The sequence below is a fragment of the Excalfactoria chinensis genome, chromosome 6 (assembly GCF_039878825.1).
Source record: "Excalfactoria chinensis isolate bCotChi1 chromosome 6, bCotChi1.hap2, whole genome shotgun sequence".
Taxonomy (NCBI): domain Eukaryota; kingdom Metazoa; phylum Chordata; class Aves; order Galliformes; family Phasianidae; genus Excalfactoria; species Excalfactoria chinensis.
This window is the reverse complement of record NC_092830.1, coordinates 28,639,028-28,741,135: the sequence shown is the minus strand read 5'-3', so window position 1 is coordinate 28,741,135 and position 102,108 is coordinate 28,639,028. Positions and strand designations below refer to the sequence as shown.

Genomic DNA, 102,108 nt, shown 5'->3' with positions numbered 1-102,108 from the left:
GGCTTTCTTGCAAGCAAACAAAAAGGCTGATTTGTGGACAGACAATGAAAACAAGAATTTGTTGAGGTCCTTGAAGATGTTTCACATAGTTCCTATAAATGTAAATACTTAACACTTCAAATTCTGCTGCCTTGGAGGTACACCATATGCTGGCAGGGCTCAACACAGATGCCTCTGAATTGCACTCTCAGAGAGTGGTCAGACACTGGAATTGCTGCCCAGGGAGGAAGCAGAGGTCACCATTCCTGGCAGTGTTCAAGAAGCATCTGGATAAAGAGCTATGAGATATGGTTTAGTGGCTTGTGGTAGCAATGGTAATGGGAGGACTGGATGATCTTGTAGGTCCTTTCCAACCCTGTGATTCTATAATGATTATATGATGATGATTCGCTGAAAGAAAAGATATCATACAAAACATTTAATTTCTCTTGCTAACATAAAGGAAGCAGTAATTTCCACAAGGTATTTCCCTGACACATCACTTAAACCACCTGAGCCCCACATATGAGGCTGTCAAGTTTAAGCCCACACTTAAGCAGCAGCCAGATGGATGAAGCATGAGGAGAAGTGTTGGCAGCATCATGCCTGGGGTTCAGTCCCTCACCTGACAGTGCCACACTGTTTACCACAAGCCCATTCTCCTTCATTTCCAGGACCTAAGACCGAAAACAACAGCTCTCCATTAAGACCAGACCACTCTCCTCCATAGCTTTCCAAATAAACCTAAGACAACTCATCTTCAGAATAAATTCTGTACAAGCAAGAGATGCAACAGCACTGTATAAACAAACAACTGCTTTACAAAACACATCTATTTAAAATACTGTTTATTTGTGATTTCACATTAATTAGCATTACATCTATGAGCAATTTCAGATAACGTTTATATATTTTCCACAGGACACAAGAGTTGGCTGGCTCATTCTTTATGCCAAAGCAAGTAAATAGAGGCATTAGCAAAAGGTGCAAATAGTTCACGGTTGCATTTTAAAAAATATTTATGCACATTGCATTCATTTAGATATACTTTTAAAAAAGTTATGAAAAGCGTAGTTCACAGGTTACTGTTTCTACATATGTTGTAACACAACACAAACGATGTAGAACATAAAAAACAAAGTAAGCGGCTGGAAGTTTCTACTATGATTAAAAACACTGATTCCAGTATTTAGTGATAAGCTAGAAAATTGTTTCCAGGATCCATTCCAACACTGCATTATCACACTTAACACAGTCAAAGCTAACCAGCCCCCAAACATGCTATATCAACATTTGTGCATGCCAAACCACTCTCCAGCCATATTTAACAATTATATATTGTATAATATTTCAACTGGTAATTTGGGAACCACACGGATCTTTAAAATGCACTTCCTATTGCGATGACTGATTTACAGACGATTTGAGACAGCGAAGGAAAACCTATGTTAATTTCTATGTTTAGTTTGTATTTACAATACAGTAAAAGTAAGAAAATGACGATACCAGTAAAAATGAGCAAGTGGCAGCGCCACCCAACCCACGGCACGAGGCTCTGCTTTGTTCTGGGTTCATCCAAAGGACAACACACATTCATGAGACCCTTTTACCATTCAAACAAAAGGGAGGGGAAAAAAAAAAAAGCAACAGCAAGTGTTGTGCTCCGCATGAATCCACACAAATTCTCCATTACGGCTAATATGGAAATGTCACTATGCTGATTTCATAAAAATATCCCACAATCCGTATCATATCGTTAAAAAAAATAATCACCAAACTTGTCCTTTCTTTGTCTCCTCCTGTTTTCTCACTGTTTCACTTCCCTTTTAAACAGCTTTGTTTCCTTCATTTGGTTACGTTAAGAGATTATTTTTCTTCATCCATTAGCAATACCATGAGGAAAAACAACCCGACACAGTAAGTTTTGAATCCAGTTCGATGTTAAATGCTTTTGTCTTCTGATTTCTAAGTCCCTGGATTCCTGAATTATATTTAAGTATACTCTAAACCAAGCGTTCTTAAATACACTCTACTATTTAATGCCTGGTTCACATGCCTATAATATTTTTTATACTGAATGGTATACAAACATTTGAACATATAAAATCTTCTTTTTGTTTTGCAGTTAAACTAAATTATCAATGTTACGTGTATAAAATCCCCCTTCTTGAAAAATAAGGGTCTCCCCCCTCCCCCCACCCGACAGACAGAATAAAAAAGAAGTCTTCAAAAATTATATTTCACTAAAATGAAATATTTGGCAAAGAAGTTGTCGACGAATGGAACTCTCTGACATTTTGTATAATTCCAGATAGACTTTCTCTTACGCAGCTTTCCCCCTAATATTATGTGCCAGTGTATAATATTTCTATGTGGTCTAATCTTAAAAAAGATTTAAAGGCGTGCTGTTAATACGCACCCACCCAAACCGGGGTACAGAAACACAAAATATATGGTGGAAAAATCACGATACAAAAAGGGATGATCCGGTTACCAATTCAGACAGCAGTTTTCTTTTCTATGAAGGAAGTTATGTGATCACCCAACAATAACTTTAATAAAGACTTTACCGTACTGAAAATGTCAAGGTCTGCAAAATACGCCGGGCAGAACTTGTTGCTGCACACTGTGATGGCGTTTCATCTCGCTATGACGGTATTTGAGCACCTGCCAGTGTAGTTCTACATTAAACTAATGAACGTTTCAAACCCTCATAGCAGTTTTGGACCCAGGTAAGTGAGAGATGAATTAATTTTCACTTAATAGGAAAGTCTTTATTTTTATTTTTTGTTTGTTTGTTTGTTTCTGTTTTGTTTAAAGCAAAACCTTTTCCAGTTCCTCTTTGTTTAGGTTAAATGTCCAGTTACTGCACACCCCTAAAACTACTCTGTTAATGGTCAACTGAAGCGTTTAAAATGTGCACCATTTCCTCCCAACAGAGCTGCACTTACACTTCCACTTTCTCTTTCTTTTTATTCTTCTTCAGGAAAGATGGGGTGCGGAATTTCTTTTTCTTCTTCGACGGGGATTTGGAAGGTGACCCTTCAGGGGACAGGGCCTCTTCTATCTTTTCAGAGCTTTTAATGGTAATCTCTACGCTCTCCACAGTACTAGTGGTTAACTGACTGACCCTCTTGGTGAGGTCTTCTTCCACATCGTGCCCATCTTCCTTGCCATTCACCACCACCACAGGTAGCTCTGCAGATATTAGGTTGGCATTCTGGGTATAGAGATCCTCGTGATTTTCTAGAGAACAGACAATTTTACTGTCATTTAGGTGCGATATCATGTCAAAAAAAAACCCCAAACAAAGAAACAACAAAAGCCAACCCCAAGCGTAAAACAAAGATGGGAGTCTGGATTGCAATCCAAAGAATGAAATCCAAAATGCTAAGACATTGGCTTTTCTCCTTTATCTACTTGTTGTAAACAGACCTGAAACGTTACTATAAGATAATGAATTTAGCTGAGGAAGCTAAACTCACCTCTACCAGGTGCATGTGCAGCTGAAGCTCTATCTAGTATGTTACATAAACAATAGATAGATATACATTTTCAAGCATACTTGGAATTACATTTTATTCCAGAGACAGGTTTACAAAAGTGCCACCATTCCATGTAGAAATCTTTGGAACACTGCCCTTCCCAAGTGCCTTCTTAGACCTTTCTGGAAAAGTCTTAGGCCCAACATCTGATCTTAATCATAGAATGGCTTGGGTTGGAAAGGACTCCATGGATCATCATGGTGCCAGCTGCTAGATCAGGTTCTAGATCAGATTGCCCAGGGCCCCCCCATCCATCCTGGCCTTAAACACCTTCACAGATGGGGCACCCACAACCTCTCTGGGCAGCCTGCCCCAGCTCCTCAAAAATTCCCCCTGAAATTTAATCTAAATCTCTCCTCCCTCAATTTAAAACCATTCCCCTTTGTCCTATCACTATCTACCTGTGTAAAAAGTTCATTTCCCTCACGTTTATAAACTCCCTCCAAATACTGGAAGACTGCAATGAGGTCTCCCCATAGCCTTCTCTTCTCCAGGCTGAACAAACCCAGTTCCTTCAGTCTGTCTTTGTAGGAGAGGTTCTCCAGCCCCTGGATCATCTTCATGGCCCTCCTCTGGACCCTCTCCAAAAGCTCCACATCTATCCTGTGTTAGAGGCTCACAACCAAAACCAAAACACATCTGTCTCCTCCTCCTCATTAGTAACTAAGGCTCAGAGCAGCCCGTGTTATTTTCCATTTGTGAGAATTATGTATTTGAAAAACTTTGGAAAGCCAAAAAAATAAAGAGTCCCTCCCCAGACTTTGGGAAAACAGGTCTCTTTTTTTACTCATCCAATGAGACAGAAGCATAAAGAACTCAGCAAAAAAGCAGACGACTCAGGTTAGGAGAGCCATCAGCATTTTACAGAAACTACACAGATACCTTCTAATTTTTCTGGGACATTTTGCGGGGACTGAGTTTGTGACTGAATTTGTGACACAGATGAACCGTCATCTGAGAATAATTCCTGTTCAGCATCTGTAGGACAAGAGTTTGATTAGTAGCCATGCAGAAGTAAAAACAAAGCAAGCATGTCAGTACTAGTGGTACAAGATTTACAGCTCTGCTAGCATTGTGCTCTTTTTGCTGACAAAACATTAAGAAGTGACAGTGCACAGTTTAAATTACATAGAATGATGGATTTACACGTTTCATCTGCTAACAATCTTTTCATATTAGTTCATTAGCAGAAAGCACAAAAAAGGGGGAAGGGTTGCATTCCATTGCATGCCCCATGGTTTTATCTAGCCTTAAGTCACACACGCAGCTGACAGAATCGGCTACCACACTGTACCCCAATGTGGTATATAGCAAAGCTGGTTTATTACACAGTGCTAATGAAGAAAAATGCATAGCAAGTGATACTGTCAAAAAAAACAACAACGAATTAGTAATTTCCTACACAATGGTAGTTCTGGATAAAAGATGCAAAAAGTGAAAGCAGATGAGTCTTGCGCATTGGGAGAATAAAGGAAAAATTAAAGAAGCAAAGATCAAACATCTCACAAAACTTCTGGAGGTAATAAATTACAAACGCGAGCTCAAAAAGCACTGGAATTTGAAGGTCAGAAAGCGGAGAATCTATTGACAGGGCTGCACCAAATGTGAAGCAGCACAGAATACTCATGCTCACAGGGAGAGCTCAGTGGGTTTTCCCTGTGAATTCTGACACTTGAACGGGCATAAAACAAACCTTGAAATAACAAAGATTTTCCTCTACCTTGTCACATTTTTCATAATTAAGTGGCAAAAATCATTTTTCAGAGAGTCGACTGTTTATCACGTATCATTTACATAACAGAACTTCCACAAGTGCAGAAGGCTATGGATTAGTTTGCAATTGTCATCGTCACACGCGGTCATAGCTCAGCTGGACAGGGTCCTCAGCACCACAACCCAACTTGGAAATTAACTTCAAGGAGAAGGGCAGACTAAAGGATGGGTTCTTCCACCCTAACTTACTGTACAGTTCTATGAAAAAGGTCATTACGTTACAGCACGGTTTTGCCTTTCACTGCTTTAATTTCAGCATGAACTAAATTAATTAAAGAATAATTCTACTTCCTCAAGGAATTATCGTTATGTTTTAACAGTAGATATGAAATATAAATGAACTGATGATAGAAAAGTAAACCTCAACCACTGACCTTCCAGCCCCAACTGCTTGCGCTCAATTGTTTTCTTGTACTCTTCCAGTTCCTTCTCTGTGAGATGGCTGAATGGGTTGGGTGGTGCTGGTGGTGCATGCTCATCATCTTCAAATTGCATTGGCTAGGAGAAAGAAAATTAAAAGATGAACAGTTAAAAAGGAAGCAAGCAGCATGCACATGGCAAATAGTATGATGACTCCAAACCCAAAGAGAGGGAATACAGAAGAAAAAACACCAAAAAACAGCTAAGCCAAAGTTACCCTGTTTAATGGACATTTATAGAGCAACAAATGTTAACCACCGTAACTATAACTCACAATTCATTTACATTCATTTACTCATATTGAAAGACAGCCAATTTGGAAAATATTCTTTTTGACCAAAATAAATAAGCAAGCTCTGTGTGTCACTGCAGAGGAACACTGGGAGCCAAAATGAGGAATCTATTTATATGGTTGCCTGGAGAGGTGGTGGACACACCATCCCTGGAGATGCCCAAGGTCAGAATGGAGGGGTTCTGAGCAGCTGATGGAGCTGTAGGTGTCCCTGTTCCCTGATGGGGAGTTGGACCACATGGCTTTTAAGGGTCATTTCCAATTCTGTCGATTCTATGCAGTAACTCATGGATGGTGAGAAACGTAAAATTGTTTAATGCCAACTTTAGTTCAACGTGGTTTGTTACATACCTTATCAGGGTTATCCATATTAACCAGAAGTAACTATATTCCATTCAAGACAAGACTGCTAAGAAACCAGAAACCCTCACTCACTCCAACTCCAATAGAAGTCTGTTTCCAATGACTGCTGCCTTCTGCATGGTCCCATCCCACCTTTTAATTTCATGCCATTTCTGGGCCTTAAATGATTTTCTTTAGCTCCACAGAACAATGAGAAGTTATTTTTGGCACTGTGTACTGCAAAGTCCATCATTTTTCAGCTAAAATGGTCTTAGAGAAGGCTCCTGCTACAATAATATTAAAGACAGGTATGCCTACCTGAAACTAACATTTTAAAGCTCTGAGATAAAAAAACATGCATCTACACGAATAAAACACATTACACATTCAAAACTTGGCATTAAAATTACCAGTTCTAACGAAGTATTTAGAAAGAAAATGGCCCAAAAGTGAAGCTTGAAAGAAAGCAAGGCAAAATAACCCACATGCACATAAATCAGTGAATTATGCCCTACTCACTGGACTTGGCTTTTTATCCACAACAATCCCAGCAAGCAGCTGAGACTGTGGTCCTGCTGTCTTCAGGTCATATCGATTTTGCTCCCGAATCTATTATAGAGAGACAGACAAATATAAATATAAACAGGAAAATAGATCAGATAAAAACATTATACAGCAGGAAAATGGGAGTCAACTAACTAATGAGACACTGAATTGAGAGAATCTTAAAGTCATTGTCTGGAACTTGTAGCATTAATCTCTGGATGACCAGAAGTGGCCTTGCCAGCCCTAAGGAAGGGAGTGGATCCTTCTGACTCCAGTTCAGTCCCCACAGATACTGATAGGGTCCTTTCCAAGAAATAAAAGATTCTGTAATCACACGGAAAGCGTCCCGAATATCTGCTAGAACAGTAAAGCCCAGGGTGGAGTATTTGGTCAGTCTAACAGTTAGAGCCTTATGTGCTGGAAGGGAAAAGCAGTGAGATATCTGTGATTACAGACAGGTCCAACAATCTTTCATTTTTTTTTTATTTTTATTTTTTTTATTTTTTATTTTTTCCTTTTCCTTTCTGTTGCCAAAAGAGTGAACTGGGCCAGAGACATTCCAGTTTAATACATGCTAGAAGAATTAGCACAGAGCAGAGCTCACATGAGACTGAATTATGCTGTACTCGATGTACAGAAATTGGGTTCATGCTGGCACCTAATTATCCACTAAATGTAATGTTAAATGATGGGGACTATCATTTCCAATCTATCATTTCCAGAGTTAATGGTCATCATTCACCAAAATGTTGCATTCGGAATTTATATGTACACAGCGCATACATACACAGAATTCATGTATATCACATATTTAAATACATGCTTTATAGTGCCAAAATCACATCAGAAACTTCCTACTAAAAACAGAACACCTGTTAAATAATGTGTAATAGTAACCCAAAATTTTCATGTAACTCTATCTAGAAATGTTACAGTTATACCCAATACGCATCTTTTACCTTATTTCTCTTTTCCAACACTTCACTGGGGTTTGTATTTAAAGGAACAAACTGGTTTGGATCTTCAATCTTGATTGGTGTTCCTCCACTAGTCTTGGAAGAGTCGTCAGCTTTCATCCACTTAAAGGAAAAAAAGAATTGCACATCATGATGGGGAGGACAATTCTCAGTGCTGTTTTATGGCTAAAGAGGAGAAGTAAAGAAGAGCCTTCCTGACTTTTCAGTTCCACATGACATCCATGGAATACCCCCAAATCCTCACAAGTTTGCATGCTTGCACAGGGGGATCTAAGTTGCCTTGAGCACATACCACATAGATTACTTTTAGTAAACACCAAAACACCTGTAAAATGCAGTGCTAACTGCCTACTAATGCAGCTGTGTTCAGGAGGCATCATGCTTCCTATCCACTAGCACAGTTGGTCTGTTGGTTCCAGAGCTCATCCACCCTCTCTCATTTCCTCATTCACCTTCCATCTCTGTTAATCACACATTTTGGAGCTTTATTCCTCTGAAGTGAGGTTTCACATCTTGTTGAGGATATTTCTCCCAAACACAAGTGCAGAAGCTTGCTAGCCCGCCAGCAGGAGGAGCTGATGCCTTTACGGTTGCACTGTGCAACTGGGAGCAGGACAGCAAATAATGCACTCCTCAGCCCTGCAAATAGGTACAGCTCTCAGGCTGGAGACAGTGGAAGCAGGAGGAAAAGGCTGAATCAACATGAGTAGTAACAAGAGCATAATCTTCAGAGCCTGTTTTTAGCAGGCTCACAAACAGGAAAAGGATAGTTAGTGGCAAATTGGACCTTGAAGAGATGACAGCAACCTACAGGTGATTTAAAACCTTCCTATATTTGGTGGGTAATTTAAAACATAAAAACATACAGTGTTATTATTTTCTGACTTAGGAATTGGAGGAGCTGGGTGAAAAGGGAAAATAACTGCTTTATTTTTAGCATAAACTGTTGCTCTTCCAAAGAATGGCAATGCCCAAATCACTGAGGGTCATCAGAACTAATGTCACTAAACCTCCCACAAACCTATTTCCTCCTGCTTCATTAACTGATTTCCTAATCCTGTTAAAGAGGTCTGTGTGCAGTCTGCTTTCTCCCAAGCAGTGTAAAACCAGAACAACTGCCCCAAAGTATTGGCCCACCGTGATCTTGGTCCTGGGACTCGCTTCTCCATTCCAGGACTCCTCAGGCACATTTACTTTCAAGTAGGTGTTTGGGGAGTTCAGCCATCTTGTCTTTTCCCTCTGTTGTCTCTGTGCCAGGAACTTCAGCGGGGAGAGCGGGACCGCATCGTCTTCAAAGGAAAAGGCAGTCACAGTGGCTGGGATCTCAACATCACTCTTATGTTTGGGCTTTTCCCTGACTAAGGGTTGCCTGTAGGCATAGCCAGTTCTGTATCCCTACGGAGAAGGAAAAAGAAAACAATAAGAATTTAAGAAATAAAATTTAAAAAATAAATAAATATTGAAAGAGTAACTGAAGAAGTAATCAGGTTTTTTTGTGCTGTCTTATATGCCTTGAATGGGACAAGAAGTCATTCTACCTTCATTTTCAAACTCACAAAGAAACCAGAAAGAATCATTTGCCGTACAGCAGCTGATCCTATGCTCAGAAGCTTGCAAAGGCTGCCTGGATGTTGCCACAAGTGTGTTCTCACCAGGTTGTCCAGCATCCGCATGAGTGCTTCAAACTCCTGCTCCCCTACTTTCCATTTCTGCTGTGAAGCCATATTAACTCCTCCTCCTCCACCTGCTGCCACACCATGCGTGAAAGGCTTGAACTTCTGCAGATCCAGTAGTAGGAGATTGTCTATCCCACCTGCTCCAGCTAATGCATGAACCTGAAGACATCAATGAGTGTTATTTCACTTGTAGAAATGCTTTTGGATTCTTTGCTTTTCTGAATGTACAAGGGAAACACAAATGCCTGCTGCAATATTTCTCAGGCTAACTTTCTTCTGTGTGAACATATATTACAATATACAGCAGGTGATTCCTACTGGAAGGATGATAACGTATGCTAGTCATCACACTCTAAAAGGAGCAGACACAAACACAGCCTCTCAGAGTACCCCAACAAAGTCTTTTTCCGTCACAGTATTAAACATCATTTCATTTCTATGCACATTTCAAAATGAATGAGCAATTGAACTCAAAATGAATGTCAGGGTGAGGGAGCAGAGTGCTATTCAGTCCTTCCCTCCAAACACATACTTGGGAATGTGACAGGAAACATGTAAGAGAAAAGCAATGAAGTTCTGGGGATGGGCTTAAGAGTTATGGAAGATGAGGACAGCTACGTATTCTTGCTCACCTGTGTTTCACAGGCCAGTTGCACGTTGAAAATATAGTGGAATGCTTCTTCCAGTGTCTCTCCTAGAGCTACCACACCATGGTTTCTCAAGACTAATACCTGGTAAATGAAGACACTAATGTTAAATGGTAGAAACTGTCACAGGACACGAACATTGCCTTTGGGAAGCTTGAATGAGGCTGAATACCTTGCAACTGGGTCCAAGAACTTTCTGAAGCTGAATTCTCTCTTCCTGATCATCAAGAGAACCCTGGTAGTTGTAATAAGCAACATCTCCCAGAATCAGAGCCTCCTGTGATATTGGAAGGATTCCACACTTCATAGAGGAAACCTATTTGAAGAAAATGATATATTGATAATTAGGGGAAAAAAATAAACTCTTAAAACCCACAACATAACATGGAACTCTCAGCAAACTGTAACTTTGCCAGAAAAAGGCACTGCATAGTGAGAGAGTTGAGAAATAATATCTTTAGGCTTTCACTACTCTAAGATACGAGTGACAGAACTGCTGCTACACAACCTTAGGACAGATTGATTATAGGAAAAGACAAACAATCCCAAATGAGCTTCTGCAAATTTTATCTGTGTTTAATTTTCAACACAAGTGCTAAGAGTTTTTTCCTTCTTTCCCATACTTGTAATTTCAAAGAACTTATGTGAAAGAAGTCAGCCATCCCCCTTCTTTTCTCTGTTGCCAAGCAATAATTACATAGGTATTTATCCATTTATCTCAAACCAATGGTTTTGAGTCTTCTTACATTTTTATAATTGTTGTATGAAACATTTTAACTCATATTTTTATATATTAACTTATGTTTTATCTATAATTATACTTTAACTATGATTTTTCAGTAGTGGAGTAAATCCAAACTGAGCACAATTACTAATTAAGCCAGTTAAAATGGAGTTGTGTAATGTAAGTGATGATGCATACAGCACATTATATGGTTAGAGATACTATAAATGAAGCCTGGGTAAACTATCTTCAGCCTCCTCAGCCTGAGCACAATCTTATCTAAGCATCAGTTTATTACCATTCATTTCATTGCAGTAGCCCTGCCCTCCTGCTTCCCTGATTTCACAGCAGAGTTTTATTTTAAAGAGAAAAACAACAGTGTGGAGCTATGTTACAAACAAAACTAAAACCACCATGAGCAACGATTCAGCTTCAGAAAGTTGATCTCAGTTCATAAGATTAACCTGTTTTATTTTTTTTTTACTCTTCAAGCAAGGAGGAAGATGACTTACAGCTGCTGTTGCAGGGGTATGTATGTGTATTATACATCTGACATCGGGGCGCGTGGAGTAGATGGCCACATGTGGACTGAATCCTGCATTGTCGATACTTAGAGTTGTACTGCCCTGGTCAACTACATCTCCCAGGATGTTTACCTTAATCTGGAAAAGTCAAACAAATGGACAACATTCAAGAAGTCTGCAATAACTGTAATTATTTGAGAACCTCTCTTCTTACTTAATAACAAGCTTTCTCCATGCTCTTCAGGCTTAGAGCATGAAAAAAGGAGAGCCACCTGTGTGTCATTAAGCCATCCTGCAGACATCGGTAGCACCTGGAAGCCCTACCTTGGAAGAAGTAAAGACAATACCCTGGTATAGCATATGCTATCAGCTATCTAGCTGACCTTTTGCTTAAAAGAAAGCCTCAGCAATTTGCAAACCAGAATCATAATTGGAAGGGGAACCAACTATGAGAAAAGGTCTGGGTCAACCTGTAAGCATATCGAGAATGTTTATGTGAGCCTCTTCCAACCATGCGAGAAAGAAAAAAAGAAACCTTTGGTATTTGCACATAAATTGCATACAACTACAGCCCACTGCCGATAGCCTTTTGTAAGGGAAGCTGTCTAATTCTTGGCATTTTAAAAACAACTTTATTAACACTGTCTACATTTTGAGTATGAAGAAAATTCAGGCAATAAATTTCCAGTAAGAAAATTATACATGCAGGGAACATAAAGATTTGTAGGAGAATTAAAATAATAATTCCAGGATCAACATAAAGCAACAGGAGCACATTAGGCAGAGTTCTCAAGTTTTTATTATGGTTTTCTATTTCCTGCAAGGCTATCGGCCTATCAGTCTTCCAACTAGTTCTCCTGTTGCCTCTTCCAACTGGAGATCGCTTCTTCACAGATATGAACTGACATGAAGAACATACAGCAGCTTCTGTATCAAAAGACCTGTGATTTTACAGCTACAGGATCCTAAATACCAACTTGTAATTTTTGGTTCCTTTGTAAGGACCAGGGAAGATTATTCAACTTTACTTCCCCATTTATAAAGATAAGAACTGATTCTGCTGATATTACTCCTACAGCGTGATTTCATAAGAATTACCAGATTGTCAGGTTCTAAAAGGTTGCTGCTATACTGAGGCTATTTAATGAGCTCTGGGAGACAGGAGAACAAAACTTTGCTACTGTGCACTGAGGTTGGAAACAGAGCAATAGAAAGCAAAGCTATATCCAAAAATAAATAATCAGAACAAAGGATGCTGCTATCTAAATAATTAATCAGCTTTGCATAGGGTGGGTAAACATTAAAAGCAACTACAATTGAGCAGTGTGATTACAGCTAAGTCCATTTTAGTAGCCACAGAAGTATTTTAGAAAACAGGTTGAGCCTTGGTGGTTACTATGCAGGTGAATTACATACCAAATTGGAAGCTGAAGCTTCAGAAAAGGACAGACCTCTTGGAATGATTAGAATATGATCATGTTCTTTGCTTACTCTGACCTGAAACAGAGGGAAAAAACAAATGGATTACTGACTTATTTCTGAATTTACATGATTTGGGGGAAATTAATTTGACTCAACAGGTAAGATCCCAACATTCTTATTCTCTGAAATACTTACGGTGATGTAGGCATTTGGCAGATGTGCCCACCCAAACAAGTCAGCCAATCTGTATAAACTGGCTAATTTGCAACGAGTAAGTTTTTCTCCCTTAACAAACGAGGAGGTATCTATCCCAGGTAGATCATTGATGGGGGTAATCATTCCATGGCCTAAAAAACAGAAAAAGATGGCAGCCAATCAATTAAATGTCTTCCAGTGACGTTGTGATCTTCCAGAAGCAATATATTTAAATTGTCAGCAGAGCAACACCAGCAATCATTAGACTGCATCTGCACTGCTGGGACTTCTAGGGTGTTTACTGAAACCTCTGCTAGTTTTGACTTTGACTGCATGAACATCTTGCAAAGGGGTATTTTTCCCTTTCATGAATACACAATACCCCTCTGAGAAACACTGCCTTTGCTTACAGGGAATGTTACTACCAGGAGAGAGAAAAGGTTTGGGTTTTCACCAGAAAGACAGCGCGTGCTTTGAGATTAATCACCCTGTCCAAATCCCCAGGGAAGTGTTGCAGGGAACAGCCGGACCTGCAGGACCAGCTTGAGACATGGGGATAAGGCACTCTGAGCTCTCTGTTGTTCTCTCCCACTTAGTCTGTTGTATGAACTCTAAGGAGCCATTCTGGGACCACTTCTCAAAAGATGCTGAATGCCAACAGCTGCCACTGGACCTCAGGCTTGTAAGTTCCTGTATCACGTCATCCACCCAGAGTGCTTAGGCCAAGCTCAGCACTTCAGTACTGGAAGACCCGGGAACATCCCAGCAATGCTTTTGGAACTATAGCACACTGTAAAAGTTATTTTCAACTCTGGGAGATATCTGGGTAATGATTCAATTTGGCAGGCTACTCCCCATGTTTACAACTTACATGCAAGAGTAGAAAAATAATGCCATATCTTAGTTTGTGCTCACATTAAATTATCAGTGGTAATAATAAAAACAAAGAGAAAAAAGGGGCAGTCAAAGGCACATTTCACTTACTGAGTGAAGATGAGGAAAAACCTGCAAAAGAGCTTGCAGTAATGTAATCAGCAATCTGCTGTAATGCAAGCAGCCCAGTTGGGTTATTGCCTTTCTTCATCTGTTCTTGAATAAGGCATTCCAGATCTTCTCTAAAAGCCTGTGGAAACATTTGAGAATCATCAAGGAAACCTGGATTTGATAGAAGTAAGATTGTTATAGGTGGGGCTGGTAGATTTGTCTGTTATTGATGTTACACGACACTTCCCCTCAGACCTTGTTTTTAGTGCCTATAACTTTGCCAAACTTTAATCATCTGATCTAAACTTTGTATGCTAACTATTGGCAATTTATGGGCTAGAGGGGAAAGAAGTTTGGTCACAGAGGGTTAACTATTGCCAAGAAGAAGACAAGGTAAAATACAATTAGAGAGTTCTCCATAGTTCCCAAGAAGTACTTCAAATCTGACCAGGATATGTTGCTTTTAGTGCTGGGTATTTTTTTTTCTTTTAAATTCAGTAATCCCTCTGAAAATCCGTCCAAATTTGATAAAGTTATAAACACATGGAAAACTGGAGTTCATCCACGCTCAAGTAGGATTGCAGACATGCAAAATCTAGAAGGAAAGTCAGGAGGTCACTTCTCTGCTTCTGTCTTTCTTCTCGAGGGAAAAGCCCTTCCCTCTTTCCCCAGTATAAAGTGTCCACAACCCCAACAAGATAAATTCATGCCAAATACATTATAAGAAGGGTTTTCACTGTATCAAATTTAATATACTTAGCACTGTGGACCAAGCCTGTTCCTTCCAGAAGGCAGATGAACCACTGTTCATAACAAACGCCAGTCTTAGGACTACTTCAGTCTTGATGCTTCTAGACTAAATAAATTCCCTTCTTTCAAACTTTTCTTAGTAGCATTGTTTCCTAACCCTCTCATTATTTTTTTGGCAGTATTCCTCTAGTTTTTGTCTGAACACGCAGGACACAGAGCTGCACATACCACCAGCTAAGGTGTATGGTGAATGCTCTTGCTGGTTCATTCCAGAAAAGCATTTTGTGTCTGTACAGTGCAACTGACTCCTACTATAGCTCCAGGCTACTCCCTTTATGTAATTGCTTCTTACAGTTTGCCTGCCTTAGTAATTATTTAGTCTCAATTAAAAAGGAAAAGAGTTCTGCAAGACCAGTGTAATTTCTTCACTGAATTTTAATTCAGTTCTCTTGGTTGGGTGAAACCCATCAGTTCCATGACATTCCCATATACTCATGACTGCTGATGAACCAAGCTTTGCTACCACACTCCCCAGAGTATCTGCAGGACTCTGCTTGACTTGGCCTCTCAGTTGGGCATCCACAGCTACATTTAATTTTCAAGCACAGGCACTGTACTGTTTTCTCAAAGCAATCTCACTGGGATCACATGCACCTGGGACTTGCCAGATCCTCACAGATAAAGCCACGTAGAGTGACTGTGCATTAAACTGCTGTATGGATTTCTTGGTGCACATCAGGTGCACACAGAACCTCCACCAAATAACTCACAGCACCTTGCTGGTCTGCAGACACATGGGCAAAATCAGTGTCTGCTGCAGGTAAGATCTATCCAGCAAGCATAGGGAAAGGTTGGAGAAAATGGAAAAGAAAAGAGAAATTGAGTGAGAAAAGAAACTTAATGGGGATTAGGAGGAAAGAGGTGGGTCAGCACTAGAAGCCCATAAGGGTAAATAATGGAGGTAATTATGCAGGGATAATTGCTAGCAAGGCAAACAAACATATGGGGAAAGCAGCAAATGGTTGGAGAAAATAACCAGCACTGGCAGATGTGGAGAAAGGAGAAAAGAATAGCAAGAGGTTTGGCGAAGAATAAACCAGCTCTGTAGGAGGAATAGCTAGACAGAAGGACTCCCTGTGGAAAGGGGTGTTATGCAGGGGGCTCAGTGAAGGACTGTACAGAGAAAGAAGTGAGAGGGCCTGGCATGAGGGTTAGAAACAGGTGAACAATGCAAATGGAGGGGACGGAATGCAAAGAAAAGACTGGAATACAGTGAAAACTTTAAAGAAAGGTTAATGGAACATGGTAAGTAAAATCTTCAGTATGGCACAGCCCAGCATCATTCCTTCAGCACTGTGAGCATCACTTGGTGTCTCTCACCCCTACCCCTCTGTCTATCTGCAGGTAACTGTGAAGGTCCCTCCCACCCACCCACCCAATTTGGCTCCAAGGATGGTCCTTGTTACTGGTGACCAGAGGTGTTCAAACAACAAAGCAGGAGCCATCCTTTTTCTCAGCACAGTGAGCACCTTCCTCAGCCTGGAGCCTGACCACAGCCACAAACCCTGTGGTGCTGGAGGCCAGATGTGCAGCCATGTTTCTTACTGCCCTGCACATAACTTTTAACTGCACCACACTTGTCTCGTCCCCATGCCTCATTTAACACACAGTGGTTGGTCCACAGTAGAAAATAAATTCAGTATTTTTCCTCTTCTCAGCACATAGCCCTGTGCTTTATCTGCATGCTGTTCATACCCAGTTGTGATGACAATTATTATTTATCTGACAAGATTTTCTCTGGGGCAGATAATTACTGTAAATCTAAATGCTTCACAAGCATTAACTTGCTAATCCCCAAAACATGTCTTTATGGTGAAGCAGGGCACTGTCGCTGCTTTCACAGAACAGCGAGGGTGCTGAGGTCTAACAGTCCCATTGATTTGGGATATTCATTGTGAGATGCCTAGAGCCTGATGTGCAGAGCACTCAGCAGCAACTAGCTATTCACATACTCAAAGCTCAATTCCTGTTGAAGACTGGACCACAGCTCTGAGTGTCTGACACCCAGGGCTCAGTCTCAGGGGAACAAGCTGGAAACACAAACTCCCAAAACCCAGGAGGCCATGGTGCACTGTTAGGGTTAGTTGGGATGAGGTGCTGCGGCCAGGAAGGAACCTGGGTACTTCCTGCACTGCATCCAAAGCAGCTTTCAGCATTGGATGGGGCTGAGGGTAACCTGATGTAGTGCCTGATTTAGTGGCTGGCAACCCTGCCCATGCAGCAGGGGATTGGAATTACATGATCGTTGGGGCCCCTTCCAACCCAAGCCATTCCATGATTCTCTGACATTCAGACACGTGTGATCTCTGTGTAAGATACAGAGATTACTCATGAAACCAGAAGAAAGGATTTTGGTGAGCTGCATACAGAAAGTCCAACCTGTATGTTTTACCAACCTGCTTGGAAGAGTACAGTAGCCAAAGGCACTTCCTTAGCCTTTGCACATCACATTTCTGACCATATAGAAAGCTTTAGAACAACAAAACAACCTCACAACAAGAGATTTTGTGGCAGCTTACTTCACATTGTTCCTAAGCTTCACAACACAACAAGTAATCTGCTCCCAGAGACCTGCCAGAACCAGCCATTCCAGCCCTAGTGCTCCTTTCTCCTAATGGTTTACCACGTGGCTGCAGTTCTATGGTACTTTCTCCTTCTATTACTGTGATCTATTAAGACAGCAGAGACAGTGACTGGACAATATATTTCATCCACAAGTAATCCTAGCCTTTATTTTCAGACTCTGCCATTCCAAGACATTCAATTACTCCTCAAATGTTCCTAAAAGAGGCCCCTGCACAAAAATTCTGCCATCTCACACTCGGGAAGACTGAAATACTCCTTTACTCTTGTTTATAATCTGTATATAAGGAAATTGCACATTCGTAGTCTCACAGGGGCCGTGTAGAAGACAGAATTCATGAAATTTATGTCAGTATTTGCTTGGGAGGAGATGGAGAAAAACAGTTATCTGTGTTACATTAAATCACTCTCAATTCAACAGGGACTATAGAAAGGATCTGCAAAAAACATTCACAGCAAATTCCTATTAGTTGTATCCAGACTTTCCTTTTTTTTTTTTCTTTTTAACTTGTCTGAGGAATGTCTATTGCAGGAAAAAAAGATAGTGGAATGGATTCCGGACAACTTGTGATGGAAAGGTTTATTTTACTTTTATAAAAAATACTCTGCTGCCTGCACTACTTTCATTCTTCTCATCTCAGTTTCGTTATTCAGTGTTAATGCAGTAGTGTCTCTTGTACACTAAGGATGCTACAAGTGAGGATTCGTGGTTTAACAAAGCTGTTGATAACAGAACAACAAGCTTTCCTCAAAAGTAATTTCAGGAACACCAGAAAATGGGTATAATCCAGTGCAAGTAGCAGATAGGCAGACTTGGGATGAATGGCAAAGCAGATGTTAATAAGTTGAAACATGGATAAGATACAATGAAATATGCTATTTATCTACGAGCCAGTGCACAACAATAATATGTGGCAGACAGCAGTCTTCAGTGTCACACATGACTCTATGTATTTTTCCATAGTTTCCAATAACTCTTTTTTGCTTCACTCTTTACTGCTAAGACTGCCCTTCAAGAACCCCAGGCCCTGGAGGTAAGAGGACTGGGGAGAGGAAGACTTCCCTGTGGTTAAAGAGGATCTGGTCAGAGACTGTCTAGGCAAACTTTACACACATAAATCCATGGGCCCTGATGTGGTGCAGCCACAAGTGCTAAGAAGTGACTGCTGAATTGCACTCTATCTTGTTGGAAAGCTCATGGATAGCCAGTGTCATCCTAGTCTTGAAAAAGGGCAAGGAGGAGGAGCTGGGAAACAACAGATCAGTCAGCCTCACCTCTGTCCCTGGAAAGGTGATGGCACAACTTGCTCTGGATGTCATTTCCAAGCAAGTGGAGAAGAAGAAGAGCAATCAACACAGGTTCACCAATAAGAAATCATGCATGACCAGGCTGGTAGCCTTCTATGTCATGACCGGCTGGGTAGATGTGGGGACAGCAGTGGATGTTGTGTACCTTGATTTCAGCATGGCTTTTCACACCGTCTCCCATAACATCCTCATAGGTAAGCCTAGGAACTGTGAGATAGATGGGCAGACAGTGGGGCAGACTGAGAACTGGCTGACTGGCAGAGCTTGGACGGTTGTCATCAACACTGCAAAATTTAGTTGGAAGCCTGTAGCCAGTGGTGATCACCAGGGATCATAACTGCCACTGCCCACCAGTGACCAAAAACCAAACAAACACTCTGCTCTAGCACAAAGCAGCGAGTTTTCAAGAGGAAAGGTCACTACCATTTCAGATGTAGTACTTGACAAGAAAACGCTGACAAAGGAAAAACCGTACTGTCAGATGAATGAAAAACTATGCTACTCAGCTGTGTATGCTCAGCATTGCTCAATAAAGAGCTTCAGCTCTGCGATTTGTCTCTCTGTGCTGGAACAGCACCCAGTTTGCACTATGGAAGCTGGATGGGGACAGCTGGGGGGAAGGAGCTGCCCATCTCCTCAGAGCCACTGCACACCACTGCACACCACAGCACGAACGTCCCCATGACTCATGAATGAAACACAAGGCAGCTCTGTCTCACTGCACGAGCTGTGAGACATGCAGACATGGCAGCTCAGCGTGCATTTTGTGGATTTGCAGGGGCCACGTGCTCAGCTGGATGCAGCACTGCAGGAATTTCACTGTTTCTAACACTCCAGCTGCTCCTCCAGGCCAGGTTAGGTAGGCACACAACCTGCAGCCCAGGCACAGCATTCTTTGACAAAGCCATTAATCACACAATTAGCTCAACCTAATTTCTAATACCATAAATTTAATTATCCAGAAATATATGCAGTTCTCTTCCAAACGCACATCACACAAACACAAGCAGCTTAGGTGCAAAAATCTCCTGTCTTACACATGCAAAGGCTCTCTGAAACTCAGTGGTGAGGTTGCAAACTTCAGTTCTGACTCATTTAATTCCATTTGGTATAAGTATAAACTGACAGTGTAAATGGGGGCTTCTAAGAATTGAAGCAACATTTGTATGTCCTGGTTAACTGTTTTTCTTCAGTCAACAGAAGCAGACAACTAGAATAACCCACAGCACTGCTATTTCTCTGTTATATGTATATTTTTACTACAAAAATGTATTAATTTCTACATTAGATAGGTAGGCTCCTAAGTATAGCACAAGTCCGTTAGTGTATTATCTTCCTTTTTGCTTACTATTTCCATAGGTACATGATGACACTTAATGACTCTAGAAGCAAAATGTTGAGAAAAAGAACTCCCCTGTAAGTAGAGAAGAGGATGGCTGCGGGTCACCTGCTAACAGCCCACTGTGAACTTGTAAGAGGAGAAAGCACATGTTCCTCTCAAGGATAGTAAGAGCCCAAACTGACACCTCAGCCTATAGAGCTTGATGAAATATGCGAGACCCCTACTCAATAACAGCACTGCTGCATGCCCAAAAGCAGCAGACTAATACAAGAAACCGTTTTAGCTTCTTTTGCCTGTTTTTGATCAAAGCACACACACACAAACTGTATTTTCTAAAAGACTATAATTCAGCTTCTCTACGTACAAGCACACCCACATGCACACAACCTCTGAGCCCAATCACTACCACAATAAAAAGCTTTAAAACTTAACTGATGTTTTGTTCCAGAGGGTGAGCGGACGAGAAGCAAAGCAAGCACTGTGCATGCGGCTGCCCTGGGAGGAAGAGCTGTACCTCCAGCAGCCTGCACAGCCCTGCAACAGCAGCAGGTGCCCCGATGGGAGAGGGTGGAGCTGCCCACAAAAAACCGCCAAAGAGCTGCGGCTGGCAAGGGGAAGATAAGGGCAACAGGAGTGTTTGTTAGCTCTATGAGGAGGAGGGGACAAGCAAAAAATGGCTTTGGCATTCTGTTAAGGGATGGGCTTATTAATAAGCGTGGGGAATTTGGTAGAGTTGCAATGATCTTTCACTTGCAGTGAAGTGAGTAAGTGGGCTAGATGGAGTGGCCCGAAGATGCTACAGGACTTAAAAAATGAATGTAGATACAGAGGTCCTTTCAACTGTTGCTCATTTTCTGCACTGCCATTTTGATGAGAGTAGGGCAGGGGACAATTGTGCAGTTCCCCAGCAGAAAGTTATACAGATATCAGGAGCTTGAAGCCACCTGAGGGAGCTGCAGAATGAGAGGGTGCAGGAAGCCCCATAGGATGGGACCAAAGAGATAGAGTGGGATGCTAGCAACAGGCAACGCTCCTAAATGATTAGAAAGGCTTTTAAAGGATGGGGAAAGAGCAGTACAAGGCAAAATAAGTGAGCAGCTGAAAAGACTTGGATATTTCATGAAAATGAACTGTCCCAGAAGGGAGTGGTGATGTGAAAATACCGAATATCCATCTGATACAAAACAGAGCAAGCCAGACAAATGTGAATCTCAGGATAAAAAAAAAAAAAGGTGAGTCAGATGGGGCAGGAGGCTGGGCACATGCACACATGTGAGCAGGAAGGACAGGAGGACATTTGGCCCAAGCATGAGAAAACCAATTCTGCAACACAGTTGGGTACAACTGAATTATTGCCATTATGTAACAGCAGTGTTGAAGCATCACTGTCCCAATCGCCCTCCAGTGCTGCACAGAACCAGTCAGCACTGTCACCAACACAGAGTTAAAGCAAAGCACTGGAAGATCCTACAGGCTAGCTTCCTTTTAGGCTAAAACCCAACAGGCTCCTAACACCTGCATGTATCATGGGCAAAGACACGGTGCACGTTCAGTGCAGCTTGACAAGCCCAAGAAACTTTCCTTTTCAAACTAATGGAGGAGAGATTTAGTTTGGATACAAGGAAGACATTTTTTGTAGTAAGGGTGGTGAGACACTGGAGCAAGTTGCCAATGCCCGGAGACACCCGAGGTCAGGCTGGACAGGACATCTGAGCACCTGACAGAGCTGTAGGAGTCCCTGCTTAATGCAGGGGGTTGGAACAGATGGTGTTTAAGGCCCCTTCCAATCCAAACAATTCTATGATCCTATGAAAATGTAAACGAGGTATGCCAATATTTTTGTATTTACGTACTCCAACCACTCAACTCATCACTTTGCACACGATTTGACTTCCTTTTCATACATCTGTAAAATAACAAAACATACATTTACACTCCTATATCTTACACACATGTTCGGTAAACGACTGCATCCTCCCCTACCTGCACTGCCCGCCAGCAGGGCACTGCTGACCCCCAACACACAACACCTTCCCTGCTGGGTATGCCATGCAGCTCCCAGATAATGAAGGAACCGCTCAGTTCCTCACATGGAATAACAGGGCAGCCATCACTTCTGAAGATTTCAGTCACCATGGTGAGCATACCAAGAAGTACCAGATGTAAAGGAAGGCCAGACTCACATACCAAAGCTTAAATTGGCATTTGGATAATACATCAAATAAGGATGTTTACTCATTAAGAAGTTAGTTACTCCATATAACAAGCAATATACAGCTGTTTAGCTTATAAAGACAAAGCTGTTTTTAATTATAGATGTGAGATAGAAAATTAAAAAGAAAAAAGAAAGCATTTTCTCTTTTGGTTCTATTACAGCTGAAGTGTATCAGAACCACACAAAGCAGAGAAATTCGTCTATTGCAAAGAAATATTTTTTCCTATGAAAAGAATGATGTAATACCCCAGTGCTCTGAACCTGCAGACGTTAATGAAATCAAAATCATGCAACTTTATGTCCAGTGGTACTTCTGAGCGTTACCAGGCTCCACAAACCTGTCTGATTGTCATTTCTTTTTACTTACTTAACACAGAGCAACAAACACGCAAGTCCTGTCAGATCGTCCAGGCTTTCAGATGTGCACAGGTTACAGGGAGCATCAAGTAAACATGTCTGAGAAACCACTGATAATGTCAGGAAATTCTTCATGGGCAGTGTTAACAGAACAAATCAGCGTTACTGATTTGTTTAAGGCTTATTACAAACATTAGAAAACATCAGAGGTAATGACTGTAGCTTTTAAATTATTTAATTTAGGAAAGGGAAATAGCACATCAGAGGGGAGTAGCCAGGATGCACATCAATGTGTGCATCAAATGGCACATCAGAGAGATGCAGCAGTTTGATGTCTGAGGGTGTCTGGTCATGGCTGTAGCCCTTGCAGTGACATGCACTGCACAGAGTACAGAGTGGTTCCTGAAATATATTCTCTAATATATTTTCTTGCTGAGGGATGTAGATTTTCCTACTTGAAAGAAAGGAAAAAAGCTTGTTAATAAAATATGAGTATCTGAGCTTCCTCATAGATGGTAGTGATTAACTCTTTAGCTTTATAGCATAATTCTTCGCTTGGAGAAAGTATGTGTTCACACAAATTCACCTTCAGCCCATACATGCTTGCATATTTTTAGGACATAAAGTTATTATCTTTGCTACATATACTACACAGTCTCTGATACATAATTATGATGAGCCAACAAACATCCCTCCAATCTGAATATACATATGCACATGTAAGACAAGATGAATATTCACCAGTAAGAAAGCTCTTCACAAAACTGTGTCTGATGACCTCCTCCCCCTCTTCCAAAACACCAAACTAGTTCCTACTAAAGCTTTATGCAAACTTATAATGCTATGCAATTCTGCAGCTATAGAACAGAGACACTGTGCACAATACAATCCTGGGCTTCTGCTACGCAGACCAGAAACAAAAGAAATGCTTTTTGATACTTTCACAATATATATATATATATATATGTATTCATAAGAGAGAAGATAATAAGTTTTCATCTGATAATCATTTTCAGTCCTGACTCAAGAACACTATGCCACATTGCAGCCAGCCGCTGGAAGAAGTAATGCAGTTTCTACCCCCGAATCAGTTATGAAATCTGCTTGATGGACATTCAGTCCCAGATGTTGTACTAAAAGTGCTTTTATTTCCTCACACGAGGAATCATAGCAAGGTTACTCCATGTCTTCTGTTTCAAGAAGAGCCAGCAAAAGGAGAAAGAAGCTGGTAGCTCAGCCTCCTTCTATCCATGCCTTCTCGCGCTCTGTGTTCCATGTTCTCGTCTTCTCCCACTCAGAAGAGAATGGCCATGCAGCCAGAAGGCCTCTGGCTTATTTGGACAACCAGTCCCTTGCACAACTTGCGACTTACTGGCATCTCCAAACAGTGCTGTGCTCGGCTTGTCCCACAGCAGCACACCCAGAACTGCCTGGCTGCATCCTCCTGCTGTCTGTTAAAGCACTTATCCAGGCTCAGAGGTAGCACCTCTTCATCCCTTCCTAAAACCTGCATACTGACATTGTGCCTCCAGAATACCAGAGACTGTGGCAAAGAGATATTTATTACATTTGACAGAGTTGGCAAAGGGTCCCCCAAAACACTGAGCAAATAGGTATGTTTTCATACTGTTTTCAGTGCTTCCATCAGGAGAACCAAAGAACACCACAGGCACAAACTTAAACACAACCCCTATAACTTATTTTTATCTTGCCCTATTTAAACAGGATAAATACCCAGTCTTTGCTGTGAGCCCTGGCTACTAATAATGTGAGTATTTTAACAGGAAGGAGCAGACTGATCACATTTTACAATCGAGTGTTTAACGTAATTTTATCATGATTAAAGCATTATGCAATACCTCCTCGGAGTATTTTCTTTATAGTATAGGGGTTGGCTGCAGAACTAAACTTGCACAAATCGACTTGAAAGTCATAAATTCCTTAGTCAACAGGTTCACATTATACCCAGAGTAACCCACAGATCCGAGAGGCACTCCACGACAACACTTTAGCAAACAATCCTGTTATTCATGGATGACTATAATAGGGTGATTACTAACAGCTGTTTGCAATCTCATTACATATGGAAAAGCTTCAGAAAAATGACAGGAGAAACACCCCAACTTACAGTAGAACTGAACAGAAAAGGATCTGCAAAGCTGCTTAACCCCTTCTAAGTCCTGTTGTCCTTGTTGCTCACCTTATAGTCCCCACCCCAAAGGCCCACCCTCGTACACTCTCTATAGCTTCAGACCACTCAGGCGCCAGTTTTGCTTTCCAAAGCATTCATCAGGTGAAATTCACACAATATATACATTAAAATATAAATTAAAACTATTGAACCACCCCTAGATTAAAGTATTACACGTAGCCTACACAAGCACTGAACTTATGCAACCAGTAGGTAAGTGCATACATAGAACCATTAAGGCCTTATATGGGTATGATTGCCCCCAAGAACAAGAGAACATATTCTAGCTTTTAAATGATCTCAGCCAACATTAAAAACTTAATTAAAGCATTCCTGATGCAAATGGTAAGTTCATATTCAAAACCAGAGTGCAGAACTCCATCTAACACCCTAATTTGTTCCTATTTGACCGATGACTCCTTTACTCTCTTCCTTGAGCCTAAGTTTTAATTAAGTACCCTTCAGCCAGTCAGAACTTTTTGTAATACTGTAATGAAGCGTAAGACCATAAAAGAACCAGGAGAAAAAAAACCAAAACTACACACCAACATTTGTTCACAGACAAGAAGCTAAGCAAACAAAATGTTGGATAATCTGCTCAGTGACTCTCCTTATAAGACAGTCCAGAATTATTCTAGCTAACAGTGATACAGCTTTCTTTTCTCAAGAACATAAAGAGGAGTCTCAAAGATAGCACTCTGTAGTTGCCATCCCCCCTTAATTGTACTCACAGGGCTCTGCAGTATCTGAGTGACCCTCTTCCTCTGCTCCATCATGTTGAAGTCCTGTCGCAGGTCCGGAGACATATTCCTCTCCCGGAGGTACTCGGGGTCATTCTCGTTGATGCGGTCGAAGTACCTCTCCTTGTGGGGCATTGTGGCTGCAGGGGGAGAAGTGATCACCACCTGACTGGCATCGGTACTCATGCTTCAGCTCTGCGGATGGGAGTCCTCACCTGCAAGATAAAAAGGGCAGAACATTTAGAACAACAGTGTCCAAAATGTGCATTAGGTATTTTGTGACAAAATCTCATTTTACACCACATTCACCATAGCCCCTGATTTTTTTTTTCTACCGCTCTCCTCCTTGACACATTTGGCTTTAACACAGCACATTCAGAAGGCAGGGCCTGTCCTCAACATCCGCTCAGAGCTCATCTTCCAACTCCAGCAAAGGCATTCCTCAATGACAGCATTTCCAAAGCATCCCATAGCTTCAGCTTAGAGAAATGTGTGCACTTGCAAGCAATGATTCTCACCAAAGCTCATTACATTAGTAACGAAAAACCCAAAGGTTTTCATATCTTAGTAGAAAGATACATATAAAATACCTTTAAAAATAAAACCAAAAACAACCACTGATAAGCAAACACAAACAGAAAGCGGATCAAAAGCAGAAAATCAGACACTCACATTTTCACACAAAGAATCAGGTTCAGAAACACCATTTCTCAAACAGGTACTGAGAGGAAGGTTTTCTCAGGTTTGAAGAACAAAGAGAAGCAAGATTTGTAGGAGGAGATAGCATACTATGAAAATACATTTTAACATGCAAATACCTACATTCAATAATGTATGTAATATAAGAATATTTGCATGCAAAAGTATTTAGTATATAAGCAATTTACAAAACATCCAAATGGGAAGGAACACTGCCTGTCGAGCAGCATTAAATGATGTGGTTCAACTGATACCTTCCTGTTAGTGGCTCAAAGCATCCTTCCTTCGGGTCACTGCAGCTGCTCTTTTGAGATACTGTGTGAGCAACAAACTGATGTGGGGCATCTGAAGTGGGTCAGCTAAAACCTCCTGCTTCTTCAAGATGAAAACATTTTGAGAGAATCCCATTAAAGCAGCTCCAGCAGCCCAAGCTTTCCCAACTGTGACGAGCCCTGGGAATAAACTGGGATGGCTTTGATATGGATACGTTTTTGGGTTTGCTGCTTCCCTGCAGCCTGAGCCCATTCACTTCCTGGCTAAACAACAGGGCCTGCCTGCAAGACTGATTTAGGGATGCTGGGGAGAAGGCAAGGCTGGGTTTGGGAAAAATAACCTCTTTCAGTGTATGATCTTTCCATATCACAGACTACTTCACGTCTTCTCATTTATTCTCTGCTTAGGGCAACGTGCTATAAGTGGAGGTACAAAATGAGCTAAGGTTTGCTAAAGAATGAACCGTTGTCTTTTGTAGCTAAGTGCACTGATGCGGAAGGAGGAAACTCTTGGGAGAGCATTCAGAGATGCCAACACAGCTCAACAACAATGAATTACGTTTTTTTCCCCAGAAAAATACTGGGGTTTAAGAGACAGGAAAAAGATCATCACGGGAAAATGTAGGTTCTCATGATGCCAGAAGGTACAAAGAGCTGAAGATCGGACCTGTTCTCCATCCTCATGGAAATAACTGTCTCACCGGGTTGGAACAGACCTTCCTGATAAACAAAATAACCAGAAATGCAGGAGTGAGCACCTCACTTGAATTGGCGACCATCTGCAACTCCTCCATAGATACCCTGCCCAGGAGTTGTGTTATCCAACTGCTTTTCCTATAACGCTCCTGACTCCTGTTAACTCTGAGTGGCAAAGTGCTGCCCAACTACCAACCCATTTAGTTGGCAGGAACAACTTACACGCATGTCTGAGCTTCAAAGAACTTTTATTATTATTATGATTATTCTAAATAGGTTTACAGGACACAATTAGTTCAAGTCCGTTACTTTACAATGCAGCCTTGCAGTGACAGAAAAGCCCATTCATCTGTGAAAAGACACAAATGTGGCTGGCAATACTTAAAATCCACAAAAGAGATTTTCTAATTGTGTTGGACTTCATTTTTTTCCCCTTTTCCCTCCAGACTGGATGTTAAGATTTCAACATTAAAGTCCTTGTACTACAAAAAAACTCCATTACTGAACATAATATGGGTACTGGGTCCAGTTGTTCCTATTAGACCTGGTTCAATGCCTTCTCTGTTGGGTCCAGGCTGACTCTTGCATAACCCCTACTGTTTGGCTGGAAAACTTTCAAACAAATCAGCCATTCTTTTATTACTTATTTGTATCTTGCTCTGATTTTTAATTTTTTATTTATTTTTTCCCAAAGAGGGTTGTTTGTTAAAACATGCTCTGCTTCTGGGGATCTGAGGAGCTGTACCTCCTTCTCAGCACAGGACTGACAAGGTATTCAAAGAAAAATGGTCGCATCCTTTGATACCCTCAGATAGCTCATACACACCTCATATACCTCATATAGCAGCTCCAGTTTCTGTATTTTCTACCTGCGACTGGGCTGCAGAAAGTAGAGCACTGCACCTTTGTCAGGAGGATACGCATCTCTCTACTTCGAAGCTTTATTTAACAAAAGCTGCCAATTAATTGAAATAACTTGGATCTGTGCCTTGTAGGCTGCAAGATTAAGTCCCGATCGTGCCCATCTGACACTTTGTAAAGTCTGAGTAACATGCTGTGCTGCTTTTGTTGGAATAACTTTTTTCAATGTCAAATCACAGAAGCAGCTCAAAAATAATAATGAGGTCAGAGAAACATGGAGCACTTAAGAAAAAAAAAAAAGGAGAGCAAGAGACCAAACGCAAGGAAAATTTCTTGCCAAAGAACACCCCAGAAAGCACTGACTTAATATATTCTTCATAACATACAGAACACATAAAAGAATAAATATTACCATAACAGAAAGACAGCAACAGAAAAGTGAGTAAATCATTAGACTGCCTAGCAACGAATCATTAACCTACCTTTTAGCTTGACTTTTTATGGCTGCATTCAGTCATCCCCATTTTCTCTATGCAGTGCAACCCATCTGGTAGAGTTTCCAGCACTGCAAACCAACAGCACGCGCACCCCATAACTAACTGCTAGGACTGATTTTGGGTCTGAGCACTCGGGTTAGATGAGACCACATCTGAGCACTTCTTCTAAGGAGCACATTGTGTTATTCTGTTCTCGCTATTTCTCGCCTGTTTGTTTTTAAGGAACAGTCTGCTCCTTCTCCCGCCCCCCCTGCCCCGGTATCTTGTCTGCCAGGAGACTTGTTGGAAGCGAGCTGGGTGTCTCTTGATCTCAGTTCCAGCCTCTTTGTGAATCAGGCAGGTTCCAGTCTGAATCAAAGACTTGGCTTGAACCAGCACAGTCAACTACGCAAGGGAGCTGGCAGAAGGAATACAAAAGAATGGTTAAGAGGTACAAAAAAATAGGTGAGGGAACGTGGGCTGAGATGAAGGCCACCATCATCACCACGTGACATTAGGAACTCAGTTTGCAATCCTCTCTCCTACAGATTTTAGCAACAATTGAGTAATCACATCTGTTCTAGGACAAGAACATACTTGGATAACACCTCAAAGCCCATTTATTTCCATATCCCCCCCCCTTTTTTTTTTTTTAAGGAAAAGCTTTTTTGATCAGAACATCTGACAGCGAGTTGGCAGATTGCATTGGCTCTTCTGTTGCATGAAGCTTAGATTTCATTTATCAGTCTCGCTTTATGCACTGGTAAGAAGAATAAGCTGTACATTCATACACGAGCATTCTCTAAAGATAATTGGTGGAACCAAAAATACTAAGTAATCATAGAATGGCTTGGGCTGGGAGGGATCTTAAGGATCGTCATGCTCCAACCCATGCCCTGGGCTGGGTGCCACCCATCAGAGCAGAGCCCAGGGCACCATCCAACCTGAGCACTTGCAGGGTTGGGGCACGCTGTGACATCTCAGGGCAGCCTGTGCCAGGTCCTCACCTCCCTCTGAGCAAAGAGTTTTTTCCTAACATCGAACCTGAATTTCCCCTCTTTTTGCTTGAAGCCATTCCCCTTAGGTAGTTAGCATTAGGTAGCAAGATTTCAGTAAGATATATTAATTCAGTACTTGAGGAAGTCAAACTGTCAGATTACACCCTTAAATTGACACAAGGCAGGATTTGCATTAAGAAAAAAAAAGAGCAGTCACACCTCCTGCCTTCCCAGCCATGCTGTCATCCCGGCCTTCTGCCTCTGCCACCTCCTCCCATTTGTGTCAGTCAATGTGTGTAAGGCTGCAGTGAGATGGGTAGGACACACTCCTCTTGCACACTTGCTGTCTTGGCCGCCTCTGCCAGCACAGTGCGGGCAGAGGTGATGGTCACACCACAGCCCACGCTGGCAGCAGATTGAATATTCGAACCCAGCACCACGTGTTTAGTTTAAGCCCTTTTGCTTTTAAACAGTGTAAGCTAATGAAATAGTCATTGTCTCCTCCCAGACACCACATTAAGGAGACTTGGTGGTGGCAAGTGTAAGCTTCCTCTAAATACAAACCTGGAGTGTATCTGAACCTGGGTTCTTGTATTTCTCCATTAAATCTAAAGCATGATTTTTGCACAACTATACCATACAGCATTAAAATCAGCACAAATTCAAACAGCTCAACTCACACTTCACCCAAAAAATATAGACTAGAAAAAGCATCCCTAAAAGCTCACTTAAAGAGAATGAGGTCAGTCATCCGCAGATATCACACTGGTTTGTTGTTCCCTTCTCCCTGTAATTGTTCCTCTGAAAGCAGATCTTCCTCTTGGTATTTGTATTTCCTCCTTTATTTATTTGCTTATTTTTAGTTGCAACCTATTATAAGGGTACCTGCCTTAGCAGATGGGTTGGACTTGATCTCTTGAGTTCCCTTCCAACCTGTGTGATTCTATGAATAAGTACCTGACACACTGCAATTTAACAGACGGTTCTAATTTAAAGGTGAGTTACATTTTGTTTGCATGCAAGGTTGACTTACATATATAAATGCATGCATATATTTTCAATTGACACTGAACTGCAGCTGGGGCTGCCACCTCAGCCTGAGCACACAGGGTGACTGCCCTGCCAAATGGTGTAGAGCCACTGCATGGCAACCTTTTCTGAGGCTATTTAGAAAATCATCTCCTTAAACTGAGTAAAAGCACCAGACCAGCTAATAAATTAAATCATTTGTAGAGCTGCAATTAGTTAGCTTCTGTACTTACTAGACTTGAAAAGCTTGTCAGTGCTACCTCACACCCACTCTTCCTCTGTTTTTCTTCCACCTTCAATACTACAAAGTTCAAGAACAAACATCATAAAGCTGGGCCTGAGCTTCTCTTGGTTTAAGCTGTTTTCCAGCAGCTGCATTAAATTAAACTTCTACACACAGGTAATGGATGTGCCCAAAGAACATGAACACCAAGCCTGAACCACCCCACTTGTTTCTGTGCCATAGCATGGGAGCAGCAGCCTCCTGCAGTTATGGGATGGAGCCCAGCAGAACTCCTAGGGAGAGCTGCTCCCACAGCATGTGTGAATAGCTGCTCTCACAGCCCCACTGAATGGCAGCGATGGATCTGACATTGATTTTTCATTTTTTTCTCACTTTTACATTTTTCTGCTCTTTGATAGAAGGTAAATTGAGCACCTGCAGGAAGCACCCTCCTATCCACCACCAGGGATGACCACAGCAGCAGAACTTCTGCAGAGCTTCAGCTCATTGAGCTGCACACTTTCTGAAGCTGCATTCATTCCCTTGCAGCAATGAGAGCTTCTGCAAAGAAGAAGGATCTGCATGCAGAGATCACCTCACAAAGCAGCAGCAGCAGCACAGGTTTCCAGATGGACAGAGAAGAAACAATCCTTTCCCAGTCTCACCTAGGAGCTCGTGCATTATGAAGAATGAACTGTTAATCCACATTTAACCACTTCTAAAAGTATATTAAGAACATACCTACTACCATCACCTCTAAAGCATAGTTCTGGTTGATGAAAGCACGCATGCACATACAACATCAGTGTGTGGGCAAGGTGGGCCCACACAGAGGTGTAGCCCCATCGGACCATGCAACACAGGGCTCCAGCCCTTTGTGCACTCCCAAGCATGGCCAAGGGCAAGGGCGAGCCCTGGCAGTCTTTCAGTTGTCACTGACCCTGTTTTTCTATGGGTGACAGCATTCACCCACCCACGTCAAACTCGTTTGGATACTTGGAACAAAAGTCATAAATATTATTAGCAAATATTTACATACTACAAAGAATCTGTTGGTGATCTCAGTACTTAGTAATTGGGTATTAAGGTCTTTATCCACTCCCATCACTGACAAGCACCTTAGAGTACTGGTATCAGCAAGGGATGCAAGTCAACTTACAGTGCAAAAGCCAGATTACCTGTGTTTGACCTTACTTAAGTCAGGGGACAGAAAGCACTCAGCATGATGACAAACCCCAAAGGAGTATTTCCATTTTATTCTGAAACCAGAAATGCAGATAAAACATCAGTATTTGCTTTCACTAAGAAAAATTATTTTCTTTTTTTTTTTAGTTTTAAGGATTCTGATGAAACCGTGGCAACACAAACACTGCAGAACCAAAGTAGTTTCAACTTTTGGTTCTTAGGAGCTGGCTCACGTTCATGCTGCAAACTGAAGGAGGTTTAGAAAACAACCATCAGCAAAGAACGCAGCATAACACAGGTGGAGAAGGAAAATACTGTACTTTAAAATTCATATTGTTTCGAAGATATGTGAGACTTTGCTAATGAAGAAACTAAGTAGTATTTTTCCAACACATTAAAACACAATGAGAAGCTATTTTTTTTTCCTAAAAGACTTATCTCTGCTTATCTACATAATCACTTGTGGCTAAGTTACCCAAAAATATTTCACGAGTCAGTAGACAACAGAGAGCTAAATTAAAAGATTATGTTCTGGTAGCACTTATCCGTACTAAGCTGTGAAAGTACACAAACACATAACCCACACACATACACAAGCAAAGGCTGAAAAAATCTCCTTAAATCCTTTGGAAAAGATGAAACCTAAGTTCCTCTGCAATATAAACTAGAAACTTATCTGTGAGAAAAAACACACACATTTAGTTGGGAAAGCTGATAGCAGTCAAAACCTTTCACATTTTGCAGCGCTCTTCTTCTCCCTTGCTTGGTAACTTTACTGCAGCTTTCCTCTGAATGGTACCAATGCAGGAATAAAACGGGATTCATAACTCTTTATGCAGACCGACATGGTGGCACAGACAGAAAAATGAAGTTAGTTACTGATTGACACCAGCCTGGAAAGCACCATTTGGAGCAATGAGGGCTGCTTGGCAATCTGTGCGAGCCCTCGTCATTCACTGGTACAACATGTGACATTAAATCGTAGAGAAAAATCTTACAGATCCCAGGGCACATCAAAAGTCTTCTTGATTTACGACAGTTTGATTATTCTGAGAAATGCCATGGCCAAAGCAGCTGCCTCCAGGGTTGGGATGTGGGGTCGGAGGCTGTGACGGTGGGCAACCCCAATGATCGACACGAGGCAACTGCTGGATTTCACACATGGTCTTGGGGATGGCAGCATGTAGCCAGACCTTTTTATAGCCCAAACCTCTGGAGTTCATCCTCTTCACACCAAGCCCTGACCTTTCCCATCAACGATGCACGAGCAGCAGCTCAGCAAGGACCTGATGACCATGCACTGACCCTGCAGTGAGGAAGGGGAAACGCGGCCAACAGCTGATCTCAGCAGGGACATTTGTAATTGGAGACACGATGAAACTGCCAGGCCTTCAATCTTAAAGTCTTCAAGACAAACTGTATCTTTATTTATGTTATGCACCACACCCTACATGATTCCTCCAGTTCATCTCAGGATCTCTGAATCACTCCACTATAAATTATGAACAGGGAGCAACAAGGGAAATAAGGAAGCCATATTAATAGACTGATCCCATCTCAATCATGTAAATTGGCTTACTTCTCAACATTAAAAAAAGAAAAGAAGTTGGACATTTTGCTGATCTGTACATATATTTCTACATAAAACAGAAAACAGCAGCACTTTAAAAAAGCAGACTTATGGTATAGTAAAAAATTAAGAATATTTTAGATAACACAACGGCATGTACTTATTTCACATATGAAGAACAGGCATAGAGAAGATGATCACATATGTATGTGCATGACTATGACTCTATATACATACATATATATATATATACATACATACATATATATATATACACACACACACACACACACACACATATATATATATATATATATATATATACATACATACACATAGTATTTAAAAATAGTAATTTCAGAGATCAGTGGAACAAGCGATGGCAGCCAGCCCCAGGCTGGACCATGCTGTCACCAAGCGTAGCGTGGAAAAGTACCCAAGCATCTCTCTAGAATAAAGGTAGAGATTTACCCTAGTAAATGCTCTAAAGAGGAGAGCTGCAGATTGAAGAGAGAAGGCTCAGTCAGTAGGAGATGAACAGCTTATATTATCCATTGGACAGCATGGGGGAAAAACAAAGAAATAAACAAAACCTGTAAGATGCTATTCTTAAATTACGCTGCCATTGTCTTTTCTCCCCCCATTCAGCCTCTGAAGGATCATGCTTTTCTCTATTACTGGAACAAGTTTTGCCTCAACTTATGGTACAAATTTTCCCCTTCTTGGTCCATTTGCAACCACAAATGAAATGTTAATCCGCGTTAAAATATAACCAGAAGAAAGTTAACAAACACTAAGCATTTAATTGAGGTAGTCAAATACATACAAAACTGTCATCTGTAGAAGATTTAATTTGATAAGCACACCTTATGATACAATTTTTCATGCTTTCTGATCAGGCTTGAAGTGATCTCACCCTTCTCAACTCCCATTTCAGCTCTCCAGCTCTCCAAATGCCATCCCCAGCTGTGCCAGCACATCTGTCCATGAACTGGGTACCAAAACAGATCAAGGTTAAAGATAATTTGGGAGAGGACAACAAGGGAAAGTATGGAGCAGAAGGAGGCCACATGGAGGTGGAGAGGGCAGCCAGGACCTCCTTTAGGAAAGTTCAAAACACAGCTATACTTAATTAGCTGATTCAAAGCACCTTGTTTTAATTACCCTTCTCTGGGAAATCCCTAGGATTTATGGTGGTGCAGGAACACTTCTTCTGCTTTTACTCACATTTCTAATACTGTCTTCAGCTGGCTTCAAAATAATTTAGAAATACTTGACTAGTAAATCCAACAAGTTTCCACTGCAGTCAAAGTTTTACCTACATAAATATGCACATTAATCTCATTTGACTCAGCCCACATTTGACCTGTTTCTCGTCTTTGGCACCTTCTGCTAACAGTGCTAGAAGAGCAAATTGAATTTAGAGAGTCAAAGGTCTTATATACCTTCAGGAATGGAAAATTACTCAGTTAAATTTCAAGGCAGCCAGTCTGAAGTCAAATGGTCATTTTGAACTTCACCACAGCACTGAACAGAGGAACAGATGTGCCCAGAGCAGCAGCCAGCACACCCCTAATGAGTGCTGAAGATTTATTACCAAAGCCTTTGGTAAGACAGTGAGGGGTGCGGTGAGTCCGCGTTCAGCACAGTATTCTTTAGGATGTCAAAAGCACAATGCATAAATACTTCATAATTAAGTTACTATTATTTTCCAGTTCAAGCAAGTGCTTCTCTACTTTAATTCAATAATTCTCCTTCTCCATCAGCACTTCTGAGCACTGAAAGCCTGGATAAAACAGGAGATGCTGCACAACGTACTCCAGTATTGCAGCACGGAGTTGCTCTGCATACCATACACAGTCCTGGAGACAGGCAAATATCTGCAGGAGTTGTTTCTAGAATGCAAAAGCAGCCTGAAAGCAAAATCTGGAAATTTGCACCATCTTCTCTTTCAACTAAATAGTTGCATGAACCTTGAATACAATTGGCAGATTTTCACGTCTAATGAGGAGCCAGGCCAATGTACCAGCGACAGAATTTCCTAACAGCCAAGGTGGCACCAGCAAACAGCTTCTCAAGATGCTTACTTTCTACTAAAACACCATCCATCATGCAAATGAAGAAAAGCTTCTTCTTAGTTTCTGTTAGAGAAGGAAGCCAGGCTCTTAGGACGAGCCACAGCACCCACAACTTGGACATGCACTGTCCAAGACCAGGTCAGGATCACACATGAGTCTTAGAGTAGTTACTGTAATGGGCAGTGGTTTCTGATACAGAATGAAGGGGTGAGATGTGCTGTGAGCTTGGAGAGCTGCTCCAGACTGTATTTAGACATTTTCTTTTTAATTAAGATGCATACATCTAGCTTGCTAAATTGTTTCATTATTTTGGGCAGCGAGACAACAGATTTTCTGTTTTTTATCATAATTACCAGGTGGCGTTTTCAGTGTGCACTGGAGTAAGTGTCTGCAGTGCCACTGCTGGATTGCTGTGGGTTCTTATTTTATTCCCTAGCACTTAGTTATGGGATTTTGGTTTCTGCCTGCCTCATCACTATAGTGTTCTGTCTCAGTGATAAATGACCTAAATGGCTCACTTAGAACTGCAAAGCAGTCAGAAAGAGGTGAAGGAAAGTATGCAAAGTGTTGTACTGAACGTACAGACTTTTTCCTGTGACTTCTGGCTTCAAGCTCAAAGATTTGTAATGAAAAACACTCCTACCTGGTGCACAGCCCTCCTTCAGAGCATTATACGACACTTCAAGATAGGCTTTCATTATGTGTATCCTATGTTCACTCTCATGTTACATTGAAAGTGCATTTTGTAATCGGGTGATTTGAACTACAAGGCCATTGGTTCCTCAAACTCTACAATGGGTGGCATTACTCCAACTGCTCTATTTATTTTTCTCTTTTTGAAGTTATCCTCAACTGTCACACCAATGAGACATCAGATAGTAAGCTTTGCTTTCAATAATTATATATATATGATACCTAAAATGACAGAACATGTGAGAGAGAATGATATCTAAGTAAACAAACCCACCCTTTCCTGGTCTCTCCTTCTGTAGAGCAACAAGTAATGCAGCATGCCCCACCACCCAAAGGTATGCAGCAGCTCTCCAAGCTCACAGCACATCTCACCCCTTCATTCTGTATCAGAAACCACTGCCCATTACAGTAACTACTCTAAGACAGCTAACACAGTATTATTTTCATCCACATATGGGACACACACAAGGAAAAGTAATTACCAAGTGCTGCCTCATTTATTATGACAGCACAAATGTGGTTTGTTTTGTTTTTTTTTTCCCCAAAACTATGTTGTTTATAATGCAATCAATGCCTTTAGGTTACTTGTTTGCGTTACATAATACTCCTAAGAGGTTTTGTACATTTTGCAGTAAAATATAAAACACTTTAAAAATGAGAAATTAAATTTTCTCTGTTAATTTTGAGTTTGATTATATCCACTTCAATTGACTGACATTTTCTCACTGCACTATGAACAGATGGAATGAATAACTTTACACCTCTCTGTAACCTCAGCAGAGAATCCTACATCTTTATCTTCTAACCAGACATCAGCTTATGTTATGTGTCAGAGAATCATTCTCTACATTTGTACCAAGCTTGGCTTAAAGCAGCCAGCAGGTTTAGAAGCTATGAGGTAGAAATGAGCATGTACACCAGACACTGTGATCACATTAGACCTTGTTTTCTTAGAGCACAAGATGAGAATCATGCAGCTACCTGGACTTCTTGCTGACACATGACATGAACCCAGACATCAGTGCAAAACTCAGTTCAGGCAAAAAACAACAACAAAAAATAATCAGCAACTCCCATTGTAATTAAGCTCAATATATGAATGAGGATATTGAATACAATTTTGCAAACAGGGACCATCCAGTGGGAACCTGCAAAACCACGTCAATGAGCCAGTATGAATATTTCCTTTAATACTTAATAACATTTGTGCTCATGATGGCAGCATTTCCTGAAACGTGAGCAAACACTGCAATAGATGTGTTTGGAAATTGACATCTGTAGTATAAAGACAGCATGAACCATCAAAGCATACTGAACAGCATTAAAACTGCTGTCTATAAATAACAGAGGTTCATACTTCAGAGAAGAGTCAAGCATTCAAAATCCTTCAACAAGCAGCAGTGAATGATGACCTCAGACAGTTGCTTCTACCTGAACAACTAAAGCACTGAACAGAATGGGGAAATGTAGAATAGCATGAAGGTGTTGTTCCATTTACAATTGCATCACCATCACTAACAAAAAGATAAATCAATTCAAATCATGATATTTGAGAGATTTCATGGTTAAGATAACAAATAATTCATTACTATTCTTGAAGCTCGTTTGACCTCAGTACAACCATGACAAACATTCAGAAAAAAATGCATGGTCGGGGTATCAGTTAAGAAATATAACTGCTGTGAAACATTAAAAGGAGAACACAAAAGGGCCTCTACAATAGTATAACCTTTGCCTCTGTGTGCTAGCATCACAGTTTACACAGTTTCCATGGAAACTCTCTGCAAACATATGAATGTTCTGGTTGCGTTAGATGCTGAACAGAAAATCCTTTGTGACCATTCTGGAGGGCCATGGCCAGTGCCAACCTCCCAGTGAAATAATGCCCCTCACTATGCCTTGCCCAGCAGGCTCATGACACACTCACTCACATGGTACAGCTGCTGCCACAGCATTTTTTTCCACATCTGAAAAAAAAAGAGATGTACCTCGTAACATTTAAATGTTTCTTCCCACATCGAGACTGTGCTTTGCCCCTGCCAAGTTGATGGCCAAGTCCTCAGGACTGGACCCTCGGATGCAACCCAAGAGCTGTAAAACCAGGGCACTGGCTGAGAGACTTGCAGCAGGCTCTGAGTCAGGGCACTGAGGAATATATTTACATAATGAGTAGGCAACTGCCCAAAGTGAACACCACAATTCTTCATCATTAAATATCTTGAAAAAAGCAAATTAAACAAACAAACAAACCAACGTGGAGACGAGACATTCTCAAGATGCAACAGGTGTAACAGTCCAGAAGAGAAAACTAGTTTCATCACATTATTCCTTGTAGTGGACAGATCAACTGATCTGAACATCGCTTGGGAGTCACAGAAGGGCTGAGGTCAGCAGGGACCCTGGCTTAAGCAGGGCCATTCAAACACATTGCCCAGGACAGTTCATGTACTGGATGGACTGCTCCTGCAACGGAGGCAGAAAAACTGCATCCAAGAAAGCAGAGAACAGGACAGGTCTCTGTTTTTGGTAGTTAAGGGTGTGTGCTTGAGAGAAAGCTGAGGGACCCACAGCACTTGTTTCCATTTCACACAGGAGGAGCTACAGTCCAGCATCTAAACATTGTGCCCCTCCTGCACATACTCAAAGCTCACACCTCCTCTGCCATTATAAATACTGCAACCAACACCAAGGTAAAAGTGCATCTACTGAAGTGAATTAAGAGTGCACCTTCAAGAGGTGCACCTGGCTGGACAGCACCTTGATTCTAGACTGAATTTCATATTCTTATTTCCCTGGAACTGAGCAAATGGACAGCAGAGCAAGTTTGGCTCTGATTTCTGAGCTATCAGTGGTGTCACTTGTCAGATTGCATACAGATGTGCCCATTCTGTGGCAGAATATCCAAGTCCCAGCGTCAGAAATCAGCAACAGTTTTGCAGTGAGTTCCACAGAACGAAGACAGATTTTGCACTGTGCAGAAAAACCACACTCTTGCTTCGCCTCCACCCTTGATTTGCACGTTTATTTTTGTCCCCTTACAACAGGAAGCTCTGGCAGGAAGCTCCCAAAGTTCAGACGGACGCCACCCACCCACCCCACGCCTGGGCCTACACGCACTGCTACCACCTTCCTCCCACCCAGCCCGCTCCTCCCTTCACCACCACCTGCAGAACAGAGTAAACACTGGGTCAGCCCTAGCTCTGGCCGTTCCCCTGCTTTAATAACCCATTGTTCGCCTGTGGTTGCCTCAGAGAGATAAATTGCCAACTGACAGCGTTCCCAGAGAGGAAGAGCCGTCCCACACATGTCATGGGGGTGCAAGCCCAGGGCTGGGCTTCATGGGGAGCAGCCCCATTGCACAAACATCTGCTTGGCCCAACAGTTCATTTCTAACATTTCTAATCATTTCTAACAAGTTTAAAGCTATAACTGCTCCATGTCTACTCCTCAGCGTGGGCTGGATACGGGCTGTTGAGGTGCATGCCGTCAGCCTGCCTTCTGCCATGACCTACGTTAGCACCAGGCTGTAATGGTGGCTGCAGGTAACGCTGAAGTACAGAAGGCAATCACAGAGAATATAACCATTTTCTCCAATTTAACCATAGGAGAAAAGAGACAATGGACTGAGAAATTAATCCAATCATACAGGAAATGATAAAAAATAAATAAAAATCAAAAAGTCACTCATTTAATATTTCCCTCATATCCTCGTGTCCAATAAAGAAGTGCACTGAACATAGTTAACATCCCACTAATGAGACATCCGATCTCCCAGAACAAAGCAATAATGAACATGAGCTCTGTTTCCACCAAATCTACCAGAAAGATTTTTAAAGGTCTGCTTTCCCACTGACACAAACACATGACTCCTATTAGCCTTAATAAAGGAAGGCTGCATTCAATGAGGGAGTAATTTCCCAGGACTGCACAACCATATTGTGGCAGGACTGAGACACAGGAGAGACTGCTAAGAGAAGCTGTCTGCCACAAAACCATACTGACAGACCAAATTCTTTCCTAATTTTCCCATGAATTTCTTCAGCTTTTGTTAAGTGTTTTTCACTTTAGGCCAGAGAAAATATTATGGACTTCTCTTATGCCAAAATTATGGAAAAGCAAATCAGATAGTGGAATACCTAGCTCATTTTTAGCCTGATCAGAATATAACTTAAAACATGCACTTTTTGTTTACTGTAATCTTAATACATTGTCCCGCATACTATTTTTGACTCTGTGATATGTTAAATCTTACTCCCTTAACAATGCAAATTTGTTGACAGGATGGTAGGTTAAAGTTTATCTTTCAGGCTGCTTCCCTTGCACCAGTCAGAGAAATCTAGTTATGTCAATTTATGTCCCTCTCAGTGCTCAGTGAGGCGAGGAAGCGGAGTGGAATGCCACAATGTGGAAACAATGCGAAAAACTAAAGCCAGCACTGAGCGCATGAAGCTTCGGCTATGCTCTGTGTGCCCTCATGAGACTCTGAGATTAGTACTTTGCATCTCAAAACTGCACTAAAAAGCCTTAATTTCAGATGTTGAAAATACATTTAACCTTCTAATAGCAGAAAGTTTGTTTTTGTGTCTTTTTCCTCCAGTTCAAATTCGGGAATTTAAAAAGCAGTGCTTTTCCTTTCCTCCCCCGACACCAGAAAATTCAATTTGACAAGCAACATAAAAAATATTTCAACACGTGTTTTCCATAAGAAACCTATCTGATGTACTCTAGGACATTCAATACAATTATAGTATAGTACACATCAGCGAAGGCTGCTTCATGCACTCTCCTATAGCTTTACATGAGAGCAGGCTCCTCTACTATCTCTTATTGCAGTGGCTAGTACAGGAGACTATATAGCTTGTTACTGCTTAAACACATGATAAAAGACTAATGGCAGATATACACACAGAATCCAAACTGCTTTGATATAATAAGCCAAGATAAGGAACTGCAGTGCAACAACTGCTATAGCAGAGTGACTGGCACAATGCTACATTTTAGAGCCACATATCAAAAACGCGTCTTGCAAACGAAATCAAAATTAGCTACCTATTTGTGCTCAGCTGTAAAGAAACTTATTTGTTAAAATTAAGATCTGCAAGGCCAGCACAGCAAACCACAGTACTGTGCCATAGTACAGCCAGCCCAGTGCAGCTCTGGCACATGCTTGAAATCCAGCACCCAGTTCTCCAGAGGCTGGTGCTCCAGTCTGCTTGAAAGGAAGCAAAATCAGATTGCATGCTCCTCAAAAAATGATAATAATAATAACATGCAGAATAACTGAGGCAAACAGAGAACAGCTGATTAAAGACAGATAACAGCTTCAGTGAAAAACCGTACTCAAAATGTAATCATAACTCACCAGCCATGTCGCTGCTCTAGAAATAAAGATCATGAAAATGTGAAATAGAAGACAATGAAAATACAAGACAACTTTCTGCAGCTTCCATCCCCAACTGTTCTGTCAAATACACAATAGCACAAAGCATCTTTATGACAGTAATAAAAGACTCTTTAAATGCTCCTTTTATTTTTTATTGAATGAACACACTCTTACACATAGCTCATGGAACGATGGCTCGAGCACTAGCACTGCCAAATCATGTATCTGATTAGTCAGCTACAGCGTGCAAGTTACACGCAAAACAATCTGAAACATGTATTTGCTGCATATAACGTGGCAAGTCAGGTGTTTGATCAGAAGACTGAAGTTGCAGCAATCTGGGACATACAGTCACTGTTAAGGTTAAAAAATGGTCAGTGAGTGTTTTACCACAACTTACAGAACGCTTCTCAGCTCACAATCACTGGCAAAGAAAACCTCAAGCCAAACCAGAAGGGTGTTCAGACCCAAACCCACAGACTGCATCCAACAAGTGCTGTGTTTGGTGTGGTTTGCTCTTGTTGTAGAGCCACAACTTGTTGCTGATGCTGCTTCTTCAGGAGGCACCGCACACCATGCCACACCACACCTCCCCATCATCTGAAAAGATACCATCAGATGAGGCACTTCCAGAGAAATCCTCTCCTACCGAGCACTTGAATTTACTCATAGGTGGAGAAAAAACCACTCAGTTGTAGTCACGAATATGAACTACTTCACAGTTTGCATCATGCCACCAACCTGTCACGCAACCCACAGGCAAGGGCAGCCACAGGCTCTCCAGATCAAGATGTTTTCTGTAAGGTGAAGTTATGTTGCTCATCTCCTCTATCTGTTGTTAAAACACTTTTTTTTTTTTTTTTTTTTTGACACTTGTGATCTCTCAGACAGAAAAAGCACAAGATTAAAGTGCATTAGGAAAGACAGGGCACGAAGCCAGAGAAGAAATCAACCAAAAGGGTCTCCAACCCTTGTTTCAGCAGCCCTTGCACTGGAAACTAAAAGTGCTGCTCTCATGTATTGCATGGTGCCTTGAAGTGGACACAGACATGTTATTGGCCATGAAAATAAGTGCAGCTCTTTAATTTCTTAAATATTTACCACTCAGATATAACAGTGTAAAACTCAAAGCTGTGTTCCTGATGCCTGGACCCTTCTGTCAAAACACATATAGACATAAGACCTCCTGGTAAAAACACTTCAAAATGCTTTCACACTTTTGTTTTGAAGTACAGATCCGTCTTCCCTTCCCCCTCCACCCACCCACTCTTCCAAACAAGCAAGTAATCCAACCTCGCACAGGAATTTTAATTGTTTCCATAACTTCTATCACCTGCCAAAAAAGTGCTTAGTATGACAGAGATTGGACAGGGTGCCTCTGCTGCATATATATATTTACAATACAAGCATGCATATATATACACAAACACACATATATGTATATGAGTATGACTTACACAGCAGTTAATTTTGCATAGTTTTGAACACCAGAAGACTTTATAAGACCCAACCTTACTCTCAAAAGTGGCAGCCATGGCTTGAGCACACTTGACAGGTGGGCTCAGATTTACAGCCAAGTTACTGCAGGCCTGCATGAGCCAGGCTTGGTGTGCTGTCTCCTTGCACAGCATTAGCCATGACAGATCCTAATTAGCAGTAGCATGAGAGGCTAAACTAAGACGCACACCGCAATGTTTGTTGCTAGTGAAGTGCAGTCCCACAGATCTCCCCAACAGCCTTTGATAGTTTGGCTGATGTGGGTACCATGACTGGACGCCTGGCTCCTTGCAAGAGTTGTGCAACTTATTACATTTTATTTTTATTCTTTTAATTTTAAGATCTTGGCCTGTCAACCCTTCCTCGCACCACACAACATCTCTTACCACAAATAACAGCCCTGGTTTCAGTGGGACCTTTGAAATACTCATCTTGTGGCAGGAGTAATTGCACAACACAAGCTTGTAGGGATATTTTCAGCATACCCATACAGCTTCAATTATTTAGTTGTTTTGGATCAGGTCTAAAGCAAAAAACACCACCACAACATTGCTCTAGCATTTGTTTAAACAAATAATTCATTTCTTATATCACGTTCTTTATGAATTTATGACACGTGATTACTGTATCTCAGTAAAATCCCAAGGATTGCTTTTCTTTCTGGAGCTTATAGATGTTCTCTTGGGTAAATCACAAATCAGAGTAAGTTTGCTAATAGAGAAGGCCTAACAATTTCCATAAAGCAAAAGTGCATTTAGAACAGTTTAATAAACAAGAGGAAAAATATCTCTGGGATTTACAGCATGGCAGCTACTAAATCATTATCTTCAACAACAGATACACATTTTTCCACTTACGTTAAAACTAAAACCAACATGTTGCAGCTTCTGACACTTCTGGTGTTCAGAGAGCTACTTTTTGACAGCATCCTTTGATTTGTGATGGGTGGTTTGTTTTTGAATTGTTATTGGCTGGGTGAAGCCTTGAGGCAGACGTGCGGCACAGCTGATAACACGTTATTTTCCAACCCTGTGATAAATTTCTCATAGCTGCCAGCCTGCAACCTGACGACTTTCAGCAGTTCGACTGTCTCACATTTGGACACAGCAGCGTCAGCCCATTTGATGTATTAGCTCTAAGACTCTAGATGGAAGACAAACATTTTCAGTACTGATTAGTTTCAATTGAAAACTCGTCTGTTGCTTCATTTCAGATGGCACCACATCTTGTGTTCAAAAAGACACATCTCGCTGAAGAGACATTTCAAGCTGGAAGTCCAGTCAGAAATGATTTTTGGAAGGTGCAGTCAGAATTCGGATACTGATGTTATTTCACAAGCAAACACACACATTTCAGCACCTTTGCATCACTACCACCAAGGTCTATATTGTTTTCAAAGTCCACTGGCCTTTCACAGCTGCAAAGGAAGTGACACAGGAAGAACAACACAGGCAGCGTACATCAGCAATAATTCCATCCGCTGCTGCCCAGCTGTGTGCACAGGGAGGAACTGAGCTGCTTCCTCTCCCTGAGCTGTCATTCAGGCATTAGAAATGTGTGTGCTATGGCACAGGGTTTGAGAATGGCACAGACACAGTGGCCAGCCCAGTGTGCCCACTCACAGGCTGCTCTCTTCTCAAACAGGACCTACACGTGCATTGCTGAAAAGCATGTAAGATATCTCTAAGAAATAAAGACCACAGTTCTCCAGCTGAAATGAGGTGTGATGTTGTAGGCTACGGTGACTAAGGCTGAAATTCAGATGCAGTGTGAGCTCCAAGCCTGCAAACAACTCATACCCCAAAACAGACCTGAGTGGGACTGTAGTTGTGGGTTTGAAGTGGTGCGCAAGTCTCGGGTGTGCTACACACCAAGATTTCACAGGGAAAGAATGCAAAAAGTGTTTAGGAAATCCACAGCTTCCCCAGTCAGCCACAGCTACTCGTGCTGTGAATGAGCTCACATCAATGGCCAGATGTGTGCCACGTACATTACTCAAGTATGGGAGGTGCTTGATGGTGCCTAGAAAAACATCACGTAGGGGCTGACCTTACCAGGTGAATCACCTCGCCTCATGTGTAGCGGTAACAGCTCAAGAGTCACTGGTGATGATTTAATTTTCTCTTCTCTTCTGAATTTAAATCAGAACCAAAGTTGCCCAGCAACTAAAAATCCTTGGTCTGAAAGGAAAATTCCCAAATCCTGAAGTAATCGAGTTCTCATTCATCATTCACATGATGTATGAGCTACAGAAACCTAACACTGTCATGTTCAACACCCATGCTCACAAATTCACAGAGTCCTAGAGGGGGATTCTTTTTGCTTAAGTTTAGATGTTTACAAACATTTGAATTACTTGTCTAAGTCTTCCTTCAGGCTGCAGTGAATCATTTTCTAGGCTTTGCTGGCTGTACTCACTAGACATAAATTGTAACAGAACTCACAAGTTGACATCCATATTGCCGCCATCCCAAGTTATGCAAGATGAGGGCTGCTCTAACACACCAGCAGGGTACATGCAAGACAGGAAATATGTAGCAAGAAGAGATCGCTTAGTCAAATACCAGAGAAAAGAAAGAAAAAAAAAGATGGTGGCTTTTAAAACAAGAACTCATTAAATTCTTGCAATTCACACAGCAGCACAGGCAGGGCATTTTGGCATGTGTTTTCCAATGCTTCTTACTAACTTCAGTGGGTATCGATCCACTCAAGAAGCTCTACTACATACTGATTTTCCGCACTGCAACACAAAGCAATGTAGAACGAGTGCAGAGCAGACACCGAGCAAATACCGAGATCTGGCAATGGTGGTGTGAATGTACAGCTAAAATATGCTGTGTGAAAATGTCACCAGCACAAACAGGCTTTCAGAATATCAAGAGCAGGAGCTGCTAATGTAACAGGCACTAAGTGAAAATATGTCTGATTCCTTAAAAAATTGTAAGTCACAAAAGATGTCAACAAGCAGGAAAGAGAGCAGGAAGAAAGGGAAGAGGAGGAGGGATGAGCAAACATGATAATTAAAGCTGTAGTGTTCTTGTGGTCAAAATATATGTTTATTTGATTAGGAAACTGTATTTCCATGAAGAGTACTACAGAGCAAATAAGCTTAGGAGGAAATGGTGCCTAATTAGTTCCATAAAAGATTTTTAAAACAACTTTCCCTCTTGTTCCCCAGAAACGTTTGAAGCTAGTGTACATCCCTAACACTGAGTTTTCTTGATTTTAGTATTGCCCTCATGAGAGAATAAATGAGCCAAAAAGTTAGCAAATGCATTACACAGCTCACACTGCTAGACCTCAACATGGTGTTAAAATCTTTACGTTTCACTGTTAGTATGGCACGTAAATAAGGAAAGTGCCGGTCTGTACCAGAAATCCTTTAAAAGTTCGTGGTGAAAGAAGACTTAAAGCAACAACAAACCCACACATCCATCAACCCATTACAAACATCTTGATACACTGTTTGGTAAAAGCTAATTTAAACCCAAGCCTTTACAACACAGCTTAGATATTTTGGGCTGAATTGGTATGATTAATAGCAAGCATGGAACATTATAAATTATAGTGAAGATGAAAGGATTTCTGAACACTTCTCTGAAGCATGGAAGTTTATCAATGCCCACCTACAAACATATGCTTTCTCCATATGACACAATGTGCGCAGGAAAACAATGGCGCACGCTTCATCATTTATGTTTTAAAAAGACAGCATGAATGTATCTATAGTGCTTCTCCTGAATGCTGAAAACCAGATTTGGTCAAAGAAAAGGCTTCAGTGGGAGGAACGTGATCTCTCCTATGATTTTTCCCCATTGTACAATTTCTTGGTACAAAACTGGTATGTAGCCAAGCAATGGAGGAAAAAAATGTTTCTTCTGGTCTAGCAACCTGTCTTACTTCAAAGCCACCTCACTATCTGTAGCAATTGGACAGATGAGTACAATGGGAAAGGCATTACAACAAAAGTGTGATGACAGAAGGACCAACATAATAGAAAGGTGCTACAAAGGAAGGGAGGGAGGTGGTTCACCCATACTAGAAGATTCCAGTTTCGCAGGGGAAGCTTCACCAAGGAGTGTCAGTCAGCCCTTAAATGAGGTCTAAGAGAGGTGCAGCCAGGCTGCAGCCCTTCTGATCCCACAGATGAATTGCCTTCACCTGTGCTCCCAGGGCTGACCCAGTCCTTTCCGCAGGTGCTCAATCAGTGGCTCAGGCCATGACTCCACACTTCCCATACACCATCATTACAGTATTACCATTTTACACAGACCAATGTTGAGAGCTTTTTTGAGTTAATAATTTTTTCAGTCATTCACAGATCATCAGCACTTCATCTACAGTCAATGAAATGCAAATCCTTTCTGCTTAGGTGGTAAATAGCAAACAGCCTTGCTGCAGTGCACAACTTTTTACAATTTCAAGGAAGATATCATTGGAACAATTGTATCAAACATCTCTTCTGTTTAATCAGGTATTTATCTCTCTGTAAAGCGCATTAAATGCACATTTTCTTTCAGTTCATGAATTTGTATACATATCAACTATCAAAACAAACAAACAAAAAACAGGCGTTTCATTCTTACACAAACTTTTTAGATGGAAAAAAATGTAAACACATTCAGTCTATAAGCAAGGTTAGACATCTTAGAGAGGCTGCATCCATGGAAGATTCAGTACAAACCTAGAATTAGTCCCAATAATCCTTTTCCTTGAACCTTTGTACCAAACACAAAGACAACACTACACCTTCTTTGTTTTGTGTCCTCTTACCAAGAAGCGAACATCAGCAATTAAAGAAAACAAAACTAAAAATATCCTGCCTGAGTCATGCCACTCACATCTGAAGACAGCAGAAAGCTCGGACTTGGCAGACTTTGTAGGGCTATACTGACCATGCCACATCCACCACTTGCCACAAAAAGCAAGTTTTACCTACATCCTGTGGTCAGGACTTGACCAAAATTCAACAAACACTGACATCTAAATATAGGTCTGCAGTCACAGACTTCAACCACATACTGGATAGTTAATGCACTCAATATAATACAATTCATTTCAATCCACTGTTTCTTATGATCTAATTGTTTACATACATCCACACATTTTAGAAGAAGTCACACTGTGGTACGGCATTTTGTCTCTGGTCATCAAGTTCATGTGTTTTTCACAAAGACACACGCAGAACAAATGGCTTCTTTGCATCTTATGATACTGGCAGTTTCAATTCTTCAAGCTGAAGGAGCAGAAGAGACCCAACAACTTGCATGTCTGCTGTAAGTTTCAAGAGCATCCACCTATTTGATGTACTTGTTCCCTTTTCCCAAAGATATTCCACAAGATATGTAAGCCCACATATTTACCAATTCCATAGCTCTTATTTGTTTGTAGTGACACATACCAACTCACCTGCATAGACTGTTCTGTGGTACCCTGACTATTCCTGGAATGCTTTTAAGATATTGAAATTGTGTTTGCCTATTTTCATGCCTCTGATCCTAGTTTTAAGGAACAGATCTCAGTTGCTAGAGTAGCATTTTCACATGCATTTACCAACATCTCACAATGAAACTCATTCTCAAGATTCACCTGTAAAGTTTCTGCATGAAGACCTCTCAGGAAAGGCAACTCAGATATAAATCATTTAGCTTTCCTTCTACACCTTACCTTCTCTGAGGCTTTCACACTTGGGCCATCCATCAGCTCTCCAGCCTGTCTGGCAGAATTTCTATTTCTGATGCTTTTGCAATGATTCAATATAAGTGATTTATCATAGACTCTCATGCATTTAGTGATTTATTTTTTTTTTCTCAGAATATATTTTGGCCAGACTCATTATACTTTAAAATTTAATTTGCAAGATGTTTTTTTTTTTCCTGTCTGTTTTCTTTGTTTGGATACAACTTCGGCTTTTGAAAAACATCTCTGTGTTTCTAATAGATTCCTTAACTCTGCTATAAAAACCTTCTTGCTTCTTAACAACAACAAAAAATGAGTATCAACTATAACAAAAATTGAATATATTGTATTTGATACTTGGCATATATTTTATCCAGCTTTTCATGGGAGGTCTTTAAAGAGCTGCAAGGTTCAATTTCCTTACAAGAAGCTTCCTTATTTTTATGTAGCACTTCTTTTCTAAATTCAAAACTCTACCATAGTGAACTTCCTGTCTCTTTCTGAAATGATCTGGAATTTCGGTACATTATGGCTATACAACGTGATACCAAGTGTTTGAAACTATACATGCAGGTCAGGATAAGCCTGAGCTGCACCCCACCCTGTGGGTTCTTCTACTGACTGCCCTCTAGAGCACCTCTTTGGTCCAAAATATTATTCTCTTTGTTCTCAATGAGTGATAGGTATTGCAATACTGTATAGGTGGCTAATATACAGATGTTAGCGAAGATGGTAGTAAATGTACAAAGGTTATAAGCGAAAGAGAAACTCACCAGTGGTAATGCCCTAGCTGAGGAAGCTGGGGCAGTCTTCACTGAAGAGCAATCTCCAAGAAAGATGCTGCCTTAGTGAGGGTCAGCCCTTAAATGAGGTCTCAGTGGAGGTGGAGTCGAGCTCCACCCCTTCCGGGAGCACAGCTACATTACTCTCACCTGTGCTCCTGCAGCTGACCCCACACTTGCCTCAGCTGATTAATCAGAGGTTCAGGCTGTGATTACCAATCTCCCATACAAATACCCACATTTTTCATTGTACAGAATAAGAAATTCAAGCAATGACTGAAATATATCCTCTTTTTCACCTCAGAGTTTTCTTCAACGTCTAGAACTTACCAACACAATCATCTCTGCCTTGAAGTTATGAGATTTCTTCTTGCCATCAAATTCTAACAAATGCATAACCTCACTGAAAGACAACTGTCACCATCTTTTCCATCCCATTGGCATTTTATAAAACTTTAGGTAGAAGTAAGCACATATTTGATGCACCTGCAGGGTCCTCCGTTCCCTTTGTCTAGCTTATTATTTGTCCTTTCCCAGCTGATTTTTGCTAATTTGGATCTTTACTGTTTGAGGATTATTTATGATTTCACTCTTGGAAAACAGGACATGCCAAACTAATAGCTGCCTTCCCTTTTCCCTTGAGCTTGGAAATTGGTTTGCAAGCCTTTGTAGCGTCAAATACCTTTTGCTGGTTCCCTGTTGGCTTAGCACAAGGTCATCCCTCCTTTTCAGATCTTTTCGTTGCAAAGGTTTTTTCCTCCTGCTCTCAACTGAATAAAAGCCTCTTTTCCACACTTTCTCAACCATGCACCAAAGTCTCTGTCTCAGCAATAGTTCATCGTACACAACACTGGGAACATCTGAGATTATTTCACCAAGGTTTCCTACCTCCTGTCAGTACACATTTTGCTTTTGAAATTCTGTCCTATCTGCACTGCCTGTCCCTGGCTCCTTCCCAGAACTTCAGAAGAGCGCATCTAAGCAGAAGATCTGAGGCCTATGATACACGGTACTTTTTCCAAGTACACCTGACAACCAGCTCACCTGCTGCAGTCTGACCTGTCTTTAAATCGGATGTGATTTGCCAGTTACTCTGCTTCTGCCTAAACTATCTGTCCCAATTACATATGTTAATTATAACTGCCATGGAAAACAGAAGCACTGGGGCGTAAATGGCAAAGAGCTGCAGGGAGCCGCTTCAGCCACAGGTTGAATGTTTTTGCAATAAATCTGTCTACTAGTGGAGACATCCAATTTTCAAAGCTTTAGTTTAGTCCAGAACCTCTTTACCCTTGCCACACTGATTGTAAATACTAATTTAAAGTCATCATCATTACATGATAGCAGCTGCATTTCTGTAAATTATGAGCTCAAAGCTCAATGGCTAGGGACTAAGTGAGATACCCTTACCAGTGTGTATTTGCAATGATCCAAATGTTTGGGGATAAGGAAACTTATTATAAGATGTCAAATTTAGATATGGTCACTGAAGGATGAAGCTACCACTGACAAGAAAGACATATTAATTGTTTTCCTGTGTATTTCTGCTTTGGAGAAACAGTTGCTGCTGTGTCACTTTAAAGATGACACTGTCATTTTTAATAGAACTACCGAGATCTTGATGAAATAAATTAATGTAAATACCTTAAAGAACAGCCTATAGTTCTAAAAGAGCCAAAGGATTGACTTACTGAAAATGACAAGTTAAAGAAATAAAATATGAAACGCCTATCAGCTGAACGTAAGACTTGCAGCCTTGTTCTTCTCATGAAGCATTTCCGTCTACTAAAAATATTAGCATTGCATTCCCCTCTTTGCACTTAAAGGTCCATCCACAAAGTGCCTGCACCATTTAAGTAGCTACAATGTCCTACTGTACTCATTATGTCAAAATCTCAAAGCCACGCACAACTAATCAAAACATCTACACCTCATATCAACACTTGCTCTTGGGTTTTAATCTGGAAAATCTGTGTGGGTGCAATAGTTCATGCATCAGGCATGGAAATGTCTTAAAAAAGCATCAACTGCTTGTAGTGAACCAATGAAAAATGCTTTCTGACACTAGGAAAGGCAGGAGGCTGCCACAGGAGTTGCAGTGTTCAGCTCCCTGCCAGACATGCAAACTAAACCCTAAGTCAAACCCCTGCTTTGAATTAATTCAACCTAAATTTACAGCCTATGTCAAGTATAATGCTTCTCTTCTTATCTTTGCAGTTAAAGATGGACTAAGCTGATAATAGATTTGATGAAGCAACAATCATTTGCCAAATTGTGTAGTTGTGCTAACATTAATTAAGAAATATGGATAAATTATACTTAAAAATCAATGGGTGTAATTGCAGATAACTCCCAACACCTGTACAGATGAACCTCACACTGAAGTGTTTGACATGGAACCCTGTGTATGCCCCTCTATGTTGAGGTGCTGACACCAGGCAATAGCACCAACTCTTGACCACTGAAAATGACTCCCAATTGCAGACAGAGCATAAAGAAATCAGACTCACTTTACATTAAAGGTATTTTTCCCTCCATCTCCCCTTCACCGAGACTCTCATAAGCTTGAAGATAACAGGACACAAATCCCACTTCCTAGCACCTCATGCTGATAACTAGCAGAGACTACAACTGTGGCAAAACTCAGCCGACAGCCCTGGCCCTTTAGGAGCAGAAATCGGAGCTGCAAACCACTTGACTAACACTGTTTTAACGTGACATACCAAGACTCACAACCCAACTAAAACTAGTTTGGCATTTAGCAAAGTTAAACACAGTATTGTCTCTGTGAAGAATCGCTGCTCATTAGCAGAATGACAAAGCCATCGTGTTACTACAGCTGAACTGTGAGGAAGTAAGCCCAGCTTCGGCAGAGGGAAAACAAAAAGCTGTGTGTTTATTAAACCGACTTTCCAAATATCAACATTTGCTAAGGAGGTCACCATTACTAAATACAGTGCAATGCGTGAAGGGAAAAGAATAATCCTAAAAAGACAGGATGTTGTTGAAATTATTAAATCAGTATCGAGTGGATGGGAGTTTTGAGGCTTATAATTGTTTTGGAAAAAGTTCAGCTTTTAAACACTCATTTTTCATTCACTCTCCGCTCAGCTTATGAATAAAGCCAAACCAGACTGGGCTGGAAAAAAACAACCCAACTATCTCCACTGTAAGTCAAAGTGATGAGCTGATACATATCTAGCTACATTTTTTATGCTCATAAAGATAAGGTATTTTTAAGCCATCAAGCACAAGCTTGCTCCTGAACTAAGGGGCAATTTGAAAAATAAGCACAGTGTGGTGCAGACAAGGCAACACATTTAAATTTCATTCATAGGGATAATGCTGGCAAAATCGAATGATTTTTTGCCTTTTGGAAACAGTATTTAATCCTAAACTAGGTCCGTTCTCTGGTAGTTATAAGCTTATTGATTTAATATATGACAGTCTGAAATTTTAAATGAGCATTTCCAGCTTCAATTCCAACATCTTAACGTAATGGCTGAAAATCTGATGAGCATATCACAAGCTAGTGAATAATTACATCACCTCACATATCCAGAGCTGGTCTTTGTTAATTCATAATTAATGGAATAAGATAACAAGATCTGTACTACTAACTTATAACAGCCTGTTCGTGTCAACTGAGAAAGCTGAAAACTGACAAGTTTTTGTTGTTTAGTGCAATCCAGAGCTCCACGGCTTCCCTCCCACTGCTCGGCTGCATTCCCTCCCCAAAATTCCCTCTGGAAATGACAGCCAAGCTCCTCCAACCCCAGTTTACTCCGAGACTTTCCATTCATTCTGTCCTCTTCCTCCTCCCGCTTAGCATGAAATTTATCACACAGCCCAAGGAATTTGACAGAGAACAAGATACAGAAACTTGCCTGCTGCCAGACAACTGCTTCCTTGACAGTGGCACATGAAAGGGAAGGGGAAAAGAGCAGCGAGTCTTTCAGTGCTCTTCAACACCTTCCAGGTACTAGTGGAAAAACAGGGCAGCACCCATGATTTGGGATTTGAACTTCATGAAAAAAAAAAAAAATGTCTTTGAAAGATATATTGTCTTCTTTTCCTAAATCCAGAACAACATCTACAGAAATTCTGCGCAAACCCTGGGATCACCTATTAACACTTTATAAAGCTGCATGAATTTGGTTAAGCCTTTCTTGAGACAATGGATTACAGCAGGAGCAGCAGTTCTAGCAGTATCCCAAGATGATGTCTCCTCTTCTACTTTGAAAGCCTCCTCATCCTCCGTTAAGCTCTCCTCTTACAGTTTTCCATGGTGCTAAGGGAAGTGATGTGAGGGATCAAGTTTAGACTGGCCCTGCCAGAGGATCTTTGGTTTTGGCTCTCTTGAGAAGGAACAATCATCAGCTTGTTGCTGAAGATACCAAGAGCCAGGTCCTATTTTTTAATGGCAACCCATGTCAAAGATGTTTCTCACAAACCTAAACCACACACTGCTGTCATATGTGCAATAAAGCAACAGGAGGTACATACAAAGAAGTGCTTTTTCAGGATAAAGGCAACAACTGTAGAAACAAACAGGATCTCCTTTTGTCTTTTTTATGTTCTCTTTGATTACTTTAGCTTGCGCAATATATATCTCACATCGCATTTCATTTGTTTATGAGTATCTGGGCAGAGCTCCAGTGCTTTGATGCAACCGGTCACAGCACACAGCTGGGTTTGGGGCAGGCACCAGCGCCAGCACAGCTCGTGGCTGCAGCCAGTGCAATAGGAGCTCCAGAGTTTCTTTACCTGAACAGGCAAGCATGCCAACAAATAAGGAACACTAGTGCTAGAGAAGTACAGAAAAATACAACTCTTCATGCTATGTACAACTCTCCTTTTCCAATCAATGTGAAAAAGGAACGCCAAGTGCAGACAGAGCATGAACAAACATTACTGTCTGCGTTTACAAATGTTTAGTAAAAAGGTTAATTTGAAGACTGAGAGGCTTTCTTGACCTGAAACTTCTCATGCTAGTGAAAAAAAGCCTCAAACTGATCCACAGCAGAGAAGAGGGCATCAGATTACACCATTATTTTACAATGTGCATGAGCTGAGCCGCACGCTTAGTTTTGTTTTTGTTAGTGGACTGAGAGACCAATTTATTTTCACGAATATTTATTGGGAACAGGCATCTCAGGCAGAAATACATTTGAATCCCATATCCTGCTTTGTTATTCACGTATATGTGACTATCGAGTCTCTGATGTTTGAAGAGTCCTACCTGGGCAGTTAAAATGACCCAGATTAAAAAGCTGACTGGAAGAAGAAAGCCGTGAGTGAGGCTCAGGGCTCCATGGGGACAAGGAAGTCACGTTCAGCAGTATCCCAGGCCTCAGATCCTAAAGAACGGTCAGGGCTGGTAACTGATGGAAGGGGAAGGACAAGATTTTTGTGCCAGCCTGAAATGGCATATATCCAGGAGTAAATACTAATTTCCTGCTGCTAGAGCCTGAGAAGGAGCGAGGTTAAATGGATTTAGAGTCAATGGTCATCACAGTTGCCTGCCTGGAAGAGTGAGAGTTGGTAGGAAAACAGAGATCTACACTTTGTGTAGGAGATAGACGTGTTGAAAGATGTGTTGGGTGAAAAAAAAAAAATAGAAAATCACCCAAGTGCTTGCTTAAAATAGCTCCACAAGCACTACCTTGTCCCCATGTGGGCTCCAAAGGCCCAGGGCTTTATAGCACAAAGCCGCAGGGCAAGAGGCACGACCTTCATCCGCAGCATCACAGTCACCCTGCAACGGAACCTGAACCACATGAGCGTAAGCAGGGTAGGCCACTGGCACTCTGAGCAGGACACAGGCAAAAAGCTTGGTCAGCTCAGACATCAGTAAGATACAGTAATACATCAGTAGCTGCCCCAATCTGCCTTACTGCAGCCTTTTCCTCAGTGCTACATGTAAGGTGTTTAAACCTTACACCTTAAAAAGTTAGTAATGTCAACTGGAGCTTCATCCAAGAGGGACATCACCCACTGTTCTCAAAAACATAAACACCCACATCTTTACCAGCACCTCTTGACGGGTGCAGGAAGAAGAGAGGTGGACACAGCTGGCCCCACAGCTCAGGATCAGCACTATTTTACCTAAGCAAGCTCAAAGCTTTTGGGTAATGCCTCTGTGCACTTCAAGGCAGGGCTGAACTTTTTTTCCCCTCCCACTAAATCAATTTAGGCAAGAAATTCGGACACAGATTTACATTAATCTTCCATCTGACTGTATTTTTGAACCATTTGCTTTCAGCCCGGTCCTCAAACAAGGCAGGAAATCAGAAGAGGCTGCAGTTTCGCCATGTTCTCTCATTTTTACAATGCGATGCAGAGGTCTGGTGTGAGTGAGCAAACCCAAGCCCCCAGGTTACATTCTTCTTCATCTACCACCTTGCCTTTCATGCGAGCCCTGTTCATATTAAAGGGATCAGAGGCCGTCCTCAGGCAGCCCCTCTCTTTGAAGACAAACTCTCAGCACAGTTTAATGGAAAAGCCCTTACAGTGCAGGCCTTTGCCAAACTGCGCAGCAGGTTTAAACAATTATGCAAGACAGTGGATTTGGATTCCAGGCTCCTCTTGCTCAGTCTCCAGCTTTAAAAATAATATTTTTCTTTCTGCAAGGGCACTCCTCAAGTAAATGCTCCAAACAGTGACAATCCAAAAGGCATTATGGAAAAAAAAAAAAGCTTACACAGCGTACCACGTGTCATGAACAGAGAATCTGTTCCAACGCTGAAAAATTGAAAAAAATAATTATTTTTAGCGTGTGAGAATCGAAGAAAGACATTAGTGAATCCTGACAGCTTCAGACAGAGGGGAATCAAAGCTCTTGGGATACATTACACAAATGAGCAATGGCAAAGGAGGGAAAAGGATCCTATTCTTTTAACACAGAGCAATTAGTGATGTTTTCTTAAATGGCTGGGAAAGTCTGCAGCCTGGAGCCAGCCACATGTTACTTATCAGTGTTTCAGATGCAGGGCAAGTACGAAAGGCCATGTCTGGTTCCTTTTCCAATAGGGAAAAATCTCTTTTGAAGTCTTTTTGAGGGACTAATGGGGGAGAAAGTGTCAGGGAAAGGATCTGACAGGTTTTGCACAGTCAGGAGCAAGATGATGTCTGGAGTAAAATCTCCTGTCTAAATTGGGCAAGGAGATAGAAACCTCTCCTTCAGCACTGAGATGCCAGATAAAAATGTCTGAGGTTCACTTCTATCTCTTTTCCAGTCACACACAAATTCCTTCCCTAAAGTTCTTCCAGCTCCTGTTTTGCAAGGAGTAAGTACCATGCCTGCAGCCCAAACAGACAGACAGATGCTGACAGGGTGAGCACCCTAGGCACTGTAGAAGGCAGGTTTAATGGGGGAAGAGAGCACCTAAACCGAAGCTGAATGGCTAAGAAATTGCTCTGCTCCTTGAAAAGAAAGGCACCGCCAATGGACACACCACTGCCAACACCATTGCTTCACTCTAGGACAAGATTCCTCTCCTGTATTGCCAGTTCTGTGCAAGCAACTAAGTGGAGAAGTACTGCACCACCTGCCATGTCGGCATAACTAGCCTCTGCCAGGCAGGAGCTGGACACCCTGCATTTTCAGCAGGGCTGAAGGGCTGCTCTGCCCTTCTTTCACCTTCCTACCCTCTGCAGACACCATTCAAAAGGAAAACACCCATCATTTTTTTCCTCTTCACGAAACCAAAACAAGTCCTTGGTGTAAACAGTCTCTAAGAGATGTATTAAAAGTCTGGGAGACTATTTCTGTATGAACCTCACTTTTGCCTATAGCAGACAAGGTGTTTGCAAGGTGTGTAGAAGAACTTACATTCCAACTCAACATACAATCAGTGGGCACAGATAACTTTGCTGTACTCTACCCTCCTCCTATTAAAGCAGTTTCTCTTTCATGCATATGATTTTATTTAGGGAGATGGAGTTCAATGACTAACATCTGCTACAGCTCTGCCTGTCCCTCCTGCATTCCCCTTCCCTCTCAACAAACAAACAAACAAACAACACAAAGAACCAACAGTGTGGCAAACAAAAGAGATAAACCTTTTCCACCAAAATAAAGTAAATAAAAATAAAGAAGTCCAAGCTGAAAGCAATGCTGTGGCTTACCTGGGCTGCTGCTTTCCCCAGCTGTGATCACACTCAGCCATACAGGTGGGCAGCACTGGCACATACTCCTGTACTTATCCCAAAGTTAATAAACTATTTCTTCCCCCAGAAGTATTTTATGCAACCTCAGTGACATCAAAACGTGCAGATAAAAACCACAACTACTTTAATAAGACTACCTTAAAGTGGCAGCCCGCTAGCTCAGCCAACTCCCAGACCCCCAGTTAAAATCATTACGTCCAAAGACCAGCAAGAACACAGCCAAGAATTCAGGTAATAAAGTGCTTTAGGTACCTTGATTTTTTCCACAGCTCTCCTTGCTCTATTAATGCAGTTGACCTGTAAAGCAGAAGAAAGAGATTACTGACCTCTGGAAGGCTTTTTGGTATTACTGGAATATATTATACATTTAAAACTTAAAGCAGCATTCACACAACATTAGGTTTCTTGAACCCTTTCTTGGAATAGTTCATTGAATTACTTTGATTCTATACAATGCATTCTTCATATTAAGAAAAAAAAAACAAAACGAAACAATACCAAAAACCACAGTACAAGGAAGCCCCAAGGAGTGCCTGGGTGGGAATCCAGCCACTCTGCCTTGCACACACCAGGTTGCAAACAGAAACAAAATCAATCTACTTGCTGAATGCTTACAAGAGGGCACAGCCACCACAGCCCCTCTCCTCACCTCTCAGAAGCTGAACATCAGAGGAGCACAACTCCCACTGCACTGCTGAGCTGACTCTGACCAGGGCAGGAATAAAAAAAACAGGGGAACACAATACCTCTCTTTGAAGGCCAACAACTACGTAGCCGCTGGTATGCCAAGTTCATAAGGCAACAACTGCCTTTCACTGACCCCTTCCCACCACTGAGCAGCTATGGGTTTTCCTCTCACCTTCATCTTTTAACATGAAAGTAAAACGCGTAAATAAAACAGCAATTGTTCACTCTTGTCATTTTTTATCTTCTCTGTCTTTGAGCATAAATTATCTGCAGTCAAACCCATGAAAATCCATTTCCATCACCTTCCCTTTTCCCTCATCCACTCCTCTGACGAAAACCAACTATTTCCTGCCAGATAGGAGCCAGACTCCGGGATGTATCCATGCATTAAAAATAAATAAACAAATACAAGTAACATGTATTTTTTTAAAGACCTATACATTCTATGATTGCAAAGTAGATATTTTACTCATGGTGAAAACACTGAGCTCCATCTACCCATCAAGGACTTGTGCTGCTTCTTTCCAAACTGTGACCATTTGTGATCAAACTGTGACACAAGTGTGTATTCACTGAGTTTTAATGCTACTTCAACCATCAACTCTCTGTTGTTACTCTTGTATGACTTCAGTACACTATCCTCAAGCGTTACTATCCTCAAGACAAAACCAATGTGTGACAACTGTCATAAGATACTGCAAAATAAAAAAACTTCTCCACAAGAGTCAAAGTGAAATATTACTGCACGTGTGCTCAAACAGTCTGTTTCCCCTGAGTTATTGTGTTAAACAAAGTCCTTGCAATTGAACGTGGCAATAAATACAGCACTGTTTGCAACAAGTGCGTACTTCAGTGTGAAGAATGTTTTATATTCAGCATCACCAGTACAGGTACACAGCCACAGCACAATTCCCCTCACTTCAGACACAATAGGAATACAGCCTGGAGCCAGGAGCTCCCTGCAGGGCTGGGGCACATCTGCATGCTGGCAGAGTTCACAAAGCAGTAGTGCTGGCTGGGGAGGCAAAGGGATGGCCATTGGCACCAACACACCCTGTTGAGCTGAAGTGCTCTGCAGCATCAGGAATTTAAACACCGTAAACGTGACTGTTTATTCTCAGTATGAGTACGGTTTATTTTTCACCTACTTCACACTGGCTGCGATAAGAGAACGCTATTTCTGTGCGAGTCCTTGATCAGTTATTTTAAGCATAGCCAAGACACGGTTTTGCAGGCTGGCAGTTGTTTCTAGAGAGCTCTGAGTGACCACCCTTCAATATAAAAGTGTAACGTTCTCTCCAGTGCTGTCAAACAAGGGCCCAGCAACAAAAACCCACCTAATAATGATGAAATTACCTCGACATTTGGTGCCATGTCCTAATTCAGCTTAACTGGTCTGAGCCCACTCTTTCTACCCCTCAGGAGGGTAAGAGAAACTTCGGTTTCACTGAGCTTAGCACTGCACGTAGCCTTCATTCTCTAAGGTAATATTAATTAAATGCCTCTACTGCCTAAATGAAATCATATATCTAATAATGAAGGATAAAGATGTTATCAAGAATGGGAAAAAGATATGAAAAGGACTTAGAGGCACATAGTAAATATCCAGCTCAAACCCAGCTCTCAGTTCAGGAAAAATAACAGAAAGACATTCTTGGATAAATAAACTAGGAAGAGAAATTGACTTTAACTCAAGATGTGACAGCAGTAAGAAAAATACTGAACATGAGCTGCTCTGAAAAACTGGAATACATATGAATTAATGCATATGTCAGAAATGAGGCATATTACACAAATCCTGACAGGATACAGGAAGGGCAAGTACAAATTAAATGTTAGAAGCCTTCAGCCTACAGGACAAAAGGATTTGTGTGTCAAAGATACCATTTCACTACTTGAGAGCTTAGTGAAAGCCACTTGGTTATTTGAGAGTTTTCCCCAGTCACTCAGAAGTATTGTTTTAGAGCCGCATCCAGAAACCATGAGCAATTACTATGATGGATAGTAAAGGAACTGATGGGATATCCCAAAGAAACACTCTCTGGAACAAGAATACAATCTTCAGCTACTCATATTATAATGGTTGATCAGCGTACATTAAGAAAATACACTTCTGGTTTGAATCCAAACCTTGAGTATAAAATGCAAAGCCCTGGTAAATATTTAAAGGAATTCTGAGTTCTGAACTGGAGATTAGGCAATTTTTTTTTTCCTTTTATTTTTAATTTTTGTTGTTAAATCACAAACAAAACCATCAAAAGATTGTGCAATTCTAGAAGAGCCCTTAAGGAAACAATTGGGAATTTTTCATAACATGGTATTTCCTTATACCACTGACCACAGGAATGCAAACAGTTCCACCAAACAGAGATTTCTTCATTGGAAACAAGTGACAGTCTAACTACGTTTCCATCTTTTCCATTCTGAGCTCTCAGCATATAAAATAGATGATATAATAGGATACAGAAATGTCACACAATCACCACCAGGGTCACAAGATTTCTTTACTAAAACTCAGCACCTGAGAGGCTTTATAAGAACATACTTCCGAAGGGTTAGAGAGAATTACTGACCATGTTTGCCCAATCAGTTATTATTTTTACTGCAATTTCTACTCCTTTGTCGGATTTTCCCAAAACACTGTTATTGCCTCTATCAGCCAGAAACACAAAACCTCAACCAAAACTCAGTGAGATCAGTCAAAAGGCTAAATCACACAGCTTTCCCTGGCAGAGCTAGTAAGAAGCACCGCCATAAAAACACAGGTTGTTATTTACCTTCAACAGTGAAAGAAAAAATCACTACTGATCATATACCCTTTGCACCCTATACAACGTCATCCCCCATTAGTCTAATCAATAGTTTTCCTCTCCAGCTTCTCAGTTTGCTGTTACTTTTGTAATGCCTATCAACACTAGGAATTTTCCCTGAAGGCAGCTTCGATAAAAAGCACAAAGGAATGGGCAATGGCCCTCCTAGTATTGGAAACGTACTGGCATTCGGACTCCAGCATGATGAGAATAAGCACCACAGACACCCAAGGGAAAGGCAAGACAGGCCTCTTGACAGCTAATTAACAGTCACTCTATCATGGAAAAAGCAATTTACACTCCGTGTTGAGCTTCAAGCAGGGAAGAGAGAAATAGAGAAGAAATGAACATAATGAATGGTAAAACCGTACAGCATCATCAGGATTTAGAAAGGTAACAGGAATGCAAGGAGCTACACTGCATCAGCACACTGACAAACTTCTGTCATCACAAACGCAGCTCAATTAACTGAAGATTTTAATCAGGGCTATAACTGAACCTCATTCTTTCCACCGCAGCCGAAGCAAAGCAAGTGGGACAAGTCATAAAAACAGAACAAAACCAAAGCATGCCTCAAAGAGACCGCATTAATATCAGAAGGAAAAAATACCCAACAAAACAAAACAAACAGAACCCATGAAAGACAGAAAACTTTACATATTTAGTGCGTCAGACAAAGTCAAGAACTTTGGATGGTAAGAAGACAGAAAAACTAGAGATGTTACAAGAATTTCCTTGTGTGGGAGGCTGTTGACAATCTATGGCAGAGGGATTATTACACCAGTAGTCAAGGAAACCACTCTTAGAATTATTAGATTGGAAATTTTGGAATGCTCCGTTTTGGAGTGAACAGAACATGGAAAAAATTGCTCCATGATCCTCAGAAAGGAGGCTGGGAAATGGTTCTGGCCTCCCACACAGCCTACATGGCCAGGAAGGACATCTCCATGTGACAACACCAAATGTGGCCTTCTGTAGGAGTTACAGCTGGGGAAAGGGAGTGCTTCTTTTCAGCTATGGAATCACCTTTAGTCTTCAGAGGAGCTACAAAAACACTAAATCCAGTCCTCTACTAAGAGCATAAGAGGTGAATGTACCTGGATTACATAAAACCCCCATGGCCAGTGGGCTGCTCCCTCAGCCTCTGCCAGGCATTTTATTGCTCACAGATAGATCTGCAATTTACAGGAATGAACATCAAAGATATTACCGAGACTCACTCACTGGCCACCTAAAGTTCTACCAACAAGGCCCCTGCTCTTGGAAAATTCATCTTTTCGAATATTACAAACACATGAGACCTCCCCTCCTTTTCAGATGTTGCTGATGATTAAAGCATAAAGAATATAAAGAAGCAGCTTGGCATAATAACAAATAGTATACCAAAAAATATTTTTCCAGTTATTGCCTTAACTAGATAGCAAGATAAAATAACAAATGATACACTGAAGTCTGTGCCGAGATTTAGAAGAGAACTCAAAAGCCATCTTTTAGATTTATTATTGTCAGCATCCTAGAGGAAAACAAACACTAAAAGCTTTTCAATTTAATCTTACCAAGGATGCTATACAGAGAACTAGCCAGTGCTTAGGCTACCCAAACTATGCAGTTTGTAAGGCAAGGCAGCATTTAGGATACACAGCATATTTCCACAATTGGATCAGAGCATCATCAAACTATGCCAGAAACGATTTGCTGGTTTTGATTAAAAAGCACATTGTTTGGTTTGGGTTTTTTTTATACCATTGCAGCACTTAAATGCATGTTCTGAAAGACAAGAAACTACAAAGCAGAGCCTATGTAACAGTACTGCTCAGGCTGAAATTTCACTGCCATCAGTGGCAGCTTTGGTGTTAATGAGGAAGCAGGGCGTGATTATAGATAAATGCAACAAATCAAAGCTATTCAAGAATTTTTTAAAGGCTTTAATTATGAATACTGGCTGAACTAAATACATATGAAAATAAGATGCTAATTCAGATCTACCTTATTGTTTATAGCTTACTTTTTACTTCATTACCCTTGGTCATCTGGCTCAACGCTCAACAGTTCAGTGTTGCAGACAATAATGCTGCAGTCTGCAATACATCTTAATTACCTACAGTTTTTAAGCAAGTACATAAAGATCTTTTCATTCAGGTAGGATATTTTAAGTGCTGCATTATTACTTCAATTAAACTTTGTTCAAATAAAAGTGGTCCAAATAGTCAGAAATGGAAGTTATAGAAATTATCTGAATGGGTTTAGGGGTCTGGATGTCAGGCACAGCTCTACAGCCCTATCTGGACATGGGAAACATCACACGTGCATTGCATTTCTCTGCCTCCTGACTCCCTAGAAATGAGATTCAGTTGTGACTGAGATTGGGATTCATCAAACTGTGCTCATTCACATTTGTAAATATATTGCATCTCTTTTGGTGACAGGTATTTCAAGACAGAGAAAATACAAGTGCTAACTGCAGCTTCAAAAAGTTTGTCAAGGAGAGGTGGCCTGTGCTCCTTTATCCTTAATTACAAATAAATAAATAAATAAATAAAACGCAGGTGTTAAAGCTACACACAGTGCAAAATGAGTTTCCAGTTATGCCCAAGGTTTGTGTAATCATCACCAAAAAGCCATTTGGCATTTTCCAACTGCGGTCTAATGCTCTTGCCTACCTACTTTGCATGCTAATATGAACTTTCCCTGCTTTCTTTGCCCCAGGCTATGCATATTGTGGTATTCAGATTCTTTAGATTTTTAAATCTCTATTGGAAAAATAATTCTGTCTACCTTACGCTCTGTTTTGCAAAAGACACAGTATCGTGAAATCCTGGCATGACTCCTCATCTTTCGCTGTCACAGGTTTCCTGCTTTACTTTTGCCCTTGTGACTGAGCCTCATAGTCTACCGGTCTTTCACTGACAACTCCAACTCATTAGCTTTTGCTAAAATCTCATTACCCCGTAAGATTTCATCTACTAATATGCTGTGCTCCACATTTTAAAATTCATTCTTGGCTTCTTACCAGAAGCCAACCACTCCCACTGAATGGTTTCCAAGACCCTACTCTCAGCAATACACAGGCGTTCAAAAATGTGAAGAGTGCTAGAGGCATTGAGAAATCCTGCCCTCCACCCTTCACAGCTCCTTCACTGCTTTGTTCCTGCTCCTGCATTCAGCTTTGAATGCAATCCCCTGCACTTACAACTTCATCATCAGCCCTCTCCTGCCGCTGCCACGCGTGCTCTTGGTATGAGAATTGCCTATGAACATTACTTTGATTATGATCTCGTAGGCCTGGGAATTGTAAATACACCTTTCAGTTTACCCTAGGAAACAGTAATCAACACATTATCACACTAGATTTCCTTTCATGGTTTTTGCAAACTTTGTCACTCCACTTAAGAAAGGTTCATTCAAGATGTCCTTACTGAGAACCCATCCTTGATAGCTTGGACCACCTAGGCAGCCACTGATTCCTCTTTAATTTCATCTGTTCCTTTCACATGTGTTCTGTTTTTATTTCTAAATCATCACATCTACAGCAACTCCACACCTGCTCCAGCATGCACATTTCTCCTCCAGCTCTGATGTGGAAGTATACTCTCATTGTACTTAGGCAACATTATTACTGAGCAATTCCAGCAAGGTTACTGTGATTTCACATCTCCTTCAGATGCCGTCCAAACTTGTCTCCTACCACACCCCAAACAAAAAAGAGAGAAGTGGAAGGAAAAAGGAAGCCCTGCAGCTAAAGGCTGGAGGGAGGACTTTTCCTACACTCCATGCAGTGTGCAGCACAGCCTGTGTGCCTGTTGACTGAGGATCAGAACACATCTCACCATATAAACTTTCAATGTTCGGTGCTATTTTCTTCCTGTAATAATTTCTGGATAAAGTCATAGCTGGATTCATAACAACGGTGCTGCTGCAAAGGTAATAACCATCCCTGCACATAAAGACCTTTATCCTCAACTGCGAAGTACAAAACCCCATATTTTGTTGAAACAAGCTGTACTTGGAAGGTAACATTATTATTTCTTCATAACTGACCACCTCCATTGCTAAAAAAAACAAACAAAAAAACCCAAACAACCTAAAAGCACAGCAAGTTCTCTCTAATTTCTTTTTTCTTATTTATCAACAGAAACTTTTCCTCTCCATACACTGTCATTCAATCGCTATTGTGAAAGGCTCAGTCCAGCCCCAAACCTCAGGAAGAACAGAAATCAACCAGAAATCAACTGTGCTTTACTTTAAAAAGAAATGAAAAGGGGGGAGGGGGAGAAAAGAAAAAAGAAATGCTCTGTATCTGCGTTTTTGTCTCTCACTTATTCACCTCTGACTTCCACAAAGCTTAATTCATCCAACCTCCACCCTAACCCCTGGGAGCATCGTGTACTTTCCAGCCATCTGGACTGTATTTACTTTACTAAGAAGTTAAATTTGCTCATGAACAAAGAAAACTCCTTACTATCTCCCTGCCATGTCTGCACGGTTATTTTCTAAATTCTTACTTTCTCAAAAAGTTATTATGCCCTCTGGGGAACTCTCACAATCTTTCTTGCAAGCTCTATCAGGGTCACACAAGTTCTTCATTCACCATTTTCCAGTGCCGCTCTTTTTTGCAAGAGGAGAAATTTGCTTCTTTTCCCTTGGTTTTCATCTGCACTTCACAAGAGCCCGTACAAACAGCACTAAATCTCCCATGTAATAGAGCAGAACCGTGGCACTTGTACCAAAGCATTTATTTAGTGAAAGTGACAGTTTTACAAATGAAACCAGCCACTGCCAAAATAAGATCAGAAACGAGTTTTAAAAGGAACACAGAACAACATGTGTGTTTATAATCCTACTTATTGTGAGAGTCCCCTCCATAGCTCTGCCTTCTGCAGAGCTCAGCTCCCGTGCCTGCTCCTGCACCTTCGTCCCAACCACCAGGCAGCTGGGGACACCAACTTCCATCTGGTGCTATCCCTGCTGCTGTGTAACTCTTCCCTTTTGGTATGTTTTATAAGCCTGTTTTTCAAAGCACATTACCTTTTCCTACCAAAAGTAGCCCACAGTAGTTTACCATTAAAATCTATTCTGCCACTCTCCTCCACCCCTCCTGACATGCACCAAAAGTCAGCAGGAAGTTTCAACAAAAGCCAGGTTGGTGCCTTTGTTACAGACAAAAATCCTGAACGCCATCAGCCATGTGTGATGGGCAGCTGGATTTTAATTGGGAACTGAATGCCCTCCATGCTTTGCCATGCTTGACCCAAATGTCTGATTCATATAAAAATTTAATGCAAAGAGCTTATTTAATAGCTGTGATAAGGGGAAAGTGCTAATGTAGAACTCTACTATAATGTACATGAGGGAATACATACTTAAAAGGAAACAACTTCTCCAGGGATGACTACATAAAGACAGCAACTTGTTGTTTATTTTCTAGTAGAACCTCCAAACATAATTCAAAGATGGGAGCCTTGCGAGGCATAATGAGTTTTAATGACCCTGTCAAGTATTTCCTCATCTCTTCAATGGCTTTTCTGGAAAACCAGGGAGTAGAAGCTCAATTACAAACATGCAGGAGGCTGCACGCCACAATAAATTCATTAGAGTAGGAAATGCACGGCATCAAGATAACAGTGAATGAAAAACGTAACTCAACGTGCCCTCGTCAAATGTAACTACTGAAACAACTCACCAAAATACCACCATACATGAAACAAGGCAAGATAGAAAGAAATTTTCTTGAACCAGCAGAATTAAAGGGGCAAAGCAGAGAAAGAAACCCTGTCTATGGAGACAGGCCTTGACCCCGTATTAAACAAATACCCAAACATTCTGCCTCCTTGCAGTTGCTGTTTCCAATTTCTGGACAGATTCAATCTTATCCTTTCCCAGTTTTTTCTTCTCCTGTTTCCAAAACCCACAAAATCCCATCAGCATGAATAAACACGCTTTGTCATTAAAATCATCTGAAAAACAGTGAAGATGCAACACATCTCTGCTTTTGGGAAGCACCAACATGTTATTTATCAGAAACAAAACCCCAGGAGATCTGTTACCAGTTGAGCAATATCTCCACAAACAAAGATTTCTTTACCCCCCACCCCTTCATGTTTTCAAGCTGTGCAAATTTTCCCTAGAATCTGTAATATATATATTTTTTCCTTTCAAAGTGAAGACAAGGAATTTCATCTATTAGGCAACTGAATTGCCTTTTCTTGAGAAACGAGCTGGACATTTCATGCAAGCTATTAGAGATGCTCTATTGCAAGGAATGACAATTCTCAGAGCTTTATCAAGTGAATGGCAATCACAGCTTATGGCACTCTGTTCTTTAAAGCGTCTGAGTTGGAAAATGATCAGTAAGAATGGATTCACTGCCGTGTCTGCAAAGAAACATGGACTGATATATTCACACTTTGGGTGCATCAGCTTGATTTTATGTGTTTCTAACAGAAAGGATGCAAAACACTTTATTGCCAGTCTGCATCTATGGCATTAAATTAGTTTCTATGGAAATCTGATAGAATCTGGGGGAATTTTGCTTTTGAGCTGCTTTTATAGCAAATATAGCATCGGCTGCAGAAGGCACATGAAGCAAAATCCCTCCAAACTGATGAAGGTATTAAATGCTGAGCATCCTGCAGAAGCAGACTGGCAGCACCCAAGGAGTTGGACCATCGGCCTCATGGGTACACCCATGTGCTCAAGGCAAGATAAGAGGATGGGGAGCCTGTATGCAGGCCCAGCCTCACAGTTCCTCTTTCAGAGACAAAGTGCATTTCTCACCAACAAGGCAGAAAATATTTATTTTAAAGAACTCAAGGGGGCAGGTGGGAGGTGCTGGTGTCCAGGAGGTGTTCCAGTGGCCCAGGGATTTACAGTCTTAACCTGAAATGCTGGCTATGTTATCATAGGTGAGGATATTTTCTTATGCAATCCAAATGCAGACTGCATTTCAATGCCCATCGTTATTTGTTAAGTCAATGGAACATATTTTAGGCACAAAAAGCCTGAAAGAAATCCTTTCAATCAACTTTCCAAATTAATTATGCAAATGCTGTATTAAAGTGCTCAGATTATTTTTACTTCAAATTTATAAACCCCAGCACAGATACCCCGAGAGGGAAAGAAAGTAAATGCTTAGTTACATACAATGAATAATTCAAAAAATGACCTGTCACATGCATCACTCTGAATCTTAAGAATGATGCTTTTAGCTGTAAACACAACATGAAAACGTCAGATAACTTGGAACCTGTCACTGACAAGAACACATTCATTTAAGACCTTCTCTGTACTTAGTGATAGATTTCTATATATATAGATAGACATATATATTTAGCATTTTCCCCTGCTAAGTTTCAAAGCCTTTCCCTTAAAACATACCCTACATGATGTTCCAGGAGGTGTGAATAATTATAATTCCTCAAGTAGAAGAACACTGTCGTTCACTGCCTTGATAAAAAGAACACTAGAAGCAACAACATTCTGTTTGCTGATTCTTGAACAACAGCAAATGTTTTCCATATTGAAGACATCCATAAAGAAAGACTACACAGAAATTTCTATGATGAGGAGCACTTGCTGCTTTGGAGCGTGAAAGAAACTCATAGGTAAGCGCTAACTTCCTCATGTTTGCCTCGGGAAGGAGTCCCTAGCACACAATGCAGGCATGTTCAGCAGGCAGGATTTTCTTCGTTGCAAATCATGCTTTACATGACAACTACCTTACAGGCAGAAACTGATAGATGCATGAAAGGAAGGGAAGGTGCCATCAGATGAGAGCACCCAGAATGGCAGATGCAGAAGAATGACAGCCGCCCTTTGTACCTGGCACTGAAAAATTCCACTCACTATTGCCTGTGGTATAAAAACAAATTACTGCACACATCAAGCAGGTTTCAAGACAATGTTGTTATGTTTTTAATAGGACAGTTCTACAACTCAAGGAATTCCAGGTATTGATTGGGAAAGAGCAAGTGAAGAACTTCAGTGTCTATATGATGCCAGTGGCCATTTTGACTATAACACTAACTAGACTGTCTATCTGCTCTATGGAACATACATTAGTCCTTTTTTCCTCTCCATTCTCAAGGTTCAGTTTGAAGAACTTCTGCCACATATAAAAAATACAGAAGATACTAAATTTCATCCTGAAATTAGGCTAAATTTAAGTTTTGAGGAAATAATGATAATTAATACTAACGAACATAATATAGGAAAATAAATGCACTCCTTCTTAACTGATAGATAACTGGAATAGATTGAGGGTCTGTCAAGGAAAATACTGCTGGTGTACAGTTTGGTCTGGTTGATATCACCAAGCTGAGAAAAAAGACAGATCCTGTCAGACACTGCTGCAAAAGCCATTATAACAAAGTTTAGCTGATGCAATTCTTGTTTGTCATTCACCATAGAGATTCCAGTTTTGCAAAGGAGAAGGGAAAAGAGAAAAAATATAAGAGGACCGCTGAAAGTGTACATAAGAGGTACAGTCAATTTACAGAAAAAGTAAACAAGAATAATACCCAAATTTACTTACATTCAGAAGACAAATCCCTGTTTTGATGAATGCCTGGACAGCACGAAGCTTCAGAAAATTACTCAACTAGCTCAATTTATTTTGCCACCAAAAGCTAAAGGAAATTCTTATGTTTTGACTCAGGAAGAGACTGCATTTCACAATACACACATTATTGTCCAAATCCCTTAATCCCAACTCCGAATTGGTTGGAACGCTGCAGTTTTACATATGTCTAATATTCTCAAAAGTTTAAGTTATTGGGGGTAAAAGAACATGACCAGCTAACCTTTTTTTTCCCCTGTCAGAAAGAAAGCTCCTTTTTATTTTTTTTCTCCATTCAGTTATGAGACAGAGCATTATTTGCAGCTTAGTTAAGCTGACTCACTTCCCCAGGCTCCTCCAGCATAACTTTAACAAAGTCCATTTGGGAAGGAATTATTTTTCCTCCTTCAAAACTATAAGTCAAAATGGCATCCAAGCATACAGTAAGAATAATACAAATACACCCTATTGCTGCTTGAAATGGATGCTATTTAATATGATATGTCCCTCCCCCAAGAAAGTTGGTGTTTGATTTCAAGATCCCCTCCCACCTCCTATGTCAAGTTAAGCCACATAGTCCTCCCCACCTTTGGGAGTCCATCTTTCTAAAAGGATCATGAACTTCCAGCATTCATTGTACACGCATTGATCCCTTCAACAGAAAGTATTAGAGAAAGAAAACATGCACTGATCAAACACAGCATGACATGAAGCAGTGATGTAAGGCTGCACAAGATGAATGTCAGAGGTCAACATGACTTATTGAATTTGGGTCTAAAGTAAAATAGCTCTACAGAAGCATAACATTTCCTGGCTATCTGCATCTCAGTGAATTTACACAAGCCCTTTCCTTATCATTGCAAATCACTTCCACTCCTAAAACTGCTGGACCAGGGGAACAAAACAGTTGCTACACTTAAAACACTGCCATATTCAGTTACTTGAAAGAGCAATACACCGAATGAACTAATTTACTCCTTTGACTCAAGTCTGACAGCTGAATATTTTGCTATTGATTCTGGTCTAATCATAAGGTTTTTATCTACATTTTTCTTTTTACTATTAATAGCAATATTTGCCTATTCAGATTGGGTTGGGAAATGCAAACAGAGGCTCGTTACCTAGTTAAACAGAAAACCCATCCACTGTAATGTTACATTAAGTCTACACGGTACATAACACACCCTCTATATTCTTCCCCTACAGTCTTCCTGGCCATCCACTCCTTCCTCAGATTCTGTCTTTCTGCTTTTTTCCTATTTCTATTCTACAAAATGCACAAGATTGGATCTTTTTTTTATAAAAGCAATCAGAACTGTTGTCAAAGTTATGAATTGCATGTTGTAACATCATAGCATCTTAGAGTTAGCTCTTTGTTGAACATCAACCCATAGGCTTCCCAAAGTGGTGTTGTCATGTGCTTAGGTTTCCTATTTTAACATTTTCCCTCCAACTTACTTAGATTATTTTCATCCTTAGAAAGAGGAAGTCATTATGTTCAGAATGTTTACGCTAAATGAAAACATACATATTTCCATGACTGCTATTCAGTGACTGTTGGGTGGTCTCAATCTCAACTGAGTTTCTGACCCGCAAATGCTTCCCTTGGAGGAATTACTAAAGCCAGTAACAGTAAAGCTCAGCCTTAAGAGATCAAGGACTAGAAAGGTATAAACAATCAACTGTTGTAATCACAGCTCAAGATTAAAAGATTTAATTTTTTAATTTTTTTTATTTTTTATTTTTTTTTAAAGTTGAAAATACCCAGAAGAACCTCCCAAACATCTGCTTTCACTAAGTATTTAAATCAGTGTTTTCCCTGAATTGTATCAGAAGTTGGCTTGTGTTGCACATTTCTTGGGATGAGGTCAGTAACATGCATTAATGCTAGGCTTCAGTTGCACTAACAAGTGGATGAAGAGGGGAATCTATAGTCCATTGGCATCCTCCATTGGGAATCAGAACACTGCCTGAAGCTGCGTGTGATCAATCTCTCCAATGTACTCCTAAAGCATTTGAATTTTCCTTTTAAATTTGATAAGCGTAAGAAATTTTTACTTCGGTATTCCACAACAATACACTAATGGGTGTTCTACGACATAGGAGGTCTTTGTGGGCCACCTAACTGTACTCCTCCCCAGCCTAACAGAAAAAGCTGTCACTTGTGATTTGAGTTTATTGTCCATACTGATCCTAATATCCTGCTGCTTACCTTTCACAGATAAAAATTATATTCTAGGAGAAATCAAACTCAAGTCCATCAGCACAAACTTTCAATTGCTTTGTCAACAACATCCGTCCTTATCATGGGAAAATTCACTCCCTTTCAGACTCAAAGTTTAATTACTAAGTATTTTCAAGAACTCTCTTCTGAGAGGACAACTGCAAACCAGTTCCTCAATAACCATGGGCACTTTCAGAAAACCTGAAGACTCCTCCAGCTCTCCCACTTGCTTCCCGTAAAAAAGCAGTATTTGGACTTATCATCTGGAGAAGTCTACAAAAGTGCTGAGAACAGTTTCTGTGTATTTTGATGCTCTATGAATCACCAAGAATAGAACACGAAGCCAAAAAACTGTGAAGCACGCACACACACAAACAACAACTAAGACCTGGGAAGACCTATTTTAGACCAACCAAAATGTATCCTTGACATATCAGGAAGAGACCAACAGGAATTCACACATTATGTGAGACTATTTACATTTGTTTGGACCTACAAATCAATACGAGCATCAGGAATTAATAAAGCCAACAGTACAGAGCAGATCTCCAGGGACCAGCCACATCTGTTCAGCAGTGCCAAGCTGCCAGCTGGAGAGAGTCCCAAAAGCCTTTACAGGGTCATCATGCACAGCAAAAGCTCGTGCTTGGCTAAAACCTTCCAGCCTAGAAATAATAATAATAATAAAAAAGGTAATATATATTCTGCTAATTACATTAAGTAATTGAGTCATATTTAGCACTGTTAATTAGGATGCTCTATTTTAATGGCTCTAATAACCATAGTGTTCACATTCCTGTTTTGTTCTGGTATTGCAATAAAAATTTAGCCTAAAACAACATCATTTCATTACTAAGTGGAAAAAATAAAATGAAATGATGCTGCTAACAAATAATCTATTGAAAGTCCAAAGTAAGACACCCCGGATGAAGACTGTTAAGCACACAAGAGCATTTTATTTAAGTATAAATTGTGAGAATGTCCTTTCCCAATGACTGTTTAATCGGATCCTATCATGGGACGAAATATACGCTATTGCAGATGACAGCTGCCACCCTCCCCACGACATCCCTTGCTGGCACATAAGACCTTACAGGGCATAAAAGTTCTTGAAACAAGACACTATTACTGCACCAACCATCTGCTGGCCTATATGGAAACTTTCCCTTCCAAACATCCCTAAATCTAAAGTACAGAATCATCCATACACAGCCAAAAAATCCTTCAAACACACACATACTGATGGGCAGTACAGTGAGTGAAGTCCCACCACATACTTTCCTCCTGCTTTGGGGGTGTTTGCTGCTCATTGCCATTTTTGTTTCTAGATTTTCAGTTCTTTCTGCTTCTCACTAAACCTAACCTAAATGGCTGGTCTCTGCTGCAGCTCTTCACAAGACCCACAGAGATGGTGCTTTTCCCAAGCAAAGAAACCACCTTCAGATTATCATTAAGATCAACCTGTTGAAATCAGTCTGAGCAACTCAAGCCAATAACTGCTGCACAGTCTGTTTTGTTCAAAGCAGATCACTGCTTCCAAAGTCAACTCTTAGCAGCAAGCTGCACTGAGGGTTGCTACTTATCCTCAAAGGCACAGAGCCTTCAAGGTCTTGTCATTGCATACATTCATGGTTTTTGAATCCATGCGATGTTTCAGAGAAGCATCAATACTGCAGTGCCACCACAGCACATGGAACCCAACCTATGAAGGCATCTGAGATTATAAGGCTCACATTCAATTGCCAATTCAGCTCCTAACTTTATATTCATTTAAGCAGAGCTCATTACCCATATTACACCAAGCCACTCATCTGGGAATACAGATGTCATTTGCCCACCTCTGTAGTGTGTCGTGAAGTTTTTATGATGAAGACATATTTCATCTTGTGGTGCTATATAAATAAGCAAAGTATTATAAACAATCATTTTTATCTGACTGGGGTTATGTCATATGGTTTGCTTTCTTTATGAAAGAAAACATGTACATAAAGTGTAACCAGATGCTGTTGGCAAAGGGTCTGCTTAATATGGACTCATTTCTAAAAACACGATTACAGATGTGGCCTACATCCTGAACCCAATGTTTAAGGGAAAATTCTCTCTATATGTAATCTTTTAACTTGTCTTCTATGTTTTTTCCAACTCTCTTACACAAAGTTTTTAGAGCTGGAACATTAAAACACCCTCACCTTCTCACAATTCCATCACAAAAACAATTCAAGTGTACCCTTACCTATGAAAAACTGAACATGCTGCTTAGGAAACATTGTTATGTAGCAGTCTAGTCCTGCATCCGCTCTGAAAAGAGAAACCTTCCAGGTGAGAACTAAGCTTGGACTGAGCTTCTTCACTACCTACTTCCCTAGCACTGCCCCAACTCATGAGCTTATTTTGAGAAGTCCATTAGTGGATACTATAACTCTACTCATGGAAGCAGGGAAACAAAGATACTTCAATCAAATATTTGTAGCACTTTGAGTTAAGCAGAAATTTATCTGATGCATACCTAAGTTTTAGATCAATAATGACATTTAAAATCTCTCAATAGAGCTCTTGGCTCTGAGTTGAAAATCAGTTAAGTTCTACAGAAGAACTTGGATCTTCGTCATGTACTGATTTATAAAATATTATCACCTTAGGTCACAGAAGTTTTATTCAAGCTCATTCTCTTCTCAAAACAGGGTAGAAACAACTCAGGAAACCCAACTGTATCATCCCACATGTAAAACAAGAAGATTTGCACTGGTTTTGAAGTATTTAAGAATGGCACTCTACAACTGCACTGCTGAGCTGGATCAGACAAGTTCATATTCATATGAATACTGAATCCAGAGCTGAAGAACAACTCTCTCTACATAATCATTTCATTCTCACTCTACATTCATGTTCATACAAAATTAAATTAGCAAAAATCCCAAAGTGGTTCACAGTTACTGAGGTTATTGTGCTGGCAATGTATTTATCATTGCAATTACAGAACTTGAAGTAAGGTTAAGTAACCATCAGTGGCATTGCTTCAATTAACAGCTGAAAACAGTCCCTGTCCCCATATTACCTCTTGGTTTGAAAAATACAACTGTGTAACTCTTTCAGAAGACACTACCCTTTATGAGCACCTGCATTCCTCACTAAAGATTAAGTATGTGATTAATCTAGACCATTTTTTTCCCAAGAAGTGTATTTGAAAAGTCACATGAAATGATGAAAAAAAAAGTTGAAGAGTAAAATCAAAGTGGGGATAAGTTGGATTTTCACTGAGGAAACACGAGGCAAGATGACACGAATGGAGCTTCAGTTTAAAAACTCTCCCAACCAGGCAATTTGGAAACACCAAGACTGCATTTGCCTCTGAGCTCTTCCAGGGGGCTGGGGTGGGTATGCAGGTGGGCAGCACTAAAGATTACTTCCAGCAAACTTCAATGCTACCTCCTCATTCAAAAAGAACAGCCCACCCAGGTATGGGAACTTAATCACTGCTGGTAACAGAAGCCCTGCTAACAAAGCTTCTTCTTCAAACAAAAGCAAAGCCTAACTGAGAATGTTTATATTCAGCTCTGAAACTGACCTATGGATGGAGGCTAGGAGAAACACATGAGGATGTGCTTGTCTGTGTATTTTCTTAAGAGGGAACACAAACAAATTGAACTGTTTAGGAGCCCAACACCTTCAGGTGGATTTTGACCACGCTGAAGTCAACAGCAAAATCCCTTTCATTTACTGGATGCCAATAGTTTCACACTATGGGCTGCCCCCAGCCAGCAGCTGTCACATCAGTAAGGGCTTCAAACATCCTCAATAGCAAAGGATAACGCTGCAGCATTTGCACAGCTTATATTAAGAAGTTAATTAAAAAAACCCTCACAGCCTGAGTCTTTTCATAGGTTAAGCCAATATGCAGATGGATTAATTAAATATTACAGCAATCTAAATAACAAGCTGAGAACTAAACAGACTTGTGCCAGCCTTAAAGAGCTGGAAGGACCCAGAGTTTGGATCCCACTGAGGTGTGTGTAGGCACAGCAACATGAGGGGGTCACTCACACTGCCCTAATGGGTCACCAGTTAAGGGTTGGGTTTGCCTCGTTGAAAGGCTTCCATCATCAACATATTTCTCCAGAAGGCAGCTCAGACTGGGGATGTGACTAAGGACACCAAACAGCTGCCTTCCACTGCCTTAGGGATGGAGGCAGGGGGTGCCCAGAGAGATTGTGGATACCCCATCCCTGGAGGCATTTGAGGCCAGGCTGGATGTGGCTCTGGGCAGCCTGGTTTGGTGGCTGGCACCTTGCATGTAGCAGGGGAGGGTTGAAATTAGATGATCTTTGAGGTCCTTTTCAGTCCAGGCCATTCTATGATTCTATAACAGTTCCAGACAAAGCTGAGGAGCAGCACCCAGTGCAAACCCCACAAACATTATGAGGTGCTGCAACATAGTCCTGGCATATTTGATGCGAGAGATGCAAAGACAGAACTCAGATTATTTAGCAAGCTGCACAACTGCACATTTCAGTAGGTCCACACTACTTTGCTGTAAAAAAGCAAATTTGATATCAGAACCTCACACCTGCTAAACACAGTGCTCAGGAAACTGAGTTGCAATGTAACCAAGCAATGTAAGGATGTAGCTGTAATACTCACTCTTTCACTGAGTTACACAGCATGGTAACTCTCAGGCCACAGCTGCCTGCAGGTAACCAGGATTTTACATGCACCTACACTCATCCACCTGCAGGACCAACATGGATGTTCTAATACTTGCTACAGACAGACCCCACTTTTACAAATGCTTTAATAATTTCAGCACTTCAGGGCAAACTTTTCTTCTCTCTTACATAACATCCATTGCTACAGTCCACAGAAATATTTCCAGAAGTTTACCCTTGGAGCAATATGCAGTTTTAACCTTTCTGTCAGCTTCTTTTTTCATCAAGAATCTCACTGCACTGTACATATATATGGTACAAGGGGAAAGAAAAGAGGAACCATTAAAAATGCTGCATTCATTGCATAGAACTACAGTGTGCTGCAGTAGCGTACTGCAAGTGCTCATCTCAGATCACACACAGTGTTTTTCCATGTTCAGACTGCATCTGCCAATGCACTACTCACACTAAAGCCCACTGTGATGGCTTTTGCTTTAACAGAGAGCTACTTCTAACACGGGCAGCGAGGAAATAAGGTTAGAAAAGGAGTTCAGTTACGTAAATGAACTGGAGTCTGAGGGAAAGGTTGGATATTAGGAACAACTGTTCCTGCTGAATTTACTGCTCCAGTGGCACTTGAATCAAAGGGGCTTCCTGAGTAAGCCAGGATTCAGGGTAACTGCATACAGACAGGATACAGTGATGGCACGTATTGCCCGAACTGTCTGCTCTTGGCCTTTCGGTTACTTCAAACATTCACGCTCCTTCAGTCTGAAACTCTGCTAAAAGCAAAACGAGCAACTGCCAATTGAAAATAAATAAATAAATAAATGGGAAAACCAGCATCAGCCAAATCTGGCATTGTTTGTTTCAATTATATAGAATCATTACGTCCGGTCCTTGGGTCCTCTTTATTATACCCTCATTTCCCCTGACTGAAGAAACCTCTGTAGCAGAAAACCCTAAGGAGCCGTAACTTAACAAAGACAGCATCCTAACTTGGTACAAAGACTGCATGAATGAAGCCAGTAATCTGGGTATGGCTTAAAAAAAAATCAAAAAGAAAATTCCAGTGGACAAAATGAAAAGCTATGTTTGATAATAAATCTTTTTATGAGGTAGCTCAATACCCTTCCTCTTGGTACGGGAATGTAATGCTGTCTCTTCCTTGCCAAGAAGGAAAAAAACAAAGAAAAAAAGAAAAAGAAAACCCCACAGAACAAGAACCACAAGAAGACAAAAATGAAATAAGCCTCAGATATATTTTCAAAGCATGGTATATTTTTGCATGAGCTTACATGGGAAGCAGTGGCTGCGGTACAGCGGGGTGTTTGCACCGCTTTCTCTCTGCACAAAAGGGCCACGATCCCAAACCCAGAGGACAGAGCCTGAAGCCAGGCAGGAAGGCACTGCAGCTCTGATGAAGTGAGAGGCAGAGTTTCTATGCTCAGGATCTGTGCATTTAAATGGTGTCCAGAGTAACGCTGAGCCTTTGGGTGATTCATGGCGAAAATTCAGGAAACTTCAGCCTCTCTCTTTTGATTCATCCCACATCGAAACCAGGTCGGCCAGTGCGCTGACACAGCCGGGGCTGTTATTTTTAAACACAGCCACAGTCTATTTAGCTAAAGCATCTTTACTCTGACTGAGCCAGTATTACTTTGATAAGACTCCTTAAGTATCTGCACTGAAGCCTGTGCATCACACCAACCAAAAAAAGCACAAACTTCTGGAGATAACACTACACTGCAGTTGGGAGAGGGAACAGAAAATAAATAAGAAAAAAAGGCACAGGAAAAAGTGAGGACACCCCACTGAAGGACACTGAGCTATCTACGGGACGGCTGTGCACACTGTGAATGCCTATCATTCACCACCTGCAGAGATGAACTGGAACAATTTCAGTCAACTTCACAGCAAACAGCTTTCTGCTCTTTGGAAAGTCAGCATTAAATTTGTTAAAACAATTTTGTTGCCAAATTTGTTAGCGGTAACACTAGGCTTTCTTACACATCATTTAACTGCTGAAAACCTGGACGGAAGGAGAAGACAGCCAATGCTGTTTTGAAAAGCACATAAAGAGACCACAAATTTTGATTGCGGGACATTTTGGGAGGCAGCTGAGCAGGGCTGAACCTGCCTATTTGTAGCTCTCCTCAATGCACTGGTTACTTCTTCAGTATAAATTTGTCTTACAACCACAAGTTCATTACCAGAACCAAGCCCAAGCCCCCATCCTTTCTCTCCAAAAAGCACTTTGGCTTACAAATTGCAGATGGTTAACATAAGAGACCAAGACACCTTGGTCTACCCAATGCAGTGAAATTTTACTGTGGGGATATTTAGCCTCAGCTTCTTGTCAATAACCATGAAACTGAGCCAAAAAGTAAAATGAGCAATGTTACACGCTGCTTAATATGGAAACCTTTTTAATTTACAATGGAAAAATTAGCTGTGGACTTTCACGCTGTACAGAAAGGCTGCAGACTGAAGACAAGGTTGTAATGGAAAACACCCCATCCCCATCCCAAGCACTGAGCCCTTGTGCTACCCAGGACCCTCCACTACACTAACACCTGCACACCAGGGCAATCAGTCAGTCCCTTTAACTCCAACAGCAAGTTGACTTCAAGGACTTAATGCAAAATGGGAAATACCCGAACTTGCAGGGACACCTTCCATCTGCCTGCACACACACACACACACTCTGTACAGCCCCCTCCTTGCAGGATTAAGGGTTAGGTGAACACTGACATGTGCCTAACAGACACAACGGCACGATACAGGCTAAGGATAATAAAACAAGCAGACATGCTTCAATGCTTATTCCTACATATCTGTCAGCTTTTTTCACTCCTCCACATTCTATGAACCAGTTACACTGGCAAGTACTGGTCTGGTTATCCCCATTTTTCTTGCTTTCCTCCCCTACGTGACACCTTCATCCTTCAAATCCAGCATCTAGGACAGGAAACTCCGAACTATCAGATAACAGGAATGGCTTTTAGAAACTTGGACGGTTCTGACACATTTCTGAGCCTCTTAAGAACTGCCAAGATAAACAACGGACAAGGAGGTTTTAATTAAAATAATTTTGAAGTCTATGTAGTTTCTCCAAGACGTTGCCTTCAATCCAAAGAGCATCCCTTCTAACAAGACCTTTTCCCTACATATTCTGGGTGTACTGGAGCTGCCACCTCGCATCCCAAAGCCTGGAGCCATGGCTTCTTTCATTCTGAGCTGTCTACAAACAACGTTTACACACCTGTGTTTAGTCCCTTACATTGTTTTTGTAGAAACAGGGAAAAAGTTTAGAAAGAAGGTGAAATAACCTTGGAGGAAGGACGTTACATTACACCATGTCACCCATAACAGTCTCCCCAGCATAAGTATATGCCAGTACGCATTCTTCAAGTTAACTAACAAACTGAAGAGTCATAAAAAAGAATGAATTGCATTACACATTTACACATTATAGCTGGTAATTCCACAGCTTTCATTTCATCTTTGAACCATCAGTTATATTGACGAATAACAGTGGCAGCAGCGTATTATTACACACCAAGTAAACAAATGACCTTTATCTAACTTTATTAAGGTAATAAAGGACAGATTTTTTTTTTCTTTTTCTTTTTTTCCTTTTTGAGAAACTTCCTTCAAAGAGAGTTTTATAGCTCGCCACCAGCAGGGTGTGGATTGAAGCTAAAAACTTTGAAATGGGTCCCTGTGAAATCTGAAACCAAAATACAGCAAAGGTCACCCTTCTGTGCAGAACCATCCCGTCCGCATGCAGGCTATATAAGCAAAGCTCTGTTAGCTGAGCCTCGCCAACAGCCCGACTCAACTCAGCCCCTGGGAACAGCAGCAATGTCAGGTTTCTCATACAGAGATAAATTTACTGCCTACAATACCTGTTACTATACATTTGCAGCATGTTTGATAGCAGCCAGGCTCTCCCATTACATGGCATACCTCAAGCTATCTTTTTCTTGTTAAAAACTAGCCCAGGTTATAAATATGACCCTGTTATTCTTACTCCCAACTTGAGCTAATTCATTTTGGTCATAATTTCACAGACAGCAGAGAGTCTTATGCAGAGTATTATCCAACCTTAATATGAAAGGAAGCAATATATCTGAATTATTATCTTTTTAAACACCAAAGGAGACTATTTCAACAAGGAAACACGGTGAATTTTTTCCATCAGAGAGATAGGATCTCCATATTCAAATCTGGAGACAACCAGACTGCTACACTTCACTCAGTCTTCAGGGCACCCACAGGAGTCCTTTCCTCTGGATAGGCACACCGCAGGTATGTATGGGGAGTCTCATTTCCAGCTGTGGGAGCTTACCTGGGTCTGGGTGAGCTGAGCCAATGTGGCTGGAGCAGCTCCAACCTCTGCCCCCAAGCACTGAGCTCTCTGAGCGCTCCCTTCCCTTGGCTCGGGCTGCATTGCGTGCTCCTGCCAACTGAGGGAAGATCTGGCATCCTTTGCAGCACAAAGATTTCACAAGGCGTAGGACTGAGAGGCTGACTGCCCTTGCTGGAGGGCACAGTTCTGGCAGAGAACATCACAGCACACCGCACACACTGCATGTGGCTGCTGGAGGTGGAGATGGCATCTTGATCCAGGCACTCGGAGATTCTCAGGCTTAAGACATAGTTGAGAACTGAGCGGCCTTAGTCATTTAGGCTTTGCGGAGGATTTGCCTTAGGGCATGTAAAGTTATAAACACTGATGCTTAAAAACAGATAAGTTGAACAAATGTGCACCAGGAGGACAGAATGCACACATGCCAGCACCTGAAGAGGAAGCAGCACTGCAAATTTCCCCCCAAGTCCTTGGCTCCCAAGGAAACATCTGACATAGGCAGGGAACCCACTGCCCCTCTGCTGCCATAGGGTGACTTCTCCAGGCACCTCTGGTGTTTTACAGCTTAATGCTTTATACAGCTAAAGCACATCGTCTAGAGTTCACATGTTTCAAGTTGGAAGCTCCCTGGATTCATTTCAAGACATATAAATTTTTTTATAAGCTAACCTGGTTTTGAGCACAGAACCCGCTCATTCTAGCATCGTACAGATGTATTCAATCTCTTAGCACGCTGCAAGATTATTTAAACAAAGATTGAAAGGGAGAAGTAAAGGAAGGGAAAAATCCGACTGCCAGACCACTGGGACTCTTGGCTTTCTTTGTGCTGGATTGTTATTTTCTTTCTTAATTAAAGAAAGATCTTTTTTTCTCAATACTAGCCCCACGATTTTGATTAGATCGATAACAAACAGGCCAACCCTATGAAAGGAGCTGTGCTGGTTGCAGGCTTACTCTGCTTTAGAAATCACTGCACTGCCTACCACTGAAACACGTCTCACAACTTCCTGTCTCTTCCTCAGCCACTCAGGGTTAAGGCTTTGCAATGAAAACATTTATGACAATTTTATTGAAAGATCCACCTCGGGCACTTTGCCTTAGAAGATGGAGTGCTCCATTCCAAGCCATGCACACACAGTCAGTGGGGTCTGCCAGGTGCCCCAACTGTGTCCCCGCAGTCTGCAGCCACTTAACACAGAGCACACACATGTCCCTGAATGCCAAGCCAGCTATACAGCTCTAAATATTCAACCTATAGCAATCACCATGCCTACAAGAAATATGATTTGTCTTCGCTATTATGTCCATTCATGGGGATGGGTTAAAAAAAAAAAGAAGAACCCCAAACAATCATGTAGATGCATGTAGATCCTTTTGTAACTTTGTAACAGGAATAAGTAAATTATGAAGCCCTTGGAATGAAAATGCACAGTTTGCCCCAGTAGACAACTTCCATTTAGTGAATGAGCTGATGACCATAAACATCTCAGCTTTCTGCCTTCTTGCCCAGCAGTTGGGCCAGAAAAAAAATTAACTGTTTTGAATTTCTTGAAGAAGAGTTTTGCCTTTGTATGTACTTTTAGACAAGCATGCATTTAAAGCAAGCTGCCATTCAAAGCCAAAATTCCATAGGCTAACTGAGAACATTACAAAGACTCCTCAAATGACAAACTAACATAATACTTCAAATGCAATCACAATCTGAAACATGATGATGGGCCTGTAGGCACGGCCACAGTTTGATCACGTTAAGAGAAATACTTGACTATTTACTCATTTATTATGGCAGGAATACTACATCACAAGGGCTAATGTTGCATTCAGTTAGCAAAGGAGTGACGGCTGTTAATCTGAGACACAAACCAGCTTCTTGCACCCTAAATCTCACAAACACCATAGAAACTGCAAATAAATACATCTGGGGGGAAATAAATAAATAAATAAATAAATAAAGGAGAGTCATAAGAGAATACATCATCTTTTCCTCTTCAGAGTACCAAGTCATGAAATCTCAAAGCGAAATCTGAATGTTCTAGCAATAAGATACTTTGGTTTGGAAGGTTTGGGAGGGTAAATATAGCAGGTCGTCCTGCACGTAGCCATGGTTGGTGTGTTGAAAGTATACCAGAACAACAAACTGGCTTAAATTACATCTCACTCCTGTTTTAGAACTGTTCAGGATCTTGGAGAAGCTACCAGGATGCAATTCATGCAGTTCACAAGTTCTCATGGAAATGGCTGTGCATTTGTGTTGGAAAAAGCACAGGCTGTCACCATTTCACCAATGGAGCGTCACTGCTCAGCTCCACACAGAACTGGATGCACCACCTGGTATCATCCACTCTTTCTACCTCAAAAGTCTGTTTCCAATTTCATATTCAGCTTATTTTGTCCGTATTTTCCTCTTTTAGGCTGCCTCTGCTAAGTATCTGCTAGATGTGCAGCGTCTGAGCCAAAACACTCCTACTCTTCCTGACATGAAGGCTCCTGAGTATGCTTTCCAATGCTACAGTTTAATTTTCATGTTTAAATCCAGGATATTTTCTTTGGAAAGCACTATCAAACTTTCAAATACTTGACTTGGTGACCTTAATGAATCTTTAAGCATAGAGTTTTTTTGTTTATAAATTTATAAAGACTAGAATGTGGGTGAGCTGTTGCTGTTCATTCCCGAACTGTGCACCTGAAATGGGCAATTTCTGAAATGCTGAGGCATCAATGCATGGCCTCAAATGCAGCCTGCAAGTTGTCCTCACCCAGCCCACGTTTGGAGGACAGCAAAGCAGGAGGTTGGCCAACCAACTTCACCCAAAGACTTGGATCTGTGGTTGTCCTTTGCTTGGGATCTGCAAGGGAATGGGGGAAGTGCTGGAACAGGGAGCTGAGACCAATCCCAATGGCAGGAAAAGAACCAGAGGAGGTGAAAGCCCCCAGCATACACATCTTCACAGGAGTCAAGTCATGATTTCCCTTAATCTAAAATTAATTTATTTAAGTCACGCAGCCAACCTCAGCACCAAGTGCTTTCCACAGGGTTAGGGCAACACTTCTAGAACTGACAAAATAGAAGCCTCTCTTCACCCGAAGTGAGTCTATGTTTAGAGGGGAAAATAATTATTTTGAGCTCTATTTTGCCTTTATTATTTTTACTGCATTAGCACAAGTAAAGCGAACTTATCCAATAAGCAAGGGTTTCTGCTTTTCTCTGTATTTACCATCCAGCACAGGAATGCTTTGCTGGTACCATGCACCTTGCTGACAGGCCTGACACTGACCACATGCTTGCAAACACAGGAAGATGCAGGTCTTGTGGACCTTTGAAGAATGTCACTCTCAGTGTAATAGTGACAGGTGACATGCATAACAATACCTATTTTATACAAAAATAGTAATTATAATAGTAAATGTATTGCTCTCATAGGCAGTCTGCTCCTGGCAGCCATGCTTGAGCAGACGACCTCGAGAGGTCCCTTCTATCCTAAACCATCCTATGATTCTGCAACAATACAATGAAACATATGCAACAATAAAAAGAGCCTGAAGACGAGATATGGTGCATGCAGATTGAGATAACAAACACAAGTTTTCATAGTAACTCAACAGAACACCCTCACTTTAGCCAATGCAGTCCAGCATTCAGCTGAGGCTCCAGCCACCACAACCACCACGCTCTGCCGAGGACTCACGCAGGGCAGCACACTGATAGGAAGAGAAGCAGCAAGCTGCAACCTGACAGCAGCTTAACTGCAGTCCCTCAGCTGGAGAAGTACTTTCAGTGCATGCTGACTGCACAAGGGGAAGGGCGTTCCACCAGTTGCTCACTGCTGCAGGTCAAGCGAACACAAGGTGAGGAGCTACGGAGCTGCTTGCCCATTTATTGACCTTGCCCTCAGCCTGCCAGCTCTCCCAGAAGCTCCCTGCTGCTCTGAAGTCCCTAGGAATTTGTTAAACAATACAAGGGAAGAAAAAGAGCTTCTTCCCAGCCAAGATCAGAGCAGGTAAAGACTGCAACAGTGAATGAATCTATTATAATGGCGCCTAAATTAGCACTTCGTACCAGCTGACTGCATCCCTGTAAAACAGAGTTTACATTACTACCATTTGAATGACATTAAATATAATAACGAATGTTATACGTTCCCAAGGTCTTGTCAAAGCAGTTACCTACATCAGATAGACTGAACCGCAAAGATGCAGGGTAAAACCAAACAAAGGAAAACACCACCACCCTCAAATTGAAGGGCCTTATTTCAGAAGCTTTTCAAAGAATCTCAAGGAAATCCCAACTTCTTAGTTTTCCAGTTTACTGATAATTTTGAAGTAACAAACCTCCCCACCATAGTCCGGGTTAAAAGAAAGCTATAACTGAAGACACTTTCATACCTGACCAAATTTATTGACGCAATTCAAAATTGGTTTGTCTTAATTCAGTCCAAGAACTATCCACCACACAACCACATTTGTGATGACTTTAAAAGAAAGATCTCCAATTCTCATTTGTGATAAATCATGATTTCTGTTACCTTGCACAAAAGTGCTTCCCCATGCCAGTGGCCTCAAAGTTAATATAGGAAATAGATCTGTTTGCCACAGAGTTGAATGTGAACACATAATGAAGAGGTTATTGCTTGTTCCCTAAGAGTCGAGGAGCTTTTAATTCACACACCAAGAAAATGCTGCATGAAAACACTGCCCGCCGAGAGCCACCACCATAGCAGCACTACAACAATATGACAACCAGCATTTCAGAGCAGAGCTCACAGAGAAGCCCGTGATGTAACAGGAAGCAATGCTATCAAATAATATAGATTGCATTCTTCTGAGTCAATACCAAAACAATGACATACTCCATTTTTGAAACAACGGCACTAAGAGATTGCAAAAATTGACTTACAAGAGAAATAACAGCCTGATGTTGCTATGGCCACTACAGTTACAGGATATTTCTCAAAGAAACAGTTTCTTCTCCTGTTCAAGCTAGCAAAGGCAACTTTGTGTGTCAGCTCAAGGTCACGCAGGTTGCTCCCTATGCTAATTTTTTTTTTAAGCACTCTAATTCCAATGCCATCCCTGTGAAGCAGGCTGGGAAGGATGCTTGCTGCAGGTCTCACTTGCAGCAAGAATTGTAAGGAGGCGGCCCCACGCTCACCTCCAGCACCACATGCAGTGGGGATGAGCCCAGCAGCGTCAGGATCCAGCCCATTCCATCCCACCCCATCAGTGAGCCCACACCATTTGCCTGGTCCCATTGAATCCCAGCCACTCCACAAGCACTGCATATGTATCACCTCCAAAATCATTGCTTCCCTAAATAAAAGACCAGCTGTGTCAGTCCTCAGACAAGAGCAGAGGATAACAAGTGATTTAGCCAAGGCATCACTGCACCCCCAGAGGTCCTGGAGACAGCAGCACTCCATCTATTGGCCAAGAATGAAGGGCTGCTCAGCCATCACTGCACGCACTGATCCCAACACTGTCCTCAGTCCATCCCTGCTTCAGGCTTCACATTCCCCCAGTGAAAACTAAATATCAGCAATGTCTTATTCTAAAAAACAACATGAAATCCTGAGAACCTGAGAATGCAAAGGCTTGTAAAGCTCAAACTGGTGACCGCTAGTAATGAGTGCGCACAGAGTTCAGGAGCTCATGCACTCCTTTCTCAAAGAGCACCCACCAACCCTACAGAGGAACAGGGCAGCTCCCGGACCCCATGCCCACCCCATACACCACACCCAGCACAGGAGGCACCCGCACAACCCAAAATCTCCTCAACCTCAGCAAAGCCTGCAGTCTGGGGTCACATTTATCAACTTCACTCCTTTGGTACCAAAGCCGATTGCAGCAACAGCTTATCCTGCCCGAGAGTCATCCAGCAAATCCAAACATGGAGTCTTTTATAACCTTCTGGCAATCATTTTTTTTGCTATTTATTTCACCTATAGATTTTAAAACTCAGCTCCCTCACAGATGAGCTCCATAAAGCTGAGAACAACCTCTTCCCTCTGCTTAGGACCACATCACCACCTTCCTCTGGGGGTGGTGGTGGACGCAAAGCAGCAGAGTGGGGCTCAGCCCACCTGTAACATACAGATGCTGAGCAGAGCCAGACTGCAGCCACGCCGTCTGGTAATGCAGATGCTGCCAATCTGCTGGATCGAGATCAGCTCCAATACATAGACACACTTATCAGACTCACTCTGAATTTTTATATAAGAGAAGAAAACAGCCTGCAAACTCAAGAATTGGGAGCAAGCTCCCCCGGGGCCCCTCACAACCCTCCTCGTTAAAGCTAAAGGCATAAATACCGAATTTTCTCCTAACGTACACAGACATACAGCACCGAACACAGGACACGGAGCAGACCCCAGAGCTGCGTGGCTCCAGGAGCAGAGCATAGAGAAGCGCAGGGCCAGATGTTGGCCACAGCTGTAGGGGTGCTGCTGGTGAGCAATGCCGTGCCAAGAATGCGTGTGCTTGGAAATGGGAATCCTGGCGAACGGCAAAGATGAAGCTGAACGCGATGGAACATTTTAAAGCCCAGCCCTGGCGGAAGATATAAATTTTAAGCCGTTTTCTGAGCCTCGCATGGGCTGCCGCGTCTCGTGATAGCGCCAAGCCGCTCCATCGTTACCATCACTTCCCACACCGCCCTGCATTAGCGATTTCTGCACAGAGGCGCGCGCTATTTCAGATCGGCGCTGAGGCAAAAAGACAGCATTGCAGCACCCGGAGAGCCCGCGGGCGGCAGCGCGGCCCCGCAGAGCCCCCCCCCCCGGCCGCGGGGCGTCGCACCCGGGGACGGACGGAGCGACCCCCGGCTCTTCGGGCAGCGCGGACGGGAAACGGCGCAACCCCCGCAGCGACCGCGCCGGGCGGCTCCGCGGCGTTACGGCGCCCGGGTCACGGCTCGCACCGGGCTATCGGGGGCAGAGCCGGGCCGCGCGGTGCTCCCGGGGCGCGCAACGCAGCCCCGCAGCCTTTGTACGCCCGCAGCCGGGATGCGCGCACACACACGCATGCATGCACACACACTTCCACGCTCATGCACGCCGGGCCGCGCGGCCGCAAACTTCACTCCCCAGAAGCGACGGGGGGAGCGGACATCTTGGGGCAGCCCCACACCGCCTCCCCCCACTCTCTGCAGAGCCGGGAGACATTTTACCGAGCCCCCACCCCGGCGGCTCGGCTCCCGCTTTCCCCTCCCCAACCCGAGAGGCAGCGGAGCCGCCCGGCGTTACCTCGGAGCCCCGCGCCTCACTCCATCCCTCCGGCGGCGGCGGGCGCGGGAGCCCAGCACCGCGGCGGGCGGGGAGGAGGGGAGGGGAGGGCCGGGGGCAGGACGGGGCGGAACGATGTGGCAGGAAGGGACACCTGGGCTCCTCCCCTCCGCTGCTATCTGCCCGCGGGGGTGCCCTGCCCCCAGCGCCGCTCGGCCAAGTTTGAGGGGCCGAGAGGAGGACGAGGAGGGGGAGAGAGAAGGGGAGGAAGGAAAAAAATAGTAATAAAATCAAAAAAAATATAGGAGGAAGAGGAGATGGTTCTGCCGAGGCCCCGCCCGCCGCCCTCCATTGTTGCTCCCGCCGCCCTCACTGCCGACAGAGCGCAGTGGGACCCGTGGTGGGGGGAGCGGTACGGGGGAGGCACAGGGAAAAGCTCCTAAGCGGAAAGGAGGCAGAGTGTGTGTGTGTATGTGTGCAGAACATGCTAAGAGGCTGCTTCTGGCCAGCGCTGCCCTCCGGTTTGTGTGGCTGGGGAGCATTCTGTGGTCTCAGCGCTCTGCGGCTGCTATCGGCTCCGTGCTGCTCTGCACCCGAAGTCGATGGTTTCTCGGGTTCGGGGTTTGCTGGGCGACATCCGAGCGGTGCTGGCAGCCGTCGGGATGTACAGAACCGCTGGGTGATATATATGGCTTATGTGCAAAAAGAAAAGTCTGTGATGATATTTTTAATTAAAGTCTCAAAAGTTGCCTAAAACGTGCTTGAAAGGCGTAGAAAAGTTCAATTTGTGACTAGATGTAAGGCTACTCACATAGCTGAGCTTGGAGATGTTTCGGGGCAAACTTCATTACTCAGGGATTTGCTGACTCTATAGCAATAGTTCAAGAGGGAACAGCCTCAAGTTGTGCCAGGGAGGCTCAAGTTGGCTATTTCCTCTCCAAAGGAGCAGTGAGATATTGGCACAGGCTGCTCAGGGCTGGGGGAGAGTCACCATCCCCTGAGGTGTTCAGCCTTGAAGATGTGGCACTGAGGGACACAGTTACTGGGCTTGGAGGAATGTGAGGGAGTTGGACTTGGTGATCTAGGTAGTCTTTTCCAACCTTAGTGATTCTATGATTCAGAGAGCTCCTAGGAGCCATTTCTGATGTTGCTGATGCCTGTTGCTGATCCCTGAGACGCTGGTTCCTCTGCAGGGGGCCTTGAAGGAAAAATGTCCACCGGCATTGCACTGTGCAGCCTGGGGTGCTTTAATTTGCAAATTGATAGCCAACGCTCAGACGGCCCCACCTGGCTGGAGCCTGTAGGTGCTGGCCAGTGATAACAGATGCCATTCCAGCTCATCTCTTTATTTAATACAGGATCTCTAACTATCTGGTGCTTGTAGGGAATGAAAGCTCCCCTTGGGTACAGGAGGAGCAAGTGCACTTGCACTCCTACACCTGCACATGGAGTGCAGTGGGAAGGATGGAGCAGCTGCCTTCTTCATTCATATTTATTCAGTATAGCACTCATGGAAATAGCAGGGCTGTTCCATGTTTACCTCCATTTTTTTACTTCCTTTTAGGAAAAAAAATAAAATAAAATAAAATACAGCTGTGTCATGTTTTGATAAACTTTCAGCCCGAAAAAGCCAAGAAATACCACCATTTAGCTGTGGTTTGGAAAGTGAAGGCAGTGCTACAGGGAAGTCCTTGGGTCAGGAATTCCCTTGGCTCCTGCTCTCCGCTCTCAGCACTCACACAGCCAGGGGACAGTGCTGGCATGGGGACAATGGGACAGGAACTGGCTGCTGACACATTTCAGCTGCAAATCAGAGGAGAGTTGGCAACATCCCGTGGGGGTACTGGGAATGGAAAAATCTCACTGCTTTTGAGGTGAAGTTTATTAAGTCATTACAGGATGTGGCAGCAGGGGATAGACCTGGTGTCTGGGGAGGCTGGTTTGAACGGTAAGGTGCTGCGTGACATCGATCACACACCTGGGAATTTGAATTTCAGAGGCACCAGTGCTTATCCCAGCAGAATGCTTTCAGACATGTAAAGATGCATCGTTATGTGTTTATTGTAGGACAAGTTTTCTTCTCCTGGGCATGTGGATGAGCTTCACTATTACTTTAGTCCTTATGGAGATGACAGATCATTATGATTCAGTCCATAACTGGCTCACAAGCAGGATCAAGAAGAAACATTCCTGCATGGGAGAGCCTTTCCCCATTAGTTCTGGAGGCTCATTTCCCTCCTTGGAGCAGTGCCTGGCTATGCCATCGGACAGGGCTGTGCTGTGGTTGCAGGGTGAGGCAGTGCAGGGGGATTGCTGCCACGAGCCTGGGTGCTGCTACAGGAAGCATCATGCTGCAGGGCAAGGCAACTGCTAGATAGGGTGGTAACAGACAGGATAAACCTACTGGGTCAGACCTTAATGAGTGAAACTAAACCCATAGTAAGCTACAGTAGGATTGCATTTTTGGAGAGTGGATCTCTGGGAAGAACTAGGGCTCTGTTACTCTTTCTGTGCTTCGTGCTGTTGCTTCCTGTTTGCAGTGTCAACAAACCCCTCTCTTTCTGCACTTTTCCTGCATTTGGCTAAATAATCCCACAAAAAGCAACCAACAGATTACACACAGCAGGTAAAGCACTTCCCTTTTGGGTACCTGATCCCACAGACATGCTTTGCCACTTACACAGTGCCACAGCCTTCTCGCCCTCTGAAAAGCCATGCGTCTAATCAGGCGACCTCACAGAGCTACTCATTAGAAACTTGGCCAAACCACAAACATTTGTTTCCTTGCTTTATGCCAAACTCTGAGAAAGGAGGAAGGAGTGGCACGGAGCTCATGTTAATGAGTTCTTCATTCCCCACAGCGAGATAATCAGAGCACTGCTCTGAGATTCATCAACATTTTTTATTAGCACTTTAATGGCCTACATCTTTTTTTTTTCTTTCTTTCTTAAGGAGTTCCTTCAGCTCAGAGCTAGATAATTCCTCCTGCAGCTGTGCTTTAGGAAGCAGCTCAGGGGATGTGCATGCCAATTACTTTAGCTCTAGTTAAATATATATGTATGCACACACATGTACACCACAAGATTTCCTGGGTGCCTCCTTTTTCAATGAAGGGCATTATGCCCTCAATCCATCTCTTCTGGGTTGTATGGGGTTTGGGGTTTCCTTCACGGTCTTTGCAGTTTGGGTCTTTCATAAGACTCGAGGCAGTTTGTAGCTCCTGTAGTTGGAGCAGTGTCCCTCTTCCCATAGCAAACTGTGGTGGCCAGCAGCAAGGGCAGCTGTTCTGGGGTCCCTTTGGTTGAAAAGGGAGCAAGCCACTGGCCTTATGCTGTCATTTAGGATGGCTGTTGGCTGGAAACATCCCTACAGTTTCTTCCCATGCCTCCCCCGCTCCCCAGTGGCCAGGTTTCCTTCTGGTCTTCTGGAGAGGGCTGTGAGAATATATACATTAAAGACAGACAGGCAGTGAAATGCTGCGGGATAGCTGGGGTTATGAGAGTTTTATAAAGGAATACTCTGTACTTTTTCCTGAATCAAACCCCAAGTGTTTCCTGTCAGATCTCAGCACAATGGGACTCAAATGTCCAGTTCATTACATTCACATTTCCTCCAAAGAGCAGCCTCTTTCCTTTAAATGCAGAGGACAGGAAGGGATGCTCTCTGACCCCACTCATGTCTCTCCACTGACTTTGTCTCATTGGAAAGGGGCTTGGAGGCATTCAGCATTCGCTGCCATCAGCTGGTTGCCTCCCTTCAATCCATACTGTCTTGGGATCTGAAAGGTGTAAATATGGAGGAATCCTGCTGAAATCAAAGAGAGCTTCACTGGGAGAACATTGGCATGAATGAAGCAAAATGAGATCCATAGGGATTAAAATGCTAGTGCTGGGGAGGGGGGGAGGGGGATCGAGATTCACAGCAGTAGTCCAGAAGAACAGTAGCTCATATCATATTAAAAAAGAACAACGTAGTTCTCATTTCCTCCTTATCCCTGTAGGACAGGAAAGAACATCCTGCTCTTTTAATATGAGCAAAATACGAGTTATTTTTGGAAGAAAAAAAATCACGCTCAGAGCACATTTTTCAAAAGGCATCTCTAATCTGTGATTCTGATGATGCACGTGGAGCAAAGAACATCCTTCTGCATCCAGAAACCCAGCTTTATCACCTCAGCACCATCCACACTCAGGTTGAACAGGGGTTTGCAATGCTGTGTCGGGATGTCAGCTGTGCCCAGAAACCACCTTCAAGGTGTGCTGGGGGCAGTGGTGGGGAGCTCAGCCCATGTATTGGGTCATTCATGGCGAGCTCTGCAAGGGGTTTCTGTGATGGATTCAAGGCCAGGCTTGTACTTCTTTGTTATCTCCAAATGTAGGACAAAGCTCACACCCTCAGTCTTCCTGGAGGTCTTGTGCTAAGCATCTCCTGGGCTGAAGTTTGGAAGTTTAGAGCATAAAGTCAAACTCAGGGCCTTTGGGGTGGGCCGTTGCTTATTTTATTTGATGGATTGCTTAAAAGGACAACACAGAGATGCAATCAGCCTCAGATTTGTTAATGTGAATAAACAGTATTAATTCATGAATAACATTCAATTCTGATTCTGCGTAGGTGGCTGTTACTCCCAATGCCTCTTTTGAAGTGAGTAAGGATGAAGAATGTATGTTAGCACCATCTCTAATGATAAGGGTAAACAAATTGTTAATCATTAACCAGTGCCAGATTAACAGACTTCAAATGTACTGTAAAAAGAGTTCTAGTTTTGCTTTAAAAACCATTAATTGAGTGTAAGATTTTAGCTCCTCTCCACGTCAAGAGCCCCAAATACCTAAGCAGGCTCTGGGGAATGACCTCATCTGTAGTTTCTGAGCATGTTCCTGGGGATACTAATGCTAGGAACACACTTCTTGTCAGTGATGGAACCCTAGGATGCATGGAAGGGGCCAGGCATGCCCATGGGACAGCCCAAACCCCAGTGGGCAGCACGGGTCAGCAGCAAACTGGTTGAGCATCCTGGCACTCACCCATGATGTGCTGCAGCCCCTGAGAGCACGCTGAAAAAATCCATCCGGAGCTATTCCTATGAAGTCAGTGGATTACTCATGCACTTAAAGCACTGATTTCCCTAGCGGGACAAATTGTGTTCCATGGTTTTCATCTGCAAGGACGTGAAGTTGTTTCTGCTGACCGTCTCGGCTTCTTCTCAGACAGGAAGCAGAGCGGGGCAGCATGGACCCTCAGTCAGCTCTGTGCAAACAGGTGGTGGAAACTCCCAACAGATCCTCCACAGAGGTATGTGAATGGTTGTGAGGGGAAAACCCGCGCTTGTCTTTGCCCAGCAAATCCAGATAATTTTGCAGAACATGTTTTAACCAGCTCCACGTCTGGCTCATTCCCGGCTGCTGGCGCGCAGTGAACTGCAGCGTCAGGGGTTTGACCGGGGTGCCTGAACTCTCTGGGACTCTGCAGGGAAAGATAAATGGATCTGTACGGCAGGCTTCCATGTCACCACCGGTGCCCTAAGGGAGATAAGGAAACTGCGGGGGAGGAAAAGCACAAATCCCCCTTAACGAGAGTAATAAATAATTCTACGTACAATCACTTATGTACTAGAGAATAACATACAGTCACTTATGCACTAGAAAATAGAGCACAGATCCATTTTCTAAGAGAGGTACTAAATCTGTGTAAATGTACAGCAGAAGAGGAAGCTCAAACCACCGTGCAGCAAACAGACCTCAGATTGTCTCAAGATAGATGGTGAAAAGACACCGAACATCAACAGAGTTCCCCAGAGTGGGAGATACATCAGTGCAAATTGAGTATCTGGTCCCCTGGAGTTCTGCAAGTCATCAAAAAAGACATTAATGTCATTAGTAAAAACAACAAACGTGCCTATACTTATTACTTATTTGTAATAAGATTTGGCTAATGTATAATTAGCAGGCTTCAGAAGTCTTTAACGACCTCTGAGATTAGTTTCTCTGTCACACTGAAGTTCACCAGAAAATTCCCATTGTTTCAATGGAGCTGCAGCTTCCCCGTCAGCTCCTACATCCTCATCTGGACTGACATTAGCATATGCAAAACATCACGTAAATCCATGAGAACTGTGTGTGTATATACATAAACATGCATCAATTTTGTTTGATTATTTACTGTATGAGGATAGTCTTTGATCAGGAATGCTTGTTTCCCAAGAGGCAATAGCACTCTTCTGCCAAGCAGGACAGTGAGCTATGCTGTGGATTTGTGATGTGTACACACAGGATTACCCATCAGCTGGCTTGAACACATCCAGTTGTGCATGGCTGATGGAGCTGGCTCGCTGTCCTTGTGCTGTGATACTCTTATCCACATTTGAGCACATCTGTGATGTTATTTAAACACAAGCCTAACTAGGGATGCACACATCCCAAGAGATGGTGCACTGGGATGGGCACATCCTCATGGACCTGCTGGACTGGCTTCCTGACTTGGATCCTCAGGTCAAAAAGACGAGTTGGGTGACACCAAAAGGCTCTATACAAGACTGCAGTTTGCGTTACTGCTCCTCAGAAGGCTGTCAGGACTTCAGTCTTTGGTAGGTTTGGATGTGCTTGTTAGGAAAATGGTTCCTGAATATTCAGATAACACTAAAGCGGATGAGGATAGTAGTGCTGGACCTGGCCTTCTGTCAAAGCCACCGCATCCTCATCCAGCATCCTGCCTGATGTTCAGGTATGAAACCAGCTCCAGATCTTCCAGCTCTGCCCTGAGTTCTACCAGCTTGAGTGTTTTCAAAGCTATTGTTTGCATGCACAAGAACCATCTATTTCACTTCCTCTTGCACCACCAGAGGTGTGATTAGGATGGTCTGGCACCAAGAGAAAGGGGCTAGGGGCTTTCTGAGCACCAGATGATGCCCTCACCTTCCTGGAGTCCCCTGGCTGCCCAGGGCTGGGGGTGCAGCTCTTGTGCAGAAGGCTTGGTCTTGGTCTCCTCTGTGCTATGCTCTGGAGCAAGGGGAGCTCATGGCAGCTTCAACTGCTCTGCTTGTCTTAGAAACTGTTCAAATGTCATTTCTTTTCTCACATGGAGTTGGTGCAGAATTTGTTTCATGGTCCATCTTCTGTTGCTGGCATCAGAGCTGTGCCTCTGATGCTGTCAGAAAGCTACTCCTGCTCCACAGGACGTGCAGCTGGGACATTGCCTCCCTGTTGTGGGGACAGCACTGGGACAGCTGCAGGCTGGGCCTGGGGGGGAATCCTCCCCATCCTTTGAGTGAACAATGTGGTTCCTTTACTGATGATGTTGTTATCAGCAGTTCAAAACAAGATAGCAAAAATACTTTCCATGCTGTGCAACTGGCTTCCTAGATCCAGCTACAGAAATGATGCTGGTGATGTCAAGGGTTATCAGTGAAATTTCTAGTGCTAACGGAGAGACAACACAGTGTTAAAGAAAGAGTAGATGTCATGAAGTGGGATTGTATTTCTGTCCCTGCTGCAAACTTTGTGTATGAGCACAAGCAGGTTTTCAAGAGGAAACGCTTCCACTGAATTTGCATCTCCAAGCAAATAAGTCTAAGCTTTCATATGTAAGAATGTCCTTTCAAATCAGAATGCAGCAGGTATTGCCATAATCCACAGCCTGGGTGTTCTTTTTCCCAAGCCCAGACTAAAGTGTCCTGAGCCTCTGATGATTCCAGTGGGATCTGACACTATTTCTGCTGCAAAGCCTGCTGCCCGGCAGGCAGCACCAGCTGTGCTTGCAGAGCTCTGTGTGGATCTTGCATTTCTCTCAGACAAAGTCAAACTGTTGATTCGAGACTGATGAACTGCTGTGAATACTCTGCTTTATCAGAGGAAATAGTTGGAGGCTGAAGTCTTGGTCCCTGACAAGTCTTTGCGAGGATATTAGCGTGTCTTGCCAAGATCTAGTAATTCCCTCACAGCCAATGCAACATTCCTCAGAGGCCATAAGGCGAGATGGGAAAGGGGATCATGTGGCTCTGTATGGGCTTAGTTAGCTACTACACAGAAATGGATACATCTGATGGAACAAAACACACCGCACATTGGTGGATCCATTAGAAGTATCTATTTTCCAAACGTCTAGTGTGAGAAAGGGTGTATTTTTGAATGCTGACCATACAATTTGATATACTGAGCTTAACAAATAGTGTGGAAGTCTGGGGATAATAAAAGGGAATTGGGGAAGAGGATGTATTGTACAGTTATTACTTGCTTTTGTTTGCCTGCTCTCTGGTGAGACCAGAGTGTCAAGAGAAGAAAAACAGAGAAATACTAAACCTGATCCCTGTATGTAACAGTTCATGCAAAACTCTGCCCTTCTGGGAGTTCCCTATGGTGGGTTAAACCTGACTTTCAAAAGATGAGCAGCGGGTTTTCAATTATGGCATCAAGAACTCCGCAATGGGGATTACAAGAGGATGATCCAGCGAGATGTGCCCTCTGAGACTTGCTTTTAATTCAGCCAGAGGATGAGCCCTCAGACTGGTACTCTTACAAGCATCTGGGTCTGCACAGAGCAGGGCAACACAGACATGATGCAGCAGGCTCCAGCAGCACAACTGTGGCTAGCAGCCTTGGCTACTGGTGTATTTCCATGGCTGTGCTCATGCTAAAATATGGTGTGCTCGGTTAGCTGTGAAGACAGCCTTGTTGCATGCTGATTTGGCTACCTTTGTGCCACACACCATTGCCAGGCTGTTTCTCCAGCCTGAAAGGCAATGAGAATTGTACCAGCAGTTTCAGAAAAAACAGGCCAGCAGGGAGGGCTTTGCATCTCCTACGCTAAGGATCTTTATATGCTTCAGCACTCATTATTCTGACAGTTGTCTCATTTATTCACTTTTTACATCAAAATCCATCCCTTTAAAGCTTATGTTAAGCCTTAAGCTTCAGCATGTGCTAATAGTATTAATCACTCTAGAAATAGCTCTGTCTTCTTCACTATCCGTAGCTATCTTGATGATGTTGCCTTGGCTCCGTGTTTTGTCCCAGCTCTTCAGGGCTGGCTCTTGAGTGACTAAATGGATGCACAGCAAGGGATGGGGGAAGGAGACAGAAGAAAGTTGAAGAGCTGCCCTTTGATTGTGCCCCATGTTTAAGAGTGTGTGCCAAGGCGCTCTTAGCTGCAGCATGGTTCAGCCCTGGATTCTTCCAAATTTCCTCTATACATTCCATCTGTCCTGGAGGAGACATCACAGCACACCCAGGGTGGCAAAGACAGACCAGACACCTTCCAAAAAGGGTCTTTCCATCACTGGCATCACGGGCAGATGGGATCTGTGGACGGGAAAGCCAGCTCTTGGAAACAGCTTGGGTTCCTGCAGATCAAGTTAAGCATCCTGCCCATATGGTTTTGTCTTTTCATTGGCCAGGTTTGTGTATGTACATTTCTTCAGAAAAATGGAAGATATTCTGGATGACTTTGAAACCTTCTTTTGGATATTTTAAGAAGTAACATCACGTGTGGAATCACCAGCAGAGAAATTCAGCTAGAACTAAAAATAGTTTTCTTTTGCTTTCTTGTTAAAAATAAAAAAGCTAGTGTCCAGTTTTGTGATTCTTCTGTCTCTTTTATACAATGAACAGTCTTAAAGTAAAAACATTCTCTTGGGCTGAATCTTATTTCTCTTCACAATTGCCTGAACCAGGTGTTTTGTTGTTTCTGATCACAGAATATCTCATAGCTAGCTGCAGCAACTGTGGAAAAGTACTGGTAACAGCAGAAAGGTTGCAAGTACAGAATGTTAGCTTATTTGAATATAACTTAACTGCTGAAAAACAAACGATGGTTACAAGCACATGACCAGTCACTTTGTGCTTCTTGGCCCATGGCTTAAGAACTGCAAATCAGGAGAAAAATGTTCACAGTTAATTAAAATCTTTACTGTGGTAGAGGTTAGTAGAGATGGCTCTGCACACAATCGCACACAGAAAACATTCAGCACACTTGACAAATCACTTCCCCTATCTTGTTTTCCCATTTTTAGATAGCACAAAATGCTTGCAGGCCTGATGACTTTTCCACAACCCACAGCAGGTTCCAGGAGAACAAATTCCACCATGGGACATTTGGTAGACTCAGGAATACTATGGATAGATTACTGTTGTACTTCAAGTTGCACATGCTGGAATAGTCCTTGAGTAGGAAAAGATAAGGTTATTTTTAGCCGTTGGTAGTACATGAAAGTGTAAAATGCATGGTATGTAAGTAGGATTGGATCAGAATACTGCTGTAGTAGTTGTTTGAGAAATGTGCTTTTAGTGGTCAATAAACATCAGGCAAATTTACTTAACAAGTACTGTGTAACTGTTAGAGGCACTTTGGTAGTAATTGCATGTTAGTTCTCTAGTATCCCACAGCACATGCCAAACTATTGCTTTGGTAGTTAAAATCAGTGTCATGCACCTCATTTCTTCTACACTGATCATCTATTTTGACTCCTTGAGATAGTAGACTTCCTTCAGCTCAGAGCACGTTGTCTATGTTTATGTTAACATTAACATATGATCATAGCCAGGAAAGAATAATCAACTTGCAGCCCAGCTCTTTTCTAGTGAATGTTTTGCCATGAAGCATGCTTAAGAAGCCTGGAAATGAGTATAAAATTGAGATGAGCTACTTCATGCCTTTTACTACTGCAGCAACAATAGCCATGTCCTTGGAATAAAACCATTTTTGCTGTCAACACTACTGGGAAAAAGCCTAAGTTCCCATTCAAGTTCAAGCACGGTTGCCCAAGTTAAACAAATATTAAAAAATGGTATTTTGTGATTTTTTTTTACTTAAAAAAAGAAAAAAAAAAAAAAAAAAAAAGGCAGTACATTTTCTCATTGCGGGCTAAGTCATCCTTGTCAGATGCAACACTTTGCATTACCTGTTGCTGATGCTTTTCCTTGGGCTTCCTTCCCCCCATCCTTGCATGCCCCTTGTCCTTGTTCTGTGGCTGTGCTGCTGGAGTCACCACTACTTTTAAAAGTTCCCTTTGAACCAGACGGATCCTGCTGGCATGAGCTGTCGGCAGCTGTCATTTCTCCAAGCTCTTGCCTTACGTTGCATTGCCTTGGCAACAAGATTCGGCAGCAGCCTTGAACTTGTCTGGGTCTGCCGCAACGCGCTGAGCCGTACTGCTCGCTGGCACCTCGCGTTGCTATAACGACTGCTAACAATAAAACTCATCTCTCATCTTAAAACAGGAACTTTTACACTGTGTTTCCTGGCAGAGCTGCAGCTAGATTATGGGAATCTTGGCTGTGTTGCTTCTCCTTCATCTTCCTTTTTGCATATGATACTAGAAGAGTGAAGTACACTGCTCTCCTTCCAGCAAAACATATATAGGAGCATAGAATATGGACTCTGGCATGGGGGGACAGGCTCTCACAACAAACATGTCACTAGTTTGGTGGGGATAAAGCTTTCAGAGCCAGAGGAGCCCTGTAATGAATGAGGAGCACTTTTAACCTTTGGAAATGCACAGCAAGGATGTAATCGAGGCAGTGCAGCCATAGGCTGGGTGGAAGTTTCCCACTGCCCTAACTCACCTCCTTCCTGCACTTCCACTGACGAGGACGGTGTGAAGCATTCATCCTTTTCCTGTACGTCATAGCAACGTGTGTCTCGTGCAGACTGTCTGTCACCCTCACTTTTCCATAACACAGGTCATCTTTCTTCAAAGGGGCAGAATCCATAAGCCAACACTTGAACAATGGGAAAGCTTGCTTAGGAACAACTAGAACTGTTTATGGCTTTTTTTTCCCCAACCTCTGCTGATCGGCTCTTTTGAAGGAGCCATAGTGTGAAATATCCTCAGGCAGGGAGGTAGCCCACATAGGACAGAAGAGGCATGCAGGCCTGGAAGACCACCCTCCAGTGTTATAAGCAGAGCTAAAACCTCCCTGTAGCTTTCAGATGAGTTTATGTCTGTGCATTTGGCCTGGTGTCTCACAGGGCTTTTTGGGACAGGTGTAATGGCTTCACTGGCATTTCTACCTGGGGAGATAAGGAAGCTTGTGTGATATCAGTGCTTCTTATTGCCAGGCCAAAACATGGCATGCTGCTCACCAAGCCCTGGTAATGTCTGTGCTGATAAAACCTCATGCTACAAATTTCCTATTGCTGTCTCTCCATGGCACACTGCATGTGATCAGCAGTCTGTGGGGAGCTGCCTGGTTCCACTTTCACCTTCCCAGACTCACTGAGGTGCACTAAGAGCCAAAGGTGACCAATGTCGTTAAAAAGGTCCGAGCTTGCTGGTGGAAATGGACCATCTCAGAAGATTATATTGCAAAACAGGAGTCTCCATTTCATCTGTACCCAACAAGAGAAGGGGAAGGAAAGGAAAGCTACAGCTGTAATAAAAGTATCATGGGTACAGGAGGGCTGATAAGATAATGTGAGTTCTTTTAAGGTTTATTTCCTGGCCTTGATCTCTTGATATGGATCAAGATTACAACAGAGTTAATGGCTCTGTCACATGGCAATTGGTCTCAGGCAATTTTGGTTGCTACTTGCCAGACTGCCCTCTCTCTCTCCTTCTCATATGCAATCTGATAGAATATAGCATTGTAAGAACATAAAAGATAGCTCAATTAGGACAATTTAATTAAAAGCTTGATGATCTCTGGAGGTCCCTTCCAACCCCTACGATTCTGTGATGCTGTGATTTTGAAGAGTTTTCATAAAACACCTTTGTAACAGAAGTTGCACCATTTAACTGAGATTCAACAACTGCTTAGAAAAGCCAGTTTCTTCTCTTCAATCGTTTCAGACTATATATCCTTCACAGTACTGCCTGACAAATGAATTATTAAAATATTTTACATTATCTACATTGGAAAGCTCATTAGAAGCTTCCCAGAGACCCAGAACGTCCAGGAAATAAGCATCATATGTTTGGGCTTAACAGGAAAGCTCATTTCACTTTCTCTTATTTAACTTACTAGTCATTTACTATTTGAGTGAAATGAGCAGTGCTGCCAAGAGTCCTCTGCTGGCTCTTTCAGCCTAGGGATCCATCAGCTTCCACAGGGCTGCATCTCAGCACCAGTCCTCAGAGCACTCTGAGCCCTCGCTGTGCTCACCCACAGGTCTGACACTGGTCCTGCTGGTTCAGGCCACTGGTTGAACCAGGATGCTGAACATCCAGCAGTTTTCCCTCCCTGATGAGGGCATCTCTGGACTTCTTCCCCACCAGGATGAAGTCAATCTGGGGCATTAACTTGCACTTAGGAGCCTGGAAATAAGGGCCCTGGCACTGGGAACTCAAGGGTTTAGGTCTTCTTGCTGTCTCGGTCTGCACTGCAGGGCAGAAAGTGCAGTAATACCACATTATTTTTGTACATCTTCCACCTGCCAAATGGGCTGGGTGCTGCCTGCTGCAGAGGACTTGTCACTAGCTCCATCATACAAAATACTTTCTGACCCCCATACATCTGTTCTTACAAGACGATCGTCTTCTGCAACGAAGTTCCTACACAGAATGCTTATCGGTTTGCCATCATTAATTTCACCAGGAAGGGAAGGAAAATAGTCTGAATTTTAATGTCCAGTGAGTCAAAAGCCCTTAGAAGTCACCTTTGGGTACTCTCTGATAAAGGGACATAACGGCAGCGAAGTAGCTCTTACGGACATCAATATTTACCTTGTTTCCTGCTTTCTTTAGCACATTCTGGGGAGATGGGCATCACAGAACCTTTATTA

The 102,108-nt window shown here is 42.1% G+C and overlaps 1 protein-coding gene across 6 annotated transcripts; it reads right to left on the bottom strand.

Annotated features, from left to right (window-relative positions):
* Nucleotides 1-810: 810 nt before the first annotated feature.
* On the bottom strand, nt 811-88,521 carry ADD3 (adducin 3). 6 transcript variants are annotated; one of them, XM_072339535.1, is made up of 16 exons: nt 88,417-88,521; nt 58,138-58,182; nt 25,584-25,807; nt 14,047-14,185; nt 13,063-13,214; nt 12,862-12,942; nt 11,434-11,583; nt 10,370-10,513; nt 10,183-10,281; nt 9,527-9,709; nt 9,012-9,269; nt 7,857-7,976; nt 6,871-6,960; nt 5,672-5,795; nt 4,407-4,502; nt 811-3,225 (listed from the first exon to the last, which is right to left on the bottom strand). In XM_072339535.1, the coding sequence occupies exons 3-16, from the start codon at nt 25,776-25,778 to the stop codon at nt 2,927-2,929; spliced, it is 2,130 nt and encodes a 709-aa protein (XP_072195636.1). In that variant the 5' UTR covers nt 25,779-25,807; nt 58,138-58,182; nt 88,417-88,521; the 3' UTR covers nt 811-2,926. The 6 variants fall into 6 exon arrangements, with proteins under 6 accessions (XP_072195636.1, XP_072195639.1, XP_072195638.1 ...); XM_072339538.1 differs by lacking the exon at nt 4,407-4,502; XM_072339537.1 differs by lacking the exons at nt 58,138-58,182; nt 88,417-88,521 and adding an exon at nt 41,735-41,838.
* Nucleotides 88,522-102,108: the final 13,587 nt, after the last annotated feature.

What these genes read in the sequence shown, in the direction of transcription:
- ADD3 (XM_072339535.1), bottom strand. Translation starts at nt 25,778, where the DNA reads ATGAGTACCGATGCCAGTCAGGTGGTGATCACTTCTCCCCCTGCAGCC. An exon ending in TGCCAAATGCCTACATCACC is followed by an intron (nt 12,943 to 13,062) that starts GTAAGTATTTCA and finishes CCTCTGTTTCAG; the next exon opens with GTCAGAGTAAGCAAAGAACA. An exon ending in TGTTGGAAAAGAGAAATAAG is followed by an intron (nt 6,961 to 7,856) that starts GTAAAAGATGCG and finishes TCTCTATAATAG; the next exon opens with ATTCGGGAGCAAAATCGATA.